Source organism: Thalassophryne amazonica, chromosome 20 (genome assembly GCF_902500255.1).
Source record: "Thalassophryne amazonica chromosome 20, fThaAma1.1, whole genome shotgun sequence".
Lineage (NCBI taxonomy): Eukaryota > Metazoa > Chordata > Actinopteri > Batrachoidiformes > Batrachoididae > Thalassophryne > Thalassophryne amazonica.
The window spans coordinates 53,999,591-54,113,397 of NC_047122.1; the positions used below are offsets into that span (position 1 = coordinate 53,999,591).

Sequence of the window (113,807 nt, forward strand, 5' to 3'; positions counted from 1 at the left end):
CTGGTGTTTCAAATCTGGGCCTTTTATGACATTATACATTTTTGTGTCATTGGCAAAGCAGATGATGATTGGTACGCTGTTGCGAGATGAAGCGCAGTGGCTCAATTTCTGATCCTTGGGGTTCGCCATATGTTATTTCTTCCCAGTACCAGCGGTTTCTTACTATACAAGCATTTATAGTGCCAATAAAGTTAAACTGTAGTTCATAGTTTATTTTTGGGGGTTGCTTTCCCTGCACTTACTCTCTCATAAAACAGGATGTGGTGAAACTGTTGGTGTTAACAACTTCACTTAATTCAGTCACGTTTTGGGGAATAAATAATTAAATAGCATATATATGTGTGTATATTAAAAAAAAAAACAGCCAGCAAGAAGTCAAGTCTGGTCAAGTTCTGAAACCTACACCCGCGCGCACGTGCACGTGCTCATATGATCATAATTCATTTTCCAGTAAGTGGGCGGGGACAGAGGTTCTGCATCTCCTACCGAACCACAAACGAGCGGTTCGCGCTGCGCACTCCAGCCACAGCAGCTCCGCGCAGACCGAGCAGACTCCCGTTCGTCTTCTCGGACTTTGCATCGATTTTAGTAAGGGCACTGTGATCAGAAATCTCGCTGCTGGACGTGTAGAAACGACTTTTTATTATTATTATAATTATTAGCCACGTTTTGGCTCCTAAGTGGACTTTTACGCACGTACGGTGCCAACTGGACGGACTGTCGCAGAACGACTTGTGGCGATCGTTTGAGGTAAGTAATGATTCTACGATAGTCAAAACGAAGTAAAATAAAGCAAGAGCTCTTCGGAGGGAGGAACGAGTTGAGCAAATGAGTTTTTAGTGGAACACGAAGTCCGGCGGTTGCCGGTTTGTCGTTGCGCTTAGACTTTTGCGTTGGTGTCAATTTGGTAATCTGCGTCATGCGTCTTTGACATTCCTGCGCAGCAGCAGCCTGGATGGTCTGCTGGGAAATGTGCACACGCCTGGCACGCATTTTGCAGACAGTGTCTTGGTACGTGAATGGGACACACTGCTGATGGCGCACGTGGAAACACTCCTGAACACATGATGTAATGAACTTCAGCTTTCCTCACTCCTTCTTGCACAGTCCTTCAGTTTCTGAGAACTGCCTCCTCAGATTTCCCATAAAGTACCACATTGTTTGTTAATGAAGTCCAGGACATATTCAGTGACTTGGAACTGTTCATGTATTCATCCCCTGACTTGTCTGAAGAAAACGTCAGTGAAAGTAATGATTTACTTGTTACACTAAATGATGTCATTATTTGGGAAACTTGTTAACAAGTGGCCGAAGGTGACAACTGGATATCTTTGGGAGGTCTCTGGGAAATCCTTGAGTACTGCTGGAATGACAGTGTCAAATGTGTGGTTATTTAGGGAGATATGAGGAGCATAATTTGGGCAGTGAGGTACCTCCTGCACAGAGGAATGCACCATATGTCCAAAATGTCACAAAAGTCAATCTCGTTTACCCAAGTACCCTCTAAGGAGACCTAGTACCAAATACATCCAGTTTTCACCTTAAGTAACTGGTTTGGATCCAGTTCTCACAAACATACAGAAAGCTCCAGGACTCAAAAGACTTGGTCCTTTGTTTGCCTGCAGAGATATCACCATCGCCACACATTTGCTCAGTGATCTAATAAGTCTAATAAGCTTTTTTTCAGGCATTTCTTTATCTCATAGCCCAGAAATCGAGGTCCAAACCAGATGCTGTTTGTGTGGATGGTCACCTGGAACAACCTTTGTCTTAACAAGGATGAACATTGAACATCTTCCACTGCTGCCAAGGTAGCTTGGGAAACTCCTCACTGCAGTGGCACACTGTCTGTGATATGAAGAACTATAAAGTGGTCATCTCAGTGGGTGGATACTCCTACCTTTGGTTTGGTCACCCCCCACCCCCAATGGCTAGTGTACTGAGGGAGTGGCGGTTGCCATGGCAGACTGGCTACTTCCAATAGTGTCAGGTGTCATCCCTGGGTTTAGCATTGCAAGACAGGTTTTCATTATACCTATCTTGTTAGAATTCTATCCTTATGATCTCACAAAGATCTGATAGATTAAAGTCAGAATGTATCATTATGTGGTGGTTGGATCGCCATTGGTGGTCGCCAAGATCCAGAGGGAATTTGGTTCCATCTTGATGAGTGCTGTCAATAAAATTCAGAAGCATTTTTGAAGGTCTGGTTTGGGCTGTTAGAGAGAAGGATCACAAAACAGTTCTGATCTTTATCTTTTATTTCTGTGTTGTTGGGAATGGACTCTTTCAGGATGAAAATAATCAAGTGGAATGAAGTCTCGGGTGCAGTGGAGAAACCTGATTTTCCTTATTTTGCTGCCTAGTTGTATCTCCTATCGGAATAAAGATTTATACACAACTAACCATAAATTTAACCACATTTAACAGTTTGTATGTTTTAAGTGTTCACCACTTGTCACCACTGGTCCAGTTCACAGCAACAACAACAAAGTAAAATATTAAAAATATTCAAATTTAAGATTTTCCCTGATGTCACTACCACTTCTAAATAATTCAACCAAAATGACACAACACACTGAGTCTTTGTCAGTGTGTGGTTGTGCTGTGGTTAACACGGAGTGGAGCGCACTCTTGATTTTATTCAGGGGAAGTGCCACACGTGTGTAGCTTCTGTCGTACTCTCTAGGCCACAGGGTTTTGTTCATTGTTCCTCAAACATCAAGAAATAAGTAAATAAAGCCTGAGTTTTGTTCACGTCTTCCTCCAGTGGCAGAAATCCTCCTTCTCGCCTGCTTGTTTTAAATATTTAAGCTTTGACAACTGAGCCGGTGTAGTTTTCGGGCTGAAGTGTGTTTGTGTGGATGTGTTCTACATTCAGTGGGCGTGTTAACATGAATGGGGACTTCCTTTAGGCCGCGTGACTCATCAGCATCTGTCTTCGATTTTGAAGGACAGCATGGGGCACCGTAGGGTTGCAAATGTGGTGTTTTGGGACTTTTCGAACTCACTTTTATTGACAAAGCTTTAATAAAAAAGCATTTCAGGGGAAATTCTCAACTGAAAATTCCCTTCACATCTATCAACTGTAGTAAATTTTATTATAAAAGCTCTTTAGGTGTCTTGATGTTGGTCTTCGGTGCCTGACAGTGTGCCAAACTGAAGTTGTCCCTTCTATGTGTCTGCAGGAGCCATGTTTTCCAAAGCCACTGCTAAATTCGTCCGCCAGATTGATCCCGAAGGAAGCCTCATTCACGTGTCCCGACTGAATGACTCCCACAAACTTGTTCCGATGTCACTGGTGGTCAAGCGCAACCGCTTCTGGTTCTGGCAGAAGCCCAAATACCAACCGACAGATTTTAAACTCAGTGACTTGCTGCAGGGGGATAAGGCGCTCAGTCCTGGTATGTGTGCATAATTTATGTCTGTACTGTAGAGATGATGGTTAAATAAATAAAAAAATTCCCAGTTTTAAAGCCATGTGTCCTGTTAGTTGTTTCCGAGACAGAATTTCTGACCTACCAGGGGACGTATGGGGACAAGCTCAGTGGAAAGTTGGACACAGAGGTTGGTGTTGCCAGCGTGACAGTGGAGGGGCAGGGCTCATCTAAGCTCCATTCATCATTTGGAAAGCTGAAGAAAGAGGAACTAGAAGTGAAGAAGCTGCTTCTGGACTCTAAAGATAGGTGTGAAAAGAATTCCTTTTTGACTGAAGTAGAACAGATGTCATCTCATAGTAGATTACTGGTGGCTGTACACACTGATCTGTTGAAGACCTCTTCTGTTTTGGGTTCCAGGTTGGTGGACATGGGTCATGTCCTGGTGCAACAGCTTGAGAAACGAGCTGACATCCTGGCGGTGGTGAAGGAACGGATAATCACCACCATCCCCTGCTCCGTCACCGAAACAAAGCAGGACCAGTGTTCCCTTCAGGGGGTGCTGGCACTAGTGGGAACGCTGGGAAGCACTGTTAAGGTAAGCTCAACACTTAAGTGTGAATTTTTTTTCTTATCAGTAGTGACACAAGTCAGTGAGAAAGAATTGTGTCATTCAACATCTTGCGTGGAAGCAGCAGATGCTTGCATTGCGTTAGTCTTTAGAGAGTTTGCTACGTATTGTTGAACGTTGTCTAGCCATCTCCCCATCACAGACCATTGGGATGTACTAGTCCATGGGCTGACACTCCTGTTATAGTCCAGAGCACCTAACCTGAGACCAAATCATAAGCAAGACCTGAGTGTATTGAAACCGAGACAAGACCAAGACTTTGAGTAGTTGAGACCAAGTCGAGGCCAAGACTGGATCAGTGCGAGTCCCACGATGTATGACACATTTATAATAAATCGTGGACCCTACAGACCACACGCACAATAATTCCATCAATATGTCGATATATCTCTTTATATATAAAGACATATAGTATATAGCTATATATATATATATATATATATATATATATATATATATATATATATATATATATATATGTAAACTGTAACTATATATATCTGTAACTATCCAAATTTACAATTTATTTTTAATTTAGACCTCCATAAAAGTATGTGGCCTTGATGAAACAAAACTACATTTTAAACTCTCCCTGTGTCTAATGCCAGGTGTGTTTGAGGGACAGTAATGACATGCACATGGACTCTGATGTTTCTTTGGAGATCCCGCCCGGCACCGTCATTGCTTACAGCATCCTGGAGCTGGAGATTAAGAAAGATGGGCATTATGGTGAGCAGAACATGTCACACCAAGTCATATCTCATTGGGAACCTACATGGTTCAGTTGACCCTGCAAACATCTCCATTTGTGTGCATACTTCTTTTTCAGTGATGGTGTTTGTATATTTTCAGATTTATGCCTGCAGCCTGGTGCTATAGGTGGTTTTGAGGGAGACTCAGGAACATCTTCGCCATCCTATGATGCCTTTAACTATGTCCATCAGGTGGATGGACTTGAGTGGAATGAGCAGGAGCTTCCGGAAAAAATCTCATTAAAGGCACTGCAAAATGGTTGGTGTCCATTCATTCACACTTTCAGAGCAGTCAATCAGTAATGAGTCAGGTACTAAGTTTCAACCACTAGTAAACTGCATTCATTCTCAGGGTAGCTGTGCATCACTGCCCTCACCATACTGCCAAACCACACTGGGTCCTGATTGTCATCTATCCAGGCTAAAGCCCTGTCCATAGCTATCTAGCTGCCACAGCCAAGGGCTATGTGGGTATCCTCTTGGCTCTTTACAGTTGCTAGGGTCCTAAACACTGATCATGCTTACGGGCAATAGCTTGCTAGTGTCAGAGCTGAACCTCATTTACAATGCAAGTACCATTCCTCATTTGAGTCTCCCTAAGTATCCACTTGTTTAATACAGAATCATTCCAAGAGTACATAGGGGTTCTATGGAAAGACCTAGTACCATAGATATGCCATCGTTGCCTTAGGTCAGTGGTTAGAGTCCAAGTCTCACAACCATATTGTAAGACTGGAAGCACCAAGAGCCTAAAGACTTGGACCTTTGTCCTGCAAAGATGTCAGCATTACCAAACACATCTGTCCAGGTACTTTGTGATTCCATAAGCTCTGATATCTCTTGACCTCATAGGTTGGACTCCCAGAGAAATGATCATCACTGTCCAGATAAACGAATCAACAAATTTGACACTTTTACTACATACGTACATACATAATTAAACACTATTGTCCAGGAAATTATTGAAAGCCTGAGTTTTGATACAAGCCAATGGCAAACCAATATACTCCAATTCTTCCTTGAGGCCAAAGCCAATTGCTCCAGTCATAATCTATGACTGAATGTTACTGAGCAAAACTGGTGACAACGGGCAGTTACAGTTTGTACAGGGGTCAAAAGATAAAGTTACTCCAATTTTGGTAAAAAGTCAGGCAAATTAAAAAACAAAAGGCAATGTTTACGGTTTCGGCACTCTGCCAAAATAATTTCCTTAGGGATTAATAAAGTTCTTTCTTATTCTTTTCTTATTCTTAATCTTAAATTTTTGGTTGTGCTGATTTTGACTGTGTTGAATGTTTGGTCTTCAGAGTGGTCTAACAAGGTCAGCATCCATTGGATTCTATTACATATGACATATGTTACCCCGTAACAAGATAACTCCACATACAAGATGGCGCAGACTATTCCTTTTTAAGTGTTGTTTTGTTCTTTTAAATGGTACCAAAAATCTGCTTGGCCCATGGATGACTTCATTGGGCTTCTCCATTGGTTCCACAAAGATCACAGCACATTGGTTCCACAAAGATCACAGCATCATCTGCAAAAGCAGAGTAAGCAAATCTTTACTTTCTGACAGTCACCTAAATTTCTCAACTCCATGAGCTTACCAAACTCCGAGCCCATAAAAGCATTCAATATGATAGGAGCCAGAATGAGTCTCTGGTGAATGAGTGGTGTGCAAAGTGGACACCAAGAGACTTAGCCTCAATTGTAAGTGCAATTCCTGGCAGCTTTCAAGGTCTTGTGTAGTCTTGATCATTCAGCTTCTAAGTTATCATTATGATCCTAAGACAAATAGAAGACTGTGCTGCACCCTGGCGGTCACCAGCCTACTGTGTTGGACTTTACTGTTGACGGTGTCATAGACTGAAGGCAAGACTAGGTCTTGTCTTAGAAGAACTCCCATGTTCTATTTTTGTCTTTGTTGTGTTTTGTTTTTGCAAGGCATCCACCCAGATTACATGTGACACAGTCTGATTTTGAAATATTGGCACATATTTCAAATATGTATAGGTGCGAGACTTAACCTAAATCCACATATTTGATGGTAAAAGGGAAATCGCTGGAAATAGACTCTGTTTATTTGTGTTTGAGCAGTGACATTTGCCTAAATCCTAGGAATATCAAGGCTTTAGTGACATCAGTACCAGCCGAACATGACATGCGATCATGGCAACAGTTTCAAGTCTGATGTATAATCTTTATTCCTGTCAGTTGCAGAGTCGCCGGAGATGGATCTGTCTCTTCTGGCAGAGCTTCCCGAGTCCACTCGGTCTGATTTGTTCCAGAAACTCAAAGAGACTATGAGAGACCGAGTGACTCTGTCTTATGTTGAATATGAGGTGAGTTGAATCTTACTTGTGATATTTATGAAAACTGAAGTCATGGTAGCTAACATACCTAGATGGTCCCACAGATAATTAGTTTGGATGCAATAGTGTATTTACAAGGTCTGCTAGAAAAGTATCGGATCTTTTTATTTTTTTCAAAAACCTGATGGATTTGAATCACGTGTGTTTGCATGAGCAAACCTTGAACCTTCGTGCGCATGCCTGAACTTTTTCACGCCTGTCGATTGCGTCATTTCCTGGTAAGCAGCCTTTGTGTGGGACGTGTGCAGCGCGCTCGGTGGATTTTCATTTCAAGGAAAAAGACGGAATGACTAGAGCAGCGCCGCATCAAATTTTGCCAGAAACTGGGTAACAGCCAGGTGGAAACCATTCGGATGATTCAGACGGCTTTCGGTGACGTTTCAGTCGTGTGACCATCCGAGAAATTGTGGAAGAGGTGGGCATGTCACAACATGTCCTGTGAGACTTCAACACAAAGGCGCTTTTGCTCCGCCATCGGCAGCTTCGTTCCGAAGCCATCGGCATGATTTTCACCGCCACTCTTTTCATGGCCAAATCTTCTGTCACAGTGGAATGTGCCAAAAAAGTGCTGATGTCCACCTCTTCCGCAATTTTTCGGATAGTCACACAACGGTCCCACATCACCACAGTGTTCACTTTGGAAATGATCTGGTCATTTCAGCATGTTGATGGCCGACCGGAGCGTGGCTTGCTCTCCATGGTTGTGTGGACGTCTTTAAACCAGTTGTACCGCTCCTTAATCTGTGTGATGCCCATAGGATCATCACTGAAAGCCGTCTGAATCATCAGAATGGTTTCCACTTGGCTGAAAACACGCCGAGCGCACGACACACACCTCACACAAAGGCTGCTTACCAGAAAATGATGCAATCGACAGGCATGAAAAAGTTCACGCATGCGCACGAAGGTTCAAGGTTTGCTCATGCAATCACACGTGATTCAAATCCATCAGGTTTTTGCAAAAAGTAAAAAGGTCCAATACTTTTCTAACAGACCTCGTATTTCATTCTCATTGTAATTATTCTGTTGTACTTTTTCTACTTGATCGGTTTCTCTTTCTGTCAGCTGGAGGAGTGGTGCAGGGGCAAAGCGTTTGATATGACAAACCAGGAGGACCTGTCGGTGAGTCAGAAAACAACAGCATCTGCCGTGTTGGACCTACTCCATCCCATCGCAAACAGTGACAATGAAAAGGGCGAATCTGGTGTCCCTGCATACCTGTTCTCAGCTCATCTGCTGGTCAGCGCTTTGGAAGGTAAAGAAAAACTCCACATCTGTTCTGTGAATGTCTGTTATATACATATGAATCAACAGCACTGGAAAAAAATGGTGTTTTCTCACTATATGTTGTAGAACTGCCTGATGAAAGTCTGAGCCTCCTTAGTGAGAGTTGTCCTGAGTTTCTCGAAGCTGTTGACACACTGGTAAGTGGACTTACCTCTTGAGAGTGTTTGACTCAGGTCAAAACAGGTTTCTTATATTTGATGAAAGTCGAATGTCTTGAGAGATTTACCTATCCCAGCAAGGATATTTACATATCTGAGAGCTTGGCCTATGTAGTTGAGAGATGTTTGGGAACAACTTATGGAGTCTTGAGGTCTGGGTACTTCCTGTTTAACTGAAGATTGTGAGACTTTGACTCTGACCAGTAACCAAAGATGGACCTGGATGTCTTTGATACCAGGTCTCTTCAGAGAATCCTTGAGTGCCACTGGAAAGGCTTTGGGTCTCATCATCCAACCGATGCAAGTGCCATAATTTCCACCTGAAAAAGTTGGCATTTTTATGTGCTTGCAATTGCATCCTCTAAATCAAGTTACCACTTGCACCCAAGTGGGATTGTTGGTCTAAAAATGAAGAGTTGTCAGATGTACAGCTGGTGCATTGATATCGTCTTGCAACAGAAAGTGTTTACCCACCCTCGGCTTCTTCGTCACCTTTGCAACCTCACTGAGATTGAGTGGCTTGCAGTTGAATTGACAGATCAGCCACCAGAACCCTAGCACCAGAGATATCGAACATCCTGTCAATAGGAGCAGCCTTGTGCAACTAGTTGGCCGAATAGCAAAGTATAGCAAAGTCATCTGTCAGGGGTGTGCCATCACTTCAGAGATAGGCTACCAAAAACCAGGTGTCAAGTCCAGCTCAGTGTATAAAGAGCATAAAACTCAAATATGTCTTTCACTTTGCTTGCCTGCCCATACAAGGGTACTTCAAAAAGATCTCGGCCTCACCCTCAAACTAAAGTATCTGAAGGCTCAAGATGTGACGTTCTTCCATGAAGGAATTGCGAAGCTTGGACATCAGTGGACCAAGTGCATTGAAGTTAAGGTAGACTGTTGAAAAATAATGCAAGAAAACAACCATTAAACAAAATAAGAGTAAATACTCATGGAAAAACTAAGGAACCTCACTATACTACTGAACTGCTTCACCCCAGGCAGCCTTGGTGGCTGATGTCTGCTCTAAGTCACTGCTAATGCGTTAATGTGCCAGAAATCCTTTCACTTGCACCTTCTTCTTTGATATTACATTGCTGTCTGCTTGGCACTGTCCAATTTAAAGTGAAGGATATATGCCAACTTATGTTTAGACTACAACACACCTACAGTATTGAACACAATAAATCCAACCCCTTTGAATCCAGTGCACGCCTTTTTGCCAGTATTTTCCTTTGCTTAAACTGCAGTGTGCTTGGACACACCCCAAATGGACTTTTTTGCATCCACTGTCTAGACAGAACCCTTTGAGTCAATAAAATTTTCCTCGGGGACCTGAGGTATATGACTTGCATCAACAGGGAACATCTATACAGCACTGTGATAATGACGTGCTTCTCTATGTATTCTCCAGCATACACGTGTGTCAGCAACTGGAAAAGGCAAAGGGGATGCCCACGTATCACCTGCAGATAGATGGCTAGTTTTGTGAGGCGGGGATAGGCGGGTGTTCAGCCTGGGTCACTGCCAATCAGTACCCAGGACAGTTCCAGACCTGACCTGGCATATACATTGTCCACTTGTGGTGCAGTCGAATAGGATAATAACTTGTTTTTGTTGGACTGTCCTCTCCCATCCAGAGGTGCAGGTTGGAGGACAAGGACTTGGATCTCTCCATCCACTCTCTTCCAGTCATGCTGCAGGATGACCGCAACTTTGAACTGGCAAATCAGCTTCTGAGCACCACTAATGTGATGCTAAGACGGGAGACTGACAGGCTGTGGGTGGAGAAAGGAGATAAACCAGGGGTTCCTGCATTGGTCCTCTACATCAGCATCCATGGACTGTCCATACTGTGTTGTGGACAGAAGCAGTAATGGCGTCTGGCAAATATATAAATTTGAAATGTATTACTTTTTGATTATTTCTTTATTGAAGTATTCATTACATTTGAGTTTATTTCATACTGTATGTTTACATCACAGCCATTGATTATTTTATTGTTTTTATTACGTGACAATACAGATTATCCTCTTTAATCAAAAATATTTAAAGCTAGCATCTCAGTATATTTTTGTAAAGAAAAAAATTATGTAATCAATTGTAATACTGTGATCCAACTTTGATTTGATTCAGAAGTGTGGTCAACGGTTTTGTTGCTTATGAACCGTTGAAAACTTTAGTACTTATGAGCCTCTATTTTAGAAAATGTATTTCTTTCAGAAAAAGCTCTAAATATTCAAAAGTTTGCTTTTATCACATTAAAATATTAAATGTATGTAGTGTATAAGCTGAATAGTCCATGATGGTTAAGATGATTTAACTGAACTCAGTGTTAAGCTGCAGACGAGACGAATCAGTTTTGATTTGTTTGTGCATCAATGGTTCCGGTTATGTTGGTCAATCATCTATTTTTTAAACAGTGTATCTGTAAAAGTGTCAGGATTCTAAGCAAATTCTGACATGTATTACAGCAGAATTTGTTTGCAGACTTTAGATTTCTTTCTTGATAAATATTAAGAAAAATTGCTGAAGTGAATGTGACATGCAGATGAACGGGCATGATTTTTCTGATATGTTCTGTATGGGACTCTTGCATATTAGAAGGCCGAAAAACATTCCTATTGGCATGTTTACATATTTAAGCTAATCAAAATGTAGTAATTAAATGAGGCTATAGTATATGAATGTATAACATTTTTTGCAACCGCATGCTCAAACATACAGGTTTATTCTGTTTAGAGGACTTTCTACTACGATTGTATTTGGCTCAATATTATATATACAGTATTTATCATTCCCAAAAGTACTAAAAACATTTCCACCCAACTGCAGTATTGATATGTGGAATGTATATTTTTACACGAGATTTTTAAGAAACTTTCACATTACTTTTCCTGTTCATTCATGTGTATTATTGAAAATCATTGTTTGGAAGTATGTGTTTTGATTTATGTTATGGTATTCTATGTTTTTGTAAAATCTAAGTATCCTTCTTTATGTAGTTCCTCCCTGACTTTCAATGGTGCAAGTAGGTTTTATTGCCCACATAGAACGGTCTATCCACCACACAGAGATGTGTTTTTCTGACTATTTTTTTGTTGTTTGGGAACTTATAGTTTTGGCAAGACTTCCTCTAATAGTATTATTTTAAAATTTTCTTTACATTGTGTTGCAATGTAAAAAAAAAAAAAAAAAAAAAATCTGCAATATGTAACCATTACTGTCAAATGTATGACTGGAATTTCTTGTTCCTCAAAGTATTTATTTTATATTTGTGCATGTAGAAACCACTTTTATGCAAAGTGTAGGCCTGAAACTCTTCCTGTTTGCATATTTGTGACATATTTGTTTTCAAGAGACGCATCTTGTTGAGTGCCTCCTCCAAGATGGCGGCAGTACTTAGTGGGTCAAATCTCCAAGGACCTTTCGGGCATTTTTTTTTTCACACATTATTTTATTGCCAGCAAAAAGTAAATTTCTAACTTAGGTTAGGGTTTACCTCGAGGAAGTCGGGGTAATAGTTACAGTTAGTAATACCTGAAAAGTCCTTGGAAGTGCTCCCTGATGATTGCTAGGTGAAGAGGAGTTTTTAAATAGTTCCTATGGTATTAAAATGTTCTCTTTTTAATGTGTTTGTAATGTTTTACAATGGAGAGCACTTTGAAAATTTCTGACTGAATGTATTGTATAAATAAATGTATGTTGTAAATTTGTGTTTTCTTGTATCTTTCTGTAATCAATTTCTGCTGAGTCATACTTGGCATACTTCTGGGTCCATGCTGCCACTGTGTGGTCCCACTCTGAAATGCCTGAAGACAAAAATTTATTTATACATTTTATTTTATTTTTATTTAACCAGGTTAGTCACACTGAGATTGAGATCTCTTTTACAAGGGAGACCTGGACAATTATAAAATTCCCAATTCACCTACCCTGCATATCTTTAGATGTGGGAGGAAGCCGGAGCACCCGGAGGGAACCCATGCAAACTCCACACAGAAAGGACACAGGGTCATTTTATTTTTCATTTATTTCATTGATCCATACAGCGAGAGTCTTATGAATCCTGTTGGACAGGATGCAGGTTGTTTCCCAAAATTGGAGCAACTTTAATTTTTGACCCCTGTACAAACTGAAATTGCCCTTTGTCACCGTTTTTGCTGTTTTTAACCCCATAACTTCATAACATTCAGTCAAAGATAGTCCAAACTATACCTTTTTGGAATCTTTATGATGATGACGAATAATGTGGTATAGTTTTAAATATGATTGGAGCATCTTTTAATTCTGACCCCTGTGTAATTCCTACCTAGTTGCCTATAGAAAAATCAAGTGGATAGTCTGCTTTTTCAAAAGAGTAATGTCTAAGGGGTATTTGTAGCGAATTAAATGTAGAAGACGCCGAGGAAGAACAGGCAGTCTTGGGATGTGTCCACCACTGCAGGGAGGCAGAAGGAGTAAAGCAAATACTCCTGACATGTAGCCAGTACTCTGAAGAGAGAGAGGAACTGAAGAGGGTAACAAAGAACCTGTTTTATTGAGCAGCTTACTTAGTTTACCTGGTACACAGCTCACAGCCAAAGCAGTTATAGATTTTCTGAAGAAAACTCAACTTGCGAGGAGATTTTACGTTTTTTTGTTTTGTTAATTTAGTCATGCATTGACATCCCAAAGTGATCACACCTCAGTCCAGTAGATGGCGGTAATGCACTAAGATTGCGAGATGCCCTTAAAAGTCACAGAAGAAGACGAAGAAGAAGAACTCTGTGCCGTCACCTTGGGAATTTGTGTTTAAGTTCCTTAAGGACACGGGACTTTTGTTAGGATTTAGTGGACCTTATTTATCTAGTTTTTTGTTTGTTTGTTTTTTGTTATTGTTATTTTATTTTGTCACTCCTTCGTCGATGCTCCACTCCTGTTGTTACACAATTGCGCAGTTGGTGGCGGTAATGCAACGTTCCGGATGTCAACCGCCAATAAATTACACGAAGAAGAAGAACAAGCAACACTTACAGATGAACGGCAGGGGGTACAAAAAAATTTTAAGAAAATGACAGTTTGCAGTTATTTTTTGCAAGGCCGCTGCCGGTATGGCGAAAAATGTTGGAATGAGCATCCGAGAGACGGCAGAGGAGGAGGAGGTGAAGGATACAGCAACAGCTACAGTGAGTCTGCTCCGCGGCGGAGCAGAGAAGGTCAGAGCGCAGACAAAAACACCACGCAGTCGTGACTAACGAACCTTAGGGTTACCGTTAAAGTTCAGGGACAATGACAGATGACGCCAAGTTCTTCTGTTCAAAATGCAGAAACTGTGACGGATAGTTAGCCATGTAAAGTCAAAGTGCTAACATCAGGTCCGAATAGCTTGTTTTCGCCGTCAGTTTACACAGTGTCGTCTGTGTTTGGGAAAAGTGGTTTTCAATTTACTGGAACAAAATATTCAAGACTGAATTCATTAACAAGCTAATGTTGACAGCCGAAAGTACACAACTGAAAAATTCCATCAGCCATTTTTTTGGGCGCCATTGCGCACGCGCAAGACAAAGTTCAAAGTTAGCTTGGTGCATGAGGGGGCTCAACTGCACAAACAATAAACAGCACCAACATTACAACAGTGATACTCACGGAATAAATACAACCAACAATAAAATAGCATAAATAACCTTAAAACTATGGGGTTAAAATTGTCTCACTAATATTTGTAAATGCACGCAGGGTGATCTACAAATAATCATTGATTTGCAAATGTGTTCAGATATCCACAAATGCAAATTTCATATTTGTAACTTGTAAATTGGTCTTTCCATTCCATTTTCCCTTTGTAAAAATGACAGAGTTGACGTTAATGTCGATAAACTGTCTGGAATTACTTTTGTTTGTCGTTACATGTGGAAAGTAAATGACACTTCTTTTATTTATTTATGTATTTTGCAGCAGCAGCTGGCCCAACCCTTTCTGCTGGGTGAGGGCTGAGCTCACAGCAGCCTGACTGTTCCAAAACACACAACAGAAACTAACATGTATGATTTTAGGGTTTATAAATGTTTTGGCCGTTAAGGTATGCCAGCAAAAATTTAGCGGACTGAAAGTCAGTGGAACTAAATTTAGCGGAAGCTAAATGGGCGTTAATAGTTTTCAACATTAGCTGAAAAGCTAATCCGCTAACAGAAAAGTTAGCTGTGCTAATTCACGGATTAGTGGAACTGTGCCCACCACTGGCTATATTGCATCATCTTTAAATGTCGATCCATGCTTTTGTGTTTCTGGACGTTCTAACGCTGCCATGTGAATGTTGCAGCAGAAGTCGAGACTCATCGGATGAGGCCACTTTTGGTTAGCATGCATTTTTTTTGTGTTACTCAACCAGCTAACTTCTCACAACTACGTTTGTATTGTCACACATTTGGTTTAGGGTTTGGAAACAGAGTTTGGGTGAATCCAAATCAGCGATCAGGAAGAGGTTTTATCCAGCCTCCAGCCTTCCCATCTCATAACGATGACAGTTGGAATCGCAGCAGCCAAAGAGGAGATGTGAAGAGCTCCGAATTCAGCTTTTCTACTCAGAATCGATTTTCATCACTCAGCGGTGCCACGTCTTACGATAAAGGTGGCAGAGGAGGAGCTGAAGATAAAGACGATGAGAAACTCCTGTGAGTGCACCCCCACCCTTTCTTTTCTGACCTACATTAAAAATTGTTGACGACGTGTGCAGGTACGGATGTGACTCTTCTATCTTGTTGTCAAACAGCGAAACTGTTCAGTTGGACATGGAGAGCTGGGAGAGTTCAGGGCAGTGGGGCTTCTCTTGTTACGCCTTCATGAAGACACTGGTGTCAGGTCCGTACTGGACAATAATGTGAATGTGGAAAAATGAGTTTTCCTCTGTAGCCACAGCAGCGATTTGTTTATTTTGTGTCCTCTGCAGGCTTCTCAGATGTCTCTCCAGAAGAACTCCGGTTGGAGTTTTACTTGTCGAGAGTGACAGGAGATCTGCAGAGCTATGTAAGTTTAGTAAGGCGTAGTAATATCAGTAAGTCCACAAGCAGTGGCAAATCTCGCCGCTACAATAGAGCTCGGCGATAGTTTTTATCTCTCAAAACAATTTTTTGTATATCAATAATATTATAGGCCTCTGTCTTTGTGGTTGGAGAAACTGAGTAGTGATCTGTTTCCTTCTCTGCTCCGCTCCAACATGAAGCTGTGAATGGAGATGCAACCATTCCAAGTTTCTCCACCCACATCCACACAAGCCTCTAATTCTCTGAGCTGTCATGGGTGTGTTGGTGGCTTCCCTTGCTCAGCTTCTTCCAGCGTGCTCACACAGTTTTCGAGAACAGTCTGTTTGACACAGATTTCCCGTACAGTCCCATACTACATTAGATTAGATAGAACTTTATTGATCCCATGGGAAGACTCCCTCAGGGAAATAGAGCTTCCTGCAGTAGTGTATAGCAGCACACAGGGTAAGAAGCACACAGTATCAAAAGTGAATGTAAAAAAGAAAAACACTTTACAATGTAAATACCAGGTATACTGGTTTATTGGCAACTACTGTTCTTCTCATTCCCGACCTCTGTCTTCCTGTTTTTGCATTTCTTCATGATTAATTTTGTGTCCGCGTTTTAGTTCAATGGCGTCAATCAGCTCCTGACCCAGTGGAGAAGCAGAGTACAGGAACTAAAGGTTATGAGCCCTCCTACCCGCATTGCGTTGGTGAGACTCTGTTCCTGTTGATGTGTGTTCAGGTGTTTTTGAGGGACTGTTTAAAGGAGGTGGTTGGTTTCTGAAACTGATGTATTTTTTTCATACAGCTGAAAGAATTACACAACACGGTGTCTCAGGGTTCTTCAAACAGCTTTGGTTCAACAGCAGCCACTGGATTTGGTTCTTCGACATCCAGCTTTGGAGCAGCAGGTGAGGGTCAGATGTTTAATATTTTTTTGAGTCGGTTTGTAAGATTATTTGACATTTGAGTTGATTTATTCTGACAGGCTTTGGAGCTCCAGCTCAAGTCCAAGCCAACAGTTTCAGCTTCAAGCCTTCAAGAGCTGGATTCGATTCTGCGGCGGCACCAGCTTCCTCCTCAGGGTTTGCTGGAGTCACGTCATCTTCAGCACCTTTTTCTGGCTTTGGTTCTTCCGCTGCCCCCTCAGCTGTTCCTTCGGCATCGACATTCTCTTTCGCTTCTCCGGCCACTGCAGGGCCTGTGTTCCCGTCCGGCTCATCAGCCACTGCGGGGTCTGCGTTTTGCTCTGCTTCAGAGTTTAGTTTCTCCTCAGCATCGAACAAAGTGGGATTCGGGGGTGGTTTTTGGGCTGAAGCGCCCGTCGCAGCAGGGAGCAGCAGTGTATTTGGACAGTCAAGTGGAGGATTTGGAAGTGCTGTTGCAGCTGGAGCAGGAACTGCCGCAGGAACTCCAGGGGAGTTGTATTCCCTCCAAAGTGCACTGACTGCAGAAGAAGTGAGCGAGTTCAAAGCTAAACAGTTCACTGTGGGACAGATCCCGCACAAACCTCCACCATCTGACATACTGATGGTGAATTGATGTGGTGGAAGAGTCACAATCATTTTAAAATAAACACCCCGTGTGTAAACAGCTTTAATCACCTACACATATAGAACTCAAGCTCCACCCTCCCATACTGAAAAATGAAGCCAGCATGGTGCCAAATATTGCAGTTCATTGAGTGACCACTTGAGGCTGGATACAAGAGTCACTCCCTGTAGATACTCATGCTAAAATTCCCAGCTTTACAGCAGAAATAAACATTTACCACCTGGCACAAAACTGGTTTGGTATCTAAAGGTAGTTTCCCCTGATCAACAATGCAAGATATTTTAAGCTGTAAAGTTATTAATATTTAGGGGCATGGTCATTTTTAATGACAGTTTTGTGCTAGCAAGCCAAGTCCAGCGTCCCGTGAGTGTTGGCTGCTAGCTGCTGTGGATTTATTCATGTTTGTCCTTTATGAGCATTTTATTACAGATATCTGAGATAATATGGCTTAATTGCACTAAGGGACTATCTAAGAAGTCTTTGCTGCAGTATTTCCGTTAAGTGAAAAGTTAAAATAATTTATTTTATATATTAGCATTTAGGGGGTGGTGGCCAAGTGGTTAATGCACTTGGTTTCAGTGCAGAAGGTTCCGGGTTCAAATCCCATCCCCGCCACATTTCTCCATGTAATGTGGAGTTGCGTCAGGAAGGGCATCTGGCATAAAACCTGTGCCAATTCAACATGCAGATCCACCTTGGATTTGCTGTGGTGACCCCGAGTGCAAACAAGGGAGCAGCCGAAGGGACTTACATTTTATATATTAGCATTTGGCATTTGAGCTGCAGAACTGCTCTTCAGAAATCCTATGGTCCAGAATATATATAGTCTATGATTGAACCCAAATCAAGATGATAGATTCATGGTAATTATGGCGGGAAATACTGCTGTCTCTATAATAGTTAATGATTTTTGTGTGTGTGTGTGTGTGTGTGTGTGTGTGTATAAACTCTGTTAGCCACAGGTCTGTAATATCCACTACACATTTGTTTTTTCCTGCAGTATTCACTAAAATTGGGGAATTGTTGAATTCATATCATTAGGATATTGATTGTATCATTCTGTTTGTGCAAACTTTATATGCACTGTGCCCAAAGTTAAATTACAATAAAACAGCAACGTTAATGCGTTGCATGAATATGTGAATATGATTGCTAAAAAAATTTATAGTGTAGCATTAAAAACAAGTATGGCATTTTAAGTATTTTAATTAATGGTATATTTTGACAGAAATCTGGGAAAATGTGAAGTACTTGATGTAACATCCCCATCTCATACGTTTTTCGTTACACGACTCAATTTGTTACTTAAACCCCACTGGCCTGGGACGGGATTACAAAAGGCGGTCTGTCCATTCAGCTGTCACGTTTCATAACCTTATGATTAAAAAGGTGTGAAATTTGGTAGACTTAACAAGGGGCATTCCTGTTGTCTTTTTCACCAGATTTCATGTCTGCACCGCTAGACCTGTAGCGCCACCAACAGGACAAATTTCAAACTTTTCTGCATGCAGCTGTTGGAAGTATTTGATTTTCAATAATCAGGTGTCATTGGATTACATGGAAAAGTCTTAAAAAAAAAAAATTCACAAGCCACAAATTTTGGTCAATCCTCAAAAAGTTGGATTGTTTATGTTTGGCCCAAACCTCACCATTCTATTTAGGTGCATTTATATTATTATTATGCTAGGTACCATGTTTCTTGTGATTACGTAATAGAATATTGAAAAATGGGAGTTGCAGTTCCATGTTTTAGCCAGGAGATGGTGGTAGAACCTTTTAAAAACAGTGCCAAGCACAAACTTTTATTAATCCCTTGGGAAGACTCCCTCAGGGAAATTGAGGTTCTAGCAGCATTGTATAGCAGCACACAGGGTAAGAAGCACACAGAGTATCAAAAGTGAGTAAAAAGTAACTTGCAAATATAAAAATCAGAAATACTGCTAACTGCTGGTTTACTGGGTACTTGTTCCTCTCCTTCCCGTCCTGTCTTCCTGTTGATTTGTGAATGACAGTGTTGATGCTTTTCCTTTGTCATATGATATTCTTTGAATGATTGCAATCAGTCCGTCCACACAGGCCTTGTAGGCCTTCATCAAATAAGAGTGTGTGTTGTGGTTAGTGTGTTTTCCATGAGTAATCATTATCTTCTGAATACTTGCAGAGTAGTAAAGTGAAAGGAAAAACAACAAAAAAAAAAAGCTGCTGTGCTGCTCTGGGCTCCACAGCTGTGCTGGCTGCAGCGTATTTTTCAGCTGACACCACCTTTGTGAGGTGGTTCTGCCACCTGCATGCCAAAACCTTCGTGCGTAATGTCCAGTGCAAGGTTCAGCTGCACTGTAAGCACACAGGTTAAAGCCTGCAGCACGCTGACGTTGACGTTTTACTGTCCGTCAGCGGTACCTCTCTTACACGCCTGCATAAATAATGCAGTAGATTAATGAACAGTTGAAAATGTCTGAGTGCACCGTTAAGTGGAGCTGGTTTTAAATGATCTTCCAGTGACTTTACGTACATGCATTTTCATGACCCCCTCCCACAACACCACCACCACCAACAATGTCCGCGGCTTTAATCTGCTGCAGCTGTCATGTTTCTAATATATGATGGATGGATGAGGATCCTGCAGACATGATGTCATCCTCCTCAGCATTTTGTGAAGGTCGGGTCTCAGGTCTGAGAGCGTGCGCTGGTGCCACAAATCTCTGCATCCCCCATGCTGCAGGAACCGCTTTTGATCCTACACGGCAGCCCGGTCCATGACTACCTTTTGAAAGTAACCACCCATTTATCTCAGTCGTGTTAAAAGTGGCCGTCACCACTTTGCATTTGGAACGATGGTGATTGGATCCTGCATGGATTATGGAAAATCTGGAACAGGCGTGCTTGATCTTACATGCGTGTTTATGCCATCGACCTGCCTGCCACCGGCTGAACGCTGGCACCTAGAGGATGGCTCATGATAGTGCATCTGGAGGCAACATGGTGGCCAAGTGGTCAGGGTGCTCACTTCCAAAGCAAGGTTTCTGGTTCAGAACCGCATGTGCCCATTTGCCATGTAATGCTGAGCTGTATCAGGAACGGCATCCGGTATAAAACCTGTGCCAAATGAACATCCAGATCCAGATTTCCTGTGGCAACTCTGAGCAAAAAGGTAGAAGTTGAAAGAACCTGCTACATTTTTTCTTCATGGGCCCCAGTGGACTGCTGTTGATATCAGTATGTTCCTATTAGCCAAGCTAGTAGGAATATTTCAATCTGGATTTCACCTTGCTACATGTATTTTACAGCTACAGTTGCCACAGACTCTATATGTGCGGTAGCGTGTATGAAGCTGATCCCTCACCCTGCAAGTGATACGCCTCGTCTTAGTCTCTCTAGGTTCATTTGACAGTCATTTGTAGAAGATACAAAGGTCCTCTTCAGGTAGCACCAGGACCCTAAAAAGATCTGGACCTTGGTTCTGCACAAGTAACTCTGTCACCAAACGTGTGTGGATGATATGTAATACCCAAGATGCGGCGCTGTGGTGGTAAGTCCACATCAGCTGACAGTAGGAGAAGATTCTCCTATGGCTCCTTATCTCCTCCTTCCTCATGCCAGTGAGCTGATTTGGATTCAGTACTGCTATTAGTGTTTGCTGGAGGCTGATTCCAGTCATCTCTCCTCAGATTGCAGAAGCGAACAAGGCTTTGTAATTGGAGCAATGAATCCCGTGGTCGAATTGATTGTGTTGTGCCACAGTGGCTTGCCTTTGGGAAATGGGACATTGATCCAAGGCTTCAGATTTATGCCTCTTTGAGTGGATTGCTACATGGCTGACTGAGTGCTGTGACTTTCACCTCCATCTCAGTGTTTGAATAGAGGTGTAGCTTTAGTATCCCAGTATTGCATAATATAAATTGTATTATTTCAATAAAAGTGCCTCAATCACTCTCATTTTTCTGTTATGGTCTTTACCTACACCACCAAAATTGGACAGAGGTTCCAATTTTATGCCTGGTTATCTATCTTCTTGGAGTTATCCATCAGAAACCAAGTACCAAAAAGCAATGGCAAATTGTGCATAGCAGAAATAACCAATGTTCTGTGAAAATTATCTGAAAAAGAATTCAAAAACTGAAAAACTTGAAAAATAAACCTGACACAACCCCCCCCCCCGCCCACCAAAAAAACCTTTGAATCAAGTGCATGAACTGACACAATTTTCCAATTTTGCATTTGTCCTTCTGACAAGACTGTTTTTTTTTTTAAACAATTGCTTTTGTTAACATTACCTTTTGTAAAATATATATGTAGCAAAAATCGAAATTACCTTTAAAATGCAGATTCACACATTTGCTACTAATTTTCTTCACAGAAAATACCCCCCCCAATCAACAAGAAAAATGTCTCTGGAGCCGCCACTGTCAGTAGGGCAGGTTATTCCACATAAAAGGAGTACAGCGTGATAAAGCCCTCCACCCTGCTGACTTCTCTTTCATCTGCTTAAATTCTAGACAATTCCAGAGGGAGAGCAGTCTCTCCTGACTGCCATTTGGGTTAGGTTTGTAGTTTTCTGTTGTTCTGCCTGTGTATTTTTTTTTTCCCTCCAAGATTTTCCAAATTTACATTTGTCCTGTCAGAAGGATGAGTGCGATTATTATTATTATTATTATTATTTTTTTTTTTAACAATTGCTTTTGTTTGCCCCCTGTGACACTTAATTGGAGTAAGCAGTTGAAGATGAGCGAGCGAGCTTTTGTTAGCATTACTTATTGTAAAAATATGTACAACCCCTGGCAAAAATTATGGAATCACCGGCCTCAGAGGATGTTCATTCAGTTGTTTAATTTTGTAGAAAAAAAGCAGATCACAGACATGACACAAAACTAAAGTCATTTCAAATGGCAACTTTCTGGCTCTAAGAAACACTATAAGAAATCAAGAAAAAAAGATTGTGGCAGTCAGTAACAGTTACTTTTTTAGACCAAGCAGAGGAAAAAAAATATGGAATCACTCAATTCTGAGGAAAAAATTATGGAATCACCCTGTAAATTTTCATCCCCCAAATTAACACCTGCATCAAATCAGATCTGCTCATTGACATTGACCCTATGCCATGACATTGACCCTATGTGTCTTTTTGCAAGGAATGTTTTTGCAGTTTTTGCTCTATGGCAAGATGCATTATCATCTTGAAAAATGATTTCATCATCCCCAAACATCCTTTCAATTTCAATTTCTCTTCAGGCAGTCATCTTTATAAATCTCATTGGAAAGGCACCAAACAAAAGTTCCAGCATCATCACCTTGCCCAATGCAGATTCGAGATTCATCACTGAATATGACTTTCATCCAGTCATCCACAGTCCACAATTGCTTTTCCTTAGCCCATTGTATCCTTGTTTTTTTCTGTTTAGGTGTTAATGATGCCTTTAGTTTAGCTTTTCTGTATGTAAATCCCATTTCCTTTAGGCGGTTTCTTAACAGTTCGGTCACAGACGTTGACTCCAGTTTCCTCCCATTTGTTCCTCATTTGTTTTGTTGTACATTTTTCAATTTTTGAGACATATTGCTTTAAGTTTTCTGTCTTGACGCTTTGATGTCTTCCTTGGTCTACCAGTATGTTTGCCTTTAACAACCTTCCCATGTTTGTATTTGGTCCAGAGTTTAGACAGCTGACTGTGAACAACCAACATCTTTTGCAACATTACGTGATGATTTACTCTCTTTTAAGAGTTTGATAATCCTCTCCTTTGTTTCAATTGACATCTCTCGTGTTGGAGCCATGATTCCTGTCAGTCCATTTGGTGCAATAGCTCTCCAAGGTGTGTTCACTCCTTTTTAGATGCAGACTAACGAGCAGATCTGATATGATGCAGGTGTTAGTTTTGGGGATGAAAATTTACAGGGTGATTCCATAATTCTTTCCTCAGAATTGAGTGATTCCATATTTTTTTCCTCTGCTTGGTCTAAAAAAGTAACCGTTACTGACTGCCACAATCTTTTTTTCTTGATTTCTTATAGTGTTTCTTAGAGCCAGAAAGTTGCCATTTGAAATGACTTTAGTTTTGTATCATGTCTGTGATCTGCTTTTTTTCAACAAAATTAAACAACTGAATGAACATCCTCCGAGGCCGGTGATTCCATAATTTTTGCCGGGGGTTGTATATGGCGGAAACTTGAAATTACTTTTAAAATGCAGATTCACACATTTGTTCATAGAAAATACCCCCCCCCCCCCCAAAAAAAAAAAAAAATCAACAGGGAAAATGTCTCTGGAGCTGCCACTGTCAGTAGGGCAGGTTATTCCACATAATAGAAGTATAGTGTGATAAAGCCCTCCAGCCTGCTGACTTCTCTTTCATCTGCCATAGGTATTAAAGGCACTGCGCTGCGGTGGTTTGAATCATATTTGTCTAATAGATTACAATTTGTTCATGTAAATGGGGAATCTTCTTCACAGACTAAAGTTAATTATGGAGTTCCACAAGGTTCTGTGCTAGGACCAATTTTATTCACTTTATACATGCTTCCCTAGGTAGTATTATTAGACGGTATTGCTTAAATTTTCATTGTTACGCAGATGATACCCAGCTTTATCTATCCATGAAGCCAGAGGACACACACCAATTAGCTAAACTGCAGGATTGTCTTACAGACATAAAGACATGGATGACCTCTAATTTCCTGCTTTTAAACTCAGATAAAACTGAAGTTATTGTACTTGGCCCCACAAATCTTAGAAACATGGTGTCTAACCAGATCCTTACTCTGGATGGCATTACCCTGACCTCTAGTAATACTGTGAGAAATCTTGGAGTCATTTTTGATCAGGATATGTCATTCAAAGTGCATATTAAACAAATATGTAGGACTGCTTTTTTTGCATTTACGCAATATCTCTAAAATCAGAAAGGTCTTGTCTCAGAGTGATGCTGAAAAACTAATTCATGCATTTATTTCCTCTAGGCTGGACTATTGTAATTCATTATTATCAGGTTGTCCTAAAAGTTCCCTAAAAAGCCTTCAGTTAATTCAAAATGCTGCAGCTAGAGTACTGACGGGGACTAGAAGGAGAGAGCATATCTCACCCATATTGGCCTCTCTTCATTGGCTTCCTGTTAATTCTAGAATAGAATTTAAAATTCTTCTTCTTACTTATAAGGTTTTGAATAATCAGGTCCCATCTTATCTTAGGGACCTCGTAGTACCATATCACCCCAATAGAGCGCTTCGCTCTCAGACTGCAGGCTTACTTGTAGTTCCTAGGGTTTGTAAGAGTAGAATGGGAGGCAGAGCCTTCAGCTTTCAGGCTCCTCTCCTGTGGAACCAGCTCCCAATTCAGATCAGGGAGACAGACACCCTCTCTACTTTTAAGATTAGGCTTAAAACTTTCCTTTTTGCTAAAGCTTATAGTTAGGGCTGGATCAGGTGACCCTGAACCATCCCTTAGTTATGCTGCTATAGACGTAGACTGCTGGGGGGTTCCCATGATGCACTGTTTCTTTCTCTTTTTGCTCTGTATGCATCACTCTGCATTTAATCATTAGTGATCGATCTCTGCTCCCCTCCACAGCATGTCTTTTTCCTGGTTCTCTCCCTCAGCCCCAACCAGTCCCAGCAGAAGACTGCCCCTCCCTGAGCCTGGTTCTGCTGGAGGTTTCTTCCTGTAAAAAGGGAGTTTTTCCTTCCCACTGTAGCCAAGTGCTTGCTCACAGGGGGTCGTTTTGACCGTTGGGGTTTTACATAATTATTGTATGGCCTTGCCTTACAATATAAAGCGCCTTGGGGCAACTGTTTGTTGTGATTTGGCGCTATATAAAAAAAATTGATTGATTGATTGATTGATTGATCTGCTTAAATTCTAGACAATTCCAGAGGGAGAGCAGACTCTCTCTTGACTGCCATTTGGGGTAGTTTTGTAATTTTCTGTTCTGCCTGTGTATTTTTTTTCTCCAAAATTTTCCAAATTTACATTTGTCCTGTCAGAAGGATGAGTGTGATTATTATTATTATTATTTTTTAACAATTGCTTTTGTTAGCCCCCCCGTGACGCTTAATTGGAGTAAGCAGTTGAAGATGAGCGAGCGAGCTTTTGTTAGCATTACTTATTGTAAAAAAAAAAAAAAAATATATATATATATATATATATATATATATATATATATATATATATATATATATATATATATATATTATGTATTTATGGCATGTATATAGCAGGGGTGTTGACCAAGTGGTTAATGCGCTTGGTTTCAGTGCAGAAGGTTCCGGGTTCAAATCTCACCCCTGCCACATTTCTCCATTTAATGTGGAGCTGTGTCAGGAAGGGCATCCAACGTAAAACCTGTGCCAATTTAACATGCAGATCCACCTTGGATTTGCTGAGACGACCCCGAGTGCAAAACAAGGAGCAGCCAAAGGGACTTACTTTTTATGTATATGGCAGAAACTTGAAATTACCTTTAAAATGCAGATTCACACATTTGCTACTACTGTAATTTTGTTCACAGAATATAAACCCCCCCCCCCCCATGAACAAGGAAAATGTCTGTGGAGCCGCCACTGTCAGCAGGGCAGGATATTCCGCATAAAATGAGTACATGTGATAAAGCCCACCAGCCTGCTGACTTCTTTTTCACCTGATGCTTTTCAACACTGGAAAGTGTCGAGGCAAGGCCTGCTTGAATTCTAGAGGGACACCACATGTTGTCGCTGTTTGCCGCAGCTCGTCGCACCTTTACCCCCCCCCCCCCCCCCCACCACCACCTCCTCAGCAGCGCGTCCTGGGCGCAGTGTTGCAGCGCAGAATCGCGCAGGAATCCGTGGTCTGTGCACCAGCAGCGCCAAAATAAAGCCCAAACGATGACATTCTTACACATACGACAGAAGCGAACGATTATTTGACAACTTCCCAATCAAACCTTCGCTGCTCTTTGCTGTTCGTGGTAAGTGTGTTGATTATTCTTACATTTAGTTGCACTGAGAGTCGGACGGCGCACATTCTGAATAATGCACAACAGATGATCTGTGATCACATGCGAGTTTCTCCTCATTTTAAACCTCCAGTTGAAAACTAGGTATCTTAAATAACTATGTTTTTACAATAAGCACTGTGAACCTCGCAGTGCAGCTGTTTAAAAAGGGCTGATGTGGTCAAAAGACTGCACCACAGTGTCGAAATGTTCATTTGTTTTTAGATTTGTGGAAATGTTCATTTGTTTTTGGATTTGTGGAAATGTTAATTTGTTTTTGGATGTGTGGAATAAAATCAGCTTCACCTTGCTGCAGTGTTATGTTTTAATGATGGCAGGCAAAAGTTCATCTCAGGCAGAGCTCAGCTGTGCACCCTTAATTCCATCACATATCAAGAGATTTAAAAAAAAAAAAAAAATCCCCAACTGACCATCTTGGCTTTTCTTCATATTTCACACAAATACAAGCATTGCATCCAACAACTAGTGTGTAAAATATCTGGATTGTGTAGTATTTAGTTTGTGAGATATGGGGTTTTTTAAAAAGGGGGATGTGGCCCTAATAAAATGAGTGTTGCGAAAAAAAAAGGTAACATTCTGTAAAGTTATTACTTCTGTACTATTCATGCTACTTGATTGAATCCTGCAGTGATTATTCTCGGCTATTAACTGTTTTTAACTTTTTAAGTGATGTAAATTGTATGTAGAAATTCCTTTTGTGCTTTGGAAGCCACTGTATTTTCCAGTGTGAAGCACATCGTGTCTTTCAAAAATGTACAGTGCATCCAGAAAGCATTCACACATTTCTTAGTTTTTTGTTTTTAATAACTTTGCAAAAAATCTAAAACAAAACAAAAAACTTTTCTTTTTCACATTGTCATTATGGAGTATTGTGTGTAGAATCTTGAGGGGGGGGGAAAAAAAAAAAAATTTCATCCATTCTAGAATAAGGCTGTAACAAAATAAAATGTGGAAAATGTGAAGTGCTGTGAATACTTTCCAGATGCACCATATGTGTAGTACTCATGCTGTAGTAGTTTCTAGACAACTGGGTGCATATAGGAAAGAAATCAAAATTTGTGACACATTAAAAGTTAAATGATTTTACACCTTTATTTCAAGTGCATACTGCCCTTGTAGAACAGACAAAATCACATGCTTGGAAAGAGCATGTTTTATTTAGAAAATGAACAAAATAAGAAATTGGTACGTTATATCAAACATGGAGTTTGGAGATGTGGCTGTTTATTGGTTGCTATGGTTTTTGTTCATTTACACAGGTACACTTTTGTGTGTATATATATATATATATATATATCAGTGTGAAGAAATATTGCAGGAAGCAAAAAAACTTATTTTTTAAATACAGTGTTACGCAATTCATAACTTGACAAATAGATAATTGCAGGTCAACTCTTTTAGATATTAAAAACATTAATAGCAAAGAACATTCTTTCAAAATTTAAGGCATAGCATAAATAGTTCAAATTTACTGACTTCTAGATTTTTTTTTTTTTTTTTTTTTTTTAAGTGACCGCTAGTTTGTGAGGCTATTCCACAGAGCGCTGTTCCTTCCTAATTTAATCCCAAATAGCAAATCGGGGCATATTTTGAAGTGTCATAGTAACTTCTTGATCCATCTTTGTTAATCTTGAACAAACCTGGTATCCGTATGAAGTAGTTAACGGCCATCGCTGGTGCCAGATTTCAAATTGGGATAATTTTTTGGAACTTTAAAAAAAAATTTATCCCAATTCTCGAAATCGCTGATAGTATGTGGTAACTTTGGGGTATTTGAAGTCTTAAGAGCTTCAATCATGTTTGAACGTCTTGAAATGGGGTGTTCTTGGTGACTATGGCTTGAAACTTGTTTGATCGCGCTCCATCGGGGTAAAAATGTAAAGACAAAGTAGCGCTGATGAATGTTTGTGGTGGTTTTTGTTCAAAGTTGAACAGGTCATGTCTGGCTGAGGCAAGCCTGCAGCTGCTAACACGGAAGGTAGAGATTAAACCGTTTCATCCCATTTTTACGCTTTTTTGTATTGTGGGCATTCGCAGTAGGACGGGGCCTTGTGAAATTGGGGTATATTACATGTTGCTTATCCCAAGACCAGACATGGGAGCACGAGTCCCTGGAATCAGACAGTCAAAACAAAAAAACATGAAGGGAAATGAAAATGTGAACAGAATATGCAGCTTTACCACTGGATGACAGTAATTCTTGCACATATCTTGGAAACTCTAAAAGATATACTTAAAACATTTTGTACGCTAGTTGTTGTGTACAATCACATTATTTACAAGAAATGTGAAGCAAATCCAAGATGGCCTGACAGTCAGGAGGCCCCTGTTGATTTGACCTGTGACCCATGTGGGGGTAGCAATTCTTGCTTTTGGCTAAATGGAAGAACAAATGTTTGAGTGTGTGTGCGTGCGTGCACGGGATAAGGATACGGGGGGTTTGGAGTAAACATATTGTCAGATGATGGGGTGCTGTCAGTGCTCCGATCGAGCCAAGTAGAACATGCCGAGGTGTGACTTTACATCAGATGGGCACACGTATGACCGCAGACACACAAACACGAATCACGCCCTGATCTCAGCTCAAACTGTGCCGCCCACCTGCACAGACGGAGCAAGAAACACGACCTACAGCGGCCTGCTGTGATTGTGGGTTTAGAAGTGCATCATTCTGATACGTAGGACGCGTGTAACCGCCGGTGTGAAATGCAGAGTGAGCAGATTATCCAGCTCCAGAACAGCAAGGCTACTTCGAGAATAATTATCCATGTGCTTAAAATCCTCATCTGATGCACACTTGTTCTTTTTAAGAACCCTTTGAGGGCAAAATGAACTTGCTAAATACACTCATATACCTTAAAGTCCTGTACTACCAGCTTTACGGTGGTACTTATACTCAACAAAAACATAACACACAATATTTTCATTTTGCTTGCATTTCTCATGAGTTGAACTCAAAGATCTAAGATTTTGTTCTCAGGTTTCTTCAAATCCAAGATAATCCATCCACGTGGCAGCTGTAGCATATCAAGATGCTGATCAATCAGTTTGATTAGTGCACAGGTGTACTTCAGACATCATCAAAATATCCCTTTGCCCTCCTGGGACATCACCCTGTGGATAGAAGCAACAAATATCAGTAAGAATATAACAAAAGAACACTATAATGATGAAGAAGGATGACGAACTGCTTGTGAAACTGGATCTTGAGTATTTACTGTAATGATGACGTGATTGCTGATAAAAACTAACAGTATTGATTCAGAAGTGTAGCCAAATGTGTTAAAAACCCATTAAAGCCCTCTTCTCACTTTCAAGGACGTGCATCCCAGAAGCTCACAGTTTCAAAGCTTGTGCCGACCTTGGAAAATGTTTGCGGTTATATTCTGTCATTGTCAGTGTTGCCACAGTTACTTTGAAAAAGTTATCCAATTACTGATTACTGATTACTCCTTGAAAAAGTAACTTAGTTACTTTACTGATTACTCCTTGAAAAAGTAACTTAGTTACTTTACTGATTACTCAATTGTAAAAGTAACTAAGTTAGATTACTAGTTACTTTTTTAGTTACTTTCCCCAGCTGCCGACAACAACCCACGTCAACATGACAATGATACCTGTTTTGCCAAAACTCACTTTATAGTCACCCTTTCTTGACTTCAATGAAAATAAATACTTGTTTTATAAAAAGTAAAATAAAGACCTCTTTCTTGACCTCATATTTAACTGTTGACAGCACTGTAACAGTAAAACTTGCAATTTCAAACCTACATTGTTTATAAATGTAACTATTAAATTCTAACATTTAAATTCTCTCTAAACATTTTACTTGTCGAAATTATTATTATTTTAAGCAATATTAGTAGTTGTAGTAAAAAACGGCTTCAAAACTGGACCTTTAATCTAGGGCTGTTGTGGGGGGGGGGGGCACATCCCTGCCCCACGCCCCCATCCCATCTGGATTTGCCCCTGCTTTGGCGTTTGAGCACAAAGAATGGATAACATTTATTTATGCAGAAAACAGGACCAGATTTACAGGTAAGAAAGTTTTATTGCGTTTTCACATCATGTGGTCCTCAGAAAGAGAGTTTAGGTGCATTTGAGTGGAAAATAGTGTTAGTTGTTGACGCGTCGCCGAGGATCAGCTGTTTTTAACGAGACGATACGGAGCAGCTCAGCTCAGAATTATAAATAAAGGAGGAAAAAAGTATAAAAATGTCTTCGTAAAGCTCAGTGCAGGTGTGCTGATCACCGCGCTTTAAGAGGTGAGGACGAGTCGAGCAGCTGCAAAAAACTGTGGATGAAAAGCTCACAGCTCGCTTAAAGTGGGACGTTCAGTCGAACCCCGACCTCCTGCCCACAGACCAAGTTTAATGCTTTTATCGACCCACAATGAAAAATAATAGTAACGCACAGTGACATGGAGAAGTAACTTTAATCTGATTACTGACTTGGAAAGATTAACGCGTTAGATTACTCGTTACTAAAAGAAGTGGTCAGATTAGAGTAACGCGTTACTAAGTCACATTAGCTACAAGAGACAGAACCAGCCTGCATGGCCAGGATCCCATCACCCCTTGGTCACATTAGCTACAAGAGACCAAGCCAGCCAGTATGGCCAGGACCCCACCACCTCTTGGTCACATTAGCTACAAGAGACAGAGCCAGCCAGCATGGCCAGGACCTCATCACCCCTTGGTCACATTAGGTACAAGAGACAGAGCCAGCCAGCATCACCAGTACCCCACCACCTCTTGGTCACATTAGCTACAAGAGACAGAGCCAGCCAGCATGGCCAGGACCCCATCACCCCTTGGTCACATTAGCTACAAGAGACAGAGCCAGCTAGGCAGGGCTAAAATAGACAAGAATTCTATTTTATCCAAATGCTGAGTGAGGTGACATGGTGATTGTCAGGCTGAGTGAAGGCAGTGTGATAGCAGATTGACATATGTTGCTTGTTTTTGGTTATATTTCTGTGTTTTAAGAGTTTGATCATTTATGTGCGTGTATATATATATAAATATATATATATATATCTTTATTCTGAGCTGAAGAAGTTCATCCAGGAACATGGCAAAATGTTGCTTAGTCTATTTTTACCTTTCTTTTTTATCTATAGTGCACATCTCTCTTTATGGAATGTTCATGCATTTCTGTCACAGTTTAATTTCAACTTTGGTTGGAGCTTTGCGGGACCAGACGTCGACAGGGTGGTTGCGTTCGGTGCTCTTCTGAAATATTCATAGCACAGGGCTAAATGTACAATATGTGTTGAGACTGAGCAGCGGAGAAAGACATGTCAAATAGCATCAGGTAGGCTGACCACGCGAAAGGCCAACTCCACTTTCTCAGTGCGCTTCTGTCCTGCTAATGCGTGTACACATGCATACAGTCCTCTAAACTGATTGCTGGAAAGGGCAAAGACAAATTGCAGCATGCACCTGTCCACACATATGCAACACCCACACCTTACATGTTTGACACTGATTCATTCAAATTATTTATTTTTAATTCAGTTATGTCATTATGCATGTTTTTGTGTGGTCTTGACATTTGATCAGTTGTGTTAAAATGGAACCTCTTTATGCTTCTGTTACACCCGGCTGAGTTTGGCACAGTTTTAAACCATAACAGGCCGAGCTACAAGTTTGGCACACCGCTCGGCTAAAGTCGTTATTTTCCGGAGCATGGTAGACTCCCAGCAATCTCTTCTCCAGCTGCGTTCAGTTTAGGATGGGCGAGGACGGGCTCGATGCAGCTTGATGTAACTCCGGGCAAACTCGGCGTACATGCCGACCTCAGCTCTTGATATCTTGGTGAAATTCTGTCCGTGCTTGGGGTAAAAATTGGAAGATGGTGTGTATCAAACCTGATCCAAGCTGAGTACAAAATTTACACATTTTTAAATCTGATATAGTTTAACCAACTTTTCCTACTTGTACTGAACACCCCTAAGATACACACAAGCCGTGCCAAGGTGCTGCTCAGGAAAACTGTGCCCCAAACTTGGCAACCGTATGTGTGTGTATGTCCCTCTCCTGTCTAAATGGCAACTCAGAATCGAGCCAAACTTGGCACACATATACTTTGACATACGAGAAGTGACATTCTTTAGTAGTAGTAGTAGTAGTAGTAGTAGTAGCAGCTGTCTCTTCCTGAGGCAGGTTTAGTCACAGCCAAGCAGTTCTCTGGAATCTGGGATCTGTGGGAGGTGATAGCATTGCTGGTGAAGATGAAGTTTTCATCTCAGTTTTTGAATAAAATCTGCTCTGGGGCAGGCAATTGGCTAGTTCTCCACTGACACACAACCGTCCCGCCATGTTTAATCCATGTCCTTGTGTTTGACCTTTCAAGGCTACCAAAAAAAAATTTATATGTGACTTCATATTCATGTCTCATAGTAACCATAGTTTGTAACCAGTTGGCATTCTAAATTAGTTTGACCTTTCAAGGCCACTCAAGGCCAAAGATCATGTGACAAAAGTTGATATATGACTTCATATTGATGTCTTATAATAATCACAATTGTATCTATTACAAAGTTCTCAAAATAGCCATTATGAATGAATTTGACCTTTTAAGGTGACCCATGATGAAAGGTAATGTGACCAATTAAAATGTGGTATAGGACTTCATGTTAGTGTTTAAAATTAACCATTGGTGCATTTTTAACAAATTCCCAGATATAGCCTTTCGAAATATCCCATACATAAGTACTGGCCCAATGTTTGACCGTGGCCTGTGACCTTGACTTTCAACTAATCTACTGTATCTCTAAATCAAATCACTTGGTCCTTAGTTGACCCTCAGTCATTGCTGGTCCAAACTGGCTCAAAACACTTGGAGTATTTTGTTCACAGACAGACAGACTTATAGGACCAAAAACAATGCTCCACGTGCAAAGAGTCGAAGCATAACTAAAGGTGACCTCCATCAGTTATTTGCTGTCATGGTTCAAAGTTTTTGATCACGTCTCATGGTTATTGTTTCTTCCTTGCGATGAATCTCTTATGATACTTGGTGCGTACTTTATTCTTTTCTCAATGTTGACCTGATCAACTAAATTCTTCTCTGCAATGCTTTTATTGTGATATGAATGATCTTTGCCTTTTTCCTTTGGATTTACTTCCTGTCTCATGGGCACTGGGTTTCTGGTTTCACATGCACTCTTATTTGATCTGGTAGATTAGTAGATCTGGTAGGTCACACACTCCTTAACCATCCACAGGTCCTTGCTGCAGTGCCAGATTGCCTTGCTTCCATTCTTGCTTTCTTGCTTTATTTCTCTGGGTTTGTTTCTCAGTTGCTGACCTATGCTGCCTCATTGTGTTCCCACAGTTTAGTCTATCATCCACTGGACATCCTATGTGCTCTCTGTATTTTGACCCTCTGTTCCCACATGGAGACATTTATTGAACACACGTATGTATCCTCTGTTGTGCTATGCTATTTTTAAAAATCTAAAATAGTGTCTAAATCTGAAGAAGAGTCCCTCTGTACACACAGCTGTGCCCTGAGAGCTCCTCAAAGAAATAAAATAATGTTAAAATTAGTCCATTTTGTTTTTGTGTGGAGTGGACGATAACACTCAGTGTAATGTCTAAAGTGAACTTGAACTACACTACCCACAATGCTCCCTGCGTTGACCGGCCAGTCACGTTTTACGCTTAGTGATGATGTCATCCGCAAGCGACAAGCAGCCAATCTGCTACAAACACACAACAGACAGACTAAAATGTTTGATTTTGATTTTGACCATTAAACGTTGCTCACTTTACCAGCAAAAAAAAGTTATCGGACTGAAAGTTATCGGAACTAAACTTATCAGAAGATAATTGGTCCAATGATGGTTTTAAAACTTATCTGAAAAGCAAATCTGCTAGCAAAAACATTAGTTTCAATAATTATATCTGTTATCAGATTACCTGAACTGTGCCCATCACTGATGATGTGCATGAAAAATTGAGAAAATAATTATGCTGCGCTACCCCCCCATGTCAAACTAATCCTGTCCAAAGAGACACATTTTTAGTGGTGAGTATTTCTAACATGAATTACTTTACCTTTAGTGGGCGCCACTAGCATTTTTCTAACTAGCAATGCGTGCGATATAGGCCCTGAAGCCTACTGGTGCTGAAGCTTATGTGCAGATTCCATTCGCCCTATTGACGTATCCCATAATCCCTTGCGTGCCAGAGAGTCGCTGCAGTCAAACAACATATAGAGAATCCACATGATGACAATTGTAAATGAATATTATTCTACAAAAATGTATTTTTTTTATGCTTTTCGTCACGTTAATAAGAGACTGCTGCATGATACCCTGAAAACTTGCTAAAACAACTATAACAAATAATCTGTGTCTGCTACATTTAATCTGCGTGGAATTTAAGAAACGCAAACTGAATTTCAGACATATAAATATTAGTGTGGAACAAAGAGGACAAACAGTGTTGTAAAGAACAATAATCAAGATGTTAAAGAGCAAACTTCACTTTCCCCCAGAACGACATGATCAGGAAGCGATTGTAGCTCACAGCAGCTCCCACTGAAAATAACGGAGAGACATCCTGTGATTCTCACATGTTTACATAAACGCAATAACAACGTCTATAAGTCCAGAGAATATATACATGAGAGTTTTAAGCACATTATAAAAATAGTTTTATGTTGCGATGTTAATGCTGTTGTCCGTGTGCAGCGGTTAAAGTGCAGCATGATCAGAGTGTCTCAATGCAGTTCTCAATGTTACTGAGATCTCGCAGCGCGGCGACCTCTCCGAGGTTTTGCGGGATTTGAAACGTCAATAGGGCGAATAGTGTGAAATGGATGAGAGTCTATAAATCTCTCTTGGGCAAAAAGCCAGTCCGACGCGGGTTACTTCCCCACCCAAGGCCAGTACCCCTTTACAGCTGGGTGGGCTGAGACAATGCAGAGTAAGTATCTTGCGTAAGAACACAGACAGGTACCATGAGCAGGATTGAAACCAAGACCTACACATTGGCAGACCAGCTCCTTAACCACTGATCTACTCACTGTACAAGAACACTGAACCCTCTGATTCATGAGGTTTTCTGAATGACAGTTTGGTGCCGTACCAACCACACTGCAGACCTGCTGAGTGGAGATCGTATCCTTGAGCAGTGCACCTTGTGCGTGTTCTTTTGTGTATTGTTGGGCTGATAACTAAAGATACACATCTCCATACCACGTGTTCTCCAGGCCGGTGCATGGTGATCCAGAGATGGTGTAAGATCTTGCGTTGTCCACTGTGCCCTCAGCTGGCTATCAGCATCACCAGCCGTGGTGGAGAGAAGTGGTGTTAGCTGAGAGAGATGTCACTGACCACATTAGTCACCAGAGAAAGCAGGCCGTGAGTCAGGAAAGCTCTCGGTCTCATCCATCATGACCCTCTTAACCCACTTTCCTCCCAGCTCGACCACTCTGGCTTCTTACTCCTCTGTTTTTTCCTCGCTGTCCATCCCTCTACCGCTGGCAGGGTAATTCTGCTGTATTCTGTTGATGCTGATGAAAAGGAAGAGGGGGTCACAAAGAGCCCCGGTCTACGGCTGGACAGATTGCAGATGTCAGTCAGAGATGAGAGAACAAAGTGATTTCGGGTCAGCATCTGCAGTGTTGCATGTGGAGTAAAAACTGGACTTTCAGAAGCTCCATGTTTGAAGAAAATAGATGCAGCGATGAAAGGGAGTTTGCTTTTTCAGTGTACAAATGACAGAAGATAGCAGAGTGCAATCAAATGCTGTATCTCGTGTGTTGCTCTGGATTCTGAGAAGAAAATTCTATGAGCACATGAGATTACTCTGATGTGATGAGTGGTGATATGAGAGGTCTCATATCTCCAGCAGACATGGTTCACATCACAGATGAGCTATTTGATTCACTCCTGAGACACGAATATTGTGTTGCTAACTAATCCATTGAGGGATTAGTGCGGAAGGTGTCTGAGTAGATGGATGATGATACTCCGCGGAGCAGTAATTTTGATGGTATCAAGCTTTCTTGTTCGTAGTATTATCTATTATGCTATGTTATAAGCAATTTTAACATTTTGCTGACCCTCACATATGCAAATGCCTGGACTTAAACACAGAACTTTAGCAATGGGTTGCTTTAATTTTTATGTAAAATGTTGGCAATAGATAACTGCTAAATGATGGGCACTTTATTAAGTTCTACCCATTCCCATTTACATATTTTACCCCCTTGCGTATATAGAACTTAGTACTGCAAAGGTTGACTTCATGAATGCATCTTTTAGCCAGAGTACTAATCAGTCAACACATAAGAGGTCTATTAGATAATAAACCGACCGTTTTATTAATTTTTTTAACTATATGGATTTGAATGATGTGCGATTACACCAATCATGCTTGAACCCTCGTGCGCATGCGTGAGTTTTTTCACGCGTGTCGGTGACGTCATTTCCCTGTGGGCAGGCCTTGAGTGAGATGTGGTCCCGCCCTCTCGGCTGAATTCCTTTGTTTCACATGCTGCTCGAGACGGCGCGCGTTACTTTATCAAAATTTTTTCTGGACCTGTGAGGAATATCCGAGCGGACACTATTTGAGAAATTAAGATGGTTTTCGGTGAAAAGTTTAACGGCTGATGAGAGATTATGGGGTGTTTCTGTCAGTGTAAGGACTTCCCACGGAGCGGGACGTCGTGCAGCGCTTCCAGGCGCTGTCGTCGGCCTGTTTCGACCTGAAAACATCCTAATTTAAGGCTTAATTCACCCAGGACGTCGTGAGAGAACAGAGAAGATTCAGAAGAGGCCGGCATGAGGACTTTATGCGGACATTCCACTGTTTAAGGACATTTTTTAATGAAAGACGTGCGCGCAAATTCGCCGAGTCATTTCCGTGATGACTCGGCAAATCTGTGTGCGCCGCGACAGGAAAAACACTTCCGTGTTGAAAACCATTTGTAAAATTCAGGCGGCTTTTGATGGCTTTCAACAAGGGAGTAACTGAGAAATTGTTTAACAGCTTGGGCATGTTCCAACTTGCCCGTTAAGGTTTCCAACGGAGGTGTTTTTCCTGTCGCGACCCCCCGCGGTCGGGTCCGGCCCAACATGTGACTCTGCCCGCACGTTCTTTCATTACAAAATGTCCGTTAACAATGGAATGTCCGAATAAACTCCTCATGCCGACTTCTTCTGAAAGTTCTCTGTTCTCTGACGACTTACTGGGTCAACAGAGCCTGAAATGTGGAAGTTTTCAACTTGAAACGGCGAGACGCTGCCGCCTCGAAGCGCAGATCGCCGTCAGGCACCGTGGGCCGTCCTTACGGCGACACTACCAGACCAAAATCTCTCATCAGCCGTTAAAAATTTTACAGAAAACCAGCTGAATTTATCGACTGGTGTCCACTCAGTTGTGCCTTACAGTTTTGAAAAAATTTTGATTAAACAAAGCAGCAGTCTCTGAGCCATTCCTAAACAATGAAAAAATCGACGAGAGGGTGGGCGACTCCTCGCTCAAAGACTGCCCACAGGCGAATGACATAACCGACAGGCGCGAAAAAACTCTCGCATGCCCACGAGGGTTCAAGCATGTCTGATGTAATCACACGTGATTCAAATCCATATGGTTTTTGAAAAAAAATAATAAGGTCGGATACTTTTCTAATAGACCTCGTATTACTAAACTGTAGGAATGCATTACAATTTTTTGGCACAGATTATTAAACTCCAAGCACAGATTACTGTACTGCAGTTCCTGATTTCTAAACCGTAGCCACAGATTGCAAATTGTGGACGCCAATTAATTGGAAAATTTAGGCAAGCTTTTCCTAAACTGTAGGCACAGATGACTAAACTGCAGGAACACTTTCCAAATTTTTGACACACATTATTTAAGGCCCCTTCAAGCACAGTGAGGAGTTTGTTCGAATACGGCGAAACAGCGTGAAACAGTTGGAATTAGTGCACCATGAAACATTACGCTGATGGGCAGGCGTACACAAACCCTCACACCGGGACAACAGTGTCTTTCAAGCAGGAGCACAGTGCGAGGTGCACCACATCGCGCCGCTGATGTGGAATAAATAAAACATAAAAACCAGCTGGTACCTGTGGAAACACATGGCGCCGCTGATGTGGAATAAAAATAAGAAAAAACATAGCACCCACAGGATTCATACCTGCACTTTACTAATTGCCAGCCCAAAACTTTACCACTGAGCTACCGTCACTGGCCTGTAAATGGTATGAGGAAAATGCCTGAAATCAACAAAGGGATGGATGTATTTAAAAAATAAAAACATACACCATAAAAAACACAGTATTTTATATTGAATCCCTCTTATCAAGTGGGCAATACAAAAAGTGCAGCAGATAACTGAAACAATCCTTCACTTGGTGATACAAGCATCAGATTTGGCATGGTTGTTCTTCATAAATCAGTGTTTGAGAAAAAAGTGCTGGCCACTTGAAAATCCAATATGGCGTTAAGAATTACACAGGGGTCAAAATTTAAAAATGCTCAAACACAATACGTGTTGTCCAGCTGGGCTGTCCAGGATGACAGATCACCACAGCCGCTTCAGTGGGCGGATGGACTTCCTGTCAGGTCAATGCACACACCAAAGCCACACTCGTGGGGAACTTAGACAAAATTCACAGCAGCACAACAGTGATTGTCTGCAGACTGTTGTTGTGTTAATAGTGTGAATGGCCACGTATTTTCTAAGTGCCAAGCGAGAGGTGTTAGATGTTCGTGCATGTCACCTGGAATTTGGCCGACACCTGCCACAAGAGGGTTCGATGGGATCACACAGCACACACTCTGTCTTTCAGCCACTGGTGTGTGCAAATAGTTGTAGCAACAGGTGTATGAGGCGTTGGAGGCAGGGACGATTTTACATGTGTTGCACACGATTCCTGCTTCATGTGCACTTCATGCGCACTTTGACCAAACTTCGCACTATGTGTGAAGGGGCCCTAAAGGGTAGACACAGATTACTAAATTTCAAATACTGATTTCTAAACCGTAAGTATGCATTGTCAAATGGAGAATAAATTAATGAACACATTTCAGAATTTCAGAACAGATTATTGAACTATATGCACAGATTACTAAATAATACACATTAATTACTGAACTTTTGGCAGAGATTGCTAAATTACAGGTACAGATTACAAATTGTGGACACAAATGACTAAATCACAGCAATACATTAATAAAACGCAGGCATGTATTACTAAAATGTAGCATGGGTGACAAAATATTATGCTGTTGGTATGTTGATTACAAAATTTTAGACACTGGTTTTTAACATGTAGTTGTGCATTGGCAAACTGTATAAATGTATAGAACACGTTAGAAATTTTCAGCACAGATGATTAAATCAAGGCCAGAGCTCACTGAACTGTCCACATTACTTCGCTGCTGTCTAAAAATTCTAAATCATAGTTACATATTACAAAGTACAAATTGCAAATTTGTAGATTGTTAAATTGTAGCACAGATTACTAAAATGCAGAATGGATGATTAAACATTAGTCATGGTAACAGAAGTGTTCACACAGATTACTCTAATATATCTAAAGTATAAACCGAGATTACATTAATGTACAACAATTACTAAAATGTAGCATGGATTACAAAACATTAGGTATGATGTCAAAAGGGTAAACAGAGATTATGTTAATATACATAATTACTAAAATGTAACATGTATTACGAAACATTAGGTATGGTGTCTAGAGTGTAAACAGAGATCACGTTAATATACAAATATTACTAAACTGTTGCATGGATTAAGAAACATTCCATGTGGTGTCTAAAGTGTAAACAGAGATTACATTAATATACAAAAATTACTCAAATGTATCATGGATTATGAAACATTAGATATGGGGTCTAAAGTGTAAACAAAGATCACGTTAACATATAAAAGTTACTAAAATGTAGCATAGATTTCAAAACATATGGTTTCTAAAGTATAAACCGAGATTACATTAATGTACAACAATTACTAAAATGTATCATGGATTACAAAACATTAGATATGTTGTCTAAAGTGTAAACAGAGATTACGTTAATATACATAATTACTAAAATGTAACATGTATTACGAAACATTAGGTATGGTGTCTAGAGTGTAAACAGAGATAACGTTAATATACAAAAATTACTAAACTGTTGCATGGACTAAGAAACATTCGATATGGTGTCTAAAGTGTAAACAGAGATTACATTAATATACAAAAATTACTCAAATGTAACATGGATTATGAAACATTAGATATGATGTCTAAAGTGTAAACAAAGATCACATTAACATAAAAATTACTAAAATGTAACATGGATTTCAAAACATATGGTGTCTAAAGTATAAGCAGAGATTACATAAATGTACAAAAATCACTCAAATGTATCATGGATTATGAAACATTAGATATGGGGTCTAAAGTGTAAACAAAGCTCACATTAACAAAAATTACTAAAATGTAGCATAGATTTCAAAACATACGAGGTCTATTAGAAAAGTATCCGACCTTATTATTTTTTCAAAAACCATATGGATTTGAATCACGTGTGATTGCGTCAGACAGCTTGAACCCTCTTGCGCATGCATGAGTTTTTCCACGCCTGTCGGTTGCGTCATTCGCCTGTGAGCAGGCTTTGAGTGAGGAGTGGTCCAGCCCCCTCGTCGGATTTTCATTGCCAGGAAATGGCGGAATGATTTGGGCTTTTTTTCCATCAGAATTTTTTCAGAAACTGTTAGAGACTGGCAGCTGGAAACCATTAGAAAAATTTATCTGGCTTTCAGTGAAAATGTTATGGGCTTGGTAGAGAATAAGGAGTGTTACTGTTGCTTTAAGGACGGCCCCCAGCGGCTGTGGGGTGCGCTGCGCTCCGAAGCCGCCATCGACAGGCTGAGAGACCATTTCATTTCTAAACAGATGGCTGTCTGGATCCGTGCCCATCGTGTGCCATTTCTCTGGTTATCACAAGAGCTGGACATCAACCATTTTCCGGCAGATTTCACTTTTTTAACAAGAGATTTTGTCATGGAAAGCTGAGCGGAGGCTTCGCGCATCACGATGGATTCGCTACTGGAGCGAGACAAAGGAACACCTCTGTTTTGGTCTCACAGGACGGCTTTGAGATGGCGTTCAGACAGCTGTCGGTGGTTTTTCCATCGAGTGATTATCCGAGAAATTGTGGATGTGCCTGGACATGCCAGAACATGTCCCGTGAGGCTTCATCACGGTGTTGCTGTGCGCCATGCGGCACCGCCGCGACGCGCGGAATTCCTCCGCACGTCTGTCTCAATGTGCCGAAAAAGTGCTGATGTCCACGTCTTTTCACAATTCCTGTGCTAGTCAGACGATGTCCCGGATAAAACACAGCATCCAGTTTGGAAATGAACGGCACATTCCACTGTTACAGGAGTCTTTGTCATGGAAAGAGGAGCGGAGGCTTCGCATGTCGCGGCGGTGCCGCATGGCGCACAGCAACACTGTGATGAAGCCTCACGGGACATGTTCTGGCATGTCCAGGCACATCCACAATTTCTCGGATAATCACTCGATGGAAAAACCACCGACAGCTGTCTGAATGCCATCTCAAAGCCGTCCTGTGAGACCAAAACAGAGGTGTTTTTTTCTCGCTCCAGTAGTGAATCCATCGTGACGCGCGAAGCCTCGTCTTGGCTTTCCATGACAAAATCTCTTGTTAAAAGTGAAATCTGCTGGAAATCTGCTAACCAGAGAAATGGCACATGATGGTCACGGATCCAGACAACCATCCGTTTAGAAATGAAATGGTCGTTCAGCCTGTCGATGGCGGCTTCGGAACGCGGCGCGCCCCACAGCCGCTGGGGGCCGTATAGTAACACAGCGACAGTAACACTCCTTATTCTCTACCAAGCCTGTAACCAGGGCTTAATTTCAGGGGGAGCAAGCTGGAGCGCGCTCCGGAACCTCGGACGCGCGCTCCGGAACCTCTGACGTTGGCTCCGCCAGCTATTTATCCCTTTGTCTACGGCGATGGCGCCCATGCCATATTTTCCATATGTATCAAAGTGCATTGTTAAGCTAACACCAAGGGCCTTTCAATGATATATGGTGTATTACGGTAAACGTAAGCCTGTGATGTCATAACGCAGAGGAAAAACACGTAAGTTTCACACTAGTGTGCCGCTGATTCTCATTACCATAAGTTCTCATGTAAGCCCTCACTCTGAAAAATTTCAACACACTGACAGCAAGCCAAGAACCCGTGCTTTCCAACAGTATGCTATATGTTGCATATATTACGGTAAAGTGCGTTTGGTGACTTTTGAAACGAGGGATAAGTATGAAAAAGAGCACAAAAGTGACAGAAAAGTACAGAGACAGACAGCAAACATAAATGTAGCAATTTTTGAGGAAAAGGCAGGGTGTTAGTGTCATTTGTGAAGGTGTGTGTGCGTGTTTGTGTGGGTGTGCAGTTTATTTTAAGTGTGGCGCACAGCATTGTTCGCAAGCCCCCCCGCCCTTCTTGTTTTTCTGCACCAGAGCCACCCATCCTCTGCACTCCGGGACCTCCCACTTTACAAATTAAGCACTGCCCGTAACATTTTCACTGAAAGCCAGATACATTTTTCTAATGGTTTCCAGCTGCCAGTCTCTAACAGTTTCTGAAAAAATTCTGATGGAAAAAAAGCCCAAATCATTCCGCCATTTCCTGACAATGAAAATCCAATGAGGGGGCTGGACCACAAGCCTGCTCACAGGCGATTGACGCAACCGACAGGTGTGGTAAAACTCATGCATGCGCATGAGGGTCAAAGCTTGTCTGGTTTTTGAAAAAAATAATAAGGTCGGATACTTTTCTAATAGACCTCGTATGGTGTCTAAAGTATAAACAGAGATTACATTAATGTACAAAAATGACTAAAATGTATCATGGATTACGAAACATTAGATATGGTCATGGGCACAATTTGGTGGGGGATAGGGGGGACATGTCCCCCCCATCTTTTCAACCAGGGGGACAGAATATGGTATGCTCCCCCACCTTCTGACATATATGTGTGTACTTGAAACATGCTATGCCAGTCCTATGTGCAAACCATGTCAGTTTTATCTTCAAAACCATGTCAGAATAGTATCTTTGTTTGTGCAAGTTTGTATTTTTAGCAGCATTGACTTGTTTACAACTCCTGTTTCTTGTTTGTCACATTCGGAATTTTCTGGGATTGCATTTGCCCAGATTTGAAACCAAAAATAGTTGCCTCTGTAGGGACTAGTGTCTACACATAAGTATCAGTGGACCATATGCTAATTTACTAAATTCTGAAAGTTAGAAAAGGAAATCAGAAAAGCTATCTGGGACCTCAGAAAGCCCATCTGCAATTATTGCTTGATCTTCAAAATCAGTTTATGGAAGTGAAATTATGTTCAGTATGAGTGTTGTCATGAGTGCCACTTTGAAAATTAAATTCATGATAAATAATTTATCCTAAATGTATGATCTGTTGTTTTTTCAAACTTATACAAAACACATCTTGAGAAAAAAAAATACAGTATGCGATAGTTAATAATTATTAAGAGCCTGTTCTTTCATATTTATGAATACATTTTACCACATTGCAGTTGTTTTTTTTTAATGAAAACTCAACCTATCATTCTTTTTGAGTTCTACACATGTGGTGATACCTTATTTACACAAGGATGTTAATAAAATCAATGCTGGCTATTAGTAGAATAAAGTACTTATATCCACAGTTTCAAATTGCATAAGTCAAATGGTGTCCACTTTATGGTCTTCTCAAAACATTAAAATTACTGTTCTGGATGCTCAGAATGCATCTGAGCTTATCCAGAAACCATTGGCTTCTGGGGACCTAAAGCACCCCCAGACCCCCGGCCTATGAGCTTAGGCCCTACGGGCCCCGCTCTTTGTCCCCCCCCAATTTCTAGTTCTAAATTGCGCCCTTGGATATGGTGTCTAAAGTGTAAACAGAGATTACATTTTACATACAAAAATTACTAAAATGTATCATGGATATATGGTGCCTAAAGTGTAAACAGAGATTACATTAATATACAAAAATTACTAAAATCTATCATGGATTTCAAAACATTACATATGGTGCTTAAAGTGTAAACAGAGATTACATTAATATACAAAAATTACTAAAATGTAGCATGGATAGCAAAACAGTAGATATGGTTTTTAAAGTGTAAACAGAGCTCACGTTAATATACAAAAATTACTAAAATGTAGCATGGATTAAGAAACATTAGATATGGTGTACATACAAAAATTATTAAAATGTATCATGGATTTCAAAACATTACATATGGTGCCTAAAGTGTAAACAGAGATTACATTAATATACAAAAATTACTAAAATGTAGCATGGATAGCGAAACATTAGATATGGTTTTTAAAGTGTAAACAGAGATTACGTTAATATACAAAAATTACTAAAATGTAGCATGGATTAAGAAACATTCCATATGGTGTCTAAAGTATAAACAGAATTATATTAATATACAAAAATTACTAAAATGTAGCAGGGATAGTGAAACATTAGATATGGTGTCTAAAGTGTAAACAGAGATTACGTTAACATACAAAAATTATTAAAATGTATCATGGATTTCAAAACATTACATATGGTGCCTAAAGTGTAAACAGAGATTACGTTAATATACAAAAATTACTAAAATGTAGCATGGATAGCGAAACATTAGATATGGTTTTTAAAGTGTAAACAGAGATTACGTTAATATACAAAAATTACTAAAATGTAGCATGGATTAAGAAACATTAGATATGGTGTACATACAAAAATTATTAAAATGTATCATGGATTTCAAAACATTACATATGGTGCCTAAAGTGTAAACAGAGATTACATTAATATACAAAAATTACTAAAATGTAGCATGGATAGCGAAACATTAGATATGGTTTTTAAAGTGTAAACAGAGATTACGTTAATATACAAAAATTACTAAAATGTAGCATGGATTAAGAAACATTCCATATGGTGTCTAAAGTATAAACAGAATTATATTAATATACAAAAATTACTAAAATGTAGCAGGGATAGTGAAACATTAGATATGGTGTCTAAAGTGTAAACAGAGATTACGTTAACATACAAAAACTATTAAAATGTATCATGGATTTCAAAACATTACATATGGTGCCTAAAGTGTAAACAGAGATTACGTTAATATACAAAAATTACTAAAATGTAGCATGGATAGCGAAACATTAGATATGGTTTTTAAAGTGTAAACAGAGATTACGTTAATATACAAAAATTACTAAAATGTAGCATGGATTAAGAAACATTCCATATGGTGTCTAAAGTATAAACAGAATTATATTAATATACAAAAATTACTAAAATGTAGCATGGATAGTGAAACATTAGATATGGTGTCTAAAGTGTAAACAGAGATTACGTTAACATACAAAAATTACTCAAATGTATCATGGATTTCAAAACATTACATATGGTGCCTAAAGAGTAAACAGAGATTACATTAATTTACAAAAATTACTAAAATGTAGCATGGATTATGAAACAGCAGTCATGGTTTTCAAAGTGTAAACACAGATTACTAAATCTGAGACACTGATTTCAAAATTGTACTCGTATATATATATGCATTCTCAAATAAGTATATATATATATATATATATATATATATATATAAAATTGAAATCATCCCATTTACTGAAATAACACTGCTCATCTATCGTGTTAATTTTCCTTTAGTGTTGCAAGTTGTTTATTTACCACGACATCATTAACCGTAGATGTGCGTCACACTTGATCCTACAAGTTGCCAGATTAGATTTAACAACCGTGAACAAGTTAATTTCACCCTTTAATTGGGGTCTGATACACAAAATGTGAACCCTTGTTTCTCTGTTATGTTTGATTCAACTCGATTCAATGAGTTTGCATGAAAAGAAGGTGTGACAGATTAAATTTGTGTCTGCTGTTACAAGGTCATGTCGAGGGAGTGACTCAGTGACTAATCTCATTAAAGTGTTTAATGGCTAAAAAATCTGATTGGCCCACTGGAGGAGGCAAAGCAGAAGCTACTCATCCATTTTCTGTTGATGTTATGACTGTTATTCATTGATTCACATTTGGGTTTGTGCACAGTATTGCTTTGCATAGTAAGAAATGTGAAATTTGTGACAATATAATGATACATTTGGATGTTAATTCAGTGTGCACACTCTCTGTTGTTCCATAGTTTGGCTCTTTCTGCTACGCTCTGGCACGCACATTCATTACAGCATATGTGTGTTTGCACATTGCAGAGTTTCACCGTGTGCGACCTTGTGTTTGGCTCTCAGTCATCACACAGTTTGGCACTCTTAGTATTTTGCCTTCTGATGAATTTGCATGCATCATACAGTATTATAACTTGGATGTTGTTTCTGTGGTACGCTCAACAGGATGTATGTTACAGCTCCTGCTTGCACTTGCATTCTGCTGGTGGGATTGTTTCCTCGACCAGTCGTAGCCTGTTTTCACCCTTATGTTTTGTTTAGTTGGATGGCTGTGGCGAATAGATGGTTAGTTTTGAAATTTGGGGATAGACTGGTTATCTGCCTGGGTGGTTGCCATCCAGGGCCCAAAGCAGCTCCGTGGTGTAGTGGATGCGGTGACGCGTGGCATTGGTGCATGTTCCCACTGAGGATTGTATCCTTTCAATATGCTAAATAGTGTCTACTGTCCAGTTAACACATTTGCCTTCATGAATATACAATGTTTTTTTTATTGCTTGTGCATGATCATGCTCAGCTATGTGGCAGAGTTTGTGCATAATGCTGCACATCCTGCATAGCTGCAAGTGGCTGATTGAATTTTATTTTGCAAAATCCTTATTGACATACTGCTGTTAGGGTGTGGCAGGATTGAACTCAAAAAAGCAGACACAGACCAGACAGGTGTAGGGAAGTAAGTTAGTGGTTTATTTACCAGATGCTGATGGTTCCAGTGGTATTGAGCAGTCCAAACAGAGGGGAGCACAGGATGAGAGTCAGCAGTAACACCAGGGCAAGTAGATGTGCACAAACGCAGAAAAACTAACCAAACAGAAACACAGTGAACCAGAAAAACCCAGCAACTGAGGACCACACTGTGACAAAGTTAAGTAGTGACACAGAGACAAGTAGACAAGCGACAGGTGGTGTGATTGGGAATGTGATACAGCTGTGAGGGCGAACCCGTGACACACACACACACACACACACACACACACACACACACACACACACACACACACACACACACACACACACACACACACACACACACACACACACACACACACACACACACACACACACACACAGGGCTGACAAAGACAGAGTGACACAAACTGCAAAGAACTCTCAGGGTGAGTAGAAATAGACACATACCATAACTAAATTCCAAACTATAAGGGGAACCACAAAGTAACAAAGTCCCAAAACCAAAGAACAAAAGATAAAACTAAAGTGGAATTCAAAAATGGCTAAAGTATGCGAAACAACACACGTACCAGAGCAGACACAGACAGGGGACAGACCAAAATGACAAATAACATAAGGACATAAGAAACAGACAGGACAGACCATAATGACAACTAACATAAGGACATAAGACACAGACAGAGGACAGACCATAATGACAACTAATATAAGGACATAAGACACAGACAGGGGACAGACCATAATGACAAATAACATAAAAACATAAGACACAGACAGGACAGACCATAATGACAACTAACATAAGGACTTAAGTCACAGACAGGGGACAGACCATAATGACAAATAACATAAAAACATAAGACACAGACAGGACAGACCATAATGACAACTAACATAAGGACATAAGTCACAGACAGGGGACAGACCATAATGATAAATAACATAAGGACATAAGACACAGACAGGACAGACCATAATGACAACTAACATAAGGACATAAGACACAGACAGGGGACAGACCATAATGACAAATAACATAAAAACATAATACACAGACAGGACAGACCATAATGACAACTAACATAAGGACATAAGTCACAGACAGGGGACAGACCATAATGCCAAATAACATAAAAACATAAGACACAGACAGGACAGACCATAATGACAACTAACATAAGGACATAAGACACAGACGGGATAGACCATAATGACAACTAACATAAATACATAAGTCACAGACAGGGGACAGACCATAATGACAAATAACATAAGGACATAAGACACAGACAGGACAGACCATAATGACAAATAACATAAGGACATAAGACACAGACAGGGGACAGACCATAATGACAAATAACATAAGGACATAAGACACAGACAGGACAGACCATAATGACAACTAACATAAGGACATAAGACACAGACAGGGGACAGACCATAATGACAAATAACATAAAAACATAAGACACAGACAGGACAGACCATAATGACAACTAACATAAGGACATAAGTCACAGACAGGGGACAGACCATAATGACAACTAACATAAATACATAAGTCACAGACAGGGGACAGACCATAATGACAAATAACATAAGGACATAAGACACAGACAGGACAGACCATAATGACAAATAACATAAGGCATAAGACACAGACAGGACAGACCATAATGACAGCTAACATAAGGACATGAGACACAGACAGAGGACAGACCATAATGACAACTAATATAAGGACATAAGACACAGACAGGACAGACCATAATGACAAATAACATAAGGGCATGAGACACAGACAGGGCTAACATAAGGACATAAGACCCAGACGGGACAGACCACAACTGCGGTCTCTGTCATGTTACAACCTGCTCTGCAACTGCAAAACTTTTCTACCGCAACACACAAAAATTTGGAAAGCCCTCACAATTTAGGACTTGTTATATGGGATCTTAGGAAATTTGGCTCTTTACTTATTCAGTTTGGTACAGATCTGAAAAAAAACCCCAATAGGTTTCTTGTTGTAAAAGAAATGTATGCAGAAGGTTTGGAGATTGAAAGTTTGGGATACGGGTTTGCACTACAAATATGGGTTCTGGCAATGATATGCACTCTACGGAGTCCCCCTCTAGATTGTGATGAACTTATTTTTCATTTTGTGACTTTTTAAAATGCTTGTACAACTCCCGGATGTTATAGAAGTAAAAAAAAAAAAAAAAAAGAAAAAGAAGATTTTTTTAATATGTTAAATAGCAGTTTTTCGGTACATTAAGTGTACAAACGTGTTGTAAGTATTTTATGAAATAGATTTCCTGTTGCTTTGTTTTGGCACAGAAGTGGAGGGGGGATATACAACACATAATAAATTCTGGGTAAATATGATGTATAAAATAAATATTTTTAGTAATACCTAATTTACTTTTGGTCCTTAACAACCAAAACTTACAGTAGTTACGACAAAACAGTTTGTAATTGCGTTCACCGAGCTGTATCCATCACACTAAAACATTCTCCCTGAACTACGCTGTGGATTTTATGGATGCAGAAATTAGCAGTCAAACTCTTAGCTCGAACATTGTGCACCTCTTGCAGTTTCCCGTGTCAGCTGTCAGCGCCGCGCCAAGGCGACCGCTGTCTATTAGAGGCCACATTTTCCGGGCAGGACACTGTAGTTCGCCCTGTTTCACTTCCAATCATTTTTTTTTCCGCACAGACAGAGAGGAGCTCATCATTAAGCGGATAAGCGGAACGGATACATGTCTGGGTTGTCACTATCGATGTCGTATCCCTGTCTGCTGCACTCATTTTCACATTATTTTGCACGACTCAGGCCCGGCTTCCTGCGCTGCTTTTGGCCATTCGTTTTGAAGCGTCGTCTCCTCCCACGTTTCTCCCCCTGCCTTCTTCCAGAATTATTCTGTTTGTCTCCTTCCAGTATCCCTACCCATCCTCATTTCCTCTGGTGCTGCTTGCTGTGCACCCCCGCCACCCCCTTTCCCCTGAAAACCTAAGAAGAGATGGGAGGGGAGGAAGAGAATGTCATGAAGAAGAGAATACAGTCACTTTAATTTCAGGATTAAGCAGCCGTCTGGCTCTCGGACCGTCACCATCTCTTCCATTAATAATAGAAATGTCATTGCATTCGCTCTGTAACAAACACTGAGGCTTCCTCCTCTCCTGTTTCATTCTGAAATGCCAAATTGTGCTGTTTTCCACATCGGTTGCTATAGTTGTCACTGTAATTCTAAATTCGGAACGTTACACACATGTGCCAAACCTTTTAAATGTCATTGTGGGATAAAACACAATTCCAGTTTCATCCTGTTTCTTAACACCATAACACACAAATTAATGATTGCGGACTTTCACTTATGACAAAACTGTTTTATTCACTCCATTATTGAGTGGGCAGATCAGTGGGATAAGGAGTTCACCTGAATGATCTCAGTCTCAGCCAGTGGACCAGCTGGGTAGAACTTGGTACTGGGTACTGGCCTTTTCTAGGGAAGTAATCTGTTGAGCATCCCATCCAGTGGAAGTCGGAGACTCTTGTCCTTGTCATGCTATGGAATCTGGGGATAAGCGCTGCAACTAATAGGAGACTTTGGAGTATTGAGTTCGAATGCGAGCACTGTCATGGGCTAAACAGCTGTACAGTACAATAGTACAGGGAAAGCTAAAATCGTTAAAGTAAACCGGTTCAGTTCTGGGTGTATCCACGGCACTGCAAAAACTGCCCCTCTCAAAATAAGCCAAATAATCTGAAATCTAGCCAAATTGTTGTGTTAAGCATAAATAAATAAATAAATAAATAAATAAAATAAAATTAAAAAATGCCAATGGGTAAGAAAAATTCACTTGGTTGGAATTCTCAAAACTAGCAAAATGTCGAGGCACTGAATAATCAAAAAGTGCCTTAAAACTAGCCAGAATTCTTATTTTAAGATGAGCCTCTGTCTTAAAATAAGGAAAACAATCTTGTTCCTTTTCTTGGATGATGTGCATTCCATTGCCTTTCCTTGTTATGAGTTAAATACACCTTAGCTGGAAAAACTTATTAAGAAAAAGTAAGATACACTTTCCCAAAATAGGGCATTTTTTTTTGTTATGTAAGAAAATGCTTGACAAGATTATTTTTCTATTTAGACAAAAATTAAGTCAAATTTTCTTTAAACAAGTCTTTATTAATTTTCTTAGATATGAGTTTTTGCAGTGTGGAGCTGTGTGTCACCATATTCACTACACTGCAGAACTGCCTATTTGTCCAGATGGCAAATAAAGTTTTTAAAAATGACCAATCGTGTAGTTAGAGTCTTACCTTAGCCACGATTTGCTCTGATTGCACCACTTAGCACGAAGTAATTACAAGTCAATCCTGTTTCTTCTGTTTACAACAGGACCAAGGTAAGTTTATTTACATGTACTGAGGTAAACATTCACACATTTCTAAGGATTCTCTCTGGTACCATACACTTCAAATCACATTTTTGCACATTTGTTAGCAGTTTGGATATGGGATTGATTTTAAATTGTTTTTGTCCTGAGTTAAAAGGATTGGGTGATGACATTTGATATCTGTTGTGTTTCTAACACCTGCAGTACCTGACCTGTGGTTGACTTCTTCTTCCTTTCGCAAATTCTGCATTTATTTTGCTCACGTGTTGTTGCTGTAGGTTCTGTAGACTAATGATCAAAAAGGGACTTACACTGCATTCAAAACCTTGATAAAATCAGATAACCCAAGTTGGAAACTCCAGAGTTCACTGCAAAAACTGTCCCTCTCAAAATAAGTCAAATAATCTGAAATCTAGCCAAACTGTCTTGTATTAAGCAAAAACATCTGTCAACGGGGTAAGAAAAATTTACTTGGTTAGAATTCTCAAAACTAGCAAAATGTCGAGGCACCGAATAATCAAAATGTGCCTTAAAACTACACAGAATTCTCATTTTAAGATTAGCCTCTGCCTTAAAATAAGGAAAACAATCTTGTTCCTTTGCTTGGATGATTTGAAATCCATTGTTTTTCCTTGTTACTGGTTAAATACAGTTTGATATTAGCTGGAAAAACTTATGAAGAAAAAGTGCGATACATTTTCCCAAATTAGGACATTTTTTCAGTTCAATTCAATTTCAATTTATTCAAAAGGGACCATGTCCAATTAAAACATAAATGTTACCATTTGATGCATTGCACCAGTTATCCTTAGGCTAATTTGCATCTGCAGTCCCTGAACACAGATGAGACATATAAAAACATCAAACATCACAAATAAATATAACACAACCAAGACATTAAACATCACTCAACAGATAAAAACATATAGCAACACTATGTATTCTAAATAAAATGCCCCTCATAAGCGCGTGCACACACACACACACACACATACAAAATCATAGGGTGTAGCAGCATGTACAACACACAACACTACACCCAGTCACGCACACTCCTTTTCACAAAAAAAGGTAAAAAAAAAAATGCTTGAGAAGATTATTTTTATGTTTAGAAAAAAATTCATTCAAATTTTCTTTAAACAAGTCTTTAAAAAAAAACTTTCTTAGATATCAGTTTTTGCAGTGTTCTGAAAAGCATACATTCAATCGATGAACTACTTTGAAAATAGGTTTTGAAGTAACTCATGTTCAGATAACATATCAGTTCACAAATTAAAAAAAAAAAATCAAGTTTTCCAGTAACATCTTTTTTTTTTTTTTTTTTTTTTTTTTTTGAGTTCTATCAACTTTTTGGGGGTTTTTAATAGAAGTGGAAGTGCAGCGGTGGAGCAAAAAATTAGTCCAATTAAAATGAGCATGGAAGTACTGTGTGAGCTGCAGTGCATCTACATATTTAATGCCCCCTCTGGCTGTTGATTTACACCTAGAATAATTATTATTTGGAAAGACAGAAGGAAGGTAGGAAAAGAAATGAGACAAGCGGATACAAAAAGATGTGCAGTAACAGATAAGTTGTGTGATACAAGTACACTCTGCACACAGAGTGCAATACTGCAAAACAGGAAAATGAAACTGAATGGAACAAAAACATTTGTACTCTGTCTTTTCTGAAGATCTTTGGGTACAACTGGAATCACTTTGTATTAAATTAATGTATTACTTCAGGAGACTAAGAAGAGAAATATCAATTTCATTGTGAATGTAATTTCTACCCAGTTCTTTATGTAATTTACTACCGCTTTCCAAGAACCAAACCACTGTATTCCTCATTTTGGATATATTAAAGGTCACAATGAAAACCAGAGCAGGACCCTCACAGACAGTGTTCATCTTGTGAAAGGCCCAGAAAATGAGTCATACAACACTTTTTATACAATGTGGGTGTTTACAATGGGTGTAGTTTAGTCTCACATTTCTAATGTTACTGGCTCTCACAGATAGGGGGAGCCCTCCCTGTATCTAAAACTTAGACATAAATGATGGAAGTAAAACTTAACGCTTATGTTTAAATGTTAAACCAAATTCCAGAGACTTCCAATCAAATAGCAAAAGCAAATACTTGATAACTAACATAAAATAAGGACTTAGCACAAATATTATCTAACATGAAGGAGCATCATTTTTGATATTTTGATCATGTGGTGCGTTTCTGTATGCACGATCCAGTGCCTGAGTGTTGAGAACCCCAGTGGATGGAGAAGGCCAAGGGGACACTCATCCTATACCTGGCTGTGGCAGGTAGATGGTTACCTTTGATGGGTGGAGATGGACTAGTTGCCAGCCTAAATGGTTGCCATGCAGGACCCAAGGTGGTTCAGTGGCGTCATGGATGTGGCAAAATGCAGCACCAGTACATGCTACCAGACTTGACTTGACTTGTGGTTCGGACTGTGTGGACAAACGGGGTTTATTCAGTTTTTACACAATGTCCATATGTTAAATGTGGTTTGAAATAAAAAATACCTGCTGATAATACATCATAAAGATGCTTAAAAACCTGCACTTTAATCCAAAAGCACATTACAAGCATTAATCACACATTCCAACCTAATAACAGACAAAGAAGGCAGCTCACTCTGCATGCATAGCAGTGGACATAGAGTGCAGAGCAGTTAGCAGCAGTTATATAACACCTGAATAGATACTTGTCATTTTACTGGTGGTTTGTATGTCACGTGACATGGATCATTCATCCCATTTGCCATTGTGCTGCATTTAGCGTGCAGTTTTGGTTCCATATGATTTGTACCATTGCACGCTGCAACCATTGCGTTTGCACACAATGCGCACGAGTGATGACAACACTTAACAGCTTATTGATGCTGCTCATTCTTCTAACACAAAAGAAAACAGAAATCCAGTACGTTGTAAGCTGTCTGGAGACATTGGCAATATTTGCTGGGACATAGCTAGCTAAAGTAGAACCGCTGTCACTGGATAGAGAAAAGGAGACGAAGTAGACGAATAAGTCAGTGCGCACCATCAGCTACGGACTACATTGTCAGGATTGTTTTTGAACTATCTGACTGTTTTTGCAAGTTGACTGAGAGCAATTATGGATTTGACTGCTATTTGAAATTCGTGTTGGACCAGTGATGCACACCAAAATGTAAATCCCTTTTTACTTGTTTATAAATGAATAAAATATACAATTTTTAGGTGTTAAAAACAAATAATGAATGTTATTTTCATTCATTCAATGGTACGAATATTTTATGAGGTGAAAGATGGAATTGTTAGGTTTCGGCCCAAAGGTGGGGTCGCTTCTCTTATCTCCCCTTTCCACAGTTCCATTTTCTAGTCATTAGTTTTGTTCTGAGTTCATCATTTATTTTCTGTTCTGTATTCTAGTCTCTGGTTTTGTTTTCTGTTTATTTTGTATTTTCTGTTTTTCATATTTTAGTCATGTGGTTTATTCAGTCATGGTTTCTGTCCATTGTTATTTCCATTCTGTTATGCTTTAGTTTCTGGTTTTCTCTACTGATTCTTATAATGTAGTCTTTAGTTATTTCAGTCCTCTTTTGCTCTTCACTTCATACTGTTATCTTGTGTTTTGTTTTCTGTTGCTATGTTTATTATATTTTAGACTTTAGCCATGTGTTTAGTTTGTTGCCTTTATAGTAATTGATTTTGGTCACCGTTTTGTATTTCTTTCACGTACACTCTTGCACCTGTCTGTCTCTTCTTTGTCTCTGTTTCGCCCGTGTGTTCACTTGCACTCTTGCACGTGCCTGCTTCATCTTTGCCTCTGTTTCCCCCGTATGTTCACTTACACTTTTGCACCTGCCTGTTTCATCTTTGGCACTGTTTGCCTGGATTAGTCCCTCACTCTCTTGCATATCTTCCCTCCTCTTGGATTCACCTGACCATGCCTCCCTTCTGGAACATTCTTCCACAAGTGCACCTTGTTACCCTAATTACTCCACCTGGGTATTTAAGCCCTTCACTTTCTCCACTCCCCTGCCAGTTCATTGCGATCCTAGTATCCACGTTCCAACCTTTTGCCTGTGTCTTGTTTTTGCCTCATAGTGTTAGGATCTTGCTTTGTTTTCCAGACCTTGTTTTTGCCTCAGCCTATGATACAGTATCTCACAGTGTTTTTGAACCCAGGCTGTCTCTCAAACACATTTTTGCTTAGCACTTATCTGTACCTCTGCTTCGCTGCCTGCCTTCCCCTGTTTCGTACCCCTGCTTGTGTAAACGATAAAGATTATTTTTTCACTTATAACACCTTGTCTTCGAGTCTGCATTTTGTGCCCTCCCACATTCTGTGCCATACATCCTCGAGCCCTGACAGGAATGTTCCATTCAACGAGGGAAACATTCATTATTTGTATCATGAATAGCTCTTAAAGTACTGCACATGGGTAAGGCCCATCTCAAAGTTCAGCTGAAACATACCTCAATGCACGGTGGTCAGTGGCCACGTTTCACTCAACATTTTTTTCACAGGTGTTAAAGTATGCAGTATTGCCTTGAGTGTTTATCCAACTGACACCGCAACTTCCAGTGTTGTTGCCCTATACCTGTTTCCTCTCCAGAAATCCTCTACAACGTCTCTACATAGCAGCACTTTGCACCTTGAACAGTACTGCTGCAATGGAATGACACTTGCATTTGTCAGTGTTATTATACTCCAACAAAATTCTGACAACATGCCCTTGAATAATGTGAAGCATCAATCCAATTCCATTGCACCTTGCACTCAGGTTTGCACTCATAATACGCATCGTCTTCTTCAACAAATGAGGATTTTCATTGACATCCTAACTAAATTCAAACTTGCTGTTTTTCTGGGTGTCCACTTTTGGCAGTGCACCTCAAAATGTCCTTTCATCACGGATCCCCATTCCATCTACAACCTCACATCTCTAAAACTGTCCTCACCTTGTTGCCTTTTCATTTTTGTCCTTTCTGTTTTCCTCAGCACTGCTCCAGATTTGCTGCCCTTCCCAGCCAAGCCCATTGGCCCTCCAGTCCAGTGGGACCATGATGCTCAGTAGTTCTGTGGAGGTGCCCAGCCCAGGCGGGATGAGCAGCCTTGGCGGGCTTACGGATGCAGCCCGGAACGTGGTGCGCTCCTCCAGCATCTCGGGGACTATGTACAACCTGGAGAAGAGCCCTGGCAGTGGAAGCTCGGACTCTGCATCGTTGGCTGGCACCAAGAAACGGAGATCCAGTCTAGGTGCCAAGATGGTGGCCATTGTAGGGTTGTCACAGTGGAGTAAAAGCACACAGCAACTCAACCAGCAAGGTCAGCTTGCGTTGTGTACTACTTCTGCTAGTGTTGGCTGTTCAGATGGAATATTGTACTGGCCATGTTTGTCTGTTTGCTTCCTAGTTTGTCTGTCTGTGGAACTATCTTCAAAACGCCATGAGCAATTTCAGTCAAACTTAGTGGATAACCTCAGTGGGCCATCACCTCATTACACAGGTCATTACAGGTATCAATATGAGATACTCAGACATGGTTTTCTGTAGAGATGTCTACTCTCCTGGGGCTAACATACGTATCAGACCTCTGATGTCAATGATGTTGTGAAAGTGTAGTGACACGGACCCACAACAGGGGGCGCAAATGAACGGTCAATAGATGAGCCAAAAAGTAACAATTTAATGTTGTGAAGGTGCACAACGAATACACAGACAATCTCAGAATATGATAACAGTCAATCCACAAAGGTGACGTGTGGGCAGGCTCGAGGATAGAAGACGTCTGTCCTGAGAAGAGCCGGAACCACGCGATTTCCGCCGCCACCGAACCTGGTGAATACTGGAGCCGCCAAGTCCCGAATTCCCAGGTGATCACCGTCCCCGACTGTCGGATCTGGTACTGCTGGCGAAGAACAAAGACAGTCAAGTGTGGGTGTGGGTACACCCCGTAACAACAACGGTGGGAATGCCACCTCCACCTCTAACACACACTCGTGCAGCGTCTGTTTAACCACTTATCTGACGGACGTAGGACGAAACAGTCGCGACCCACGCCGGTCCTCTGGTTGATAGCTGCAAAACAATAGCTCTTAGAAACAATTACTACAGGCAGAGAAAGTTACCTCCATTGAAGTACGATATCTCGGCAACGAGGTGGAGATGACGTCTGGTCTTTATGGAGTGAGATGCTGTAGAGTAGATGGGTGACAGCTGTCAAGAGATAATGAGTGACAGCTGTCACCCCCGGCTGTGTCCGTGGCGGCAGTGCCCTCTCGTGCCTGAAGCCCGCACTTCAGGCAGGGCGCCCACTGGTGGTGGGCCAGCAGTACCTTCTCTTCTGGCGGCCCACACAACAAATGACACCATATGATAGCTTGTTGTTCATTCGGCTGCTCCCGGTTTTGTTCGGGGTTGCCACAGCGGATACAGCCATATCCGTATTGGTAATTGTCACAAGTTTTACACCGGATGCCCTTCCTGACGCAACTCCAGTTTTACCTGGAGAAACACACACAGCCACCTGTGTTCCAAAGAGGTCTCCCATCCAAGTACTAACCAGATCCTGTTCTGCTTAGCTTCTGAGATCTGACAGGATCATGCTGACACAGAGCAGACCGGCTGCAGTGACACCATATGATGACATCAATTGAAAATGAAGATATGGTTGGAGGCAGTGACGCAATGCACTCATCTGGTTGCCTTCTTTGTACATACAAATGATCGAGAACCGAACAGAAAAAGGGAACATCTCAAAAATCCCCTACTTGTAAAATTAGGCGGCACAATGACAGAATATTCCTGGTTCATCACAGACATCCTCTTGGACCTTCTAAGGATTTACCAGGTATGGACAAGTTCTCAAACCATGAACATCTGAGATGCATATCCCTGAAAGTGGGTACGGGGTGTTACCAATCTCCACGGTGTGGCAGGTTTCCCCATTTCCCACCCGGAGTGAGTGGGTTTGTGTCTGCCACTGTGGCACAAAGGGCTGCGGCTGCACAGTATCTGAAATTATACCCCAGAGGAAATACATTAGCTCCTCTGCTATTGTTACAGTGCTACCAAGCACAGTAGGTGCCACTGATGAAGATTGACTGCAGAGTTTAATACCCAGTGCCTCTCACTACAGTGCTGCAGCATTTTTAAAAAAGACTTGTGGCGTAAATGCAAAAGGTAAATCCACCATGGGACTGCTGAATTCGAATGGCAGCACCAGTGGTAGCTGTACATAAAAAACAAAATTGCTGTTCTTTTGGGCTACTTTGAACATAAATCTAACATTTGCAGCACAGCAATTAATAATCACCTTCCCTGAGGCTCACGTGTGATTACATCAGACATGCTTGAACCCTCGTGGGCATGCAAGAGTTTTTTCACGCCTGTCGGTTACGTCATTTGCCTGTGGGCAGTCTTTGAGTGAGGAGTCGCCCACCCTCTCATCGATTTTTTCATTGTTTAGGAATGGCTCAGAGACTGCTGCTTTGTTTGATCAAAATTTTTTCAAAACTGTAAGGCACAACTGAGTGGACGGCCATAAGGACGGCCCACGGCGCCTGACGGTGATCTGCGCTTCGAGGCGGCAGCGTCTCACCGTTTCAAGTTGAAAACTTCCACATTTCAGACTCTGTTGACCCAGTAAGTTGTCAGAGAACAGAGAACTTTCAGAAGAAGTCGGCATGAGGAGTTTATTCGGACATTCCATTGTTAATGGACATTTTGTAATGAAAGAACGTGCTGGCAGAGTCACATGTCGGGCCGGACCCGACCGCGGGGGGTCGCGACAGGAAAAACACCTCCATTGGAAACCTTAACGGGCAAGTTGGAACATGCCCAAGCTGTTAAACAATTTCTCAGTTACTCACTTGTTGAAAGCCATCAAAAGCCGCCTGAATTTTACAAATGGTTTTTAACACAGAGGTGTTTTTCCTGTCGTGGCGCACACAGATTTGCCGAGTCGTCACGGAAACGACTCGGCGAATTTGCGCGCACGTCTTTCATTAAAAAATGTCCTTAAACAGTGGAATGTCCGCATAAAGTCCTCATGCCGGCCTCTTCTGAATCTTCTCTGTTCTCTCACAACGTCCTGGGTGAATTAAGCCTTAAATTAGGATGTTTTCAGGTCGAAACAGGCCGACGACGGCGCCTGGAAGCACTGCATGACGTCCCGCCCCGTGGGAAGTCCTTACACTGACAGAAACACCCCATAATCTCTCATCAGCCGTTAAACTTTTCACCGAAAACCATCTTAATTTCTCAAATAGTGTCCACTCGGATATTCCTCACAGGTCCAGAAAAAATTTTGATAAAGCAACGCGCGCCGTCTCGAGCAGCGTGTGAAACAAAGGAATTCAGCCGAGAGGGCGGGACCACATCTCACTCAAGGCCTGCCCACAGGGAAATGACGTCACCGACACGCGTGAAAAAACTCACGCATGTGCACGAGGGTTCAAGCATGATTGGTGTAATCGCACGTCATTCAAACCCATATAGTTAAAAAAAAAAGCGGCAGTAACACCCCGTAATCTGTGTAATGCCCATAAAATCGTCCCTGAAAGCCATATTAATTTTTCGAACGGTGTCCACCTGGAGGTCTCTTACAGTTTCTGGAAAAAAGTTGATGCAGCAAAGCTCCAAATCGTTCAGACATTTATTTGCAATAAAAAATAGACGAGAGGGGTAGACCACACCTCACTCAAAGCCTGCTCACAGGCGAATGAAGCAACCGACAGGCGTGAAAAAACTCACGCATGTGCACGAGGGTTCAAGCTTAGCTGACGCAATCACACGTGATTCAAATCCATATGGTTTTTGAAAAAAATAAAAAGGTCGGATACTTTTCTAACAGACCTCGTATATATATATATATATATATATATATATATATATATATATATATATATATATAGGTTGTTATATATTGTGTGTGTGTGTATATATATATATATATATATACAGTGTTGCCACAGTTACTTTGAAAAAGTAATCCAATTACTGATTACTGATTACTCCTTGAAAAAGTAACTTAGTTACTTTACTGATTACTCAATTGTAAAAGTAACTAAGTTAGATTACTAGTTACTTTTTTAGTTACTTTCCCCAGCTGCCGACAACAACCCTCTGCCACCTCAACATGACAATGATACCTGTTTTGCCAAAACTCACTTTATAGTCACCCTTTCTTGAATTAAATGAAAATAAATAATTGTTTTATAAAAAGTAAAATAAAGACCTCTTTCTTGACCTCATATTTAACTGTTGACAGCACTGTAACAGTAAAACTTGCAATTTCAAACCTACATTGTTTATAAATGTAACTATTAAATTCTAACATTTTTCTAACATTTAAATTCTCTCTAAACATTTTACTTGTCGAAATTATTATTTTAAGCAATATTAGTAGTTGTAGTAAAAAACGGCTTCAAAACTGGACCTTTAATCTAGCGGTGTTGTGGGGGAGGGGGGCACATCCTTGCCCCATGCCCCCATTCCATCTGGATTCGCCCCTGCTTTGGCGTTTGAGCACAAAGAATGGATAACATTTATTTATGCAGAAAACAGGACCAGATTTACAGGTAAGAAAGTTTGATTGCGTTTTCACATCATGTGGTCCTCAGAAAGAGAGTTTAGCTGCATTTGAGTGGAAAATAGTGTTAGTTGTTGACGCGTCGGGGAGTATCAGCTGTTTTTAACGAGACGATATGGAGCGGCTCAGCTCAGAATTCTAAATAAAGGAGGGAAAAAAGTATAAAAATGTCTTTGTAAAGCTCAGTGCAGGTGTGCTGATCACTGCGCTTTAAGAGGTGAGGACAAGTCGAGCAGCTGCAAAAAACCGTGGATGAAAAGCTCACAGCTCGCTGAAAGTGGGCAGTTCAGTCGAACCCCGACCCCCTGCTCACGGACCAAGTTTAATGCTGCTATCGACCCAGAATGAAAAATAATAGTAACGCACAGTGACATGGAGAAGTAACTTTAATCTGATTACTGATTTGGAAAGATTAATGCGTTAGATTACTCGTTACTAAAAAAAGTGGTCAGATTAGTCACTGTATATATATATACATAATACAAATGAAATGAACCCTTCCTGACGCAACTCCACATTACATGGAGAAATGTGGTAGGGGTGGGATTCAAACCTGGAACCTTCCGCACTGAAAACCAAGTGCATTAACCACTTGGCCACCACCCCTTATATAAATGTTCATATGCCAGTGGTAAATCCTGCACATTTTCATTTATTACTTGGTTTTTGCAGTTTCCGATGACTATTACTGCAGTACTTAGTGGACACATATTCACACAATCTTGTTGCACTCAAACACAACTGACACTTTTCTGATGTTGAGAGAGCTCTCAATACCTTCACCACAGGGCATTCAGGTCTCTGTGTTAGGAGATGAAGACGGCAGGAAGCATTGTAGCCGAGGAGTAGCTGATGAGGAAGTGGAGATGAAGGGTGTGTCTAAATTTAGATGTTCTCAGCTGTCAATGGAACGCATCACGCCTGGAAATAAATCACACAGTATCATGCACTTCGTCATCCTCTTCCATCCCTGTGGTCATCTTGCTGTCACTTTCGACAACCTCAGCTTCTCTTAAATGATATCGCTCACTCCTGTCAGTGGCTGGAATCCTGTTGGGTACAAACAAAACTATTTACAGTATGGCCTACTCAAATTAGAGGTCACATTGTTCTAATTTATTGTTTATATTTAATAATTCATTCCAGCTCGAGGCAAGGAATGGGTGCATATAATTAGGAGGGTGCCTGAGAGTGGCATACAGTGTCTCTAAGCAAAAACCAGAGCTATGCGCTGCCTGCTTTGTCAAGTTTGACGTGAGTGCGTCTTGGTGTTTCTTCCTGATGGTCATTATCACCCAGTCTGGTCAGCTGTCATGGCTCGATGTTCCAAGTGACAGAAGCATTGACTGGCTGATGGGGTGGATCATCCTGCGTGCCAATCCTCTGTTCTATGACACAACCAATCAGTCACAGCTAAGCTCCTGTTCAGAGTGAAAGTTTTAAATGCAGAATAATAGTGGGAAATATGCAAATCGGATGTATATTTGATACTCGCATTGATAGTGTTCCATTGTTGGTAACAGCACTGACATATCACTGAGTAAAGCCTTGAATCCACAACTGCTCCGGTGGAGTTTTCCAGTGGCCAATAGATCACTTCAACTTTGACACATTTGGCCATTCATCTGCGTAATTTTAATGTAACCTTTGGCAGCATGCAACGAGCAGACACCTTATCGAGACAGAGTTGGGCTACCAACCTTTAGACCTGGGGTTGATTCCCAATTACACTACCTGTCTGTGTCTTTGGACAAAACATCCATCCATCCATCCATCCATCCATCCATCCATCCATCCATCCATCCATCCATCCATCCATCCATCCATCCATCCATCCATCCATCCATCCATCCATCCATCCATCCATCCATCCATCCATCCATCCATCCATCCATTTTCTTCTGCTTTATCCGGAGTCGGGTCGCCACCCAGACCTCCTGATCCACACACACCTCCCCCAGCTCCTCCAGAGGAACCCCAAGGCGCTCCCAAACCAGCCGAGAGATGTAGTCCCTCCAGCGTGTCCTGGGTCTTCCCCGGGGCGTCCTCCCAATGGGACTTGCCCGGAACACCTCTCCAGCGATGCTAATAAAATAATTGCAGAAAGTACTTTCAGATTTTAAAATAAGTTATTTATTCTTCTTGTTAGTGATGGAATAAAGTTCCAGCGTCCTCCGGCTCAGGCTGAGAAACTGACACGGAGCAAACACAGAGGGACTACTTTAAAAATCTGTTCTTTCGCAAGCAATTTCCATGATAAGAAATTAAAGTATTTCCATACGTCATGGTCCAATACAAAGACATCTTATGTGGACAACAGTTTTCATCAGGTTGCGATGATGAATCCGGCTGATAGAATGCAACAAGTCAGATTAAAGTCTTTATATTTACTCTGTGTGCTGCTTCATAAAGTTCTCGCTTCTGCTGCTACATTGATTAGCTCCTTACACTGGTTATGTGCATCTGCCACATCTTCTGTTTTTAGTAGAATCATTACAGCACCACATACAGGCCTGGCATATATACTCAGTGATGGGCACAGTTAGCTAATCTGCTAACTGCTAATTAGCGAAGCTAAGATTTTTGTTAATGGATTAGCTTTTCAGCTAACTTTGAAAACCATCAGTGGACCAATTAGCTTGCGCTAAATTAAATTTTCTAACTTTCAGTCCGCTAACATTTCTTTTGCTGGTAAAGTGAGTAAATTTAATGGTCAAAAACGTTTGCAAACCCTAAAATCATACATGTTAGTTCCTGTTTCTGAACGCAGAAAGCTAGCTAGCACTTCCAGTTCACAGGCCAAAGCACACAAGCGCTGGTAAGAAGACAAAAAGTTACACTGTGGACAAAAACAGTATGTAAGCAGTTCAAAAGTCAGTATTTTAAATTATTTTTTGTGCATTTGTTTTGTGTTTATGAATGTAATACAAGTGAGCCATAGCTCCGTTAACAGTTTATAAATATATAATATAGAGATAAACTGTGACTTCTAATACTGCAATTTACTGCTTTTGATAAAGATGATGACAGCGTTTTGGGTTTTATTTTTCTTTTTTTTTTTCATGTGTTCGTTTCGTGTTTGTGATCTCCTTTGAATTACCCAGCAGCCCCTGTGGCTCTTAAACTCCTAACTGGCTTATCAGTAGCTGACAGTGTAATCCGATGTGGCCGCGACGAGTCTATACTAAAAGTTAGCGGTTAGCAGTAAATTTTTTAGTGCCTTATTGGTTTAACGTTATAAAAGTTAACTTTACAGTTAGAGGTTTTATGGTTATCGAAGCTAACTTTTTGGTTTGCTGTGCCCACCACTGTATATACTGCAGCTTTTTCAAGCAGATTCACTGGATCCGTGTGGATGCAGATATTTCTGGAAACGGTGCCATGTTTACGGAACACTTTTTGAAAATGACAAAGAAAAAGATTGTGTAGGAAAATTTCCGTTTCCATGTGGAGAAGGTCATAGACTCTCATCCACCTCACGCAACGTAATCCGTTTGAGTAATCCTGGTGGCAAACAAATCAACAAGACATGGCAAGCAAGGACGTGTAGCCTCATACAACCTAAGTATGTTTTTTTAATCTTTAAGCTCTTTATTTCCTCTTATATTTTAAATGATGGAAGCTAGGTATTATTTTAGGTTGTGGTGGTAGTTTATGCCTGGAAAAAAATTACCTTTCTTCTTATTTTACTTTTGTAAGACTGAGTCCCGGGGAAAGCATTTTGATTTTGCTCTATTTAGTACCTGCTATTATTAGTACTGGTGAACAGAAACCACACACAGCATGGTTCCTCGGATTTAGTGGGTGAGTCACTGCTCCGCTGAACAGACTATTATCTCCTGAGCATGGTTATCCACGACTGCAAAAACCGAGTCAGCAGAGCAGCTCCCGGCCCGCTGTCACTCTGCATAGAAGGGCATAAAAACAATCATGGCGGATGAAATTTCGTGTATCGGGAGAATTAGGTGAAACCATGCGTGGGTGCTGGTGCGCACCCATGTGCGACTTTGATGAGCGCCCCACCAAAAGGCTTCAACTGCAAGCTCCACCCTTCCAGTCTCATTAAGTGAGTGTGTGCTTGGCTGGTGCACACTCATGCTCAATCAGCTCACTCTTTTCTGCTCCATTTAGCTCCTACAACCCTCTCGACACACATCGTCTTAGGTTTTTAATCGCTCTAAATATTTTCAGATGTCCTGTTGCATCTTGTATGGGTACCATTTCTGGGTGTATACTCTCAATAAAATAATTCTGACTTGGTGGTTTATGACTCAAGTTGGCTGGGGGTGAAAATATCCAAAAACCAAACAAACAAAACAGTTTGTTTCTTATGAAGAAACCACTTTTTCACAAGGTTTCACAGGGCAGGTCTACGGTGGCATGGATGTGGTAATGCGCGGCACCAGTGCATGGTCCCAGAAGTAGTGAATAATTTTGCACCAACTTTTTTCTTATTTTAAATTTTTTGGCAAATTTCATTGACGGCAGTACAGCTGATGCAAGAACAGTCACATCCGCTAGGTAGCGAGTAGGCTTTGTTTGAAGACGGCCAAAGTTTACCGAGCGGGGCCTGGAACTTGTTGTTAGTTGTCATTGACAACTACACAGTCAGTTACTCCATCTCACACACACACAGTACGCATGTTTATGCATACTGTGCATTAAAAATTAAAATCACTGCTACTAGCGTGCAGTACATTGACTGTATTCAACATGGAAACAAGGTTTATTTTAAAAAATAGCTGATATTTTCAGTTCCTCATTTGCTATGCTGATGCTGTATGTCATTTTTCAGGTTTGAAATTACATTGTATGTACCTGTTTCAAAAAAAAAAAAAAAAAAAAATCTGCTCCCCCTCATCACTTTTTTCTGATGTCAAAAATGACAAACTGTTTTTTTTTTTTTTTTTTAAATAATTTTTTATGGGGCCTTATTTTAATGTTCCAGGGACAAAAATAGAAGAATGTCACATATAGTAACACTGAAAACCCCCACAAAATGAATAAAAGTAAATAAGTGAATCATAACGGCATACAAACGATGTATCACAGTCTGATGAGCACGATGACTCATCAAAAATTCCTCTGCGGTCTCGTGAACTATTTCGGGTAAGCTTCATGCTGAGATTTCTTTTCCTGCTTCAGCACTTTGTCTTTCCTTTGAAGCGTGTTGTGTCACTGTCTCTCTTCACACATGAAACGTGTAACCTCACTCACGCCGCTAAAAGCTTTCTCGTTACCCACTGCTGCCGCTAAACACCAGCTAGCTAGCAGACCTGCAATCACATTCCATCCTTCTGTTCACCATCTCTCACTGACATCTTCATTTCCCCTGCTCCTTTATCTCTCCTGCCTTCATCTCTTTAGCTCCCTCTTTCACTCGGTCTATCTTGTTTTCTCAATCTCGCCCGTCAACTCCTCCGCGTTCCGTACGCTATTCTTATCCCGACTCTGTCTTTGTTAGTGTCTATATGTGGATGTAACTGGATGTGTAATGCTGTTCTGAACCAGGTGTGTTGCAGCTTGTGTGCAGCTTTTTGTTCTTGGAGCCAGCTGAGGTTATTTCTTATGTCTGTTTGAGGGTATTTAGCTGACTGGCAACCTGCAAGTACTGTAGAAGCAATAGCGCTAGCATTTTGAAAAAAACCCTAAATGAAAACTCTTAATGGCACTACATGAAGAATAAAAAGCATCCAAGTGCTACAGTTCTGATTTCATTACAGCTCTTTCATGCAGAGTGCTGTAAGTACACCGTGAATGAATTTAACCCCGTCGTAGTCACATGGTGCAGTAAAACGAAAAAAGCTACAGTGCAGCGCTTGATATGTGAGAGTAGCTTGTACATTGTTCCATCTCAGCTCAAGTGAGTCTCAGTAAATTTCATGATACCTTATAAATTACACCGAACAAGACTGTGTTTCATTTTGGACTATCAACACTTGGTGATCGAAACTACATGTCATCACGTTTGACATGACAACAACTAGCGTGATCACCAAGCATTGACAGTTGAGACTAATTTGTTTATTTCAGATGTAATTAAAGCAAATATTATAAGCAGATGTTTGTAATATCATGTTGGCCTGAATATAAGATGGCCCTGATTGATTATAAGACAATGCAGTTTTTAAAGCATATTTCTAGACAAATACTTTTTGAAGACCCCGTCCACTCAGTGCCACAATTGTTTTCAAGATTTTGACACCCATTTAAAGTGTCTACTAGTCCAAAAAGGTTCTTATACAGTCAGTATTCATATTGCCGCAGAATCATGATCTTTTGGATGAGAGCTATCCAGGAAGTCACTGTAACTTACTTGGTGTATTTATGATGTAATCAAAATAATATATTTATAATATTGTATTGGCCTGAATATAAGGTGACCCTAATTATAAAACGATGGCTATTTTTCATATACGAGGTCTATTAGAAAAGTATCCGACCTTATTATTTTTTTCAAAAACCATATGGATTTGAATCACGTGTGATTGCATCAGACAAGCTTGAACCCTCGTGCGCATGCGTGAGTTTTTCCACGCCTGTCGGTTATGTCATTCGCCTGTGAGCAGGCTTTGAGTGAGGAGTGGTCCAGCCCCCTCGTCGGATTTTCATTGTCAGGAAATGGCGGAATGATTTGGGCTTTTTTTCCATCAGAATTTTTTCAGAAACTGTTAGAGACTGGCAGCTGGAAACCATTAGAAAAATTTATCTGGCTTTCGGTGAAAATGTTACGGGCTTGGTAGAGAATAAGGAGTGTTACTGTCGCTTTAAGGACGGCCCCCAGCGGCTGTGGGGCGCGCCGCGCTCCGAAGCCGCCATCGACAGGCTGAACGACCATTTCATTTCTAAACGGATGGCTGTCTGGATCCGTGACCATCGTCTGCCATTTCTCTGGTTATCACAAGAGCTGGACATCAACCATTTTCCGTCAGATTTCACTTTTAACAAGAGATTTTGTCATGGAAAGCCGAGAGGAGGCTTCGCGCGTCACGATGGATTCGCTACTGGAGCGAGACAAATCCACTTCCAATTTGGTCTCACAGGACGGCTTTGAGATGGCGTTCAAACAGCTGTCGGTGGTTTTTCCATCGAGTGATTATCCGAGAAATTGTGGATGTGCCTGGACATGCCAGAACATGTCCCGTGAGGCTTCATCACGGTGTTGCTGTGCGCCATGCGGCACCGCCGCAACGCGCAGAATTCCTCCGCACGTCTGTCTCAATGTGCCGAAAAAGTCCACGTCTTTTCACAATTCCTGTGCTAGTCAGACGACGTCCCGGATAAAACACAGCGTCCAGTTTGGAAATGAACGGCACATTCCACTGTTACAGGAGTTTTTGTCATGGAAAGAGGAGCGGAGGCTTCGCGCATCGCAGCGGTGCCGCATGGAGCACAGCAACGCCGCGATGAAGCCTCATATATATATATATATATATATATATATATATATATATATATATATATATATATATATATATATATATATATATATATATATATATATATATATATATATATATATATATATATATATATATATATGTGTGTGTGTGTGTGTGTATATATGTGTATATATGTGTATATATGTATATATATATGTATATATATATATACGAGGGCTGTCAATAAAGTAACGGTCCTTTTTATTTTTTTCAAAAACTATATGGATTTCATTCATATGTTTTTACGTCAGACATGTTTGAACCCTCGTGCGCATGCGTGAGTTTTTCCACGCCTGTCGGTGACGTCATTCGCCTGTGAGCACTCCTTGTGGGAGGAGTCGTCCAGCCCCTCGTCGGAATTCCTTTGTCTGAGAAGTTGCTGAGAGACTGGCGTGTTGTTTGATCAAAATGTTTTCTAAACCTGTGAGACACATCAAAGTGGACACGGTTCGAAAAATTAAGCTGGTTTTCAGTGAAAATTTTAACGGCTGATGAGAGATTTTGAGGTGATTCTGTCGCTTTAAGGACTTTTCACGGTGCGAGACGTCGCGCAGCGCTCTCAGGCGGCGTCATCAGCCTGTTCAAGCTGAAAACCTCCACATTTCAGGCTCTATTGATCCAGGACGTCGTGAGAGAACAGAGAAGTTTCAGAAGAAGTCGGTTTCAGCATTTTATCCGGATATTCCACTGTTAAAGGAGATTTTTTCCTGACGCTCCGCCACAGGAAAAACACCTCTGTTGAAAGCCTTAAGGACAAGTTGGAACATGTCCTGCCTGTTAAACAATTTCTCATATACTCACTCCACTGAAAGCCATCAAAAGCCGCCTGGATTTTACAAATGGTTATCAACACGGAGGTGTTTTTCCTGTGCCGCCGCACCGCGTTGGCTGCGTCCCGACGCGCGAATCCGTCCGCACGTCTTTCATTAAAAAAATCTCCTTTAACAGTGGAATATCCGGATAAAATGCTGAAACTGACTTCTTCTGAAACTTCTCTGTTCTCTCACGACGTCCTGGATCAATAGAGCCTGAAATGTGGAGGTTTTCAGCTTGAACAGGCTGATGACGCCGCCTGAGAGCGCTGCGCAACGTCTCGCACCGTGAAAAGTCCTTAAAGCGACAGAATCACCTCAAAATCTCTCATCAGCCGTTAAAATTTTCACTGAAAACCAGCTTAATTTTTCGAACCGTGTCCACTTCGATGTGTCTCACAGGTTTAGAAAAAATTTTGATCAAACAACGCGCCAGTCTCTCAGCAACTTCTCAGACAAAGGAATTCTGACGAGGGGCTGGATAACTCCTCCCACAAGGAGTGCTCACAGGCGAATGACGTCACCGACAGGCGTGGAAAAACTCACGCATGGGCACAAGGGTTCAAGCATGTCTGACGTAAAAACATATGAATGAAATCCATATAGTTTTTGAAAAAAATAAAAAGGACCGTTACTTTATTGACAGCCCTCGTATATATGTACGTATGTATATATATGTATATATACGAGGTCTGTCCATAAAGTATAGGTCCTTTTTATTTTTTTCAAAAACTATATGGATTTCATTCATATGTTTTTACATCAGACATACTTGAACCCTCGTGCGCATGCGTGAGGTTTTCCACGCCTGTCGGTGACGTCATTCGCCTGTGAGCACTCCTTGTGGGAGGAGTCGTCCAGCCCCTCATCGGAATTCCTTTGTCTGAGAAGTTGCTGAGAGACTGGCGCTGTTGTTTGATCAAAATGTTTTCTAAACCTGTGAGACACATCGAAAGTGGACACGGTTCGAAAAATTAAGCTGGTTTTCAGTGAAAATTTTAACGGCTGATGAGAGATTTTGAGGTGATTACTGTCGCTTTAAGGACTTTCACGGATGCGAGACGTCGTGCAGCGCTCTCAGGCGGCGTCATCAGCCATGTTCAAGCTGAAAACCTCCACATTTCAGGCTCTATTGATCCAGGACGTCGTGAGAGAACAGAGAAGTTTCAGAAGAAGTCGGTTTCAGCATTTTATCCGGATATTCCACTGTTAAAGGAGTTTTTTAATGAAAGACGTGCGGACAGGTCCGCGCGTCGGGACGCAGCCGGCGCGGTACGGCAGCACAGGAAAAACACCTCCGTGTTGATAACCATTTGTAAAATCCAGGCGGCTTTTGATGGCTTTCAGTGGAGTGAGTATATGAGAAAATGTTTAACAGCTGGACATGTTCCAACTTGTCCTTAAGGCTTCCAACGGAGGTGTTTTGCCTGTGGCGGAGCGTTGCAGCGGCTGCGAGCCGATGCTGCGGTTTGTTTTTTGTTTTTTGGCTTTTTTGGATTGGTTTCAGCATTTTATCCGGATATTCCACTGTTAAAGGAGATTTTTTTAATGAAAGACGTGCGGGCGGATTGCAGCGTCGGGTCGCAGCCGCCGCGACGCTCCGCCACAGGATCAGGCCCGGATCCAGGCCGGTTTGGACTGATGCATAATCTCGAATAGCCGAACGTGTCCCCGCGGTGAACACAGCTTTTCGGTGGTTTTCATGTCAACCTATAGTCCGTAAATTATACAGATTTTTCCGAGTTTCAGAGTCATACGGACGTACAAATAAAGTCGGATATTCAGGGTTTGGTCTGTAATAAACTATTTCTGCAGCGCGGCTCCACTTTGAAACCACGAACCATTGAAGCAATGCTTCGATCCAGTAGCTCGTTGGTTCTTTGATTCACTGCTCTTCAGAAACGGCAAGCCGCTTCTTAACTCCTCGCAAAGCCATTAAAATATCGTCAGTCACTTTTGTGTGGATTAAAGTCACTAACTGGGACTCTTGTCTTGTTGCTGTCAAGAAATGAGAATCGTCCTCCGTTCCGTTCACACAGCTCGAAATGCTGCGCGGCTGAGACAGAGTCCGGTCGGAATTAATAACTTCAAAATGAATCGCCGCTTTAAATAAAATGACACCTCTTTCCAAATGTAATACAGACAAGAAACTACAATCGACTAAAATGTTTTTTTTCCTCCCAAAATGAAACGTGCTGTATTTTCTTTTCAAATTACATCCTGAAGTGAAGCACAGCAGCTGTAAGCTCAGCTCAGATATATGGAAACACATTCATGCCAATGCCTGAAAGGAAATGCTTTTGACAAAAACTACAGATTTTGTTTATTCCTATTTATGTCCAGAGATCAAGGATTCACCATGTAGAGTTCATTATGTACAAAGTTTAAGGATCCAGTGACCAAATTCATATTTATTTACTTTAAGACTCAATAAAATGTTCAATTTCAATTCAGTTTAATCGGCTTATAAAGTGCCAAATCACAACAAAATCTAAATATACTAAAACAAATACATCACAATTGTACACATATCAAATTGTGGTATGTGTACAATTGTGATGTATTTGTTTTAGTACATTTAGTCATGGACATGAATATTGTTATTTTGATATGAAACAGGATAACAAATGACCTGCCAGTGGTTTTATATTTGATTTCATTAGTGTGTTGTCAAATTTATGCAATGTTCATTTACATTTTCAAATAAAACTGCTTTTAAGCGGCTTTTGAATTCATTTTTGGGTTTCACATATACCGTGCGATTACTCATGATTAATCACAGAAAGTCATTGAGTTAATGCAATTAAGATTTTTTTATGTTTGCCCACCCCTAGTATATATGTATATATATGTATGTATATATGTATATGTGTGTATATATATATGTGTGTATATATGTATATGTGTGTATATATGTGTGTGTGTATATATATATATATATATATATATATATATATATATATATATATATATATATATGTGTGTGTATATATGTGTATATGTATATATGTATGTACGAGGTATCTTATAAAACTAACCGGCAGTTTTATAAAAAAAAACTATATGGATTTGATTGACATGCGATTACACCAATCATGCTTGAACCCTCGTGCGCATGTGTGAGTTTTTTCACGCGTGTCGGTGACATCATTTCCCTGTGGGCAGGCCTTGAGTGAGATGTGGTCCCGCCCTCTCGGCTGAATTCCTTTGTTTCACACGCTGCTCGAGACGGCACGCGTTGCTTTATCAAACTTTTTTCTGGACCTGTGAGGAATATCCGAGTGGACACTATTTGAGAAATTCAGCTGGTTTTCGGTGAAAAGTTTAATGGCTGATGAGAGATTATGGGGTGTTTCTGTCGCTGTAAGGACTTCCCACGGAGCGGGACGTCCTGCAGCGCTTCCAGGCGCCGTCGTCGGCCTGTTTCAAGCTGAAATCATCCTAATTTAAGGCTCTGTTGACCCAGGACGTCGTGAGAGAACAGAGAAGATTCAGAAGAGGCCGGCATGAGGAGTTTATGCGGACATTCCACTGTTTAAGGACATTTTGTAATGAAAGACGTGCATGCAAATTCGCCGAGTCGTTTCCGTGACGACTCGGTGAATCTGTTTGCGCCGCGACAGGAAAAACACCTCCGTGTTGAAAACCATTTGTAAAATTCAGGTGGTTTTTGATGGCTTTCAACAAGTGAGTAACTGAGAAATTGTTTAACAGCTTGGGCATGTTCCAACTTGCCCGTTAAGGTTTCCAACACGGAGGTGTTTTTCCTGTCGCGACCCCCCCGCGGTCGGGTCCGGCCCGACATGCGACTCTGCCCGCACGTTCTTTCATTACAAAATGTCCGTTAACAATGGAATGTCCGAATAAACTCCTCATGCCGACTTCTTCTGAAAGTTCTCTGTTCTCTGACGACTTACTGGGTCAACAGAGCCTGAAATGTGGAAGTTTTCAACTTCAAACGGCGAGACACTGCCGCCTCGAAGCGCAGATCACCGTCAGGCGCCGTGGGCCGTCCTTACGGCGACACTACCAGACCAAAATCTCTCATCAGCCGTTAAAATTTTTACCGAAAACCATCTGAATTTATCGAATGGTGTCCACTCAGTTGTGCCTTACAGTTTTGAAAAAATTTTGATCAAACAAAGCAGCAGTCTCTGACCCATTCCTAAACAATGAAAAAATCGACGAGAGGGTGGGCGACTCCTCACTCAAAGACTGCCCACAGGCGAATGACGTAACCGACAGGCGTGAAAAAACTCTTGCATGCCCACGAGGGTTCAAGCATGTCTGATGTAATCACACGTGATTCAAATCCATATGGTTTTTGAAAAAAATAATAAGGTCGGATACTTTTCTAATAGACCTCGTATACATGTGTGTGTGTATGTATATATATATATATATATATATATATATATATATATATATATATATATATATATATATATATATATATATATATATATATATATATATATGTGTGTGTGTGTGTGTGTGTGTATGTATATATATATGTATGTATATATATATATATATATATATATATATATATATATATATATATGTGTGTGTGTGTGTGTAAAACTCGCATATAATGAATTCAGGTGGACTATATGTATAAAATGGACAAAATCCATTATATGTATAACATGAACAAACGGACTTTATATGTATGTAATGGATTAGTTACAGTCAAGAGGTGCCGAACAATCTACGATGAATCCCGAGTGTTCCTTAATTAAATGCCGGACCTTGAATCAGGACCTGTCTCATTTAATGACCGGGTCACAACTTCGTCTGAAAAAATAAACGCCTGCCATAAATAAGCGCCAGGCATTATGTGCATTAAAAAGGATTACTGCGGAGTCTGCTGCGAAGTGTTACCTTAAAATCTTAAAGCCTGATTTATGCTTCTACAACTCTGGGGTGCAATGACGTTGACATGCACATGACCCTTTAAAAGTTCTCCGTTGCATCTTGACCGCAGGAACGGCGGCTTTTTCTGGATTAATTTGTCCCTCAAAAACTGAGTGACTGTGCAAGAAGGAGAACAGTGAGGAAAGCCACCAAGACACCCAGACAACTTGAAAAGTTATACACTGAAAAAAGAATGTTTGAACCAACTTAAAAAAAAGTGTTACAATTTGTAAAAAAACCTGAATGAATTGAGTTGTTTGAACTTAAGTAAGTTAAGTAAGTTAAAGTTGATTTAACTTTCAAACATAAGTTCAAACAACTTAATTCATTCAGGTTTTTACAAATTGTAACACTTTTTTAAGTTGGTTCAAACATTCTCTTTTTTCAGTGTATGCTTATGTGGCTGTGATTGGAGAAACTCTGCACAGTATAAGCTTTACATTTTGCATCACCAGTGATGAAATGGTATAGAGAAGGATTTTCTTAAAAAGAAGACCTGAAAGTTTAGCAACAAATTGCCAGAAGGTACATCTGAGATGCAAGCCTAGATTTGATCTGTTTTAGTGAAAGAAAATCCTTCTCTGCTCTACTGCACTATGAAGCTAAGAGTGGTGATGCAAAATGCAAAACAATACTGAACAATATTGTTTTATTTATTAACATTGATGTAAATAAAGTCAAAGACATGTTCACTGACTTGGAAATATTAATGTATCCATCGTATGACTTGTCAAAAGAAAAATGGCTTTAAAAGAGTTGATTCATATGAATGAGTTTGTCCAATTATTTATGATCTCGGAAAATGGAGGAACTATATATAAAAGTTGTAATTCCCAAATGGTCAGTGCTATATTTTTGTTAAGTGAGTTGAATTCAAGGTGACAGTTTCCGCTATTATCATGTTTTTAATGTTTTAGTTCAATTCTATTGTGGGAGTTTACAAAATCCATCCATCCATCCATCTTCTACCGCTTAGTCCAATTAAGGGTCACGGGGGGCTGGAGCCTATCCCAGCAGTCATACAGCGCGAGGCGGGGTACACCCAGGACAGGACGCTAGTCTGTCGCAGGGCCACAAATAGACAAACAAACACAGACACACACACCTACGGACAATTTTTAAAGATTCCAATCCACCTAACCCGCATGTCTTTGGATGTGGGAGGAAACCGGAGCACCTGGAGGAAACCCACGCAAACACGGGGAGAACATGCAAACTCCACACAGAAAGGCCATGGGAATCGAACCCACAACCTTCTCGCTGTGAGGCAACAGTGCTAACCACTAAGCCACCATGCTGCCCAGTTTACAAAATCCAAATGACCAAAATCATCACTGTCCAAATACTTATGACCTGACTGTACTGTGATCCCACTGGTGGACTTTGGAAGAACATTGTCTGTTTTATCTTGTACCAGACATCACTGTGCATGTGTGTGTTTTCAGGCATATTGTGGTAAGCTGTCAAAAAAATTTACAAGACATTAAAAAAATGATATAAAAATTTAGTTGAGAATTTTTGTCATTTTCTTGCTATCTGACTTTACCCTTCATTCCTCTTGTCTTCCTTGTTGTTTCTTCTTTTCCTGAATTGCTCGTCCATCCTGCGTCATTACCCATTAGCCACCGAACAGCATAATTGGGAGGAAATTGCACGGAAATTAAATTACTCTTTTCCTTATTGTAATTAATTGTCATTAGACGGAGCCCGTGTGGTATATTAAGTCCTTGGCAGACATCCTGCCATACATGAAAGTTTTCAAGAAATCATTTCCTCTGTAAGTTGTCACCGTGAGGAGGACTACACTTGACTCAGTGACCACGCACTGTGTTCCTGTCCAAGCCGACGATGACCACCGACACACACAAGTACGGTACGAGCACATTTATCGCTCATGCAACATGGTGCTTCACGGCTGGAAGTTTTGTTTTATAATAAGATTTTTTTTCCCCTTTCAGGATACTGGAAATATGGAAATATGTGTACATTTTCTCAAACAGGACCCTGCACTTATAGATAAGAATAATTTAAGGCCTCCCAACACACAGGTACACATCTTAAGCTTCCAAACTCCACTGGAACTTATTCTCTCCTCCAAGGACGTAATAAAATCATCAGCATTTATTTATTTAATTGCTTGTCTGTTAGCAGGATTATGCCAAAACTACTTGCATGGATTTTGATGTGATTTTCACCACAGATAGATATTAGGCCATGGAAGACTCCATTAAATTTTGGAGGTGATCTGGATGCGGATCCGGATTCTGGATCAAGATTTCTGAATCAAGATTACACTTTATATAGGCTTTGAAGGATTACGTCAAAATCACTTCATGGATTCTTACCAAATATGCACCACAGATAGATATTAGGGCATGGAAGACTCCACTGAATTTTCGAGGTGATCCAGATCTGGGTTCTGGCTCAGGATTTCACTTCATAGGTTTTAAAGGATTACATCAAAACCACTGCACGGATTTTGCAGAAATTTTCACCACAGATAGATATTAGGGCATGGAAGACTCCACTGAATTTTGGAGGTGATCTGAATCCGGATCTGGATTCTGGATCAAGATTACACTTTATATAGGCTTTGAAGGATTACGTCAAAATCACTTCATGGATTCTCACCAAATATGCACCACAGATAGATATTAGGGCACAGTAGACTCCACTGAATTTTGGAGGTGATCTGGATGCGGATCCGTATTCTGGATCAAGATTTCTGAATCAAGATTACACTTTATATAGGCTTTGAAGGATTACATCAAAATCACTTCATGGATTCTTACCAAATATGCACCACAGATAGATATTAGGGCATGGAAGACTCCACTGAATTTTCGAGGTGATCCAGATCTGGATTCTGGCCCAGGATTTCACTTCATAGGTTTTAAAGGATTACGTCAAAACCACTGCACGGATTTTGCCGAAATTTTCACCATAGGTAGATATTAGGGCAGGGAAGACTCCACTGAATTTTGGAGGTGATCTGAATCCGGATCTGGATTATGGATCAAGATTTCACTTTGTATAGGCTTTGAAGGATTATGTCAAAACTACTTCATAGATTCTCACCACATTTGCACCACAGATTGATATTAGGGCACAGTAGACTCCACTGAAGTTTGGAGTTGATCCGGATCGGCGGACGTCAGAAATCTCTGATAGCTCTTGTTTTAACATCTAATTTATACAAAACTTTGACTTTTTATTGAACAAAACAAAGTAACAAATCACCTTTACAGTGGTTTTATTAAGTGACATCCATCATGTCATGTGTCTCCATTTTTTTTCATTTCTCACAAACTTGTCCATGTTCTTCTAGCAGTGCTCAAACATGATCAGAATCAGTGTTGATGGTTTCCAGCCCAAAGGCTATTCAAAAACCACCAAATCACACAAAATTATATAACTATAAAAATATTATTTGTTTAATGTATGATGCATATTATTTTAATGAAATATAAATACATATTTTAACTCTTTCGGTTGCTTAGTGTTACCATAAAAGCAGTGCAGCTGAAGCATACATAAAAATCTACACCATCAAACCATTTGCTTACAACAACCTAAATAAAAATAAATAAATAAAAAGAAAAGTGGACACCCAATTGGGACCAGAAAACAGGTGTATACTGTGGTAAAACAAAAATAGCACTGTAAAACATGATATATTTTACAATAGGGAAAGTTTTAAACATGTCAAAAACAATAATGACAAAGGAACACATTATGATCCACAACACATGAAAAATTGGATGTAATTTGTGCAGATAGGGGCAATATGCATCTGTTTCTTTTAATTTTACTTTGTTATTATTCCATTAGTGTATCTTGAAATAAATCATGTCCGCTCAGTTATTTTGATGCTAGGTTACAATTACACGCTAAAATGAAAACAGTGCAGATTGCTTTCTGTTTTGGAGCAGAGTAATTTTATTGACCAGAGCAGGCAATGGTGTGCAGTGCATGGGGAGAGATTAGTACAGCGCTGTGAGATGCTGTGTGGCTTTGTGCGGTGAGGTGGACACAGCGGCTCCATGCCGTGAGGTGCACAGTTTTTCTCATTGCTCTGATAAAAGCATATGGCACAGGTTAGCGCATAGGGCTGTATGGAGTGTTTGTCACATATGGGACCTGTACTGGACTGCACACATCATCCATCCATTTTATTTTTATACGTTTGTTATTATTTCTTCAGTGCCTCTTGAAATAAATACTTTCAGCTTGAATGCGATTTGGCAACTCACTTATTTTGATGCCAGGCTACAGTGTATATTAAAATTCAAATGCAATGCAGATTGTTATTTTTTGGAGCAAGCGAAGTGCTATTTCTTTGCATAGAGGGAGAAATGCACTGGACTGGGCAGTAAAGCACAGCGGACAGTGTGTGTGCGCAGAGTGGTGTGTTCAAAAACTCACCAACAGCCTCGCCATATGTATTTAAGTGTGTCCCTTAAGTTTTCCTTTGGTCCAAATTTAGCAGGGGTCTGTCTGTGAAGACACCACAACAGATCTTTCATCTCTAACACCCATGCTTGGTAACCGTTGCTATGCATGGTGGATCATTGCTGTCACCGGTGCATCCAATAGGCATGTCTATTCTGCCAGAGAGTCTAAAAACGGCATTCTATTTTCCAGCATATAATGAGAAAGACTTCATCAGTGTTTATCCAAATGTCAGAGCAGCCTTAATGATCTAGCAGACCTGCACGCACGCACAAACATGCACAATATATATCATTTGTGCATGTGCGTCCTTGCGCAGCGTGCAACTCATTTCTGCATTGTTGGCATTTTTAGTAATCCCACATATCCATATCACTTCTCAGTTATTAATTCTCTCCCCTTGAGCCATTTTTGCATCCACTCCTAGCTCTAGCTCTTCCAGATCTCTCACTGTGTGTGACTCAATCTTGCTTTGTCATGGTTATTAAACGGAAAACTTGCAGAACTAGTTGAGGAGTGCTTTGGTTTTAGGCACACAATGAAAGTTTTGAGTATGCGATTGCTCTCCGGGCTACAGATTTCTAGTTGTTTTACAAGTGTGACAATAGCAAGGGCTTTATCGGCCTTGGACATCAAGAAACCCTCTCCACTTGCGCAGTAAATCACAACAGCTTACATAGCCTCTGAACGCCAGTCAAGCCGCATTCATGTTCAACATTCTCCTCATTACTTCATCCGGAATCTGTGTATTTGAATGTGATAATGTGTAAAAATTTGTCTTGCCAGAGGCAGAGGACAAGCTAATTGGTTTAGATGTGAGATCCAACAAAATAGATCTGAAATGATAACGCGTCAGCGCTTAAGGCGATGACTGAAAAAAAAAGCCTGGGATAAAGCGAGAGGTGCAGCAAAGAGGGAAGAAGCGATGCCACATGGGGACAACGATGCGAGCGAGCGTCGAGAAAGAGGGGAAAGGCTTGTGAGTGAGCACGCCGGCCGGGGCTCTTGGTGCAATGCAGACAGCATTGCCATGGAAACGGATGGAGGGAAAGAGCAGCTGAGGAGAAGGAGGAGGAGGAGGGGATTAAATAGGAAGGAAGGCATCATCGCTTTGCACCGTGAAGGGAGGGGAGGGGCTGGTGGACAAAAGAGTAACAAGTGTGGATGTGAAGTTTCATAATTTGCTGCCAGACACTTTTGTAATGGCAATATCACTGTAAATAAATAAATACTAAGAAAAAACTGATTCAAACTCCTGAGCCTTGTAATGCACACATCACCAACATATTTAATGCCTTTGGATTAAATTTCAAGTATTGATCAGCTGGCCTGAGAGAAAGTTGGAGGTCATCACTATGATTTGTAGCCATTTTTAGTGACTCGTTAAGGTCTGTTTAAAACAACTGATGGTTGACGAGGCAGTCGCCATGGTGCCAACTCTCTCAGGTGTCGTTGTCTGGGTTCAGATCCGGGGGCGGGGTGGTTGTCATGGTAGCTGCAGTGCATGAACTTTGTCTGGGTGTGACGCTGCAAACACGCACGGAGTCTGCTGGAAATATTCTTAATGGCGGATTTATAAATAGACGAGAGCGTGCACCCATCATCCACAACACCCATCGGACCCCATCGTTTTTCGAAGCACACCCCCCCCGTTTAGCTTCCTCCTCCTGCTCCTCCTCCAGTGGCTTTTTTCCCGTCTGTTTATGTCCGTAGGGGTGGTATTTGTGGTTGTCAAGGCGATGAGCTGGGTTTAATGAGCTTGGAGTTTGTTTGATTAATGAGGTGGGACAGCTGTGCCTGGGTGTGCTGTCAAGTAGCAACCACTTGTTTGAATGTCTTGACTATGTCACACCTTTGGAATAGCATCCACGCTCCGATTGGATGGAGACAAATGAGCTTCCGGCCTAATGAGCTGCATAGAAGCATCATTAACCCTCAAGCGACCAAGCTATTTTAGCAACTAATATGACCGAATTGGGTTATTTATGACCCCTTTGACTTTATATTGGAATATGTCTATATATTTATTGATATACAGTATTTATTTCAATTTTTAATATATTTGTCCAGCATTATTTTCATCCTCACCCTGGGCTTCAAGAATCAGTCTCAATACTTGTGCAGCTGTAAATCTTTCTATTCTAGGTCCGTTGGCTTCCTTTCAAAACAGTAAAATATAATGATTAAAAGCTGGCAAATTGTAATACCGTCTGACGCTATAATGTCAAAAATCACATAAATCTTCCCAGGGGTCATAAGTAACCCCACAAAAGTCTGGATTATATTTGCCACATGGATCGCCAATCCTTGCATGTTAAATTTTTTGCATCCATTTCGTGGATCACTTTGCGTCCTTCAGCGTATTGACCAACCTGGTCTCACGGCAAGTCGTGATTCAGCAGCACGAAATATACATTAATCCATTGGTTCGTGATATTGTGACGAAAAGCGCCTCATTTTCGTCACAGCAGCACAAATTCATTCTAGTTCATTCTGTGATGGCTGCACGAAATTAAAAGTGAAGTGGGAGGGTCGGGTGGTTATGGTTAGGGTGGGGGGGGAAGGAGTAGGGTTAGGTTATGGTTAAGGTTAGGGTTGGGGGTAGGAGTAGGGTTAGTAATAGTGAGTTACAAAAAAATCCTGTCACAAAAATTTGACTCATTTTGTGACGGGAGCACAAAAAAACAAACAAACAAACAAAAAAACGTGAAACTGGTATTGACACACAGGCCAGCACAGGGCAGCGTAAGTTCGGCGTAGTTGGTACGCCGCATTACACAACTCTACGTGGGCCCTGTGTGAAAGGGGCTTAAGAGATTTTTACGTTTTTAAAAACTATTTTCATATATTAAATGTAGGACATTTTCATTATTAAACTTGGTTCATTAAAAAAAACAGAAAAAAAAACAAACAAAAACAAAACATCAAGCAAGATAATTTAATCTGTGCTACTACTGTCATGGTGCAAAGTTTAATTCAGTATTACAAAATCTATACATTTTAAAACTTTTTTTTCAATTCTGCAGTTTATCTGGACATTCCACTGTTAAAGGAGATTTTGTAATGAAAGACGTGCGGACGGATTCGCGCGTTGCCACCCAGCCGCTCATCGCGCGGCGCCACAGCAAAACACCTCCGTTGGAAGCATTACAGGACAAGTTTGAACATGCCCAGCTGTTAAACAATTTCTCGGATACTCACTCGACTGAAAGCCATCGAAAACCGCCTGAATCTTACGAATGGTTATCAACACGGAGGTGTTTTGCTGTGGCGCCACGCCATGAGCGGCTGGGTGCCGACACACGAATCCGTCCGCACGTCTTTCATTACAAAATCTCCTTTAACAGTGGAATGTCCGGATAAACTGCTGATCCCGACCTCTTCTGAAACTTCTCTGTTCTCTCACGACGTCCTGGGTCAACAGAGGCTTAAATTTGGAAGTTTTCAGCTTGAAACAGGCTGACGACAGCGGCTCGGGGCGCGGCGCACCGTCTGGCGCCGTGGGCTGTAGTTAAAGCGATAGTAACACTCCTTAATCTCTCATTAGCCGTTAAAATGTTCACCAAAAACCGTCTGAATTTCTCGAATGGTGTCCACTTGGATGTGCCTTACAGTTTCTGAAAAAATTTTGATCAAGCAAAGCGCCAGTCTCTCAGGAAGAAGTCAGACAAAGGAATTCCGATAAGGGGGGTGGACCAGTGCTCACTTAAAGCCTGCCCACAGGCGAATGACGCAACCGACAGGCGTGAAAAAACGCACGCATGTGCACAAGGGTTCAAGCTTGTCTGACGCAATCACATGTGATTCAAATCCATATAGTTTTTGAAAAAAATAAAAAGGTCGGTTTCTTTTCTAATAGACCTCGTATATATATAATTTTTGTGCATTGTGCTTTGTTTTGATTCAAATTGATGGTCTACATGAATTAAGATATTCATAATTTTTGAACTGTGTCGGGAGTTATTGAGTTCCAGATTTTGGTGTGTTGGGCTTTTTTGGTAAAACCTGCTTAATTTCCTTGTAAAAAAACACATTAACGAACAGACAAAAGAAGATCTCAGCCAGTTTGTCGTTACTTTATGATGCCCAACTGTCAATGAAGCAGCTGATGCCCCAACTGTCACCCTGTAGTTCAGACTGTTTGTGTGAAGAGAATGTCTGTTTGTAAATGTTGCACAGACAGATATTTTCAATGCCAGTGTGAAAGTTTGGCTTTTCTTCTCATGGACGCTCAGACCTGGTCAGATGAAGCACACAAAGATGGAGGTGATACAAAGGATGAGGGAAAGTTTGTGTCTGTTCGAGACACGCAAAGACGCATTGTGTCACGATTACCAGGGGATGATGCCCTAAAAGCTGTTCTGAGGGTTCGCTCTTCACTTCGCTTCCTTTCTCCTTGTGTCAGCAGAGCTGAGGAGCTTAATACGGCTCCCTCCTCCTCAGCTAAGCCTCCTGACTTCCTCTCTTCACTCTACACTCACCATTCTGTCAGTTTTTGTTCTTCTCCTCTTAACAGCTTAATGCCCTCACGCACATCAGTGTTCTTTAAGTGTTTTAAACAGGCTGAGAAATAGATTTTCCCTCAGCGTGGGGATGTCCCTGTAGATAATAGGTCAGATTACCTTCTCACCCTCTCGCCTCAGTGAGCGAAGCTCAAAATAAACCCTGGTTTCAAAAACAGCAAGTGTTTGTCTGTATTCACTGAGAATAGTTTTGCAATAAGAGACCATCAGGTATCATTTTTTTTCTCACTTCACCTCAATGACAGAAACATACTTCTTCTGTCAGACTGAGGTGATTTTTTTTTAAATAAGTGCTAATAAAGTTACATTTGGGTAAAACAGAATCTACGTTAAGATTAATATCTGTGACCTGTGCGTTTTTATTTATTGTTTTAGACGGCGGAACAAAGAAGCTTCGCAGCGCCATCCGACGGAGCACAGAGACCGGCATCGCCGTGGAGATGAGGAACCGTGTGACACGACAAGGGAGCAAGGATTCAACTGATGGCAGCACCAACTCAAACAGCTCGGATGGAACGTAAGCATCCATCCATCTATCCATCCATCCATCTGCTCACTTGCTTAGCCGTCCATCCATTCATTTTCCCACTTGCCCATCCATCCATCCATCCATCCATTCGCCCACTTGCTTATCCATCCATCCATCCATCCATCCATCCATTCGCCCACTTGCTTATCCATCCATCCATCCATCCATCCATCCATCTGCCCACTTGCTTGTCCATCCACCCATCCATCCATCTGCCCACTTGATTGTCTCTCCATCTGTCCATCCATCCATTCATCCATCCATCTATTCATTTTCCCACTTGCCCATCCATCCATCCATCCATCCATCCATCCATCCATCCATCCATCCATCCATCCATCCATCCATCCATCCATCCATCCATCTGCCTACTTGCTTGTCTTTCCGTCCGTCCGTCCATCCATTCATCCATCCATCCATTCATTTTCCCACTTGCCCATCCATCCATCCATCTGTCCATCCATCCATCCATCTGCCTACTTGCTTATCCATCCATCCATCCATCTGCTCACTTCCTTGTCCATCCATCCATCCATCCATCCATCCATCCATCCATCCATCCATCCATCCATCCATCCATCCATCCATCCATCCATCCATCTGCCTACTTGCTTATCCATCCATCCATCCATCTGCTCACTTCCTGTCCATCCATCCATCCATCCATCCATCCATCCATCCATCCATCCATCCATCCATCCGTTAATTCTGTTCTGTCCACATCAGGTTTGTCTTCCCTACCACACGCCTGGGACCAGAGAGCCAGTTTAGCGACTTTCTGGACGGACTGGGCCCCGCTCAGATTGTAGGCCGGCAAACACTCGCTACACCCCCTATGGGTAAGCCAACAACTCTTATTCTTATGGCTTAATCTAACTGTGCTCAAGTACTATTAGCAGATAGAGCTGGGAAATATGGGCAAAATAATGTTCTATGATCATGGGAGGATTTGTGCCTGGGCTTGTCTAGGCTGAAGAGCAAGGACCCCGAGTCACATGGTGACTTTTACTATAATATGTTGTTTATTCAAGAAAAAATAAAAAGCACGTACAGTGTTTCATTGCACTGACAAAATTAATCACATAAAAGAAAAAAACATTCTTCTTTTTTAAAAAAATTAAATCTTTTTTAATTATTATTTTTTAAAATGGCAAACTGATCAGACTTCTCCGTACCATAATTTAGAATAAATAATATTAAAATATTAAAATATATCTTGTGCTCCCCACCTTTAATACAGTGTAATAAAATTGTCACTTGTACAGTCATTTGCTTTAAAAACATCCGGGGATACATATAAGAACATTTATTTCTAAGCCACATACAGTAAATATCCATCGGAGCAAATGTAAAGTAATCAGTCAGAAATCCAAAGAGAACAGCACAGCAATACTCCATAACAGAGCGATGGGGCATGAAGGGGATTGGTGAGGGAAGCCACCAAAATGGGAAATGTTCATAACCCAATGCAATGCAGATGCCCAAATAGATGAGCTGTTCTTATGACTCCTGTGATGTCACAAAGCTCCTATAAGAACCAACACCTGATATATAAAGTTTAAAAATGGAACACAATGCAGGTCTTTTCACTCAACTTGGATGAAGTTATTCTTGCATGAGACATAAATCTTTCATGGTTGCAGAGAACAACAGACAGCAGATTACTCCAGTTACTGCAGACTTAAAGCTGCGGTGCCCCCTGCTGTATAATAGTAGATATTACAGCCTGAATGGAACAGTTTACTTGGGGATGGTGATGTTTTTTTCTGTCTACAGGGGATGTCCACGTAGGTGTGTTAGACAGAGGGGGGCAGCTGGAGGTGGAGGTCAACCAGGCCAGGGGGTTGATCCCCAAACCAGGCTCCAAGAACATGCCAGGTAATTGACACACCTGCTGACTTCATTTTTTTTTTCTTGCCACCTGTATACCCACTTCACTGTGATGGTTTTATGTCGGGCTTTCTGCAGCAACGTATGTCAAGGTGTACGTCCTGGAAAATGGCATTTGCTTGGCCAAGAAGAAAACCAAAGCAGTGAAGAAGAATCTGGATCCTACCTACCAGCAGGCTCTATTGTTTGATGAGAGTCCTCAGGGCAAAGTCCTCCAAGTAAGTGCTTCTTCGCTTGCTTTTTTGACCCCAAGTTTCCATTTGACGCACTTAAACAGGCACACATCAGGTTTAAATTAGTCAGAAACCCTAGGTTCATATTTGGGACCCTCTGCAGGTGATAGAGTGGGTTGTCCATGAACCAGAAGATTGGTGGGTTTAAAGTGTAGGTGATACGTAATGTCATGTTTTCATGAATATTTAAGACTAAAATTAAACAATAGTTCGAAATTTATCCTTTCCTGGTGCGCCGTTCTTGAAGAGATAAATATTCGGAATTTGAACTGTGCACCACTAAAAAAGAGGAACTTCCCGGCGGGTGCCGACATTGGACAAGAAGGAGGAGGAAGTGGCATCAGCTCCGGACCCATTATCTTAATTGTCCCATTAATTTCTGGATTAATTTATGGATTTTTACAGGTTACTGACAGCCCCGTTTCCACCGAGTGGTTCGGGTCGGGACTGCACCGTGTTTTTGGTCTCAGAACGGTTAATTTTTGCTGACAAGCACGTATGCACGGTGTTCGAGGCTTCTCCACTTGACACGGAGGCAAAACTGAGTATTTTCAGATTATTTTATTGTTTGAGTGTGAGGCGCTGTGAGTCTTTCAACTTGCAGCACAAAGTGGCTCGTTAACAGCAGAGACTCGATCCATCAGTCGCATTAATGGATTACAGGATTTTTAGTGATTATTTGTGCACAATTTTTTTTGGTGTCACCTGCACTTTAATGCTTCATTGCTGTTTGTTGAGATGTTCTTGGGTACAACAATGAACCACATGGGAAACAGATGTAGAAGAACAACTACCAGTTTTCTGAAGGAGATCAGCACAAAATGCTTTTATTTTGAAGTGATCAGTTCAACAGAATTACAAGGTCATGTCTTATCTTTCCTTTAGGTAATAGTTTGGGGGGATTATGGGCGTATGGACCACAAGTGCTTCATGGGAATGGCCCAGATCCTTCTGGAGGACTTGGACCTGTCTGCCACAGTCAGCGGTTGGTACAAGCTGTTCCCTACCTCCTCTCTGGCCGATCCCAGCATCGGACCCCTTACCAGACGCCTCTCCCAATCCTCTCTGGAGAGCGCCACCAGCCCCTCGTGCACCTAAACACTGAGTGAAAATGCACCTGAATGCACATGTACAGAGGCATACAGACGTGGACATGCGTACTGTACATACACAACGACTGTATTTGAGATGCAAAACAGGTAGACATACACACACACACCCATGCGCACCTGTGCAGGGAGCCACATTTCATCCATGTTAAAACATGCTGCCACCTTCTGTTCTTTACATTCCCACTTACTGATCATGATCTGATCTTTATAAGTTAAGAAATCCATCAGAATCTTCCAGAACATGTAGCATTTTCACCGTCTCATATAGCGCATTTTCCTACCATGCAAAGAGAATTCAGCTGGTGCCATGTTCTGCTTTCCAAGGTGACACGACTCATCCCAGGGCCATCTCGATGCCAGTTTCTTAACTCTCTATGCCAAACTAAGGGGGGAAAAAAGAACTTTATTTTTAAAAACCAAAGCAATTGTTATTGTTGTTATTACTATTATTATATGTAGTAGGTGAAGTAGTATATTATATAAAGTATAAAGTATGAATATGTAGCAGAATCAGTGACTTAGATGTAATGCAAAAAAAAAAGGATACATTGTACAAACATAAGCTAAGAGTGGCAGGTCAAACAAACAAACAAACAAACAAAAATGAGCAACACTCAGACACTCACAAATTATGTGAGGTAGCAACACTACTGTTCTTTCATTTGGCAGGGCATATATATATATATATATATATATATATATATATATATATATATATATATTTTATTATTATTTTTTTTTTTTTGTTACAGTCTTATTCCAAAATTGATTAAATTAATTTTTTTCTTCAAAATTCTGCACACAATACCCCATAATGACAATGTGAACAAAGTACTGAGCAAAGGGTGTGAATACGTATGTACATGTGATTTCTTTTTTTTTTTTTTTTTTAATAATTTTGCAAAAATCAAAAAAAAAATGAATGTTGTCATTATGGGGTGTTGTGAGTATAATTTTGAGGGGAAAAATGAATTTACTCCAGTTTGGAATAAGGTTGTAACATAACAAAATGTGGAAAAAGTGAAGCACCGTGAATACTTTCTGGATGCACGATACATACATACATACATACACACACACACATACACACACACACACACACACATATATATATATATATATCAATCAAAAATATAAATGCAACACACTTTTCCATTCCCATTTTCTTTAACTGGAGTAAAAGATTTAAGAGTTCCTCTATGCATATTTTGTTCACAAATGTATTAAAATCTGTGCTAGTGAGCAGTTCACTTTTACCAAGTTAATCCATCCAGCTGTCCAGTGTGGCATATCTAGTTGCTCATTAAAAAGCATAATTATTGCGTAGATCTTGGGCTTGTCCAAATAAAAGCTTATTCTAAAATGTTTAGTTTTTTCTACAGAACAGAGTGCCACAGATGTCACAAGTTTCGAGGAAACATGCTGATTGGTGTGATAACTGCTGGAATGTCCATCAGAACTGTTAATCGGGCTATCATAAAGACTCAGGAGACAAGAAAAAGTTAAAAATTTTAATCCATAGTGATAACTTGTAGAATGTTAGTCTTCAGCAGTGGTCACTTGTCATGATGGCGTATAGGGATACGTACGGATCCTGTCATAAGAAGAAGGCCGGGGGTGGAGCCTCCCCATTGGTGTCACACATGGTGGAAGTGGGGTGGAGGAGGTAGCATCCAGGTCAGCAACTGCAAGCAGGAGAGAAGTGAATTAGAGCTGACATTTTTAAATAATATACACATTTCCTATGGGTCGTGAGTTGATGACTGAATATGTTACTAGCTGCTTCCTATTAGAGATTACAGCTGTTATTGATTAGCTGAATCCAAATGAAAGCTAATCTAATAATGAAAGCTGAATCTGAGTCTTCCTGGCAGAACGTAAACTGCCCTACATTATATTTTACTACCATAAGTCACCTCTGATGTCATTTACAACATTCTCAAAATTGCAGTCCATGCGTAACCATGCCACACCCAATTTTTCCCATTAATAAAGATATTTTTTTCAACATCAACCACAGATTTTAGCCTGCCTTTTTTTTTTTTTTTTTTACTGTGGCCAGTCCAAAGCACATCTTTGCAATAATTATGCTGTTTTTTCTCGGCAAAATTGAAGTGCTCACAAACAAATTTGAACAAATTTGTGAATAAACTTGGAAAAACAAAAATAGGAATGGAAAAATAGTGTTGCAGGTGTATTTTTGTTCAGTTTATACATAGTTAAAAAAATTATTTGTGTTTATGTATCAGGTGCATTCTGCATGTCTGCTTGCAACACTTGTAGAGACATTTTAAAATGCTTCAGTCTTTTTTTAAAAATAATTTTATTTTTTATTTTTAGTTTGCCTTGACCAATGTGGCAGGAGTATAGTGCCACTTTGTTTTGCACTAAACAGCATTAGGGACAAGGATGGGCTTTGTGACAAAGAGAGCACTCTGATACGTGACAATTACAGTAAATTGCAACAGCTGGTCATTTTTGCAGAGAAATTTATGATTATCTGTTTGATCATAATAAGACTTGCACCATCACGCATTTTGTGATATGTGTTGAATTTTTGTCTGTTGTTCTTATGCGATGCCACATTCACATTCTCTGATGATTTTTAAGATTTTTGAATCATTTTGCCGTCAAAATTATTTTTTTCTACTTGAATGTGACATGTTGCATTGGGCACGAAAAACAGCTAAAAAAAAAACATATCCACAGATAAAAACATATCTGCGTCGTCTGTTCTTCTTTTTCACTCTTCTCTTTGTCACATCTGCACCGAAATATCAGTGTTGTACAAGAATAGTTATTATTTAAAGTATGTTTTGCTACTTATGCAATATGTCAATCAGTCTGTATTGTTTTATATTCCTAGAACGTTTGTCTTGAAGATGACACTTTATTATCAAATATCTGCACAAATTTAAGCAGAAAACTCAATCTCGATTTTAAAAAGTTGGAGTTTGCACCATCTCTAATCATGTTATGTGGTAACATGTCACATGTCAATCTAATGGGCCTTGACCTTGTTTGCTGTTACTTTGGAGACCAAGCGTTCAAAACAGTCAAATGTATTCAAGTTTTCAATCCTGTTAGTTCAATTGACATCACCTTTTTATAATCTGGAACAAGTTTATTTTTGACCCCGTACAAACAGAAAGCGGCCTTAGTCACCATTTTTGCTGTTTTTACCCCATAACTCCAAAATGTTCAGTCTTGGATAGTCCAACCTATACCTTTTTGGAATCTGTATGATGAGACAAATAATGTGGTATATGGTTCAACATGATTGGAATATTTTAAAATTTTGATCCCTGTCTAATCCTTCATTGAGCTCCCACTTTGGGGAGGTTATTATAGATTTTTTTTAATGAGTAGGTCATGATATACAACCCCTGGCAAAAATTATGGAATCACCGGCCTCAGAGGATGTTCATTCAGTTGTTTAATTTTGTAGAAAAAAAGCAGATCACAGACATGACACAAAACTAAAGTCATTTCAAATGGCAACTTTCTGGCTTTAAGAAACACTATAAGAAATCAAGAAAAAAAGATTGTGGCAGTCAGTAACGGTTACTTTTTTAGACCAAGCAGCGGAAAAAAATATGGAATCACTCAATTCTGAGGAAAAAATTATGGAATCACCCTGTAAATTTTCATCCCCCAAATTAACACCTGCATCAAATCAGATCTGCTCATTGACATTGACCCTATGCCATGACATTGACCCTATGTGTCTTTTTGCAAGGAATGTTTTTGCAGTTTTTGCTCTATGGCAAGATGCATTATCATCTTGAAAAATGATTTCATCATCCCCAAACATCCTTTCAATTGTCCAAAATATCAACATAAACTTGTGCATTTATTGATGATGTAATGACAGCCATCTCCCCAGTGCCTTTACCTGACATGCAGCCCCATATCATCAATGACTGTGGAAATTTACATGTTCTCTTCAGGCAGTCATCTTTATAAATCTCATTGGAAAGGCACCAAACAAACGTTCCAGCATCATCACCTTGCCCAATGCAGATTCGAGATTCATCACTGAATATGACTTTCATCCAGTCATCCACAGTCCACAATTGCTTTTCCTTAGCCCATTGTAACCTTGTTTTTTTCTGTTTAGGTGTTAATGATGGCTTTCGTTTAGCTTTTCTGTATGTAAATCTCATTTCCTTTAGGCGGTTTCTTACAGTTCGGTCACAGACGTTGACTCCAGTTTCCTCCCATTCGTTCCTCATTTGTTTCGTTGTACATTTTTCGATTTTTGAGACATATTGCTTTAAGTTTTCTGTCTTGACGCTTTGATGTCTTCCTTGGTCTACCAGTATGTTTGCCTTTAACAACCTTCCCATGTTGTTTATATTTGGTCCAGAGTTTAGACACAGCTGACTGTGAACAACCAACATCTTTTGCAACATTGCATGATGATTTACTCTCTTTTAAGAGTTTGATAATCCTCTCCTTTGTTTCAATTGACATCTCTCGTGTTGGAGCCATGATTCATGTCAGTCCACTTGGTGCAACAGCTCTCCAAGGTGTGTTCACTCCTTTTTAGATGCAGACTAACGAGCAGGTCTGATATGATGCAGGTGTTAGTTTTGGAGATGAAAATTTATTTTTTTCCTCAGAATTGAGTGATTCCATATTTTTTTCCTCTGCTTGGTCTAAAAAAGTAACCGTTACTGACTGCCACAATCTTTTTTTCTTGATTTCTTATAGTGTTTCTTAAAGCCAGAAAGTTGCCATTTGAAATGACTTTAGTTTTATGTCATGTCTGTGATCTGCTTTTTTTCTACAAAATTAAACAACTGAATGAACATCCTCCGAGGCCGGTGATTCCATAATTTTTGCCAGGGGTTGTATTCTCATGGACTGTATATGACAAGTTTAAACTCTTTTCAAAGATATTTTACATAACAACATTTTAACCTGTTGTAGTGTTGAGACTGACCTGAGCGCTCGTCTATGTAAATGTGCAGTGATCGTTGAATTTGTTTCAACAGCAGACCGGCTGAGTTGCAGGTGAAAATGACGGTTTGTTTCTTCAGTGTTTCGAAGCTGCCCGTCTTCAGATCAACACCAAATCATTAATGACGGTCACATTTTTACTGTTTTTGCAGTAGACTGTTCTGAGCTATTATATTTATGTGTGATTACAAGCTCACATTTCATTTTTATATCAACACCTCCTGTGGACTTATTTTTTTTAACTGCTGCATAGTTCTTTCCTCACTCTATCTTTCTGTATAAAAAAGGGAAACATCCAAGGTATTTCTTCTTACTCTGCATCTCAGAGCAACAAAAATAACTCCTTGAACTTTGGAAAAAGGAATCTCTGGCATTCTTGATTTTTTTTTTTTTTTTTTTTGGAGTAGCTTGATGGTCAGCTTTGACCTTCCCACCATGCATAGAACAGAAGAACCACTGTGGTCTTTTGGAGTCACCTTTTGGAGCACTTACTTGCTGGATCTGTAACCCCTATTGTCATGTATATTAAGTATATTTATATTCCTTAATTCTTTTTAATATATAGATGTTAAAATAAGGACTGGCACCTTTGGTATTTGCACACTTTCTCTTCAGTGGGCACCTTTTGTGATCTTGTTGAAGACAACTATATGAAGGAAGTTGAAAAGAAACCTAAATGAAATTAAATTTATATAACTGTATAACATCCCTGTTTGCTGCTGAATGTTTTGTCCCTGTTAAATACTATAAAAAATACTGTTTATATTTTTCCATGTGACAACATTATTGAGCTTGTACAATGATCTATGTGCCCCTTTTTGGTGTGTATTTACTTGGTCCAAACTTTAACATTTCTGATGACTGAAGGCTTGAAGGACCATGCAAGAAGTATTCTTGTGGTTGGGAAAAAAATGGGTGAAATTTGATTGTGGAACCAAAAAGAAAGCTGAAATATTGCCTTTCTTCAACAAATTGTGTGGATGCATGTGTTTAAATAAGCTGTATTGAGTGATGCGTGTTGACTCGCATGATGGCAAGACTTAACAGAGCTATAAAAAGTGAGGTATTTATTTTTAAAAAATGCAAAAACATGAAGTTTGAGAGTTTAGGGGTCTGGGTTTGTAGATACTAACATGAACACATTTGTTCTCATTCATACAGAAAAGCAAAAAATGTAGCATCACTACGTGATCAGGTGTCACTCAGCTTGAAGCAAAGATAAGTAAAGCAGTGCTGTAAATAATGCGGCTGTGAACAGTTTGTGGAGCTACGCAGCGCTAAAATAGTTAACATGCTAGTTAAATTGCAGCAATGAACGTTTCTGGAGGTTTTAATGTCTGTGGACCGTGCTGCTATTTATTACGCACATAGTTACATCAGCATGGAGCGTTTGATTAGTAATTGGCCGTATTAAACACATCCTTAACCGTGGTTAGCTTTAGCATGTGTGGTCATGCTAACCGTGATCACCGCTAATGCTGATGGTGGATGGTGGCAGCAGAAGCTCTTATTTTTCCAGAGTTAATTACAGACAGTAACTGTAGTTAATCAGCTAACATCACGCTACATCATGTTAGCATTTTGTCTGTACTATAAGTCGACTTCTCTTTATAATATCACACAAGCCATTCTTATTTATCTGATATAAAACCAGTTGCCTCTATATTAAAAGAGTTTTGTGTCTGTCTTAGGCCACTAACCTGTGACTTAAGACATTGATTGGGTGGTTTTGGTACAAGGATTCTATGGGGGATCCTTGGGTACTGTTGGAACAACTTTGTGCCATATGAATGGTAGACAGACTTGCATTGCATATGACTTGCATTGTGAGGTGATACTTTGGCTGTGTGGTGTGCTTGACACGACCCACCATGGAGTTACCTTATTGAGTAGCTCAGAAACTGGTAAATGCCAAGGAGATGCCCATATATCACCTTGCTACAACAGATAGATGCCTCCTTTTGAGAGGTGGGATTGAGTGGCTGTCTGCCTGGCAGGTTCTCCATCCAGGACCCAGAGTGGTTCTATAGTGTGACAAATGTGGTGTGCCAACACGTGCACCCAGACCTGACCTCACTGGTCTGTCATTAACAATAAGTCTAAGTCTGGTTAGTTTTGTGAGCTGTGGTAAATAAATTAAGTAAGAACTAAGAAGTAAATTCTCTGTGCCTGTATTGGTCTATTATTACCTGGTCATCCTGTCGCGTGAGTCGGATGGGAAGTCCGCCCATTGTAGGTTACTTTTCAGCCAAGGCCAATACAGATTTACAGCTGGGCAGACTGGGACAGTGGACACACAGACAGGTACCGTGACTGGAAAACAAATCCAGGTCTACATATTTGTAGCCCATCTACTACCCCATTGAGTTACCGGTGTGCCACGGTAGCGGTGGGGAATGGGAAAAGTAGATTCAAATACAATGTAATGCTAAAATACCCTCGGCTGTATGAGCATAAAATTAGGAAACAGAATGTGACCTTTTGACCTCTTTAAATAGGTCAAGGTTAGCCATCTTTGAACTTGTCTAAGGTCTGTGTCTCAAGAATGCTCCCTGTGAGTTTGAAGACCCTAGCAGTAATAGGACTGGAGTTATGGTAAGCACAGACAGATGGACGGACGAACGCAAGGCCTTCGCCAATACTCGATGGCCATCTTTTGGCCTCAGGTAAAAATGGGATGTGTCATTCTTACAGCCACCCCTTACTGGTTTACCAAGTAACACACATAGACAACATTTCAATGCAGCATAGCTAATACCATTAATCATGGTTGGTGGCTTTGATGGTTACCACCAACTGTACTTAGCATCATCCCATTGTGTTAATGCTAACCACAATTAGCATCTTCTTAAATGAGGTCTAGCACTAGTCAAATGAGCCATGCCAACATAACTATGTTCTAATTAAATTGTTGCTCCATTTCCAACAATTGTCCAACATTGTTAATTCATTAGTTTCGACTTGTGCTTATTTCGGCAACAGTTCAGCTAAATGTGTGAATGTAAAGGCCACTGAGAATTGTAAACCCACATGCTTCCTTCCCAAACCTAGCGAGCATTTCAACCCCGATTTTCTTGGTTGTTACTTCTTGAATCTTGTGTAACGTATCTTAAATCAACCTAAATCATCTTTCAATGCTACGTTTCTAATGTATTTTATTTTTGTAAGGAGAGATGAATTATCCAGAGAAGGCGGAGCTTGTCGGAGAGGCAGTGGGCAAAACCCGCCTTGAGACTGTTCGCAAAAAAACGAGGGCTTGTTAAGTTTACAATGGCCTTATTTGTGTCGGAGGTATTGCTTCACTCTTGTAGCACACAACTGAAAGTTTTGACAAATGTATTTTGCTTGAAATATTGTACTGATGTTATTTATGTGTATAGTTTTCTGAATGTAATTCCTTACCCAGACACCAGGACTGAGTGGAATTTCTTGTCATTTGTTCGCTACTGTCTTTTTGAAGACATTCCAGGGACCTTGCCTGCATCGTTTCAGGTTGACCCAACTTTTCCTGTACTGTGTACTGTAATGTCTTATGCTTTGCGTGTTCATTTACTGCAGCTGAAACGAGCACGAACCCTGTGCAGAGAAAAGTTTTTTTTTTTTTACTCTACCAATGATTCTTTTTAAAAGCAGAAAGCTTGGCTTTGTTCCCCTGCACAAGTTCACATATCAGTTTATTTGTTGAGCTGATGGATTGTTCTGATTTTTGTACATTGCTTTAGAAAATATTTGCCGCATGGTTACTCTGATCACTTTCTTGTATTTAATCTTTTATGACACTAATTATAATGGTGATGTGGAGAGTGATGATGGACGTGTACTAGATGGTGCAGGAATGAGACGCAAACTGTCAAAATGAGGTATTAGTACCTGTGGGCATAATGACAGTAAGGATATGGCAATCTGACATTTGACCCCAATGACCCTGACCCTCACCCAAATGATTGACCTCCGGCTGACCTTACCAGGGCAATTTTGGAATCCACCTAAGTGTGTGTCACATTTGGTCCAAATTGAGCTAACAATCAAATTTCTTCACCTTGACTTTTGCCAGAATGAACTCTTTCAGAGCAATTTTGGGGTCAACCTTGATTGACACACCACGTTTGGTAGAAATCAGCAATTTTGATTTTGTTTTGATAACAATTATAAACGTGTACATCCCCCCGGGATCTGATTGGAAATTTTATAAACAAATTTTTGAACTAATTGCCTTGGAGACAGAAGGAATTCTCATTCTGGCAGGTGATCTGAATGTCCATCTTAATTTCTTAGATTCATCAAACCCACAGATACAAGGTACAAGTAAAATCACTAAAAACATCAAAGTGACAATGAAAGAACTTGGTCTCTTGGATGTTTGGAGAGAACTTAACTCGACACAAAGAGACTACACATTTTTCTCTCATCCTCACAATCTTTATTCAAGATTGGATTACTTCTTAGTATTTCAAAATTACATTCATATAATGACCAATTGTAAAATAGGAGTTATGGACATATCAGATCATGCTCCAGTTTATATGGATATAATAACAAGTGAGGAAAAAAGGGAAACTTCCTGGAGGTTGAACACTAGCATTTTACAGCCTATGAGAGAACAAATTAGAAAAGACATAGAAAATTACCTAGCTGAAAACAATAATGAAGATGTTAAGCCCACAACTGTGTGGGACGCTTTGAAAGCTGTCATTAGAGGTAAAATTTTTGGTTATAGCTCAAATTTAAAGAGGAAAAGGAATCAACGTCTAATGACCCTCCAATCTCAATTAAAGAATTTAGAAAATGCCCACAAAATAAGTTTAAACAGAAACTTGAAAACAGAAATTGGAAAAATTAAAAATGAAATTAATGAGATTGTGTCAAGTGAAATAAGAAGAAAATGACTTTTATGAGGCAACGTTATTATGAAGCAGGAGGAAAATCCGCAAAGATACTGGCTTTCAGATTAAAAAAGCAACAACTGGAAAATACCATTCATAAAATAAAGGAGCCATATACAAACAATACAGTATCAAGACTAGAGGATATTCAAAAGGTATTCTTGACTTTCTACAGACAATAAATAGATAGATAGTTAGTCATAGATAATTGGCAAAGCTTCTGGGGAAAACCTGGTCTTGTTAGGAGAGACGGCATCCATCCCACTTTGGATGGAGCAGCTCTCATTTCTAGAAATCTGGCCAATTTTCTTAAATCCTCCAAACCGTGATTATCCAGGGTTGGGACCAGGAAGCAGAGTTGTAGTCTTACACACCTCTCTGCAGCTTCTCTCCCCCTGCCATCCCCTCATTACCCCATCCCCGTAGAGACGGTGCCTGCTCCCAGACTACCAATAACTAGCAAAAATCTATTTAAGCATAAAAATTCAAAAAGAAAAAATAATATAGCACCTTCAACTGCACCACAGACTAAAACAGTTAAATGTGGTCTATTAAACATTAGGTCTCTCTCTTCTAAGTCCCTGTTGGTAAATGATATAATAATTGATCAACATATTGATTTATTCTGCCTTACAGAAACCTGGTTACAGCAGGATGAATATGTTAGTTTAAATGAGTCAACACCCCCGAGTCACACTAACTGTCAGAATGCTCGTAGCACGGGCCGGGGCGGAGGATTAGCAGCAGTCTTCCATTCCAGCTTATTAATTAATCAAAAACCCAGACAGAGCTTTAATTCATTTGAAAGCTTGACTCTTAGTCTTGTCCATCCAAATTGGAAGTCCCAAAAACCAGTTTTATTTGTTATTATCTATCGTCCACCTGGTCGTTACTGTGAGTTTCTCTGTGAATTTTCAGACCTTTTGTCTGACTTAGTGCTTAGCTCAGATAAGATAATTATAGTGGGCGATTTTAACATCCACACAGATGCTGAGAATGACAGCCTCAACACTGCATTTAATCTATTATTAGACTCTATTGGCTTTGCTCAAAAAGTAAATGAGTCCACCCACCACTTTAGTCATATCTTAGATCTTGTTCTGACTTATGGTATGGAAATAGAAGACTTAACAGTATTCCCTGAAAACTCCCTTCTGTCTGATCATTTCTTAATAACATTTACATTTACTCTGATGGACTACCCAGCAGTGGGGAATAAGTTTCATTACACTAGAAGTCTTTCAGAAAGCGCTGTAACTAGGTTTAAGGATATGATTCCTTCTTTATGTTCTCTAATGCCATATACCAACACAGTGCAGAGTAGCTACCTAAACTCTGTAAGTGAGATAGAGTATCTCGTCAATAGTTTTACATCCTCATTGAAGACAACTTTGGATGCTGTAGCTCCTCTAAAAAAGAGAGCTTTAAATCAGAAGTGCCTGACTCCGTGGTATAACTCACAAACTCGTAGCTTAAAGCAGATAACCCGTACGTTGGAGAGGAAATGGCGTCTCACTAATTTAGAAGATCTTCACTTAGCCTGGAAAAAGAGTCTGTTGCTCTATAAAAAAGCCCTCCATAAAGCTAGGACATCTTTCTACTCATCACTAATTGAAGAAAATAAGAACAACCCAGGTTTCTTTTCAGCACTGTAGCCAGGCTGACAAAGAGTCAGAGCTCTATTGAGCTGAGTATTCCATTAACTTTAACTAGTAATGACTTCATGACTTTCTTTGCTAACAAAATTTTAACTATTAGAGAAAAAATTACTCATAACCATCCCAAAGACGTATCGTTATCTTTGGCTGCTTTCAGTGATGCCGGTATTTGGTTAGACTCTTTCTCTCCGATTGTTCTGTCTGAGTTATTTTCATTAGTTACTTCATCCAAACCATCAACATGTTTATTAGACCCCATTCCTACCAGGCTGCTCAAGGAAGCCCTACCATTATTTAATGCTTCGATCTTAAATATGATCAATCTATCTTTGTTAGTTGGCTATGTACCACAGGCTTTTAAGGTGGCAGTAATTAAACCATTACTTAAAAAGCCATCACTTGACCCAGCTATCTTAGCTAATTATAGGCCAATCTCCAACCTTCCTTTTCTCTCAAAAATTCTTGAAAGGGTAGTTGTAAAACAGCTAACTGATCATCTGCAGAGGAATGGTCTATTTGAAGAGTTTCAGTCAGGTTTTAGAATTCATCATAGTACAGAAACAGCATTAGTGAAGGTTACAAATGATCTTCTTATGGCCTCGGACAGTGGACTCATCTCTGTGCTTGTTCTGTTAGACCTCAGTGCTGCTTTTGATACTGTTGACCATAAAATTTTATTACAGAGATTAGAGCATGCCATAGGTATTAAAGGCACTGCGCTGCGGTGGTTTGAATCATATTTGTCTAATAGATTACAATTTGTTCATGTAAATGGGGAATCTTCTTCACAGACTAAAGTTAATTATGGAGTTCCACAAGGTTCTGTGCTAGGACCAATTTTATTCACTTTATACATGCTTCCCTTAGGCAGTATTATTAGACGGTATTGCTTAAATTTTCATTGTTACGCAGATGATACCCAGCTTTATCTATCTATGAAGCCAGAGGACACACACCAATTAGCTAAACTGCAGGATTGTCTTACAGACATAAAGACATGGATGACCTCTAATTTCCTGCTTTTAAACTCAGATAAAACTGAAGTTATTGTACTTGGCCCCACAAATCTTAGAAACATGGTGTCTAACCAGATCCTTACTGTGGATGGCATTACCCTGACCTCTAGTAATACTGTGAGAAATCTTGGAGTCATTTTTGATCAGGATATGTCATTCAAAGCGCATATTAAACAAATATGTAGGACTGCTGTTTTGCAGTTACGCAATATCTCTAAAATCAGAAAGGTCTTGTCTCAGAGTGATGCTGAAAAACTAATTCATGCATTTATTTCCTCTAGGCTGGACTATTGTAATTCATTATTATCAGGTTGTCCTAAAAGTTCCCTAAAAAGCCTTCAGTTAATTGAAAATGCTGCAGCTAGAGTGCTGACGGGGACTAGAAGGAGAGAGCATATCTCACCCATATTGGCCTCTCTTCATTGGCTTCCTGTTAATTCTAGAATAGAATTTAAAATTCTTCTTCTTACTTATAAGGTTTTGAATAATCAGGTCCCATCTTATCTTAGGGACCTCGTATTACCATATCACCCCAATAGAGCGCTTCGATCTAAGACTGCAGGCTTACTTGTAGTTCCTAGGGTTTGTAAGAGTAGAATGGGAGGCAGAGCCTTCAGCTTTCAGGCTCCTCTCCTGTGGAACCAGCTCCCAATTCAGATCAGGGAGACAGACACCCTCTCTACTTTTAAGATTAGGCTTAAAACTTTCCTTTTTGCTAAAGCTTATAGTTAGGGCTGGATCAGGTGACCCTGAACCATCCCTTAGTTATGCTGCTATAGACGTAGACTGCTGGGGGGTTCCCATGATGCACTGTTTCTTTCTCTTTTTGCTCTGTATGCACCACTCTGCATTTAATCATTAGTGATCGATCTCTGCTCCCCTCCACAGCATGTCTTTTTCCTGGTTCTCTCCCTCAGCCCCAACCAGTCCCAGCAGAAGACTGCCCCTCCCTGAGCCTGGTTCTGCTGGAGGTTTCTTCCTGTTAAAAGGGAGTTTTTCCTTCCCACTGTAGCCAAGTGCTTGCTCACAGGGGGTCGTTTTGACCGTTGGGGTTTTACATAATTATTGTATGGCCTTGCCTTACAATATAAAGCGCCTTGGGGCAACTGTTTGTTGTGATTTGGCGCTATATAAAAAAATTGATTGATTGATTGATTGATTGAATTATACACCCAACCAAGTGTGGATACCAACCTTATGATTGAATTCTTAGATACAGTAAATTTACCAAAAGTAAGTGAGGATCAAAACAAACTTCTGGTCTCTGATATAACAGAGATAGAAGTTAAAAAAAACAATATCTGAACGTAAAACGAAAAAACAGGCTGGCCCGGATGGGTTTCCCTCCGAATGGTATAAGGAGATGAAAGACCTTATTGTTCCTATATTGACAGCCACATTTAACCATGTATTAAAATTTGGATTAATGCCTCCATCTTGGGATGAAGCAACTATCTCACTGATACCAAAGGAGGGAAAAGATAGAACTGAATGTGCCAGCTACCAGCCCATAAGCGTGCTCAATCAAGATTATAAACTATTTACACATATAATTTCCAAAAGACTAGAAAATATCTTACCTCAAATTATAAGTTTAGATCTTACCGGCTTTATTAAAAAGAGACAGACACAAGATAACATTCGCCGAACGCTACATATAATTGATCATGTAACTAGAAAGCAGGATAAAATGTTGATGTTGAGCCTTGATGCCGAAAAGGCATTCGATCGGGTTAATTGGGAATTTTTGTATAAAGTCTTAGAAAAATTTCAGTTCCACCAATCATTTATAAAAATAATACAAACACTATATAAATATCCAAAAGCAAGAATTAAAGTAAATGGAGCCCTTTCCAAATCATTTAATCTGGAGAGAGGAAATAGGGCTGCCCTAGTAGCCCATTATGCTTTGCCATTTTTATTGAAGCTTTGAGTCAGGGTATCAGCTAAAACACTAATATAACTGGGGTGAACGTGTGGCCAAGAACACAAGATTTCTTTATTTGCAGATGACGTGTTGATTTATTTGACAAACCCTGACACATCTCTTCCTAGCCTTCTTTCCTACTTAGACACTTTTAGTTCAGTATCTGGGTATAAATTGAATATTTCTAAAACACAAATACTGAGTTTCAATTATAAACCATCTCAAATACTGACTTTCAAGATTCAAACAAATTGGAATTTGGAGCATATAGAATATCTTGGAGTAAACATTCCAAAAGATTTATCTAAACTGTATGAAATTAATCTAACTCCTTTGTGTCAGAAGATTAAAAGTGATATAAAAAGATGGGATCTGCTACCAATATTCAATTTTGAATCAAGAGTGGACACAGTCAAAATGGACATTTTACCCAGGATGTTGTATTTATTTCAGTCACTCCCAATTCCAATTAGTGATGAGCAGTTCAATAAATGGGATAAATTAATCTCCAAGTTTATTTGGCAGGGGAAAAGGCCAAGATTGAGATTGAAGACCCTTCAATTGGTCAAAGGGAGGGGAGGCCTTGCCTTGCCATGTTTCAAGGATTATTATATGTCAGCCCAATTTAGAACATTGGTGTGTTGGTGCAACACAGATTATGAAGCCAGGTGGAAGAGAATTGCCCAATTCAAGCCATACTGGGAGATAAAAGACTTGTCAAACAACAAATTCAACAAAATAATCAGTGGATTAACTTACCACTGAAATTACGGTTGCATTTCATTAACAAATATAATCTTTATGAACAAGTCAGAATATTACAGTGGGCTCCCAGTGATCTAGACGTTTGGTGCAAATAGGCAAGAAAAATGTAAATTTTAACCATTTATCCAAAAGACTTTGACACAAATGAATGAACTTTGGCAAATTTGATCTTGCTGGATAATTCTGGAACCCATATTCATATTGTGTGTCACGTTTGCTGCAAATCAGAGTTAAAAACGTATATTTTAAACCCACTAGCACGTGTGCCAGGTTTCTTGGACATCAGAGTAGAAAAATGTACATAAAAAATTAATTTAAATCTTTAGCCCCAATGACCTTGACATTTGCCAAAGCAAACCCTTTTTCATTTCTGTTCCCACTATGCCCACTTTCTAAACTCACAGCCTTCAGAGCCGTTACAGGCATCTTGGTGGCTTCTCTCACTAGTCTACAGATTTTTCCAACTGTTGTATTAAAAAAGTCCCGGCAGTTCATATTTAATGGGCTGTAATCTCATTCTGAAGCACATGTAGTCAACTGAGACGTATTGGTTTGAGAAACATCTGGAAAACCACAGAGTCCCGTGAAGGTGGATTGCTGGTGCTCGTAAATGAGTGGTCGTCTTTGCTATAGGCCTTAACTTTTCCCTTTGCACCAAACACAATGGATAAGACGTATGAGGCCTGGGCAAGGCGGGGCCTAACTTCATTTTGTACATACTTCTTGAAAGAAACTATGGGGGACTTTCAATCATTACAAAGACAATTCGAATTGATGAACAAAGATTTCTTTCGATTTTTACAAATTCGTCACCATATTACGGGCTTTTTACCAAAAGACAGTAATGTATTTGAAATACCAATTTTAAGGATATTTATCAAAGCATATCAAGGTGATTCTGGCCTTAAATTGATATCAAGAATTTACAAGGATTTTCAGGACATCAAAAACTTAAACATAGAATACATTAAACAAAAATGGGAAATAGAGTCCAATTCAATCATGTCTAATGAAAGCTGGTTAAAATATACTGCTTTCCAGTGGAAGATCACAAATTCAAATTCCTGGAGAAGTTTTTGCTGGAAATGTCTTAGCAGATATTTTATTACACCTGCTCAAAGTTCTCATTATTCAGGTCAGTCTGATTGCTGGAGGAACTGTGGGACTCAAACAGCAAACCACTTTCATTTGTTTCGGTCATGCCCCTTGATACAAAATTTTTGGATTAATGTTCAGTCTGAACTGAGTACAATGTTAAATTTACCATCAAACTTAAACTGGGATGAGTTATTGTTTGGCTTTTTGAACTCTGTGGACACCAATGCTAACGTGAAACGCCTATTTGGAATTTTAAGTTTAGCAGCACGTAAATCTATCACTAAAAAGTAGCTAAAGCCTGATTCCCCAACAATTGATGATTGGCACAACCTGGTCTTGTTTGATTATGTAACCTGTAATTTTTGTATATGGAACATACTTAAGGACAATACTGTACACCTTGTAGATGTTCTGTGTTAATGTATTTTTTGTGTAAAATTATTTGAAAATTTCTACAAAAGAAAATTATAAAAAAAGAAAAGAAAAAAGAAATCAGCAATTTTGGGGTCAACCTCGATTGACACCCCAAGTTTGGTAGAAATCAGCAAAAGGCCCTGGAAGGAGCAGACCAACAAACAGATATACAGACAGGACCTTGGCCCCAATGACGGACCTTTAACAAATTTGACTTCACCTCCATAATTGTGCCAGGTTTAGTGCAAATTATAGTGAATTATTTTTTTTTTTTTATTTTAGCCATTGATCCCAATAACCTTGACCCCAGCAATTTGTCATTGGCACATTTGACCTCACCTGGGCAATTTCAGAGCCCACCTCCATATGTGTGCCAAGTTTATTGCCAATAAGTGTGGGGAAAAATACATTTTGACCTGTGACCCCACTGTGATCTTGACCCCAATGATTGACTTTTGGCCCTGCAGTTTCAGATCCCACCTACTAGTGTGCCACATTTGGTGGACATCAAGGGGTGGGAGAGTCATGTTAGACCTTTATGACCTTTGCCTTTACCAAAACAAACCCTTTGAGGGCAATTCTAGGGTTGACCATCAACCACATATTACATTTGGTGGAAATCAGCCAAAGGACTTGGGAGGAGTCGGGGTCCAGGGGAGCAAACACACAAATGCTCAAATTATACAATAATACTGTATCTTTAAGTACACAAACTCGCCTTCCACTTTTTTAAAACTATTTCTTCTTGCAGTAACATTTTCTGTAGCATTTGAAGTGAAATCACACTTTCAAGCACTGAACTTGTAAAGCAATTGACTTAGAAACATATGTAGTACATTATGAATAAGTAGCGTCCCATGAGCAGCTTTTTTTTTTCTTTTGGTAATTTTCATTGTCTAGAGAAACGTGTTTCATTTATCATTTTCATTTCAGACAAATGTAGCAGCTGTCAGAAGAAAACAGACGCTGTCGTTTTTTAAAAAAAAACAAACTTCTTTTTAACTGCTGAGCCGACGAGCAAACCGGAGTTCTGCTGCTGATTGTGTCCCTTTGTTTCCATCCAAGTCTATAAATACTCACAGCACAACTTTCTCGAGCAGCCGTTCTGCCGTTTCGACGTCGGTCAGGCAGCGTTAAGGCCGCAGTAGCTCCTCCCCCACAACTGTTAAAGACATCCTTCATTTTCAAACCCAGCAAATAAAACAAATCCCAGCGGATCATAATTAACAGTGTGGTGTTGCATTGAGAAAGACCTGGAATTAATGTTCAGTCCGGTTAAATTGGATTACAGGTATTTGTGAGCATCCCTACCGTACAAACAGTATGGTATTGTTTAGTAAATTTGGAGTCGATGCTTCTCAAAAACCGACTGACTGTGCAAGAAGAAGATGAGTGAGGGAAGCCACCAAGACACCCGTGAAAGCCCATAGTATACTTTATATTGATGGTGCGGACAAATATTTTCTTAAAAAGATGGGAAATTTCAGTTCAATCCTAGATTTGATTCGTTTCCTTGTACTTTGTAATACCTGGGTGATGGAAATTGGGTTAAAAATCTTATTTCTTCTCTTTGATATTTGCCAAAATTCTTCAAGGCTGATAGTGGGGACAACCTTCAATGACATACCAAATTTGGTATAAATCAGGAAAAGGACCTGAGAGGACGAGGCCAATAAACAAACAAACAGGCAGACGTGACCTTAGCCCCAATGATTGGCATGTGCCAAATTTGACTTTGCCGAGAAATTACGAAACCCAAAGTTCGGTGCAAATGGGAGTGAAGACATAAATTTTGATCTTTGACCCAATGACCTTAACTGCAATGTAATGCATAACCTTTGACAAATTGGGTTTTGTTGTGTTCAGTTCTAGAACCAACTTTCATATATCTGCCACGTTTGGTGCAAATAGGCAAGAAAAATGTAAATTTTAACCATTTACCCAAAAGACTTTGACACAAATGAATGAACTTTGGCAAATTTGATCTTGCTGGATAATTCTGGAACCCATATTCATATTGTGTGTCACGTTTGCTGCAAATCAGAGTTTAAAACGTATATTTTAAACCCACTAGCACGTGTGCCAGGTTTCTTGGACATCAGAGTAGAAAAATGTACATAAAAATTTTATTTCAATCTTTAGCCCCAATGACCTTGACATTTGCCAAAGCAAACCCTTTTTCATTTCTGTTCCCACTATGCCCACTTTCTAAACTCACAGCCTTCAGAGCCGTTACGGGCATCTTGGTGGCTTCTCTCACTAGTCTACATCACGCAGATTTTTCCAACTGTTGTATTAAAAAAGTCCCGGCAGTTCATATTTAATGGGCTGTAATCTCATTCTGAAGCACATGTAGTCAACTGAGACGTATTGGTTTGAGAAACATCTGGAAAACCACAGAGTCCCGTGAAGGTGGATTGCTGGTGTTCGTAAATGAGTGGTCGTCTTTACTATTGGCCTTAACTTTTCCCACAATAGGAGTGCTCACAGAGTGTTATAAAGGGCAACATACTGCAGATTGTCTGGTGAAAAGATTTGGTAAAGAAGAAAAGGAAGCTGTAATTTTATACTTGTGCTTTGTAAATGTTTTCTATGTGCAGTATTTGATAATGTAAAACTGGTATTTTTGTGGTTTGTACGCTGCAGAATTGATTACTTAAGGTGCACGTAGTTTTTTTTAAGAAAATGGAACCAAACAAGAAAAAAAAAAAAAAAAGAAATTTCAGATTCAGAAGCCTGTATTTGCATGCCCTTTGACATCTGGACGCAAAGTCAATAAAGTTTATTTGAATCACAAATGTTTCTCAGGTTTGTGCTTTAAGGAAGCATGATCATGTTTAGAAATGCAGTAAAAGTTTGTGTGTGAGAAGTGTTTTTAAAATACTATTATATTTTTAAACGGTGGTTAAGTGCGCGTCTTCCCAGTGCGAAAGGTTCCCAGTTCAAACCCCTCCCCCTTGCCCTTTCTCCAATGTGGAGTTGCGTAAGGAAGGGTATTTGTTATAAAATTTGTGCCAGATCAATGTGCAGATGAACCTGGTGAAAACATGGGAGATGCAGAAGGGATGTACTATGTTGTATATCTCTACAATATCAACCAGTCAAACTGATGTCTGTGATAGTCTTTATACCAGAGTGTGCCAGCCGGACAGTGCTACAGCATCGAGAATGCCGACGGAAATCGAACAATTTCCGGTGAGTTACTGGATTAGTGCCAAGCTGTGAGGGCACACAGTGGGAAAAAGACCGCCAAAGCTCCCTGAGGTGAAGCAGTGCAGCAAAATGGTGAGGTTTGTTTTATTAGTATTTTTCTACGACTGTTTACTTTTACTCCATTCATAGAGCAGACTGTGTGTTTGTCTGTGTGTGTGTGTGTGTGTGTGGGGGGGGGGGGGCAAGAGGGAAAGTGATATGTGCAAGCAAGCGCAGGATATATGCATTGCAAACCCACTTATGTAAGATACGTCTGAGTGTTGCACGCTTTAAATAAAGGAACACACAGAACCAGACTTTTGACTTTGTTTTTGGTGATATATACCTAAAAAAAATCACTTTCCTGTGACTGAAGATATAAATTCACCAGTTCTGTGCTTTACCACACCTCATTTTTTTTTAGACCAGCACATCCAAAAATATGAATGCAAATACATTTTAATTTAAATCCCTTTGGGCACTGGGTATAAAAATGATAACTAGCATTGGCACTTTCACTGTGACATATTCCATGCTGCATCGAGTGGAAGGCGAGCCTCTGAATTTGATGACTGTCTTAAATTGAATAGAAAAAAATCTCACTTTTGCTTTTGTGTGATACTAATGTTTGAACATTTCTATGTGTATGTTCTGTTGAACCTCTGATAAATACTACTGCTAATAAAATTACAATTTTTTTGAGTTGTCTACAACATTTGCACTGTACTTTAAATGAATTTGAATAGGTCAAATAATTGAATTAAAAACAATATTGTAATTTTTTTTCCATACAGAGAGACATACGTGATTCCAAATTTAACTAAAATGAAATCAAAATAAACAAAGCATAAGAAAAATCAGAACTAAAATAGAGAACGTGTCCACCCATCTTGAAACATAATCAGAGAAATATTCCGAGAAAGAATAAACTACACAATACCTTCATTGACAAGTATGTAAAATATACATTCATTTATTTGCTTTTATTTCACAGAAAATAGACAAAAAAAAAGAAAAGAAAAAAGATCTGATTACAAGCAGCTTAAATATAATCAGAAATGGAACAGAGTTGGAGACTGAATGTGCTTCCACCTGGAATCCCTTTAAAGCTACAGTGTGCAGAATTTAAGGTGGGTATTTTCAGAAATGGAATATAGAATCCATAGCCATGTGTTCATTAGTGTTTAATTACCTGCCAAAGAAAAAAAAAATCAATGAATTTACATAACTTCAAATCTACATGGGAGTGCCCTCCCCCACCCCTCCATGGAAGCCACCATGTAGCCAAAAAGGGACATACTTACTCTGCCTTTTGCATTTTCCAGCACAGCTAGAAGACTGAAAGAAAAAAAAAAAAAAGAGAAGAAAAACCCTTATACACTGTCTCCTGGTTGGTAGCGCAGGCTAACAACTTTGAAAATGCTCATTTTTGTGAAGGGGAGGATCATAGTTCATATTGCTTATCAGAACAAAAGGTAAGGGAGCATCAATCCCCGTTGCCTAAGAACCAAAATCATGAACGTAATTAAAATCGTGACCGGCGACAGCATAATGCAGTCTGCAAACTCACCACTAGATGGCATTAAATCCAGCACACTGTAGCTTTAAGTCAATTCCCGATTCGTGGAAGATGCACGGCTTGTTCAGTGATAGCAAGCTCTCATAATTCCGAAATGTATTTTTTTCACATTTTCACCCGCAAAACTTTCAAAGTGCATCCTTAAAAAAGGATTATTTACACTAATGGCTTCATGCATGAATGAGAAAACATTCAGATAAAGAATAATGGTGTGGCAGGAGTGTGTGGGAGAGGAAGGAGGGCTCAGTAAATACCGAGACATTTACAGATTGGACGTGGACATACAATCACAACAGCATCGCAGCGTGGTTAACACCCAGTTGTGGCTTGACGTTTCAGCAGACTCACGGTTTGGAAGTGCTTGAATGAATTTAGCAGTTCAGCAAAATCCCTCAGGATAATGCTTCAAACAAAAAACCAAACACCTCCACAAGCATACCACAGCATTAGTCTCAGGACGGCACATTCAGGACTCACATTCATTGAGATTTTTGTTTGTCTCATTTTAAAACAATAAATACACATTCAGGTATTTTGATTAACATACAGTACGTACAATTGGAGCTAATAAAAAAGAGAGCAAACATTCTTGTCATGCATTTCACTGGACGCATCACACGCTGCAGCTAATCTGCTCCAGGAATTAGCCTGCTCCCACTGCTCTTTCAACATTCAGCAGTAATTTAGGCCTCTACTGCACAAAGTAAGATGATTAACGTGAAACTGTTAACGTAAAAATGATGTGACGTGGTATAATTACTGAGACTAAGTCATTCCAGTGGTACTGATTCCCAACAGGAAATCAACAAGATGCCTGTATGACGTAAAGGAATAGCGAGAAGGGAAATCTTTTTGAAAGTTGTATAGTCAGCAAAAAATAAAACAAAACAAAAACAAATACCCTTCTTTTTTTTCAGAAGACGCATTAGTCTAAAGGACTGGTAGTCAGAAGGTCCTGTACTGTTTGGGTAAGGCCCGTGATGGTTAGGTTTTCCTACAACTCATTGATTTCCTAACTATGGCCTTCTAAAAATAAGAATGTTGCCTCATAAAGTATGTAGCCAGCAGAGCTAACATTTTAAAAACTGCGTAATCTTAGCAAAATGCATCTTTAAATGTCTTTTTTTAAAACTCTGATGTACTAAGCTAGACTGTTAAAGCAAGTAAATGGTTTTGTATGACAGCTTGTCAGACGTAGCATAGTCATGCTGTTAGCCTTACGCTAATGCACTCAGTACAGGATTTTGCTTCTATACTTTCTGATAAATTGTTGAGCGAATTGCCTGAGTAGTTAATTATCAAAATATTTTTTTAGTTAATGCCCCAATCCCATCATGTTAGAGTTGGAGGCAAATATTGAGGCTATTAATTACCCTTAGATTTAAGCTAACAGTCGGCACTATGAACTCACATTCATTCGCTTTTTTATATTGAGTGACAGACTACTATACATATAGTACATATATATATATATATATATATATGTCCAAAATACATATAGAACTAGCTGCGTGATCAAAGCGCTGTTGAAAAGAATTTTCTCGTATGTCAAGTTTATGTTTCCGTGTATGTAGCTATACAGATGTCACAAAAACCACATTAAAGGTAATACTAATCTTTGGTCTCCCAAAATCCTGTTTAGGACATAAATCTAAATTAGATATTGATCTTTAAAAGAAGCCCTCTATAAATTTACTGGCTAACAGTTGTTTAGGTGGGTTCTGTAGCCAACCTTATTTTGTCAGACAGTAGAATAAAACACAAAAGGTTCCTTAAATGGTTAGTATTGTTAAAATGTAAATATAGAAAGAGAAATACTGGTTTTGGTGGGATTTTACTCATTTCCCAAATAATTTATAGCTAGGAAAATTCATGAAATCCACATTTTGGCTCCAGATCCTCAGGAGTAAAACCGTCTTCCAGCAAAATACTGTAGTTTTGTAAAAGAGTATTTTTCTTCATGAAGAAAGCAAGGTCTTTGTTTTAAGAACAGGCTTTATTCAGCCAAGTTGTACTATTTTATTATTTATATCGATGTGTGACAAAGCCACATGACTTGAGTGTGGCCGTGTGAACTGACTTTTCCAATGACTACAAAAACAAAAAATAAATCCCAACCCGTACAAAAAAATCGAATTCACACAAAACCCAACTGCCCCTTGAAGGGGATCATAAATAACTACCTTGTAATCAAACTAACCTAAGTCACCGAGCATTTTAATTAGGAGAGTAAATAGTAAAATGGTAAATGTACTGCATTTATATAGCGCTTTTCCATCTGCATCAGACGTTCAAAGTGCTCTACAGTAATGCCTCACATTCACCCCGGATGCTGGGGCCAGGGTGCTGCCACACAAGGCACTCACTACACACTGGGAGCAACTAGGGGATTAAGGACCTTGCCCAAGGGCACTTAGTGATTTTCTGGTCAGGCTGGGATTTGAACAAAGCAACCTCTGGTCTCAAGCCCAACGCTTAACCACTAGACCATCACCTCCCCGAAAGAGTGTGCCGATCAGATATTTTGGATTGGTATTGGTTCGATATTGGTCAACATTCCTGAATCGGATATGGGAGAGAATCTTCTGTTGCACGTGTGTTCTTTTAGGGGATCAGAATATTTGTTTTAGGAGTTGAGTTGATGTTTTGGTTAGCAAAGTACATCCAGACAAATGTATTGATTAGCAGATCACTTAGGGAAAAGGGTATTGGTATCAGCAGATGCTGATGGTTTCCAGTATTGGTATTTTATTGGAAAATTGTGGAGGGTGTGTGTTTTTGTGAAACACCGTGGGAAATTAAGTAATTTACGAGGTCTATTAGATAAGTAAGTAAGTAAGTAAGTAAGTAAACTTTATTTATATAGCACTTTTCACAGACCAGGGTCACAAAGTGCTTCACATGATAAAATCAATAAATACAAAATAACACATACAAACATTTAAAAGAAAATCAAGCTAAAATGCAATTTTAAAAAGGTGAGTCTTAAGTTGCTTTTTAAAAACATCGACAGAGTCTATCGAGCGAAGGGAGCAGGGAGCTCATTCCAAAGGTGCGGCGCCACGGCTTTAAAAGATCTGTCCCCTCGAGTTTTAAAACAGGTACGGGGAACCATCAGCAGGTTCAGGTTGGAGGACCTCAGGTCCCTGGTGGACACATACGGTTGGATCAGTTCCTTGATGTATTCCGGAGCCTGCCCATGCAGAGCTCTAAATGTAAGCACCAGGATTTTATAATTTGTCCTAAACGAGACAGGGAGCCAATGCAGGGACTTGAGTACTGGGCTAATATGGGCTCTCCTGTGGGTGCAGGTCAGAAGCCGTGCAGCGGAGTTTTGCACAACCTGCAAACGAGCCAGTTCTTTCTTATTAAGACACGTGAACAGGCTGTTACAGTAATCCAGTCGAGAAGATATAAAAGCATGTACAATCATCTCTAACTCTTCAAAAGACACCATTTTTTGAAGTTTAGAGATATTCCGGATCTGGAAAAAACAATTCCTAACTAACTGTTTCATATGATGTTCCAGAGACATCCCTTTATCCAAGATAATGCCAAGATTGCGCAGGCTGCCCTTAACTGAACTATTCAGTTCACCAAGGTGCAGCCTGATAGCAGGCATGGCACTCTCTGGAGCAACAATCAATGTTTCAGTCTCATCAGAGTTCAGCTGCAAGCTGTTTTCACTGAGCCATTCCTTAACTTTGATGAGACAATTGGTTAAAGAATTGAGTTTCTGGGTCTCAGTTGTTTTAAAGGAGCAGTACAGATAAGAAACCGACACTTTTATTATTTTTTTTAACTATATGGATTTGAATGACGTGCGATTACACCAATCATGCTTGAACCCTCGTGCGCATGCGTGAGTTTTTTCACACGTCGGTGACGTCATTTCCCTGTGGGCAGGCCTTGAGTGAGATGTGGTCCAGCCCTCTCGGCTGAATTCCTTTGTTTCACACGCTGCTCGAGACGGCGCGCGTTGCTTTATCAAAATTTTTTTCTGGACCTGTGAGGAATATCCGAGTGGACACTATTCGAGAAATTTAGCTGGTTTCCGGTGAAAAGTTTAACGGCTGATGAGAGATTATGGGGTGTTTCTGTCGCTGTAAGGACTTCCCATGGAGCGGGACGTCGCACAGCGCTTCCAGGCGCCGTTGTTGGCCTGTTTCGACCTGAAAACATCCTAATTTAAGGCTTAATTCACCCAGGACGTCGTGAGAGAACAGAGAAGATTCAGAAGAGGCTGGCATGAGGACTTTATGCGGACATTCCACTGTTTAAGGACATTTTGTAATGAAAGACGTGCGCGGCCGAGTCATTTCCGTGACGACTCGGCGAATCTGTGTGCGCCGCGACAGGAAAAACACCTCCGTGTTGAAAACCATTTGTAAAATTCAGGCGGCTTTTGATGGCTTTCAACAAGTGAGTAACTGAGAAATTGTTTAACAGCTTGGCTATGTTCCAACTTGCCCGTTAAGGTTTCCAACGGAGGTGTTTTTCCTGTCGCGACCCCCCGCGGTCGGGTCCGGCCCGACATGCGACTCTACCCGCACGTTCTTTCATTACAAAATGTCCGTTAACAATGGAATGTCCGAATAAACTCCTCATGCCGACTTCTTCTGAAAGTTCTCTGTTCTCTGATGACTTACTGGGTCAACAGAGCCTGAAATGTGTAAGTTTTCAACTTGAAACGGCGAGACGCTGCCGCCTCGAAGCGCAGATCGCCGTCAGGCGCCGTGGGCCGTCCTTAAAGCGACACTACCAGACCAAAATCTCTCATCAGCCGTTAAAATTTTTACCGAAAACCAGCTGAATTTATCGAATGGTGTCCACTCAGTTGTGCCTTACAGTTTTGAAAAAATTTTGATCAAACAAAGCAGCAGTCTCTGAGCCATTCCTAAACAATGAAAAAATCGACGAGAGGGTGGGCGACTCCTCACTCAAGACTGCCCACAGGCGAATGACGTAACCGACAGGCGTGAAAAAACTCTCGCATGCCCACGAGGGTTCAAGCATGTCTGATGTAATCACACGTGATTCAAATCCATATGGTTTTTGAAAAAAATAATAAGGTCGGATACTTTTCTAATAGACCTCGTATATCCTCTTAAAGATGGAGGCAAAGGGGCGGGGTTCAGACATGCCAAGAATACGAAGAGAGCTGGGCCGCATACCGCATTTTCCGGAGTATAAATCACATTTTTTTTTTCTTGTTTGGGAGGCCTGTGAATTATAGTCCGTACGATTTACATCCCGAAAAATCGCACATTCATTGTTAATAATAATTATAACAACTATTTACATGGAGCTTTCTAGGAATCATTGCACTAAACTG

The 113,807-nt window shown here is 40.2% G+C and overlaps 3 protein-coding genes across 4 annotated transcripts; all 3 read left to right on the forward strand.

Moving 5' to 3' along the window:
- Window positions 1-516: 516 nt before the first annotated feature.
- Window positions 517-11,641, forward strand: LOC117502357 (gasdermin-E-like). 2 transcript variants are annotated; one of them, XM_034161391.1, is made up of 10 exons: window positions 517-750; window positions 3,189-3,404; window positions 3,494-3,686; window positions 3,798-3,975; window positions 4,617-4,737; window positions 4,861-5,019; window positions 6,975-7,102; window positions 8,198-8,387; window positions 8,486-8,556; window positions 10,212-11,641. In XM_034161391.1, exons 2-10 carry the CDS (start codon window positions 3,194-3,196, stop codon window positions 10,446-10,448), a joined length of 1,488 nt encoding a protein of 495 aa, XP_034017282.1. In that variant the 5' UTR covers window positions 517-750; window positions 3,189-3,193; the 3' UTR covers window positions 10,449-11,641. The 2 variants fall into 2 exon arrangements, with proteins under 2 accessions (XP_034017282.1, XP_034017283.1); XM_034161392.1 differs by lacking the exon at window positions 517-750 and having other exon boundaries at window positions 3,194-3,404; window positions 6,981-7,102.
- Window positions 11,642-13,550: 1,909 nt separating this feature from the next.
- Window positions 13,551-17,749, forward strand: nup42 (nucleoporin 42). The gene is made up of 7 exons (XM_034161320.1): window positions 13,551-13,769; window positions 14,987-15,224; window positions 15,323-15,411; window positions 15,500-15,576; window positions 16,201-16,287; window positions 16,386-16,488; window positions 16,566-17,749. The coding sequence occupies exons 1-7, from the start codon at window positions 13,625-13,627 to the stop codon at window positions 17,117-17,119; spliced, it is 1,293 nt and encodes a 430-aa protein (XP_034017211.1). The 5' UTR covers window positions 13,551-13,624; the 3' UTR covers window positions 17,120-17,749.
- Window positions 17,750-26,005: 8,256 nt separating this feature from the next.
- Window positions 26,006-87,120, forward strand: rims3 (regulating synaptic membrane exocytosis 3). The gene is made up of 7 exons (XM_034161365.1): window positions 26,006-26,061; window positions 56,473-56,799; window positions 83,587-83,728; window positions 84,467-84,579; window positions 85,517-85,618; window positions 85,709-85,848; window positions 86,749-87,120. Exons 2-7 carry the CDS (start codon window positions 56,535-56,537, stop codon window positions 86,959-86,961), a joined length of 975 nt encoding a protein of 324 aa, XP_034017256.1. The 5' UTR covers window positions 26,006-26,061; window positions 56,473-56,534; the 3' UTR covers window positions 86,962-87,120.
- The last annotated feature ends 26,687 nt before the right edge of the window (window positions 87,121-113,807 follow it).

Bases quoted from the DNA above. Each gene is read 5' to 3' on its own strand.
- LOC117502357 (XM_034161391.1), top strand. From the start codon at position 3,194: ATGTTTTCCAAAGCCACTGCTAAATTCGTCCGCCAGATTGATCCCGAA. The intron at 4,738-4,860 runs GTGAGCAGAACA...GTATATTTTCAG, and splicing joins TAAGAAAGATGGGCATTATG to ATTTATGCCTGCAGCCTGGT. The intron at 7,103-8,197 runs GTGAGTTGAATC...TCTTTCTGTCAG, and splicing joins TGTCTTATGTTGAATATGAG to CTGGAGGAGTGGTGCAGGGG.
- nup42 (XM_034161320.1), top strand. From the start codon at position 13,625: ATGACAGTTTGCAGTTATTTTTTGCAAGGCCGCTGCCGGTATGGCGAA. The intron at 15,412-15,499 runs GTCCGTACTGGA...TGTCCTCTGCAG, and splicing joins CATGAAGACACTGGTGTCAG to GCTTCTCAGATGTCTCTCCA. The intron at 16,489-16,565 runs GTGAGGGTCAGA...TTATTCTGACAG, and splicing joins ATCCAGCTTTGGAGCAGCAG to GCTTTGGAGCTCCAGCTCAA.
- rims3 (XM_034161365.1), top strand. From the start codon at position 56,535: ATGATGCTCAGTAGTTCTGTGGAGGTGCCCAGCCCAGGCGGGATGAGC. The intron at 85,619-85,708 runs GTAATTGACACA...GGCTTTCTGCAG, and splicing joins AGGCTCCAAGAACATGCCAG to CAACGTATGTCAAGGTGTAC. The intron at 85,849-86,748 runs GTAAGTGCTTCT...TCTTTCCTTTAG, and splicing joins CTCAGGGCAAAGTCCTCCAA to GTAATAGTTTGGGGGGATTA.